Raw genomic sequence first — 142331 nt, 5'->3', positions numbered from 1 at the left:
GTAGAGTTATACAGCCCTGAAACAAGCAGCAGCAGCTGACCATCCCTCCACTGGTTGGTCTGGGCACGGCACAGGACCTGCAGAAATCGACAAGGAGGGCAGTAACCAGAATGAAGAATAGTAAACTGTGTCATCACCTGTTGGTGTCCTCAGTGACTGGAACGCATCAAGTAGAGTTATACAGCCCTGAAACAAGCAGCAGCAGCTGACCATCCCTCCACTGGTTGGTCTGGGCACGGCACAGGACCTGCAGAAATCGACAAGGAGGGCAGTAACCAGAATGAAGAATAGTAAACTGTGTCATCACCTGTTGGTGTCCTCAGTGACTGGAACGCATCAAGTAGAGTTATACAGCCCTTTGAAACAAGCAGCAGCAGCAGCAGCAGCTGACCAATCCTCCACTGGTTGGTCTGGGCACGGCACAGGACCTGCAGAAATGGACAACGAATGCAGTAACCAGAATGAAGAATAGTAAACTGTGTCATCACCTGTTGGTGTCCTCAGTGACTGGAACGCATCGAGTAGAGTTATACAGCCCTTTCAAACAAGCAGCAGCAGCAGCTGACCAACCCTCCACTGGTTGGTCTGGGCACGGCACAGGACCTGCAGAAATGGACAAGGAGGGCAGTAACCAGAACGAAGAATAGTAAACTGTGTCATCACCTGTTGGTGTCCTCAGTGACTGGAACGCATCAAGTAGAGTTATACAGCCCTGAAACAAGCAGCAGCAGCTGACCATCCCTCCACTGGTTGGTCTGGGCGCGGCACAGGACCTGCAGAAATCGACAAGGAGGGCAGTAACCAGAATGAAGAATAGTAAACTGTGTCATCACCTGTTGGTGTCCTCAGTGACTGGAACGCATCAAGTAGAGTTATACAGCCCTGAAACAAGCAGCAGCAGCTGACCATCCCTCCACTGGTTGGTCTGGGCACGGCACAGGACCTGCAGAAATCGACAAGGAGGGCAGTAACCAGAATGAAGAATAGTAAACTGTGTCATCACCTGTTGGTGTCCTCAGTGACTGGAACGCATCAAGTAGAGTTATACAGCCCTGAAACAAGCAGCAGCAGCTGCCCATCCCTCCACTGGTTGGTCTGGGCACGGCACAGGACCTGCAGAAATCGACAAGGAGGGCAGTAACCAGAATGAAGAATAGTAAACTGTGTCATCACCTGTTGGTGTCCTCAGTGACTGGAACGCATCAAGTAGAGTTATACAGCCCTGAAACAAGCAGCAGCAGCTGACCATCCCTCCACTGGTTGGTCTGGGCACGGCACAGGACCTGCAGAAATCGACAAGGAGGGCAGTAACCAGAATGAAGAATAGTAAACTGTGTCATCACCTGTTGGTGTCCTCAGTGACTGGAACGCATCAAGTAGAGTTGTACAGCCCTTTGAAACAAGCAGCAGCAGCAGCAGCTGACCAACCCTCCACTGGTTGGTCGGGGCACCGCAGGTTAACTGTGACGGTACACGACCTGCAGAAATCGGCAAGGAGGGTAGTATACAGAAAGAATTGTTACGGCTTTTTTTTTACCGAGTTTATATTTTTCTTTTTCACTTGAATGACTATGCACCAACCATCTATGTGAACTCTTCTGTGCCACCGTTGCTCACGTGCGCTCGAAATCATTGCAACACTGGGGTAATGCATATGCACTTACCTATTCCCTGATAAAATGGTTTAAGTGAACTGCGAATTAACAGCGAGCGAGCACACATAGAGGCGTCCTTCCTTACTGAAGGCGTCAGAAGAAAGAGCAGAATTAGGCCTACTGCGCAGGCGTTGAAAATGGCCTGGAAAGTTTTCTGTTCGCTCCCAGAGAATAGTGCTGATAACAGAATTTTAGCACACCTTTGATAACGCGGCTTGCGTCGAACCGTATCAACCGAAACCAATGAGTGGATAATTATTCTGAGCCTCACACACGAGTGCAACTGGTTCCGATAGGCACGATAACCTTACCAAGGATTGCTAAAACAACCTAACGTGCTCCATAAAGTGTCATCATGTCATGTTTTGTTCTTATCAAAGTCACAGAGAGGAATACAGGATGGCTACAGCTGATATGATACACGATATGGGAGCTGCCCATCGTACACAAAAGAATGTACAATAGCCACTAGAGTAATGCATCACCTTATTCTTCAACAGCAATGTCTCTATCTGACCTAGAATCGAAAGAAATAAAAAGTTGCTTCAAACGAAAAATTCCCCCTTTTACACAGTGGTTCCCATTTTCACCAAGAACAGCGAAAAATAGAGAAGAATGACAAAATGACTCCTAAATATCTCGGTAATGTTAATGAAGGATCATGCGCTTCTTAACATCTCATTGGCAACATGAACCAGCAAAGACTCGCTAAATTAGCCGGACTGTAGTCGGATAAATGCGAGGCACTGTTACTCGCTATTTGAGTACAACACATGCATGTTGTAATGAACAACATGTGTAGAAGTATCACAATCCCGTTAAGTTACGCCACTGTTTTAGAAATTGCAATTTACGAAAGCTATTTAACGGGACGAACAATCATCTTTTGGTGCAAAAATAAACTGACACTGAAACCATGTAGCCATAGACAATTCACATCTGGTCCGCTCAGACGCTTTCAGACATATGTCGGCACAGTTCCCTTAGAAGTCGGCCCAGGACGCACATTCCCCCAGGGCGTCAGTCGTGACGTTGCCCGCATACGTGGGGCCGACAACGGCAAGCCCTATCGCCATCACCACCACCACCACATCTGGTCCGGCACGTGGGTCAGCGTAGACGGTATCTATACACCAATAACGGAGATGATTCAGCAAACAAAAGAAAATGGGGAAAGGGAAGTTAAAGGGCGAAAAGCTCTTCCCTCGAATTCTCACTTTCGCCTCTGACCGTTGCTTTTTTCCCCAATCCATTTTAATGCACCACCCTCCTGAATTCACCTCCGTTCATTCATCTTGATGATCGTACCACAATTCATCTCCGTCTCCACAATGGCACGAGAACAGACTTCTCCCTGTCTGTAAACAAATGACGTCATAGTGTTCGACAGCGCCACCAATTTGGTAGAGATGAACTAAGCACGAAGCTAGAGCCGAACAAGGTCGCGCACGAAAGCCACGGTTTTGAGGGGATTACGATTGTCCCTGAGAGGGACGCGACCTTCGGTCCTACTTTTCTTTGCATAGGAGGCAGCGGACAAGTTCCCATTCGTGGAACCCAGCCCTCCCCTTCTGATTTGTTTCGGTTTCAGTCTGTCTACCAACGTCATGATGACGTTTCTCGGGTAGAGGTCTATTGGGAGGTGTGCTTCTTTTTTAGCTTCACGTACGAAACAAACGTTTGAAGCAACAATAACAACAAACACAGCGCGCCAAGAGAGCCCTTGACCAAAAATCATCTTTTGCATCTTTCCCCCTCTCTGTACACAAAGAAGGTGTCCAGCGTCGAGTATTACGTGTTGTATGCATGTGGTTTGGGGGGTGGGGGGCGGTTCAACCGGCAACGGGGCCACCAGGGGAAGGAGACCGTCTTCCCCCCCGAACAAAAAGCTGCCGACTTTTCCTGTTGCTCCCACTTTACAACACGACCAGCTGACCACCATGTATCGCGCTCGCTGCTTCCTGTTGCTTCCGCTCTGCCTCGTTACAGTCTCTGCCACGGACTATGTGACGACAACCGTGACTAGCTGGGACTACCAGGAGACTACAGCAACTACGCAAATGGTGGACACGACGACACACCTCGACGTGGAGTCGAAGGTCAAGAAGCTGATGGACAGATTGATTCATGAGTCATTGCCGCTGATGACGGCCCTAGGGACCGGAGGAAATGTGTCGGGAGATTGTTCGGCCAGCATGTTGAAGCTGTTGATTGGAATACGGAAACTGGAACCTTGGGCACTCAGCTGTAAGTAGAAGGCTTTGGGAGTGTTGTTTCGCTTGTGACTATAGGCAATGATCGATTAATGTCTCGATGAAATCAAGCGGTGTCTCGGGTTGCGACCTTCTGACTCAGTTTGCGTCCTGTCCCATGCATGCCGTGTGTAACCTATAGTGTGTATTGTCATCAAGTAACAGAACTCCCTATGGAGGTATGTCCATTTACACACACAGCAACTCTATCGTACATGTCACGGTGCGTATATTGTCATCAAGCAGAGAAACACATTATGGTAGGGTAGGAAACAGTAAGGGCAGACTATACCCTAGACAGCAGATTCGACCATGATGTCGTTCACTCGGTGTCACGTGACACAAATTAAATATATATATGCCTATTAAACAACTCTTAGGTGGGTAATATTGAGTCGCAGACGCGACTGATTCGTCGTGACGTCCATCATGGTCATAGTTTGCTCGCGCGGTAAGACATCCAACATCTTTCATTTGTAGCACCAGGGGTTCGAGTCTGAAGTTTAAAAGTGTCGAACGAACCGCGCTGAAATTCATGCATTGAAGAGAGAAAACATTTTACGAAGTATGTTGTTATCCTACAGACGCTTATCTATTCGAAAAAAAAAAAAAGACTTGACCGTCTCGTTCTTTACTTTCGTTTCCATATTTATGATATTGCTTATGAATTGAAACGACACAAGCGTTTTTCAAATATCTCACTCAGGAACAACAACAAGAACTATGTCACTATGTCACTAGTATATATTTTTGTTTTGTCGTGAGATTTATAGTGACTATCCAGTTGTAATGCCACAACCTTCAACGTACGATTGACGGTGTAGGACATCGCGGTTTTCGCAGCATTTAAGGCATTAAGCGACGAAACACCGTATGGGAGACCATCTGCCCATGGCCGTGATGCCCCATCAAGAAAACATTCGGTCGAAAATGACAAGATTGTGAATCTGAACATTCGCTTTCGTAGTGCAAGTAAACCCGAAGCGCACGGAAAGGGACGTGTGCATGGTTCCTCAGTTCTGTGTGCCCATCCATCGCAGGCACGTGACATGACGTCCTTGGGACGTGTCCCGGTGTCGAAAGGGTCAGCAACAACTGGCCTTCACTTACTGACCCTGAGGTTATAACCCGACAACTCGGGGTCATGGTCCAGCTCTTCGTGGGCTGTCTCAGTGGCACATATGCACGTCCTTATTTTGCGCGCGGAAGGGTTCCGAATTGGCGGTTACGACTTTGTGCTTGTCCATTATTACACCCTTTCCTCTAAGCGTTGGAATGAAATTGGCGGCATCTAAAAACAATCACTCAATTTATTGAGCTCCCAAAAGTCCCAAACGCGCGTGGCTTCACACATAGGGCCATCGTTGACGTGAATTCTTGGCAAAACTCTTTCTGAAATTTATTTACTTATTCAGAACACCCTACAGCTCCACCGAAGTGGCATTACGTAAGGGAGAAGCTGCACACGCAAAACCGCAAACAAAAAAGATTTGAAAGAAAAAAAAAGCGAAAATCACTCGGGAAAAGTACATACAGAACCTGTCGAAAAAGATGCCACTTGAAGGAGAAATGTTATAACTTTCTTAATGAAATTTATTGTTCATTCATTTATTTGCGTCGTTACTGTGACGGTTACGCAACTTTTTTGCGCACTACAAGACACGCCGTCGATCACGTGGTGTTCCTCTAAAGCCACGGACGGACTTACGCGGCAGGTTTGACACTATACGGAGCTATCGCTCTCAAAAAAAAAAAAAAAAACAGAAGTGCTCGCCGAAACACAAAAGATGTTGTATAAACGTTGAGGCAGCACGTATCGGAAGAAGCAGTTACCCAAGAGCGGAAGGAGGAAAAACTTGTAACTCCAGACGGGGAAAGTTTCCGACCGGAATAGCTCACTTTGAAAAGAGTGGCCTCTGCCCTTGTATCAGAATGCCTTTCTCGAGGAAGTCGGATGCCTTATTAGAAATCGCGGCTCGTGTGTTGTTGCTGTTGAGCAAAATGGCGCCCACGCCACGTGACCCTTCAAACACTGAGCGGTTATAAATAGGAGGTCATGAGACGCGGCCACGAAAATTATATGGGAGAGGATTGGAGCAGAGCTGAAACGCGTTCTTGGAATAGAAGAGGTTTACAATGGGAAAAGAAAACGGGCTGCAGAGCTTAACGGTGAATTTGTGTGGCTGCGAGAGGTACGTTATTTTGGGTTGTAGTAATGTACTTATGGGAGCTTTTTTTTTCTTAAAAAAAGAAACTATTATCCTCGTGTGTTGTGAATTTTGCTCACTGCTACAGGGCAGTTGGTCAAATGGACGTGCTACTTTTCTGAAGCGAACGTGCGTATTGCCGTAATGTGTACTTACGGGACTTCCTGAGACAAAGTACGGGATTCCTCGTGTTCCTCATACGCACCGTAATAATAGTGAATTGTAATGCACAGTCCGCTATCGCTTTCGCGTAGGTGAGGGATAGCGTTGGTGGTGCTGTGTACGCGCCAAAGAAACAAAGTGAGCTTCGCGCAGTGAGCAGAACCCCCACGCTATGTATCTAACGTGCCTCGCGGAAGAGCGCGTGTCTAGGCAACTTGTACCCCGTCACCAAACCGCCGGCGTCTTGGCTGGGTTCGAACCCTCAATTTTGGGAGCAGTAGGCGAACACGCTACCACAGAGGTCGGTTTTCTTTTTTGTTTTGTTTTTGTTTTTTTCTTCGAAACTCCGGTGGCGCCGTATGGAGTGCTGAAAAACCGTATCACTTTTGAGCTTTCACTTTTTTTTTCCAGCAAATTATGAAAAACTGCTCTTTCCTACGGATTGTCAATATTCCGTCCCGTACAGTAAATATTTACTACTAAGTGTGAGTGTAAGTAAGTAAATGTTACTACTAGTTGGAAATGTGGAAGAGAGGATGTGCAGGTGTGAGTTTGTAGTTGGTGAGTATGCGTTAAATTATGTGACGGCGACAGTAAAAAAAGAAAGTGAAGAAAAAAGGTGACCCCAGTTATCTCATCTATTGAAGACTGGAAGATGGGGTAACGCGCAACGCGTGAATACATCACTATTCTAAAGTGCCAATGGATTAAAAATAAAATGAGAACTTCTTTCGTTGAAGACCGCAGGATGAGAAAAGGCCACATCGCGTTTCGAGTGTCCTTACGACGATTCAGCGCTTTCTTCTACGCAAGTCCGTGTTTCCTGACATACGTATTCCGTCGCCGGTGCCATGCATTCCTAAACGCCTTTCCAAGTTACGTGCCAAAGAAAAATTGTCGGTGTTCCCGTAAGCGAGCACCCGGGGAACAACACTTCCGGGCGCCATAAACTTCCGGAGAGGCGATAAAGGCGTTTCTTCCGCCGAATGCCATACTTAGACACCCAAAAGAAGAAGAAGAAAAAGGAGACGAAGAAGGAAAGTCAGCGGTGGCGGAAACCGGGCTCCCGCCTAAAGCGAAAGAAAAGAGCTTCTTAAGCGGCCTCCTCGTAAGGTGCGCAGATATTACGATGTCCAGCTCCCACGGTTAGAGACACTTCCTTTAAAAAGTAGGTAAGATGCAGGAAAATATTATTTAATCGTTACGTCACAAGTCCCGGTAAGAAAGAAAGGCGACGGATTCGGCACGTTGCTGTTGAACATTCATGACCTGCGTGCGAGTTGCGGTGAGAGTTGCGTGTGTGAATGAATCTTGTGATGAACGCCAGGCTAATTACGCCGAAAGGGTGAACGCGTTTATTCCTCTTTTCTTTTCGATTAACGAGTCAGTATGCGTAAGGCTAAACTCTACGCAGGAATACAGTGAACCCCCGTTATTATGACCATGGTCGTTCCCGAAAGTTTTGGTCATAATGCGGAATTGTCATATTAACGGGGGGGATTTGCAGAGGTTTCACTGCATTGTTCCCTAGGAGTATGGTCGTAAAGCGCGTATGTCAGGTTATCGGGTGTCATATTAACGAGGGTATAAGAAAGTTAGAAGGTGTCGGGTTCCGTGTCAGAACCCTGCACGACACCTCTATACGGAGGTTCGACTTGCTCAATTTTGTCAACCGAGACAAGAGCATATGTTTCGCTAAAACCGTGACAGCATTGCCCTGTGGCGTTGAGGAAGCTGCATGAACACGGTATAAAAATTGTTGTTTTTATTTCCGATAAGTAACATAGCCTAATCTTCTATTCAGTGGTAGACGCCAACTCCCGACCTCCTGGAGGTCTCATCTCTGGTTCCTTCAATGACCTCGGTACCTACGACCAGTGCTTGTCTACAAAAGCTAAGGATGGCATGGGAGGTGTTGCTTTCACGGGGCAATACTGTACCCTTTACCTCAAGCCACGGAAGTTGCCCTTCTTCGAGAAGATCGTCCAGAAGCTACAGAATGAAATCTACAATGGGGTGAGCGTTCCATTTAAAGAACAGGTCATGTTACAGGCTATAGATTACCACCCTTTGCACGTAAGGGCCTCTGCGCTGTTACCGTGACCATGATGTGTCCATTGGCCAGTGAATGGTTTTCAATTACTTGCCTCCGGGCCTTCCTGGAGTGACATTTGGTTCGCGATCACGATACTTATGGCGTTTCGAATGCCGTCTCATGCAGGAAGAAATTACGCAGTAAAAATGTCCCTTCACTAATTTGGTAGCCACAGTATCATTGACCGATGCACTAAACAATGTCTGTTGGCAAACAAAACATTTGCGTCCATCTGCAGACGACGGCATCTTTCACCAATGGATTAGGTCAACGCGTTCTAAACTATACAAACTGTGATCGCTACAAAACGTGACACAATCCGTCGGAATCGCGCCAATCACAACCCCGCTTTCAGATGACGTAACCATGTAAACGAACCGCAAAGACCGCCACTCGTGTTTTTCTGCGTTTGGAATCGTCTACTGTAAACGGCTGAGGCGGCCGCGTTTTTGTCTACGGAGCGAGGGAGAGAGACAAGACATTGAGCAGGACTTCTTTAGGCGGCGTCGGCGGTCGCCTCATGTTTGAGGCGTTAAATTCACGAGGAGTTCGGAAATCTCGCGGGTCCAGAGCCCCAGTCTTGTAGCGAACGTTATCGTTATTCTTTAAAGGGGTGGTTAGCATCTGGAAACCCACCTATGAAACAGGTACCATCTATGTTCGGTATCGGCCGCTAATTTTTTTCGTCCGAAAAGTCCTTAGATATTAAATTAATGCATTTGAAACATCGGTGCTCCTTCTGCGGCGGCTCCGGCGACAGCGACATCAGCATGACGTCACTCCCTCACAGAAGAAGTGAAAGGGCCTCGCCCAGAGGAAAGAGACGCCGTCCAAACGCCCGCACCGGCACGGCATCCCTTTTCTCAAGGCCATGCTGTGATTGGTTGTGTAGTGAACGAGTTTTGGACATTTTCAAGAGAGGAATTTCCTGCATACTCTCAACATCCGGCGCTGCTCTTGTCGTGCATTTTATGGAATAACAGTCAAACTCCGCCACTCTTTCGCGTGGGATTTTCGATACTGTGGTCAGTGGTCCACGAGGAACAAAATGACACCATGGTTTCGAACTCGACTGGAACGGATCTGACGTCACGAGTCAGGATGAGAAGCGTTTCGGTGGACCAGGATTTCGAACAAACGTCACGACTGGCATTCGCGTGCGAACTTGTGGGAAATCACGGGCAAAGTTGTGCACTTAACGCGCGCGCGTTACGGAATCTAGATCTGTGTCTAGGTTCTTGTCCTGCCGTTGTCAAATATTGGGTTTTCGCAAACTTCGTCAGTCAGACAGTTTTCTCGCGATCCATGAACATGATTGTGTACATTGCAGATGAAAGTCGATTTCTTCAAGTTCATGTACAACGACATGGCTCATGGTCTGAGGCTTGGAGTCTGCTTCCCTTCAACGTGCACGGCTGAAGAGTTCAGTTTCTTGATCGACTCGTGTAAGCTGCTACGTGAGAGTCAGGCTCCTCGAATATCTTTTAAATACGTTTTCTTTTTCTTTTTTTTCCCTGCAGTGGTGAACGATCATGGAATGGACACGGTGGTGAAGGGCTGCGTCACCCCGGAAAAGAAGCCTCTAACCGAGACAGAAAAGGGTTTGCTGTGAGTATAACCTCGTCCGTATTATTATAAACGGGCGCGGCAGCCCCATCTCTTCCTCTTGCCTACCAAAGTGTATTAAAGGAACAAAGTTTAGCGCATGTTCAAGCGTTCTTCCTTCCTCACAAGTTCTTGCGCGGTGCTAAGCCTTAATGTCCACCAGGCGTTTTCCAGAAATACACACAAATATTACGCACGCGTATTTCCGCTATTTCCCCTGTGCTAGCAACTAAGCCAACGAAGCTGTTTATTACTGCACTGGCAACATTGAGAGATATAACGCAGTAATGAGAGCTGGTTGAGGGAGAGTTGGAATGAATGCACCCCTATAATGTCATCGATCAGGGCGAGAGTGCGCTTCAAGTTTTCGTGAAGAGTCCTGAAATCATGTTCGTAGCACTGCTAAATTACTGCTAATGCTGCTAAATATCCTCCGCTATCCCGAATACATTTAGTGATGACTACGATTGCTTAGCCCTTGTTCGTTGTGTTCGTGGCGGTAAAGGAAGAGGTAGGGCAGTGGCTCTGAGCGAGTGTCTATGTCAGCGGATACAACGGTGCATCCGCGTATCCCTCCACCAGGTGCTTCATGGCCGCCTGCATCTCATTCCTCGTCGTAGGCTCCCTCACAGACCTCTATCTCAGAAAATATGCCAAGAAGCTCGGCATTGACAAGAACAACTTGAGTAAGTACACATTCAGCGCCGCCGTGGCTGTTGTCTTCTGTTACTTTGCAACGACTGCAGTGGAAGCCGCTTCGATGCGGTTCGAGCAAAGATATCAAACTGCAACTTCGTTCTGCAGTTAGCTACACGTTCCATATTGTGTAACTTCGTTTCAGGTACTGTCTATCGGATCATACTGTCCTTCTCAGCATTCACAAACACGGCAAAGTTGCTGAACGTCAAGACAGCACCCAATTCCGATTCACGAAGACTGAGCTTCTTGCATGGCATGCGTTTCATCAGCGCCACCTGGGTCATTTTGGGTCACAGTTACCTCACCATTGAGCCGACGGCCGCAGGGGAGCTACTCAGGGTCATGCGGTTCGGCAAGCAGTTCCTCTGGTGCCTCGTTGGAAACGCCTACCCGTCCGTTCAGACGTTCCTCTTCATGAGGTAAAAGTCGTCCTCCCTTTCTCTTGTCCGTCTTATTTTTATCCTAATATTGTTTCTTCAGTGGCTTCCTTCTGAGCTACAACATCATGAAGCATCTTCGAAATAAAAAAGGAAGTCTCGTCGGACCAATCTCTCTACTCTTGGTCAGAAGATACATAAGGTAATCCAAGGGGTTCCCACTGCGTTAATGTGCTTTAAGGTACCCATTTATGATCAGGGCCGCCGAGAGAATTCAGGGGCCCCGGGGATGGGTCATGCCCGGGCCCCCCTCCTCACGTCCCGATAACACAGTAGTTCTTCAGTTCACAAGTATTTCTTCTCTATATGGTTGTGACAGGCCTTGGGTCTTGCTGGCCCCTGAAAGCCGCGATCCCCGGCTGCCCCACCCTCTCGCCGTGCCTTGGTCATGATCAGACCACTTCTTTCGTAACGTCCAAGGTTCCTGTGTGCCGATCTTAGGGTAACTGCGCAGATCATTCCGGCGGTTCCCGTGGTGGCAGGGAGCTGTGGGATTTAAAAACAGAGTGGCGCGATACAAGAAGTAGGAACGTGAAAAATCCTGACCATGGGCACACCAAAAGAATAACTGCTCCCAGTTTACCGTATTCCCATGCTTAGATCTCAATTGTCTGTCTATGCCCTTCGATGACTTTCTTTTCAGTTGTTTGCTCTGGAAGCGGAATCAAGTCATTCCAACTTGCCTCTGCTTGGGCCCCCTGTGATGCAGTCTCGGCTTACGTTCTTAGCGCTGGTTTTACCCTTACCCTTCTCATCCGTTCAGGCTCACAGCGCCCCTGATGTTTGTGATCGGCGCTTGGTTGCTCGTCCCTCTCATCATTGATGGTCCCTTGGCCAAGGAGCATCACCCGTCTATCTTTGCAACGTGCAACCGGAACTGGTGGAGAGTTCTGATCCAGATCAACAACTGGAGTGACCTTCTCGACATGGTATGGCTTGCACATAATATCCCTGTCACACGGGCATTTCGATCCTTCTCGAATCCGATCTGCATCGAACTTCCCGAGCACGCTCGAGTTTTGACGCTGCTACACGGCCACTTTCAATGCGCATTGAATGGTTGACCTGTGCAAATGAATAAACGGAACTCATTAATTTCGCGTTTCCTATATAACAGCGATATTAGTGGTAATTTATCGTATACCGATGTAAGCATCATTTGTAGCTTCGCGCGCATGTCCGTCTTAAGTTATGACAGTTCACCGGGGTTGAGGATGCAAATGGCGGCCGCCGAGCCGTCTTGAAATTCTCAATCCTGTTATGGGAACTGTCTTGAGTCAAGCAGGATCAAAGTTCGATCCTGCTTGGAAGCGGCCGTGTAGCACCATCCGATCTGCATTGGGTTCAAGCAGGTTCGGTCGAGCACGATCGAAAATGCCCGTGTGACAGGGGTATTAGACATCTCGGATCCAGACAGTTTTTTTATTTTTTTTTCTCTCTCTCTCTTTCATTACGATTGCCAAAGAAAAAGTTGTTATGGTCATCATGAGGATTTTTAGGATAAGGTTATTCAAGAGTGATAAAATTGATAATCTATAAGTTTGATATGCCTTTGTATGTAGTGTCTCCAGCACAGCTGGTACGTGAGTGTCGACTGGCAGATCTACATGGTGATATGGATCATACCCGTGCTGATGCTCAAGTAAGTGCCTATAAGACCACATCGATTCTGGTATAAATACGATGAAATCTGTCGATTTCAGGCGACCCAGGCTCGGATTCACTTTAGCCCTTCTCGTCATTCTGAGCACATCAACAGCTGTGAGTGTGCAAGCGTACATTAACTCCTATCAACCAGTGTCCATCTACGGTCAGCCGGAACTCGAGTAAGTGACCCTCAGCTTTATGAGAGACGAGCTATGGGCGGAGTACTTCCTCAATGGCGAATTAAGGAAGTACGGCTAATTAAGGAAGGCTTCTCTATCTCTATCTTGCAAAAAGGCGCGTGCCATATTGACTGTGTATTATTCGAGATTTATGTGCAAACAGAGCTTCATGTTATCAGAGCGGCGCAGCGTCTACCGTGCTACGTACCCTGTACATGATACTCCAAGTCCTGCGTATGATAATAAATGTTTAATGGAGAAATAATCTACTCGCCGAAAAGTTCAACGACAGCTACGTGCATGACGATGGGAAAAGGCGTTTCATTGCAAGAATTGCGATACCCTACCTCAGTGCATGTGGATTAATATATAAGTGGGATGGCGATGAAGAAGATGACACACACACACACATGACAGAACACATAGCAAGTGCGATACTACACGTGCTGAGGCACCGTAACTCTCGGGGTCAGCAGTTTATCCGGTCGACCACACGTGATGTAGTACGATGAAGTCCCATAGATCACATTTACGCACTCATGCAAAAGTCACTGAGGCTAAAGGAGCTCAAGCAGACCGGTGGACGACAAGAACTGGTGAAATGAATGCAGACAGTGACGGTGCTGTGCAAGGTTAAGTACGAAACCGAGACTCCCCTCAAAATAAGTACTGTGTTCATGCAAGTGTTCGATAAGTATGAAGGAATACAGAGCAGCTCACGTTTCTCAACTCAACCGTGTGATCTCGCAGTAAAACGCTAGAGATGATGAAGTACATCTACTACCGCCCCTACGTGCACATGGCATCATACTCCATCGGTATCATCGTTGGATACCTGGTGCTCAACTACAACGCCGCCCAGATCCACCGGTTCATCAGGATGACCCTCTGGGCCGGAGCGACGACACTTGCCCTGCTGGTAGTGTTCGGTGCTTTTAAATGGCTTCGAGGAGACTCCTGGGAAGGTTTGGACGCTGCCATATACGCTGGCTTCAGTAAAGCAGCCTGGGCCGTGGCACTGTCCTGGGTCACCTTCTCTTGTGCTTCGGGAGTAGGAGGTACGTTGCGTATGCTTACGGCATTAACGCCACGTTAGCGACGAGAACGTGCCATAGTTCTCACGCTACACAGGGAAGAAAAGTAGCCGAAGCTCTTTGGCTGCACGTAGAGCATGTGTTTATAAGTCCCAAACGTCGCCACACCGGCACTGGACAGCTGCTTCGGCCTTATTGGGCCTATCGTCAGCACTGCGCAGGTGGGCGACGTTTGAGAGACTGGCGTCGGAAGGTCACGCGGAACGTGCCTGGTGTGGCGACTTTTGGGACTTATAAACTCACGCTACAGATGGCTTTCGTAATGCCCAATGCCCAGAAGAGGGACATCTTTGCGATCGAGCTGCCATGACAATGACGTCATGGGCCATGGTGTTGAATTGTTCTTTTAAATCTTTATAAGATCAGGGTTCAAACCCTGATGCAGTTTCTTTCTTCTTTTTGTTGACACATTTGTCCTGTAGCGGTAAATTCTGTTATCTTACAGGTCACGTGAACAGGCTGTTGTCCTGGAAGCCTCTGGTTCCCTTCAGCCGGCTCTCCTACGGAGCGTACCTCATCCACTCTCCGCTCTATATGGTTCGGACGGGAATCATGAGAGAGAGAATGTCCTTACAACATTTTAATTTGGTAAGCTCCCTTCTTTTACTGACAAGTGTTCGCAGGACTGCATACAGCATTCAACGTTTCCATTAGAGGTTTTAAAATGCCCATTTGATTCCGTGTTATATGTAAACACATGCAATGAAGAATGAAACCTTGTACTATATTCGAAAACGATTTCAGTCAAACTTCAGTGTCGAAACGAGATTGTTATGGCTTCAATGTTCGCCGCTGCCCACGAAAAACGTTGGTAGCAGGTGTTTATAAGCAGCACTGAAAGTTCGCTATACCAGCACTGGACAGCTGATTCGGCCTTATTGGGCCATCGTCAGCAGTGCGCAAGCAGGCAACGTTTGAGTGGGTGACGTCAGAAGGTCACGTAGAACGTGATGTCCTCCCGTCACGGTAAGAGCGTCACCCAGAGAGCCACACTCAGAGAGTGCTGAGGCACGTGATCTTCAGACACCAGCCACTTAAACATCACCTGCCTGCGCACTGCTGGCGATGGCCCAAGAAGGTCGTAACAGCTGTCTAGTGCTGGTACGGCGACGTTTGATTACTTATAAACACACACCACATGCAGCCAAAGAGATAGGATGGCATATACGCAACCTAGCTGGTGGACCAACTACGGACTCATGAGCTACGGACTCACTACGGACTCATGAGCCAGTGTGTGTGGTTGTTTGTCTTGCCGAGACTCAGGCTTCAAGTATGATGGAGGCAGCCAAAGAGCTTCGGCTTCTTTTTCCCCTTCGGTAATTGGTGCTCATTCAGTCACATTTTACGCCTCTGCAGGTAAAAGACTACTTCGGCTGCCTGGCCATCTCGTATCTGCTGGCCTACCTTCTCTATCTTCTCTGCGAAGCTCCAGTTGCTAACCTGGAGAAACTATGCTTTGCACCTTCACCTTCTAAACAAAAGCCTCCCGCGTTGACCAATGGAAGTCATCAGTCCCCCGTTACTGTGGCAGTCACCGTGTCTTCAACTTGTCCAGACGTTGGCAAGTCAAGATACTGAAGCACATCTTCGAGATCCGCTTTGTGCCAAAGACTGTGGTTGTTTTTTTGTTTCCGTTCCTACAATCTGGTCAAACGCATTTCTGGTCGTTATATATTCTTAACTCACGTTTTCTCGACAGTGTGTGAGAGCTGATAGTACAGGGATATAATTGGAGCGCGAAGAGAAGTGACGCGTGGAACGAAATAGGAAAGCACCGTACAGGATTTCGTTATCCTAGCAGGACAATCACGCTGGATGAGTTGCGAATAGAGGTAGTGCATAACAGTGTTGTTTTGCAAATCGAACGAGTGACGCGTGTTTTGTAGCTTATGCAGCTTCCCCAGTCACCCTGTCACTCTGACTGTGTTCAATGACCATTGAAAGCAACAGCCATTGAACATGCGTGGTAGCGCCACCCTACGCGCATATTCAATAGCCGTCGTAGCTTTCAATGGTCTTGGAATACTGCCCGTATGGCGGGGGTACCGTAACGCACGTATTTTCGTTCGAATATGTGCCCGAGTACGTTTTATTATTGTCAGTACTGTGTCTCTTAGACGATGTAAGTATTACTTAATCTAGTTTGTACTTGCATACTGGAACTTCAACCTATCTGAACACCATACTCTACAGCAGTCACAAACACTGATACCTGACCCAACCGCCCCGTATAACACTGGAGTCCCTATGAATGCTAATAATCTCTCATGTTTCTGAGCACTGTCTACCGTCCACTTTTATACGTCCACTTTATCGCAGATTAGATATATTCCTGAGACAAAATCTGATTGTCTCGGCCTTTCGCGCACACATCAGCACACTAAGAGAACCCTTATGGAAACCCCCGAAGGGTCACCAATCAGCACGCCTGAACAATTTCCAATTATCATGCTTCAAAGACCAGCATTGCTCTCAGTATCCAATTCATTGGCGACCCCGTGAGGGCTTACTAAATACACCTCCCGGAGACTCCCCTCGGGTGATCGCGCTAGATGACCCTCTATCCTGTCACCTTTACCCTCCTGTGTGTGTGTCTGTGACTTTTCACTTTTAGTTCTGCGTTCTTCCTTTCCTTTTCTTCTTTATCTTTTCCTCTTCCTTCCTTCTCTTCTTTGTCTTCCCCTTTTCTTTTCTTCTTCTCCTTTTCTTTTCTTTCCCTTTTCTCCTTTTTTCTTCTCCTTTCCTTTTCTTCGTTTTCTCTTCCTTTTCTTTTCTTCCCCCATTTTCCATTTTTTTTAATAGCAAGCCGAGCTCCGTCTGGCTGACCCTTCCTTTCTTTTTCTTAATAAACATGTCCCCCCTTACCCCCTTTACAGCTTACCCTCACCTTTACCCAGTAGCTACCGCCGAACCTTAAGCAAATAGATCCCGTATCGAACTAGGCTCTTTCTGTGCAGAAGCCAAGCGCTTGTTAGTTTATACTTTATTTCGTAATTCTTTTCTTTGTTGCGGAATAGCAAGTCGACATGCCCTTCGGCTGACCTTCCTCCTTTTTTCTTTGCTCTAATAACTATATCCCCCCCCATCCCACCCCCAAGCGCTGAACCAACTGAGCTGCTCACCATGTGGGCAGCGGTGTCATAAATCCCTTATCGTCCAAGCCCTTATATTGATACACAACACAACACTTCGTGCTAGGCATGACACATGTGGCCCTATGCACCAGGTTTTGAAGCCTCGAATATGTGTTTAGCGCCTCTTCAACGCTTAACAGGAGTTCCAAGACTGCAGTGCGGTGTTACTGGCAACGTGCATTACTCGACAGGGACCGCCGTAATTATCTAAGCGAAACCGTGATGGACTGTATATATTGTACATACGAGTGTGTTGTATAGCCACGTTTGTCGGGTACGGAAGATTTGTCGTTTCTTGCTCACATACTAACCAAAGACCGTTGGGAAACCTATTTATGTATGCACCGAGACATCATCGGAAAGCCAATATAGTCAAGTATGGAGTCAATAAATGTACCCTTTTTGTCTCTTGCGTCGTAGCTTACAGTTGCTTCCTTCGCCCGCTAGAGCTGTTTTTAGGAGGAATAACAGGTGATGTCCCTGGAAGCGGTGATATCTTTGTGGGAAACGAAGTATTAAGAGCTGTGACAATGAAACATTTAAATGTTTCACACACAGCACAGAAGAAGGACTAAACAAAACTACAAACTAAAGAAGTGTAAACATAATAAGATAAAGGGGAGGGGGGGGGGCACGACAACTGAAGTTCACGAAGTTCATTTTTAAGAACGCAACTCACGTCAGAGGAGAACGCAGTTTATGTTGTTTACCTTCCAGAATACCGATACGTTCATTATACGATTCCTTCGCAAGTAACAGCGGTGGCCTTCAACTTGTACGGCGTCACCTCATTACAAGGCAGCCGATCAACGTAACAGCGGCTACTCAAAGACTGTTTACATGTATAGGATCCCAGGGAAAGGTAACATACAATAGGGCCATCGAAAAAGTGCACGCGGCGTGTTCTATTGTTCTTATGTTACTATTTTTAGGTAAGTGAGGTATGCGTACGAAACAGAGGCAAGGTCACGTAACGGTTCTGAGTTGAGGGTTCCAGTGACATGCCGGAAACAGGAGAGAATTCAAAAAGAGTAGAAGAAAAAAAAAAAGATTGCTAGAAGACAAGCCTTCAATTGGAGCACCGTTTAGGCACTGTGGCTGCGAGCATTACCAATTGACCTTTAACAACCCTCGATCGTCCTTTATTACGCCAACAAACTTTACGATTCCAAACGGATTGCCCTACGACAGCATCTGACAATCGCTTTTGGAAATGCTCAAGTGCAAGATAAAACATCTAAACGTGTCAAACAGACTCCAGATCCAGATTATAACTACGTTGGAAAGGTTTTGTTAAGATGACAACCTTCATACGGGGGTATCAAACAGAAACGATCTAGATGGCGCAAGGAGCCGGCAAGAAGAAGCGCCTTTAACGCTCTCCTAACACGGACTATACTCCATGAAGCTATTTCAAAAGTCGAAAGATCCTTTATGTTAACTGTCATTAGAATATCATTTGACGGGGGGTATCAGAATCTTATTAATTGATTGGTTGCACTTCGGAAGCCATGTTATCATCAGGGGTCTACTTACACGAGTTCCCTATTTACAGTTGGGGGGGGGGGGCTAAGGGCATTTACAGTAAAAGTAAGACAGCCTGATTGTTTTGCACAGCTGTCTCTTCCCATTCAAGAGCACGGGAACTGCACCGGTACAATCTCTACGCCACAGTTACGCCACTATAGTTACACCACTACGCCGCTCGGTGGTGGTAGCCAACGTCGTGCTGGGAAGACTGGGAGGTGGTCAGTTCGAATCCTACCACCGGCTGTGCTGTCTGAGGTTCTCCCCGGGGTTTCCGAAAGACTGTCCAGACGAATATCGGCGCAGTTCCCCCTGAAGTCGGCCAAGGACGCTAACCCCCTGTACCCCACTCCTTCTGCTGTCCTCTCCCCATCTGTCCACATCACATCACATCACATCACATCAAAAAAAGAAAAAAAACATCAACAGTTCTTCTCGCAAGGCCCAACAACCTTCAGTCACTTACGTAGTCACCCAAGCGGAAGGAGTCTTAAATAAGTGAAAGGCAAAGAGAGAGAGAGAGAAAGAGAGAAAGAAAACAAAAAGAAACGTTTCCTTATCGAACAACGAACTTGGTCTCCTCCAATCACCGTCCAGTCCATTTCCTGCAACGAAACCCCCTCAAATTGACGTCGCGCTACAGTTATTTAAATTCTTATCCGGTCGCCTAACGCGTAGCAAGCGGGTCGCGATTACAATAATTCTGCCGTCGAATGGCATGCTCAGTCGGAGTATGTGGCTTCAGGCTGATTTCGGAACTTCATTTTAGAAGACGTCATAGCTAACCCCCTGAGGCTGACCACGTGAAAAACGCCCGCTTTCTCTCGTTGGCTATCTCTTCCTATGTTGTGCAAGCTGTTACTTTATTTCGAAGCTTCGCTGTGACCTCGCCTTGGGGTGACCTTATAGAGGGCTCCACGTTCCGAATGGGTGATTTACGGCAATGAAGTTAGTTGATAAACGTCCAGTGGAACCGGTGTGAATGATCAGTGCGAGCCAAGAACTGAAGATGGAGATTTGATGGAAGATGATACAATGATGTTACATTCTGCGTTTTTTTTTTGTTTTTTTTTCTAGATTTCAGCAACGATTGAGCGGTCAACGAAGGCTACGCGTTGCCCAGAGTTGGGTCGTGTTAGGGTCGGGTTGGGTCAGAAAGGAAAATAGAGGTGAGGCTATCAAATCAGAGGAACCAGTTGCTCCAAATCGCTTGACTTGATTCTTGACTTGAGTTGATTCTTTTCGTATCCACTGCCTGCACCTCCTGAACTATAGTTCGAGGAGTGCAACCGTCGCATTCTTTTTGTCACAGACCTCGCGTGTACTTAGGAACTGGTGCAGCACTTTTCTTTCGAAAAGAATGGACCTAAGCAACTGTGTGCGAGCCTGTGCATGTCTGTGTTTCTGCAAGCAGAAGGAAGAAAATAGCTATCAACATAGAAATATAAATTAACGTGCCGGTGTAGTTATCACATCTGGCAGTGGTCAGCGGTTCGAGGCCTCCACTCGAGAATCTACGTCGCTTACTGCAAGGATATTGAATACCGAAGTCGAAAGAAGTCACTAAACTACGCAGAGAAACAGCGACTGCGATGTTTACAAACAGTCTGGCCGCTGATAATGGGTGCAGCCGTTTCTATGGTCACGTGTATATTATATACGCTTGGAATGGACGTGTGAGAAGGAACTGTCCAGAATGCGTTGCGTTCCCCTGGCACCCGAACGTCTGTGAACAACTGTGTTATCGAACGTTTGTAATAACGATGGTAAAACGAAAGCGCGTCGGAAAACTATCGCTATCGACCACGAAGCAAGTATCTCTGATCGAGGCACTCGGATTTGGCGACGGGGACGTCACTACGACCAAACAACGATTGGAATTCTGGTGGAACAGAACTGGACGAAGTCACAGTGGTGATTGTTGAATGCGAACTTAACTAAATTGGCGCGGCTATAGGACATGCAGGCATCCAGGTGCCTGGGTGCCTGCGCTGTCCACCCGATACAAAGGGGTAGCCAACAGTATCATCATCATCTCAGTAAGTAAGCTTTTTTCTCTCTCTCTTTTTTCTGACCCTATCGTTCCACCCACCAACGCGTTTTGGAGTAGCCAGTCCTGACTGGGTCGGGACTAACGTCTCCATATTTGTCTTTCATATCCAATCCAATAAAATCCAATCCAAGTATCTCAAAACACATACAGTTCAAGACGCAACAAAGTTACACAGACACTCTGCATGTTCCACAAGACCAAGACATAGTAAAAGCCCTTTCCACAGTACACCATGAACCGACTGGAAGAATGACCTTCGAGTATGTTCATGCAAGAAATATGTCTTCCACCTATTTATCATCGCCGCTGTTCCCAAGGACTTCATTACCATATCCGTTGACCGGGAAGGGACAGTCGCATAAGTTAACTATATTTTCACTTCTATTCGCGGTGTGCTAGCGTGACTGAAGTCTGTCCAAGTACTAGTACGACAATCCTTATCGGATTTGGAAGCCACTCGTGGAAACTCTAGAGTAACCCTCGCACGTGGAGAAAAAAACTGCGCGCTCAAAATGTTTTTCGTCCACTCCACTCTCATTACGAAACGATTACAGACGTACTTGCGATAATAATGGACGAGGGACAAAAATACGACTTCGGAAATCTGTGCACCATTACCAGGAATGTGCGTCATCAATGCGATGTTACACAAGTTGCTCGAGAGTGGCTTGTTGGCAAGGGATCCGGAGTACAGCACAGTGCAGTCGACTGGCAGCTGCAATTGTGATGTAATTTCATTACATTTCAATTGCAGTAATGAGTAACGTAATTAAATTAATTAAATTCTAGCTGGAGTAATGAGTAATGTAATTTAATTACATTTTAGAAGTAATTTACCCAGGTATTGTCAGATACGAACCCATATAATGCACTGAGACGGAGCTCGTCAAGAACGGCGCGTATCGAAACTTTTCTTGGCACACATACAAAGGCGTGTTGTATTTTGCGCTGCACCACTACACATTTTGTCTCGTCCTACGTGCGTACATCTTTAATAGGCGTACGTAATTTTCTGAGAATCAATTCACGAACACGTTCCCTTCGTGCGATATATATGTATAGCGTGAGAACCGCAAATCGTTCTGCAAGAAACTACGAGAGATGATAAGCGCGGAGAATTACTTTTCGACGAATATTGGCAGAGTCAAGGGCACGTCCATTACAGTTTCGCGGATCGTTGACGCACGTGCAGTCGATGGTGGGGCAGAATACGTTCCTCGAATTCGCGGAAAAAACCGACAGCGATGGGACGGATATTTAAATGGGCAATAAGATTTCATTTGACGCGGCTCTCTCATTCGTCAAGGTGGCCATCGGGAGCCACCGTGCAAAATATTTTCGCTCTGCGGCGTATTGTAGCTGCACCATCAAATTTACGAAAAGAGTCCGAGAAAACGCAGCCGCGAACGGAAGACACGATCCTCCCGTGACGTATGGAAATTCTTTTTTCTTTGTTTCTTTCGTTTCTCAGCTCACGCGCCGCCGATACGTGCCTGAGCTGTGCCGCTCTACGTCACGAGTCACGTGTCCGGGGACTACGTTACGTCACGACTTTTTGCCTCGTTCTCCGTTATGCTCTGTTCACGACTCGAGTTCCTTCTTTTCTTTTTCTTTCTTTCTTTCTTTTTTTTTTTCTTTTTTGATGTGAGTACGCGCTCTGTAGGGCACCTGCACTCGCCGTTATTCCGCAGGAGCTCGTTTTATTCTTGCAGGACACACCACAGCGAAAAACAACAACAACAATAAAAATACTGGGAGTCACCTCGGTGCTCATTTAAAGGAAAACATTGCCCTACAAAGGCGAACCCTGAGACGGGTAGCGACACTCTGCCCAATTTCGAATAAATGGGGTAAAACACGGAAAATCATTGGTGGTGGTGGTGATAGGGCTTGTCGTTGTCGGCCTCACGTATGTGGGCAACGTCACGACTCACGCCCTGGTGGAATGTGCGTCCTGGGCCGACTTCTAGGGGAACTGTGCCGACATATGTCTGAAAGCGTCTGAGGAAAACCCAGGAAAAACCCCAGACAGCACAGCCGGCACCGGGATTCGAACCCGGGTACCTCCCAGTCTCGACGTGACATGGCCAGCACGCTAACCACTTTAAATCAATGAAATCTTTGGGAAATCATTGGGCTCTGTCATCACGGCAGGCATCCCCGCCAGTGAGGCAGCCGCGAAGGCCCTGAGGACCGTGTTTCGGTTAACCAATAAGAATCGCCCAGGTACTGGTTCCTATGACGTCAGAGCCCTACGCGGAAGTCTCTTCCGCTTACTGGGTGCCCTACCTTAAAGCTCTATAAAGTTATATGCCTCTGCTCATACGTTGGTCGTCGTAATACGAAACCCGGGTGTGTCTCTGTCAAGATCTGATAGATAGGGCTCGAGGTAACGAATAGAACGCCTATATCGTGAGACCCACTCTGTGACTTTATATGGTACCCTAGAGCAGTTGAGGCGTCATCTCATAAAATGTGTTCCTTCAACAGCGTGTGTGCCATCAGTACCCTAACGTCACAATTTTCGTTCCAATCAGCCTCATAGTTTGAAAGGAAATCACACTTGAAAGTTGCGGGCAACACTGTGTCGAAGTAGACACCAACTTCGCGTTTCCCGTCAAGTACGGCGGCGAAACTACATGGCGTACCCATAACACTACGTCTACTCCGTCTATTGCGCGGCGCTTGGAAACTGAAACCACAACAGCAACAAAAAGAGAAAAAAAGCGGGATATATGAGCGTCAGTGTCGTCCGCGAAAATGAGGGTTGTTCTATACCAGGTGTCGCCTCGACCGATTTTATCGCAATTTTGACATGAAATTGAAACATTTTACAGCGACATATCACGTGTCTGTGCTATATTGCGATCTATTCCTAAGCAACGAGCTTTTAAATGACACTTAACATGTAGGCTGCTTCCTTGTAGTTTTACTGTACCTTTAAAGTGACGCATTTTGCCCTGCAAATATTTTCGGGCCAAAAACAAACATATGCATTTTATAATGTCGTTGATGAATATTTATCATTACTCCGCAGGCTCAAAACGGTAGGTGCTTGCAACGAACGCAAGGTCCTCGCTCTAATCCTTTTCTTTGAGTTTTGAAGACGCTGTTAAATTATCAGATAATGCGAGTAAAATAAGCGCAATAAAAGTGGCAACCAATCAACACTCAACTACCTTCCGCATAATCAGGTAAACCCCCATGAGCTTCAATGATAGACACCTTATCCTTCTGAATAACGCAGACAACGTACTACTTAAACGACTGAAGACCGCGATAATTAATGAAGACCACGTAGATTTGCTCCGAGACATCCGGGGAATCATAACATAGCTGCGGCACTCAAGCTGGAACGTTGCCATGCACCGGCGCTACACCATGTAAGCTTACGCAACATGATTAACTCCACGTGCTACTGTCACGTGCCCCGAAAGCTGATACGCTATATAATCAACTCCAGGATTTTCCTAATGGTTCTACGAATAGGCTTTAAGAGACCATAACCAAAAATGTTCCCATGTCTGATGGAACAGCCGTAAGAGAATAGATGCGAGTTTTATCGTGCGTGTCCAACCTCGGCTATTTGCACGCTGGGCCGAAGCAACCGAGATTCGCTTTGTGGTTACCAAATGCTCCACGTGCCATTATATGCTGTATTCCTCACGACGTGCATTAGATAGTGGTGCTTGCAAAGAAATGCTAACCGATTATCAAAGCCGTCTGGCTTCTTTTCCTTAGCCGTAGATGGTTAATGGCTACTGGAATGACCACTCATTATGGAAGTACCAGAATTCCAGATTGATATTGTTTTGTAATCAAGTTGCGGAACTGCCTATATGAAGGCAAGCATCTTTCCATTGGAAGCTATAGATGGACCTTCTAACAATGTCTGGCACATCAGTTAAAGAAACAGAACTGGCTGTGCGTAATGTATCTCACGTACAAACTTGTCTTCTTGACTCATTAGATGAGTCACGAGAATTCCCAAACCTCCGTGCGCATTGTATAATCTTCCGAGGAACTCCGAATTAAAGCTGAAGAACGTCAGCAAATGATATAGGGTTGTGCCTCAGCTCCTTGTGTCCTTCCAAAACGGACGAGCAAACAACATGGGCACCACTTCGCGGAATATCAGCTGCGGCTACCATCACTCTTAAAAATAAGGTCGGTACGCTTACTAACTAAAAACTAAGCACTTACTTGTCACACCAGCCACTAAGATCTTAGTAACAGTAGTAGTAAAAGTGGCGGTAGTAACATTTACTAACTGAAGAGGCTAGTAAAGAGCACTACCTCCATCAGTCGGTCTTAGCTGATAGCACTGACTGTGGCTAGTAAAAGCGCGACCTTCACCTAGTGAAAATAACAAAGTGTACACTGGTAAAAAAAAAGAAAAGAAAAGAAACAAGCATACACGGCTTGCGCATAATTTCGGAAAAAGGGAATGCTAATTTTTTTTCAGCACCAATATATTTATCAACTTGCATATAGAAGTAGTCACAAACATACGAAGATCTGTCACCTCTACATGTGGGTGTGTGGGTGCGGGGGGAGGGGGGGTACGCGGGGGAGACTGCGCCTACACAAACTCACATTCCCAAAGCATGGGTGTGAACGCAAAAGCACAGCTCATCCTAGCAGACTGCCATTTGTTGGAGAACAGATACTGATATAATGCATCGAAACTTCTCAGATTACGAAGCCGCCACCAGCCGCGAAGCGACTTCTTGGGTGTGGACGCGCGCATACGGTTGTCCCAGGAGTAAATAATACGCTACAGTAGGTCTCTCCCGTATTGAATAAAATGCTACTCTACTAAAACGTGTGTTTTTAAATCAAATTACCGTTTAACTCGGATAATATTGCCTACATCACAAATTAACGGGCACAAAATAACATGTAGGGAACATAAGTATCGATCTAGTAACAGCTACTAAGCAAAACTTTCTGGCTAGTAACGGCAGCATTTACTGCTTCCCACAACTATTAGCTAGTACTCAGCTAGTGACCAACTAGTAACGCACTTCGTGGGTAGTAACTGTAGTCGTTACTACCTGTTTACTAGCCATTTTTCTAAAAGTGTAGTACAAGGAGCTTCCAATGAAGGGCTGTTGACTTCTGTGACGGGTCGTGCCGCTAGAGGGATCACCCACCATTCCACTCCTGTACCACCATCGTCTTTCACTTCTACCCATCCTTTGTACCATTCCTCTGTTTCTACCGAGGAGTCGCTAAACGGCAAGAGGCTCACTGTGCATTCCCTGAAAGGTTCCCCATTCCCGTGAACAGATACCCAGCTGTAGACACCTTTGCATGCTTGACCTTAGGGACATAACGATTTTCGTTGACAGCGCCACCGTCCTTGCTGAATCAAAAGAAAACGTTTACGCTTCAGTGACGTGTACCACCATGTATATGGTCAACTTGCTCAAGTCAATGACAAGTTGCTCACGCGCGTCGTGGTCAATGAAGGACCTCAATACGAGTGCACCGCACATCGCATTGCACATCACAGTCGACGACACTCTTAAAAAAATGGGTGTACTTTAACTCCTTTCCTTGCCACATATATAACACCCTTTTTGGGAGTACAATTGCTCTCAAAAAGGGTGTCTCCTCGCTCCCTCAAGGGAGTAGCATGACACCTTTCTCCCTACTGGAGAGTAATATTACTCCCCGGCAGGGAGAAAGGTGTTATGCTACTCCCTTGAGGGAGTGAGGAGACACCCTTTTTGGGAGCAATTGTACTCTCCAAAAGGGTGTTATATATGTGGCAAGGAAAGGAGTTAAAGTACACCATTTTTTAAGAGTGTAGAATTACACCAAAAATAGACAAATTTTGTTAAAAGCTGTTCAAAACGATGCTAAAATTGTTGAAAATTTGTCCGAATTTCTTTAAAAAATTGTCTGATTGCGATAAAACGAGTTATTATGTTGCATTCTTGCACGAATACTGGCTGGAAGAATCCGAGTTGCATAAAAGGACGTAAGTGGCCGCCAGCATCAGAGACGGACATCCTTTCTACAGGATGTCCTTCGTGGGGACGACAAAAAGGACGAAATTCGTGTACAACTAACCGAACATTCGATTTCGTTCTCCTTTTGCATGGCCAAAATTGCGCAAGCTTTTAACTCTGCTCCAAACGTGCGCAGTGACTTTTTCGAACTTTACCTAAAAAAGAATAAATAAATAAATAAAAGAAGAAGAAGATCAAAACGGAGTCGCGCTGTAACGGCACTGCTTAATTTTTATTTTAAAAATTACCCGTATCTTTACAACACTGTAAAAACAAAGCACCAGATATCGGCAGAGACTGCCAGCAACTGGAACACATTGTTTTAACCGTGTGTGGGAGATATTTCCTGCAATCGTGAAAATAACCGCAGGTGATCCAAATTATCCGCAGTTCCACCCTGCGTACAGCATAACGCCGCACAAACAGAATGTCACGCCTTAGGTATAAATCGACTCCAATTATTACCTTATTACACTCGTTCAAAAGCGCTAAAATCACATAAGAACCAGGCAACAGACGACACAACACAAAGAAGAGCGCCCAGCTACAATTTCCTCTCTCTATCTGTCTTTTTTCTTTCTTTTCTTCGTGTACTTTCAGTTGAACTAATCAACCTAAGTTGTCAGTGTGTATGAAGACTGCGGAATCACTGCCGGAAAGTCAAGGCCGACTTTCGCCGCCACGGAAACGGCAGCTTTCGACGCAAAAATATCCACACGACCGAGAGCGTGCGCTGATTACAAAGGGGACACGCTTCGCCCCAATGTTTTCTACTGTCCATTTGCGGCGTGACGTCAATAGGACTACTATATTGACGTGTTTCCATTCCCAGAACCTTTCGTACCCTCCATAAATCTCGTTGCCGGTGGCACAGAACGAACGACCTTCAAGGTGCTTCCGACGCTTCCTCTTCAGTGATCAGCATGGACACGAAGCACGAAAAGTCCAGAGAAAGAGTAAATGAGAAGTGGTTCTGGGTGACGAAACTTCTTTTTTCGAATCTGATAAGGTGCCAAAGTTTTTTTTTTATTACTTTGTGTTAGCGCCGAGAAGCAACTATGGCTATGAGCAGCGTACAGGGTGTGGACAGGTGCAGAGAGGACAGCAGGAAGAAATGGAGGGCAGGGACGTTATAGTTTGCGTCCTGGGCTGACTTCAGCGGGAACTGTGCCGGCATTCGTCCGGAAAGTCTGCCGGAAAACTCAGGGAAAACGTGATAGGATTCGAACCCATAATGATGATGAACCTGGGCAATGGACAAAGTTACGTACAGGACGAACACACAACAGCTCGAACTCACCAGCACGACCTTGACTACCACCAGAAGAAGACGAGAAAGGAAGAAGTGGATTAAGTACAACGTGGGCATAATAACGCCTGAACACGCCATGCCGCTGGTGTGGTGCCAACGCAGATTGAGACGTTGAGGTGCCAGTAACTGCAAGAACTTTTGCGAAGGACACACTGAAATATCCCACATATATACATATATATATATATATATATATATATATTTGTAAGTCAAACGTCGCCGTGCCAGTACTGGACAGCTGTTTCGGCCTTGTTGGGTCATCATCAGCAGTACGCAGGTGGGCAACTTTTGAGCGGATGGCTTCAGAAGGTTACGTGGCACGTGATGCCTCCCGTCAAGGTGTTCTAAGACACCTCTGAAAGCCCAGTGCAAAGCCAGTCAAGTGTATAAGAGAAAAAAAAATTTGCAAGAGCTCTTTAGCTGCACGCGTAGCATATGTATATATACATATTGCTCTCCGCGGGATTGCACGATCTGCGTGCGTCGGCCCATGAGAGGTAGGGAAGGCTCAAGACCCCCCCCCCCCCCCCCCCTCCATGCAGTACGAGCATCATGGAACAGGAAATGCCCGAGCAACATGACGAGGCACCCAGACAACAATCACTCTCGACCAGGTTTGATCGCACTACCTTTGTGTCAGCGTGTAACGCTATTAAATTTGCGTCTGCGGACTTGCAAATAACGACAAAAATCCGCCCTCAGGCTAAATATTTCGTTTCTTTCACTGCCCTATGCCCAAACCTTCTTCCAAATGGACGGAGTCACGATCGAGCACTTCCGATAGCTTATGTAGAGCCGGTACCGACCAGGTCATTAGCCAGTGACGTATCGCACCAATGACGTCATAATGTAGGAGCAGTCCTGGACGAATGAACAACTAACTATACACGAATGACGACGAGATGAGGTGCTTCACCGCAGCTATTGAACGATTGAGATAAGCCAATCATTTAGCGAAATAAAGTTGGAGATCAATAGAGTGGAGATGCGAGAAGCAACTAATGCACGGCGCGATATTGCGGCCTTTTTTTTCCACATTACCCAACCAACATTATACGATGCCCAAGAGACACATAAAAAAACTGTGACGGAGGAGGTCAATTTTTTGACGGGCTCCGAAAGGCCGGGAATATGCCCTTGAAGATTTGTCTTGTCCATCATAAAGTCAGCAAGGATTTGTAGAGGGCATCGACGGGTGATTACTGTTGACGGCGCGTGAACCGTGAACTCAAGGACGGCTTTAGGACGGTCTGTCCATGCATTCACCCAGCGCCTTTGCAGTCTTGCGCATCGCACGTTCCATGAAGGTGGACGCTTAGCGTGAAAACCCGTTTGCTTTGAGAAACAACAGCAGATGCATGATGATGATGATGAAGATGAAGATGATGATGATGATGACGACGACGATGATGAAGATGATGACATGAAGGTCACGCTAACATGTTCAACATGTGGGCATTTTCTACGAAAAGTGTCTGGCACGGGCGGGCGTTACGGGCTGAATACGCCGGAGAATGTTTCTCTCTCTCCCTCTTTCTTTTTTCTTTTTTCGAAGGACTGGGAGGTGGTGGGTTCGAATCCTACCACCGGCACCTGCTGTCTGAGGTTTTCCCTGGATTTTCCGAAGACTTTCCGTACGAATGTCGGCACGCGGTTCCCCCTGAAGTCGGCCCAGGACGCATACTAACCCCCCTGTTCCCCCACTCCTTCCTGCTGTCCTCTCTCCATCTCTCCACATCTGTACGCCGCTCATATAGCCACAGTTGCTTCGCGGCGCTAACACGGAATCCAATAACAAAAAAAGATTACGTCTTAGCGCAGGCAAGCTACTGCTATACTATAACCAGTGCGCAGGCGCGGACAGGCAAAGTGAGGACAGCTCGGAATAGACCTCTACCCGAGAGACGTCATCATGACGTTGGTAGAGAGACTGAAACCGAAACAAATCGGAAGGGGAGGGCTGGGTTCCACGAATGGGCACTTGTTCGCTGCCTCCTACTGAAAGAAAAGTAGGAGCGAAGGTCGCGTCCCTTTCAGGGACCATCGTAATCCCCTTAAGACCGTGGCTTTCCAGCGCGGCCTTGTTCGCCCTTAGCTTCGAGAGTAGTTCAACTCTACCAAATTGGTGGCGCTGTCGAACCCTATGACGTCATTTGTTTACAAACAGGGAGAGGTCTAGTGCTCGACCAGCTTTGGAACGTTGCCATGCAACCAGCGTGGGAACACTGCATTCGTTCGTCTTGTGTTTTATCACTTATTGTGTCTTATCGCTAATTCTTATCCATATTATGCGCAATAATTATTTAATCAATGTTGTCATTGTCTTCGAGAGTGAGTCCTTGATGTGTATAAGAGTGAGAATTGTGCTCTCCCTATTTGTCGCCATGACACGCACTCTTACCGTATCGGTTCATCAGTTCCTTATCGTTAACACACGAAACACGTCAGCAAATTGATAGAAGGAATGATAGAGAAACATTAATCGCATTGCAGTTGCAAGATGGCTCGAGGAATTAATACGTTTACCTCGCCATCGGCAGAATAGCAACTTGGGGCGATGTTATGAAAACACCTTCTGGACCTGAAACAGATAATCGAATGCACCTCCATGAAGGAAACGAGTCCGACGCAAACTTGAACCTTTAGAACTTGGCGACAGGACTTGCAGTGTCAAAATTCTATGGCCGTGCCTCGCACATGGAAGACAACGGGCGTTCCACGCACGCTTGACAGTAACTTGAGTAAAGTACTTAAATGTTACGTATCATGAGTACTTTTGCGAGTAACTTAGTGCATCGCAAATATACTTTCAAAGGTCAGTAATCTAACTTAAATACATTAGGTCGAGGTCGAGCGAAAGGTTCTCGTGTTGTCTCGGCAATGCGCTTTGTGCTGTACACGTAGGGCGTTTCACGAAAAAGGAGGCAAAGTTTTAAAAACAATGGTTCATCGCGCATCGAAAAGACGGACTGCATAGTGTTACCAGCGGTGTGAGGATACTCAAACAACTTTTGTTTTGTAATTCATTAATGAGTTAATTGAAATTAATTACTCAGTTTTTTAATTGAAGCGTATAGGAAGAGGGGAGTCAGTGCTGTAGATCACAAAAACAAAATACAGAAACCGGCACTGAAGATTTTTGTTTAAGTTTAATTTGTACAAGCTTTGTCTACAAGCTTGTCCACGCGAAAGCTTGTACAAATTAAACTTAAACAAAAATCTTCAGTGTCGGTTTCTGTATTTTGTTTCAGTTTTTAATTGTAAGAATTAGAGCCAAATGTAAAAAAAAAATGTAGAAAAATCCTGAACTCTGGGCCAGGGGGTTTGCAGTTGATACAGTTGAAATATGGCAGTTGTTGAAAAAGCCGGACAGCGGCATTTGCCATATTTCAACTGTTCATGTTCCCAAGCAATACTCAATGGTTTGTGTTGTGTTTGTCCCGTTGTAAGTTCCAGTCTCAGAACAATTATACTTTCGATCATGTTCGCAGTCAACTGTTTTTCACTATGCAGGTTCTGTTGCATAATGTCCGTTTTATCGATATCACGCTACGCTGTTATTATCTATTTATTTTTTTATCATTGCAGCTCGAGAGCTTTCGATAAAAGACATAGGGCGCAGACTAACTGGTGCATGATGATGAAGGAACGAATAACCGAGAGACACGGGACACGAAGACACGCACAAGAGTTCTCAGAGCTTTGCCAGCTACGCCGATCAATTGCAGACCAGACCAGACTAGGTGAACGATTTTTAATTACAAATTCCGGCACGGATTTTTTGCACGGATAGTGATGACCACCGTCGTACATCACCAAACATAAATTACAAGAAACAACAAGAATAAATTACTTTACTACATATTTATTGCATTCCAGGACATGACTTGTTGACAATCGCCAGGTGGCGCCACTTCCTCCATTGTGGCGGGACGACCATTTAATTTATTTGTCCTGACGAAGGCGGAGCGCGCATCGCAACGTTGACATTGTAAATTGCCATTAACGCTTTTTAAGCAATTTCTTTAACCCTTAACAAATACCCATTTAAAAAAAAACTCCTACTTGAGTTGGCCACGCCTCATTTATTCTGTATTTATTGTACTGTATATAATACGCAGATTGTGTAAGACAAAGTACATAACGTATAAATATTAATATATTGGAACAGATCACTTCGAATTCGTCAACGGGACGGGATGTGTTTTGCAAGAATTGTTCAATAGGTCCCCCCCCCCCCCCAGTCGTCGCATTGAAAAAGAAGTGTTTTTCACTTCTCAGCGCGGCATAATTGGCTAGGTCTTCTTCGGTTTTAATAGTTTTGTCAGTCCACCAGTGCTCGAGCTGAGCAGACAGCGATATTATCAGGTAACGTCAGCACTGCTGCTTGAACGGCGTTATCCAGATGTCCTTGTTGCATTCTGATCCGTATCGAGCTCAAAAGCTCCAAGTGCATAATGAAGATATAACATTATGCATAGGAGTCAACTACTAGAAGGCGACAGGAAGTGCCCACGTCGAAATAGCCTCTCAGTACGTAGTTCTCGATATCTTTCTTGCTGATACTGTTGATACTTACGCTGATATAGTGGTGCTTTTCTTACGTGATATTTTGTGTGTTCGATAATACAGTGATGCCTTTTCATAATCAATCAATCACGTCGCTGTACTTTTAACACCTCTGATAAGGTGGAGTAAGTTCAAGCAACACCGATGTCGTTGAAGTTAATGCTCTGATCCAGCTTACAGTAACGATGGACAATAACAACAAAAAGAAAGCTCACGGAACGATACCGATAAAGCACCGATAAAGCTCCATCCTCAAAGAGCTCGTAAACCGTAGACAAGCGTCGTTGACCTTCTTTCCAATTCACTTTCGCGCACGCTTTAACCTTGCCCAGACGAGCATGCATCTCGAATGTACTAAGTATTCAAATCATGATTACTTGAGCAATCGTCTGACGGCGAACATTAGCGCAAAGTAAATGAGCCGCTCAAGTTTCCGGTACATGAATGGAGAGGCCAGCGAAGGATGTCTACGGTGTAAAGGACACGTGACCGATCGGTGCTTTGCAGGAAGGCTACGTGTTTCTACTACTCTTTCCACGCAACAGCTGGCGTGGGCAGGCCGAACGCCACCGACCGAAGCCAACTCGACTGTCGCTGTGCGAAAACCTCTCGGGCAGGTACGAAGGTGTGGTGAAACATATGGGATGCTTTGCACGGCACGACCAGTCGCTCTGTCCGAGGTTTTTTCCTCGGGTCTCCCGGCAGACTTTGCAGGAAAATCCCGGCGCAGTTCCCAAAAGAAGTCGGCCCAAGACGCACGTAGAGTTTGTGACCCCCACTCTGTACTGTCCTCTGTCCATCTGTCCGCATGTGTACGCACATCTGTACGTCACAGTTGCTTCGGGGTGAGGATATAGAATTTAAAATATAACGAAATCTTCCTATAGGCAGTTTTCGATAACGGTCAGAAGCGCGTAAAGTCCCAAATAAGGTATTGTTCCAGCAACCCCCGCAACCCCGTAATGCCCCCTCAAATACTGCAACCCCCGCCAAATGCTGGCCAGCAAGGCCCAAAACTCCACAAAAGCAGCACACCCCCCCCTTCTCGAGGTGAAAATCCTATCCCTGCACCCCCCCCCGCAAAAAAAAAAAAATATATATATATATCAGAAGTCGCCACTGCGTATTGCGCACAACAGAACTGGGTTCATGGGGTTCAGGGCATGTGCGGTGACGTCATTTCCTTTGGGCCCTAAGGGGGTGGCGGTGATGATAGGGCTTGCCGTTGTCGGCCTCACGTATGTGGGCAACGTCACGACTCACGCCCTGGGGGAATGTGCGTCATGGGCCGACTTCTAAGGGAACTGTGCCGACATATGTCTGAAAGCGTCTGAGGAAAACCCAGGAAAAACCACAGACAGCACAGCCGGCACCGGGATTCGAACCCGGGTACCTCCCAGTCTCGACGTGACATGGCCAGCACGCTAACCACTGAGGCACGGGAGCTGGTTGGGCCCTAAGGCCGCTCAGATACCCTATTCAAAGACTCTCTATTGAGTCATTCGCGCAAAACAGGATGGGCACCAGGATCAAAGCCCACAACTGAACTTGATGTCACGTGTCCACGCCGTTCCTTCTGAAGTTGGCCCGCGACGAGCACTATGACGTCACTCATTCGCTACTTCCATCTCGTCATGATTGCAACAGCCTCAGTTGCAGTCGGTGCATCGCGAAATTACGAAACTGGAGGGAAACACCGCCTTCAGGCCGTGGCTATAATCGTCAAACGCCTATGACAGTTGATCCATTCCGCGAAGACAGCATGTTGCACGCGCAGGCTAAATGGAAGTCAAGGGAATCCCAGCTACAAGGTTGCAATGACTATTAACTGGCTTCTATACCACTGCTACCATCCATACTCCTTATGACGTCACACAGATTGCGACAATGAAATCATCGCTAGCCTGCCTGCTGAAAGTATACGTAGAAACGGTGACAGAAAACAAGAAATATGGCATTCCGTTGAAATAGTCAACTACGTAGTTATACTGACTTTAGTAGTCATAGCTTCCAGTTAAACTACCAGTTTTCGTCGTTTTCCTTTATTATTCGTTTTTTTTTTTTTTCACTGTCGCTCGCTTCGAAGAGAGCAATAGTAATGAGTTTTATTCAAATTCATGCCTATATAAACCTGTTTTCCACACACACAAAAAAAGTAATGAACTTAATGGATATCTGAACTTCGATCAGTTGTCGTGCTGGGAATACCCCTGGTGAAGTGTTCATCATCCGTGCGAGTGAGGTAGAGACATAAGTACGCGACGACTTTCGCCACAAGGCTTCTCTTGAAACAAGATGGATGCCGTCATTACGACTTTCTGAATCCCTCCTCTTCGAAAAACAATCAACGACCTGCACAATGAACAAGAAGAGCAATCTCCATTAAGCCTTTCGGAACGGCGATGGCATCTGCTCTCCCCAAGTTCAACGCTTCGTACGTTCGACCCTCGTCCAAGGACGCCTGCCGTCACTCTCCCCCTTCCGCTCCGTGACGTCACAAGCAACAACCGTAATATTGATGGAGAACACTGTTCAAAGTTTCATTCGCTTCTCAACAGTCTCCAGCTACTGGTAGCACAACTGCAATGGCACGATGCTGGATATTCTGCTGTCTTCTGCTAGTGTCAGGCCTCGTTTCGGTTCTAGCAGACGACTACGAAGATGCAGACGACGTCAGTGTGGAAGAAGAATACGCGAGGATCGATGCGAATATGACACAGATTTTGGATACAGTTCGAAAACGAATAAACCAGGAGCTCGCACCCTTCATTGGTGACGTTATTTACGACCCGCGGTTGGAGCCGCAGTGCGCGGGGGCGCTGCTGAAACTTGGATTAGGAATACAGAATTTGGACCATTGGGCTATAGAGAGTAAGTGGATTTTTCATATTTCTAAGCGCTTCGATTGCATGGAAGGTACGGCGTGCTATAAAACATAAATTATTATTCCAGCCACGGCATTACTTTATTTTACCACTATTACTAGCACTGACAGTATTCCTGTATTAACAATTCGATTTTCACGCACACATGTGGATTGCGTGAATTGTCTTCTTCGTCACTCATTCTCCATCCGATCAATATATTGATTTTTAAAAATAATTTTATCATAGTTATCTGCAACGCAATTTACACCAGTACTTAAATTGGTATCTGTGTAAAAGTCGATATGTAACACGAGGTATAGATTTATTTTTAGTTTATCTAGTAGAGATTCTTATCTAATAAGATATACATCATGCGTTAAATTGTCACAAAATTAAAATGGCGGCGTTATATGAAAAAGGACTACATGACGATGTGGGTTCCCTCGAAACATTTCGCTTTCACGTAACAGCGCACGCGCCTTAGCATGAGCGTATTTCCGCGTATGTTTCACCTCCTGAAATGCCCCATTGCGAATTTCCCCATTCATTGTCATTAACTTATTTGTTGTTGTTGTTGAAATGCCCGATCCATCAAGTACTTAATCAACCGATTTCGTCATAATGTTATTAAATGTCACACCTCTAACGAACACTGCAACAAGACACAGTGACAACTGATCTCAGCGACCTTTAATTTAAAGGAAACAACATCGCTCCTAAATTTCAACTGAAGCACATAATTAACACGATGTAACATCCTCTGTTATGTAATCAACACGCAATTCTCCGTTAACTGAATCTTTCCACGGAGAACCTTCTTCCTTCTTACTACGTCTATTTCGAGCTGCAAAGCTCCAGTGACAACAGCCTTCGTCTATCTTTCAAACGTCGAGCTCCGAGGTGGCGTGCAATTTAACAAAAGCAACGCAACACTCGACGAAACATCGGGGATTCTCAAGGCAGCTCTCCCGTGGCGAAAAGTTGGCACCGGCACGTTCCCGAAGGACACCCAAACAATTGAACGCGTACATTATGGCTTGTGTACAAGATACGGGACGTCATCAAAACAAGTGGTCAGCTTACGGATGTCCCATGTTCGTGGAGAGGGTCCTGTCGATGCAGACCACAGTTTTCATACGTGCTAATTTATATGTACACTCTTAAAAAAAGGGTGTACCTTAACTCGTTGTTCTTGCCACATATATTACTCCCTTTTGGAGAGTACAATTACTCTGAACAAAGGTTACTTTACTAGTTTAGGCTGCCAAGGGGGACGTCGGACGAAGTAGGAGACACGACAACAGACAGCTTAACAGCTGTTGTCATGTCTCCTACTTTGTCCGACGTCCCCCTTGGCAGCCTAAACTAGTAATGTCACACCAACTACCCCAACTTAGCACTTTGGCTCTCAACAGAGCAGTCCCCTCACTCTCTCAAGGGAGTAACATTACTCCCTTGCTCACTGCCGGAGAGTAATATTACTCTCCAGTAGGGGGCTAGAGCGTAACCCCACTCCATAAAGGGAGTGAAGAGACTCCTTTTTTGAGAGTAATTGTACTCTCCAAAATGGAGTGATATATGTGGCAAGGAAAGGAGTTAAAGTACACCTTTTTTTTTTAAGAATATAGTCGGTAATATGTGGCTTTCTGCGTTTATTTTTCGATAACTATTTTTGCACTCCGATTCTTACGACGCGAGGTAAGAAAAAGCCTGCGAATTAACGCAAAATGTTTACGCTTAATTTGAACGAGGCTCACAAAGCGCACACTCTTAAAACATAACTTGACCACATTGCACAGAACGATACCGTTATCACTCCTAGTTTGTGGAAAGCGCGGAGTGTACACCATTTTGTAGCAATTAACGTAACTGCATAAGTGTCACAAACAGACGTACGCTTTGCGCTTCTAACCACTCAGGGGGCAGAGCGATGTCACTCGGGATGGTGGTTGGCTAAGAGCGTGCTATGCAGTGTTTTAAGAGTGCAGGCGAGCCCTTTTTTTTGTGATGCTATACAAACAAACATCTCTTTTTTCTTTCATTTAGTGTTGTTGTCAAAAAGACTGACGTCACAACCCCGACACCTGCCTTCGCACCTCACTTTTGCCTTAATAATTCAATTTTATCTTTACTTTTAATTTTTCAACCCTTCGTTCACTATCAACCGCATTAATAGCGGGGAATATGTTCCTAATAAACATAGTGCAACATTGTGTTCCGCATCAGGAGTAAAGCCAGTTTTAACACCATCTTTTCTTCCTCTTTTCCTTCTCTCTCTCTTCTCATCCATTTTAATCGAACACAATCGGCGCAAAACATATTTCAACATCGTTTTGTTGATGCGGCTGATGCTTCGTCGGACATGAGTAAAATACGTCTTTTTATTTTTCCTACGTTTTCAGTGCAGCGCTCATTACATATTATTCGAGATAAGTAGGAAACACAACTGAGTAATGCCATCAATTCTGTGTGTGTGTTAGCGCCACGAAGCAGCTGTGGCTATGAGCGATGTACGGACGTGGACAGCTGGAAGGAGTGGGGGTGGAGTGGTTAGCATGCGTGGGGGGCCGACTTCATGGGGAACTGTGCCGACATTCGTCTGGAACATCTGCCCGAAAACCCAGGGGAAACCTCAGACAGGACTCGAACCCGTGTCATCCCCAGAGTCCCGGCCTGGAAGGCGATCATACTAACCACTACGCTACACGAGCAGCTGTCTTTTTTATTTTTTGAAGCGCGTAATGAACAGTATTAGGGCAAGCAGACATACACTATAGAAGTGTTATGACAGAGTGTGAAAGATAAGTATATAGTAGGAGGCGTTGAGCTGGTCAACTGAAATGCAACCCATTTCTCCAACAAAGCAACTCACATACTCATTAGTCAACACAAAGAATAAAGTTACATTCTATTAAATGAAACTAGGCACCTTTTCAGCAAAAGCGAAACAAACTACCAAACAAAAGAATTAACTAACTTGGAATTTGAATCACAAAAAGATAAAGCATCAAAAACGAATGACGAGCTTACGAACAAGCGAAACAAATGTTATTTTTATTATTATTCAGTACTAGCTGAAGGGTAGGTTGGATAGAAAAGAAAGAACATGTCGCAACGAACAGACCGACCATATGTGCGGAAACAGATACATGAATACGACAAAGAACACCAATATTCTATGTAATCATACTATAATAAAAAAATGAGGGATATGTTTATTATTCTGTGACAGGAAAAGTCAGCCAAACTACGCGATCGCCCTGTAAGACCGTGAAAAGGTGAGCACGTGAAGAAACAACTCGAGCCAACAAACAGCAACTGACTTCGAAGATGGTGACCGATAAAAGAGCAGGTCATGCAGTGCTGATATCTCTATCGTACACAACACATAGAGTAGCGCGAGAAAGTCCTTTATTATTTCATCACCGTGGATGATGGCTGGCCCCGCAACTCGATTGTTCAAGGCTACAATCGAGGTCCATTAGGGAATACCCTTTCAATCATCGATCAAGACTGGTGCATTTCCGGTGTATCCGTAATCGCTAATCCTGCCTTCAACTTGTCGCGGCCCCGGATGCCGAGAAGGTTACTGTCGTCGAACAGCTTCATTCGTGGTTCGATATGTCTTGTCAGAAAAGCACTCGATGTAAATTGCTGCTTCTATCCGAACGAAGTCACCTGTTGCACTACCATTGTTGCCCGTAACTGCGTTTACATGGACGGATATGTCCAATGAAGGCCCCTGTCGATTTACATGACTATCGACCGAGGCGGCACACAGCTTTACGAGGTTCAATTGACTGGTCTTCAACCGAAACACCATCCTCATCTTTGAAGTGTAATCTTGAAATTTTGATATGTTACACACAACTTTGTCGTCGTCTGACGTTTCCTAACCTGCCTGAACTCCCATGACTTCAGAGCTTTTGCCATGAATGCGGAGATGTGTTCTTCACAGCATTTCATCTCCAGTGGCCGACCGGATGAACTACTATCCCCATCAGTTATGCGTGTATGAAATCTCATTGGTGTGTGTCATGTGTGTGTGCCTCATCTTTTTCATCGTCATCCCACTCATATACTAACCCACATGCACTGCGGTATGGTACCGCAATTTTTGCGGTGAATCACCTCATTTTATTGTCATTCATGTACACTCTAAGAAAAAAAGGAGTACTTTTACTCCTTTTGGGGAGTAATTGCATTGCCACAAAAAATAGTCCCTTTCGGGAGTAAATGCACGGGAATAAATGAATGTCACAGAGTGAAGACCGCATTTCACGCGCTGTTGTAAGAGTCCCATATACATAATTGGTGCGCATGCATGAAAATACTTTGAAGCAAACCGTCAACGGTGATATATCGAGTTATATAAAATCTTGCGCCATACTAGGGCACAATTTACGAGGAAAGATGCGCTAACTGTTTCTTACTCTGTGTGGCTGGAAAATTGCTACGTTGTCTGAGTTATACGGCCTTATGTCGTTCAAATTGACCAAGGGCACATATTTACGTAGACTGTTGCATTCAGGAGACCATTCGCGAAGTTTAGTGACAATTTGCAGTCCTGGGGAGTAAATGTCGGGACTAAATGTTGGGTTAGGGGACTAAAATGGGGAGTAATTGCAGACTAGGGGAGTGGAAGCTGCAATTACTCCCCGTTTTACTCCTTTTTTTCTTAGAGTGTAGTTGTTGTTGTTGTTTGTCGTCGCGTGAATCTTTTCCCCTTCTCAAATACTTCTGCAGCCTTTCGGCACGCCATTCTTTTCATAATCAGTTATTATTAATATTTTTACTCCGACTCTGGTCATTATCCACCTATTGTATTCTGAGACAAGGCAGGGCCAGGCGTCCGACAGTGGGAAGCGGCTGAACAAGCGCTGAACTAACGTTGACATTTGTCGTCTGAACTGCCAAAGCCAGGCGACCTATCTTTAGTGTGTTGGCATCTGTTCTAAAAAAGTCGATATAGATCGGTTAGATCGGTTTACATGCAGACGATATATCCACGTGGGTCCGCTTCCTGTAAACGCAGTCTGTGTTAATGTGAAGTTCAGTATTTCTGGACGTGTGCACAGTTTCCACACTTCGCCCTATATAGGCAGACTGAAATGTACATAATGTGAGCCTTTGGTACCATCGCGTCAAACTCTGTTACGTTGTACTATAAAGATTGTAGTGTTGAGGAAAGCACACATCGTGTTGCCGGTTCCACAATATCAGCTCGCTCGTAATATCGCCGAGGTCACGCCGAAGACTGGAAGATGATGGTGCGAGGTTTTCCTTAAGATCTCCGGCAGGTTTTCCAGACGGAAGTCGCCACAGTTGGTCATTGAAGCCGGCCCAAAGCACGTCCCAACCTTCCTGTATCAAACCCCTTGCTCCCGTCCTTGGTTGGTTCGGTAACTGGTTGGTGAAGTTTTATTGCCGAGCGTTCTGCCTGCTGCTATGGCGGCATGTTCCTCGAGGGGGATTCTGCGTCCTGGGTCGACTTCACAGGGAACCGCCGACACTTGCCTTACATTGTTTCGAGGGGAAAACACAGAAAAACCACTCGCACAACACGACCAGAGGCTGGGGATTCGAACCAGGGTCCTGTTGCTGTCTCTCTCTCCATCTCTCCGCCACTTATAACCACAGCGCCTCTCGGTGCTAACTCACATCTGTGTCAGACGGGCTTCATCGCGCTGTTCAATGGCCATTGGTTTAAATTATCATTGAAGACTTTACCCGTGTGACAGGGGTGTTAGAGATTAGCTTGGGTGGAAAGGAAAAATGTGGAGGAATTAGCACGGATGTTGAAACAAATTTGCAATCATTTGCGTTCAATATACATTCGATGCACGTACGATTGATCGTTGATTCGGTGATTGTTCTTGACTACCAGTGGTGGACGCAAGCGGAAAACCTCCGTCGGGTGCATTGCGAGGTCGCCTCGGAGACTACGGTTCGTACGATGAATGTCTCAAGGTTCGTCATCCTCGAGGTTCTTTCCAAGGGCGCTACTGCATGCTCCACGTCAAGATAAAGCCCACACCTTTGATGTTGGAGTTGGCCAAGAAATTCATGGACTACCACGACATCAACGTAAGTAGAGCAGAAAAAAAAATTATGAAGAAGCACATGTAACATACTCGCAACACCACCAAGATCGTTTTTCTTTGCTGCGCAGCGCAGCCAGTGGAGAACAGTTCAATTGTTGTGCTCGTACATAACTTTGACTTCTTGCGTTGCTGTTACCGTGAAGATTTTTCCTTAATATCTCACATATAGTATGAGACATCTTCTGTGTCTCACCTCATAGAGTAAACAATACAAAGATTTTTTCTTAAAATCTCACATCTAATGTTTCGCGTGTAATGGGGTAGTGTGCTGCTTTCCAGCAGAGAATCACCCCATGTCATAGTGTTTATTTATTTGTTGTTGTTGTTATTCTTTGCAGTCAAACCTTAAGTAGCTTATTAATTACCTAACAGGCGTATTGTGCATGATGGCAAACGTGACTTACCGGTGAGACAAGCCATTCCGGAACTATAAAGCTAATGTGAAATCCACCTGGAGATGCCTTACAACAAGAAAACACCAAAAAACTTTCGCAAAATTCGTTTTTTCATAAAACGTCAATACTGCCTCATTTAAAACCAACTGCCAGCTTCCTTTCTCTTTCTTCCTTTCTTTCCTGGGAATAACAAGCCGCCGTAGCGGTGGCTAACCTTTCCCTCCTATTTTTTTAAATATAATAAACATATCACCCCCCACCCCACCCCCCTGTTGAAACGTCCCTTCCCTGCTTCACCTCTTTCGGTGACGTAATTGGCCATTGCCGGCGAGATTCCTAATCGCTCAACTGACGGCGTCACCAGGCTAGTTAGTTGCAATCCGATACCACCGAAAGCATGAACGGAGATGCTTTTCGCGACTGTTCGGCAGCAGATTACGAGTCGGAAGACCGCATTTTGTGACAGACAGCATGCCTTCATAACCGACTCCAGTGATGTCGGTCCGCACACTGTTGCCTAAATTCAGCCAGTGGCGCGCAGCCAGCTGCAAAATCCGATTAAACTCATTTTCTAATGTTTCCGACTGTTTTAAAAACCAAGTATTCCGGTTACATATATTACAAGCATGTACTATTCCGACCACACCTTCAGTTCAACTGCGTGTTTCTTTTTCTTTTTTTTACTACAACTTTAAGTCTAGTGCAATAAATAAAACTACAACTCAGGTGGGCGTCACTCATGATCACCGTTGCCTCGCGACGTACGTAAAGCTCCGAATTATTACTAACTAAAACTCTCTCCCATCTCTTTCTTTTTTCAGTACGTAGGTAACTTCACCCTCATGTCCCGGTCAAGATTGAAAGATCAGTTCCCCGGCTTCAAGCTGGGTGTTTGTATCCCCTCCACCTGTCAACAAGAAGATCTACAGTTTATCATTGATACTAGTAAGGGCTCGCGATATCAGATAAATGTTTGTCTTCTTGTCTCGCATTGCACTTTGAACCGACTTCCGAAAGGACAAGCAATCGCTTTTATGCACTTTTAATTAAAATACATTTGCACTTAAACATGCACCAACCGGTACCGGGAACCGGGGTAATCGGTAACTGTTGGTCATGACGTAATCAGCCTATATACAGGGTGCATCACGCTGTACAATGGTTGGCCTTCAACGTGCTATGCGGTTAAGTTCCGTGTTCAGAGTGTATAACTAAAAAGTAGAGTCGTCTTTGAAACTGCTTCTTCCCTTCTTAAAGTATGTTCTCGTTATTATTTATTTCGAGAGTTATTTCTTACGACGAGCATTTATCTCGTGCAGCGATACGAAAGTACGGCATCATACTGGAAGTGAGCAACTGCATGGTTGAAGAACCTCTCAAAGTGGACCAACGCCAGCGCGTTATTCTGTAAGCCCAACAATTTATCTCCTTTTTTTTACCTCTGAACCGGCAACCCATAAAAGCTGCATGGGAAAAATATGTTTTCCTTTCAATCCCTTATTTAAAAAAAAGGTCGTCTACTGTCTGTACACTTTCTGTGCTGATAAAATGTGTATATAATATATAATAATAATAATATATAATATATGTTGATAAAATGTGGCTATTTTTTCTCAAATTCGAATTCGAAAATTCCATTTTGTGTTCATGCACAGGTGTGTCTTCGGTTCGTGGCTTCTTCTTATCCTGGCCGGAACAGCGTACGATATATTTCTCAGGTGGATCACCCCAGACAAGTTGTCTCTGTCTGAGAAGCCCAAAGAACGAGGTACGAAATGTTTTTCCTTTCAGAGAGAAAAAAAAAAGCCAGGAAAAGTTATTTACTTTTGGCGCACACATTTGTTAGCCCTATTTATAGCTCATTATAAATGTGTTCTTGCATTCCCGTCATGAAGGTATCTGACGCATGCACATCACTTCATAGTGAACGTATTCTGAACAAGAAATAAAGGATACACAGGATAGGTCATGAGAACACTACCCCACTGCTACCCAACTTGAGTCCGAAACCCACGAAACGTTTTTCCCACGATGTCACACCACTCGCTCGCTCGCTCGGCGAGTGTACGCCGGAAATTCTCAACTACAGATACTAGTCTGCGTTTTCCGACGACTGGACGGAGCGGTAGCTGCCGTGCGACAGGCAAAGTTGTGTTTGAGCAACGCGCACAAGTTTTTGGGACAATGTCCACCACACTAAATTTACTTCTACATTTCTACGGCATCTGGTATGAATGAATGTAGAAACTGTAAAAAAAAACAAAAAAACACTGACACATTCCAGCAAACGTTTGCGGTAGACAAACATGGCAACGTTTTTGTGCGTCACTCGCCCTGTACGCGGTCCGCGGGTTTCGAAACGTCGTCTTGCGGGCGTTTCCTAACCGCGCGTGCAAGGCGACCGCGTGCACGCGACGTTTGGACGCTGAGAAAACGTTCCACGCATTTCGGGCTTTATTCTGATGACGTGCACAGCTTACACATGGCGTACATACAGGCAGACACACATACCGAGAGGATGGTCTCACGTTTCTTGTTCGACCTCTTCCTGATATTGAGCTGGGGGCCGCTGTGATGAAGAAAGACGCCAGTGCCATCTACCGTAAACTTTCGTCCCAAGCTGTACCACTACTATACTACTATGTTCGAATATGCCACTCTACCATACTACTATGTACCTATATGACACTGTAGACTGTACTACGCCACCACCATATTATATAAGATATAATACTCGGATATACATTGTCTCCTTGATTTGATTCCAAGTGTTTCTTGTTCACTTCCTTGTTCAACAGTGTTGCTTTGTCACCTGTCATCCTTTGATCCTCGCGTTGATCCCAATGTTGAGGGTTCGAATCATGCCGAGGACGACATTTCCTTTCTTTCTTTCTTTTTCTCTTTCTTTTTTTTTTTGTGGCACAGTGCAAGTTTCTTAGAAAAGTCATCCTTCGAAAGGGACGTCGAAGACGACACGGGGAGGACAAAAATAATCCAGGACTTAGGGACATGTCGCGACGGAGCCGTGAACTATCGTATCGTTTACATTCGTTACATATATTGTTACCATCCTATCATATCATACCACTTCCCCACTACTACTGAAATCGCATCGGGGAACAGTCCTTCGCCAGGAATGATGTCCTAAAGCTTTTGTAAACAATAATTAGAAATACGAAAACAACTCGGACTACATCGGTTCAAGGTTCGAAGTTCCGACAGCAAGCGATTATTGACGATCGGGCAAAAAAGAAGTCTGCGCGAAAAAACGTACTGTCCTTCTATCAAGCCACCAATCTGGTCACAACTGGTTGCGTTTGGGTGACTATATAGCCGTTGATTATACCTGGGTATCCATGAGAAGTAGCGGAAGCAAAAGAAAAATTATGCACGGCCCTCGGAGGCATGTCTCGCGATGGACGAAGGGCAGACTTTTGCGTAAGCATGGCCTTGGAATATGACCAGCGAAATAGACGTATATGTACAAGAGTACAAAAGTAACTGCGCCGTGACCCGTCGATGAGATATGAAGGTAAGAGAGGAATGACGTACTTCTCCCGTTCGTGGCAATTTCGCGAGTTTTTATGTTGCAAGGACTACCTTGCTTCTAACGGGCGCTCCCCCATTCCTCCGTAGGAGAATAGCGAACAAAAAATCGACAAATTTCAAATGCCCAAACGAGTTATAATCTCTTGGCAAGATCGACAGATCCCACTTTGTCTTATCGTATCATCTCTGGATGTTCTCTGTACCTCCTTATTGAGAAACTATTCCGTATACTTATAGACTGTCTTCCAACTAACGAAGGTTTACAAAAAAAGAGCGCTCTTCGCGAATGAAACTACCTGACTGTTAGCAGTCGTGCATCGCAGTCGTCAGTATTTTTTCATTGCGCTTAATTAATTAATTAATTAGGCGAGACTAATTAACTAATTTTTTTATGATACTGGGGGCCGATATGTTAGTCGGAAAGCTGTAACGTGCCTCGAGCATCATCCGACCTAGATGTTACAACGAGATACGCCTGGTGGCTTTATTCTATTTTAATTCATTCAGTGCTTCCACACGTCTCCATTTTTTTCTTTCTATTTCTATTCTATTCTATTTATCTCTTTTCCTGGAAAGAAAGCCCAGTCCTGGGCATAGGCGCGTGGCCTATAAACAATACTTGTATTAACAATATTAGGGATATTTTATAGAGTTCTGTACCGATCTAAATGTGTATCGATACAATATCGATATTTTAAATCGACGCTCGTCCATACTCCGTTTCAGAAACTGGTATTTATCTACGTTCAAAATACCGATATCTTGTGTATATCCAGTCACAACCCCCCTTTCATCAAAATCTTTGCTTACTTTCAGTTACACGATTTGATATATCGGGATCTCATTTCAGGTGTGTTATCCAAAGTAGCCCGATCCTTCTCTCTTGTTCGCAACACACGCAAATTACTGAGCGTCTCCAGCAAGGCAGGAAGCAGCTCGGAACTGGGCGTCATCCACGGCATTCGTGTCCTCTCCGCCCTCTGGGTCGTCTTGGGACACAGCTACATCTTCCTCGACCCACACAACGACGGTATGTTGGACTTCGCGTTCAATTCGATTAGCTAGAAAAAACATTGGGACGCTGTGCTTCGTCTCGTTTGCGTGCCTCTTTCGCAGCAATAAAGTATTTCTCGTTGTCCTATTGAAATCTGGAAGCATTTGACTCCCATCTGTTCTTCATCTTGATGTCCAATCCTTCATCCTTATGTCCTTTCGCGACGGAACTCACAAACAGCCTCATAGTCTTAGAGTGCTGCTCTAAATCAATACACGTAACGCAGAAAGGTATACTATGTTATATTATTGATAGTAGACTTAGACGAGTGTTTTCAATTGGTAATAAATACAGGGTGTTCAAAATTAAGCTTTCACCAGCGCTTTATAAATAGGTGAACAAACGAAAACTGGTGCTACTTTTTCTGTTCCTTGAGTAAGAAACAGGTGCTACATGATTAGCAGCACCTGTTTCTTACACAAGTAGCGTAAAGTTATCATCCGGTTTCCTGTCATCGCTGTGTTTGCGTAGCGCTCGTGAAAGCTTAATTTTGAACACCCTGTATAATGAGCAACACTTGGCAGGATAAAAAAAAAGTACGTCAACACAAGTCTTATCTAGAAGTCCGTCAAAGTCGATGAAACATGTCAGCAGCTGTTCCTCGATGAAAACCGTGCAAAACCGTTGAATCGCAGCCGATTCGTGGCTGAGGTACATTCCTTAGCTGGTATATGCGTAGGAAGCATGCCAAAGTACGCAAGCAGTCATTTTTCGTTCTTACGTTTAAATGCAATAAACTGAAGTAAAGAATGCCTAATAGCTCTACAGTTGAACTCTACCTTCTTCTTTGTTTCAGGCGGACTCATGTACCTCTTAGAGAACATTAACAGCAATTTTCTGTTTTCCGTACAAATGAACTCCTTCCTGGCCGTCGAGAGCTTCTTCACGATGACGTAAGCATATCTCTACGCGACAGCTACCACCTGTCACGTGACACGGACCGTTTGCCTTCTCTTTCGCAGTGGGTTTCTCATGTCGTACCTCGCGGTGAAGAACTATCACCCGGGAGTTCCTGTGCTGCTTGTCGTACCCATGACTCTATTTCGGCGGTACATAAGGTAAGAAGTAACGCAGTTGTAGCCAATGTAACACAGAAGGACGTCTGGTAATATATATCGGTTAAAAAAATGAAAGGGCAGCAGCAGTGGAACTCGAAACCACATCTTCCGCAGTGACAGTACAGAAAACGCCAAGCCTACACTGTAAACTGGAAAACACCCTTATGGGTGTAAATGGCTTGTCCTATAACTGACACCTCTTTTTACACCGTACATGGTCTGGAACACCCTTTTTAGAGGGTGTATTCCGTGTAAATCACCCCTGGAAAGGGCGCTTTTCTTTGAAAATGCCCTCTTTTGCACCCTTTAAACACCCTTTTAAGAGGGTGTAAGATCGTTAAACACCCTCCTAAAAAGGTGTATAAAGGGTGCAAAAGACGGCATTTTCAAGGAAAAGCACCCTTTCAAAGGGCGTTTTACACGGGATACACCCTCTATAAAAGGGTGTTCCAGACCATACGGTGTAAAAAGAGGAGTCAATTATAGGACAAGCGATTTACACCCATAAGGGTGTTTTTCAGTTTACAGTGTACCTCTGCTATGCACCCACTAACACTCTGTTTATCCTATCCTTCTGTTGTCCGTCCGGTGGACGCATGTTGTAGTGCTTGCGACACACTTGTCTGAAATCAACAGCTCACGGTTTGTCTTGTCTGAAATCCCCATGTGTCGCAAGATGGTTTCTTCCGACTAATAGACTCGTACGGCATACCTACCTCAAAGACAATAATGGTACCGCACCTTCAGGGGCGGCCAAGCCAATACGAACTGCTGTCCCTTTGAATGAAGATTTCAGACAAGTTTGTCGTAAACAGTGCATCTTTTACGATCTGGGTATCCCAGTGAGACTTAGTGTGTTCATGAGAAGGTAGCCTAGCATGGTCAAAACGTACCACATCTTGCCAGGAATTTGAGTACTAGTTCGAGTGCCGCCTCGGGTACATTTGCATTGATGACCTTTCTCTAATAGAGATAATGAGCGTTTCACATGAAACCTAGCAAACGTCTATGCATCGCTCACAGCCCACAGTCAACGCGGTGGTTTAAAAAAAATGAAAACACTGTAGGTTATGTTTGCAATACACTTGACCTATCGCTCTTAAGGATTTGTATTCTCCTTGTCGACCTAACTTTGTCCACCCCTTTATTTTTTTATCAGACTCGTCGTACCCATGATGGTGGTCCTGGGCTTTGTCTATCTCATCCCCTTGATGATGTCCGGTCCCCTTCTGGACGACATCTGGTCCGGCTTCGACAAGAGCTGCAACCATGTCTGGTGGTGGGTGGCCACCATGACTCATAACTACCAGCACGTCGTGCCAGAATACGTAAGACGACAAGTGGTCAAGGTGGGCAAGTCTACCCTCCATATGGTGTCGCGAAAGCATGGCACAACACCGCATGATCTGCATGAACAGCATGTGCACGCGCATGCGCAGCTATAGAGGTACATGCTGCGAAGCAGGGATGAGGACACGTGTATATGGCTACCGATATCGAGTGCAGGGTGCCTCACCAACGGAATGAAGCACAAGGGTGGAAAATATGACACGCTGGCTATACTGCATACTGTAATACAAGCTTCAGGCATTATTTCGTCTCATGTATCCTTTTCTACCCATACAAACGGACGAGACTCGTAAAAGGGAATATGTATACAAGTCTACTTTCTAGGAATTCACGAGTTCATAAGAAGGAGTTCATTGACTATGGAGGGCTGTATAGTGGCACCAGGCTAATACTTTTCATAAATTATAGTCACGTATAGTTACATAGTATGTGAACTTCCCTGAGGATCTCCCTCGTGAACGCTACGTCTGGGTATTGCAATTATCCTTCATGGTATAGTTATCGATAACTATCAAACGATTATCTTCTGGGAAGGGATGCGTTTGGACTTAGGAGATTGAAGCTGACTAACGCTAACTCCGAAACAACTAATTGCGGTTGCACAGTATAGTGGCTATAGTGTTAAATGGGGGGGGGGGGGGGAAATAAGGTTTTTGAGGGTTCCACGTCATCTTATCGTGCTTACTATAGCCGTAACTAGTTATATTTAAAAGGAAAGTATTTTCACAAGCTAGCTATGACTGTATACTTATCAAAAATTACTTTACCCGCGACTGGGATCCTCTTCCGAACTTCTTTATTGAAGTCGCCTGTACGTTTCCTGCTTAGTCCTATACTTTCAAGAAGTAGGATAGTATGTCGTATCTGCCGACACCGTTCTCGGTTGAGTGGGGCATCCTATACTTGGCACTCAGATATCGGTATTGCGAATTTGCACGAACCGCGGTGGTGAACTGTTGTCGCGATGCGATTTGTGAGTATATATGACGGGCCTACCCTCTCTTTCCATTAAATGGCTTCGGTTTCGTCGCTAATAATGGAAACATTTCGTCATACAGTGCATGCCTCACTACTGGTACGTGTCCGTAGACTTCCAGCTGATCATCGGTGCCAGCCTCTTGCTCACAGTCCTGCCGAGGTAACTATATGCTTTCGAACGTACCGACATAAGTGTGCATCTGTTTTTCCACTTTTAGAGCTCTTAGTTGTGAGTTATCAGTTTTTGTAAAGAGGTGATCCTCCTCCATGAAGTCGGTTCCGCGATAACTGGGCTCCTGAGCTATTTCATATCTTGATATTTATTCAGTATCTTTCTTTACCCCGTTAATCCTCGACAAAAACAAATTTATTTTAATGAGGGTGATTGGGGAGTATGCAAACGTTTAATGTGTGACTGGACGTAAATGATCAAAATGCAGCGTCAAGGCGTCTCGTTGCATTTTCAGGTGGCCCAAGCAGTCGTTGTGGTTCGCCGGAGCCGTGACAGTCGCCAGCGCCCTCTACACTGTAATCCACACCTACGTCGGGGGATATTACCCAACAGCTCTCGTTATATCCACCGACATACAGTAAGTTTCTCTTTTGATGTCCGATGGATTGATTGATTGACTTGTAAAAGTAAAAAAATTGAGATGTTAGTCTCGAGCCACTCGGGACTGGCTACTCCAGGACGCGTTATTCAGAAAAGAAAGGGAAATAATGTATTCTCGCAATGAATGTACAGATCGTGAATTCGTCGTAAATGAATAGTGTAACGGTGACTTTTCCCACGTGAAGAAATGGTCGTGCTTGGATTTAACGAAGCAAAAACTAAATGATTCATAATGATGGAGATAATGAGAATGCGAAATATTTTGATATAAAATGAAGTGTTGGAGTACAACCATTATATAGCTGAGTTTTGTTTTCGTCAGTGCCTCTCACGTCATCTTCACAGCCGCAATCCAAAACATCCATAAGCCGTGCGGCGGCTCCGTGCGTTTTAAGTATTTTAATCTGTTGCTTATCTGCGCTTCACATCAACAATCATGGAGCAAAGGGAAGGAGAATATGAAGGAGAGAAGAGAGAAAAGCGTGGGACAAGTGAACGTGTTAAGAAGGGGTGATTTTTTAGCTCCTTTGGACTATTGTAAGGGTCAGGATCCCTGAGAAGTCCACCATGAAGTAGGGTGCGATAATACTAGATCAATCACCCAGGTGGAGTTAATACTCAGGCTCTCAAATATGAAGACATTACACACGCCACTTTGGGGACCATTTTGACACGCTACGGAACACGCATCCACGATTTCCGGAGTTATATCCTTCAAGCTATATACTATGCCAATAGCATGTGAGAAACCGAAACTTAAGAGATCGCAGTGACGTCACAAGGATGTTCCTCATTTCTGCTTCACTTTGGAGCGGAGCACCTCCTCCCATTGCTTCCCCCATTACATCTGGTATATATTGTACTGACCGTGTGTGTGTGTGACTTCAGTTTTAGTTTTGTGTTCCTCCTTTCCTTTTCTCCTCTTCTTTCTCTTCCCCTTTTCTTTTCTTCTTTTCCTTTTGTTTGTTTTCTTCTTTGTCTTCCCCTTTCCTTTTCTTCTTCTTCTTTTCCTTATCTTTTCTTCCCATTTTCTCCTTTTTTCTTCTGCGCTTTTCTTCTGTGTCTTTTCCTTTTCCTTTCTTCTTTGTCTTCCCCTTTCCTTTTCTTTTCTTCCCCTTTTTTCTTTTCCTTCGCTTTTCTTCGTCTTTTCCTTTTCTTTTCTTCTTTGTCTTCCCCTTTCCTTTTCTTTCCCTTTTCTCCTTTGTCTTCCCCTTTCCTTTTCTTCTTTTCCTTTTCTTTCCCTTTTATCCTTTTTCTTCTCATTCGCTTTTCTTCTGTGTCTTTTCCTTTTCCTTTCTTCTTTGTCTTCCCCTTTCCTTTTCTTTTCTTCCCCTTTTTTCTTCTCCTTCGCTTTTCTTCTTTGTCTTTTCCTTTTCTTTTCTTCCCCCATTTTCCATTTTTTTGGAATAGCAAGCCGACCTCCGTCAGGCTGACCTTTCCTCTCTTTTTTCCTTAATAAGCATATCCCGCCCTCCCCTTGTACTGAGATTCTTTCTTTTTGCTCTCCCCCTCTAGAAAGCTCTTTGACACGGCCGACAATATCTACATGAAGCCGTACTCTCACGCTGGGCCCGTGGCCGTAGGCATCATCTTCGGTTGGCTCGCAGTCCAGCGCCATAAGCTTTCCCGCCTCGTCCAAGCAGCTTGCTGGGCCGTCGCCACAGCGGTCGGCCTCACTTGCCTGTTCAGCATCTGGAGCTGGAACCACAACTGGAACCCCACAGGATGGGGTCCTATCCTCTACGGTGGCCTCCACAGGACAGCCTGGGCCCTCGTCGTTAATTGGTTACTGTACGTTTGCGTTACCGGCAGGGGCGGCCCCGTCGGAAGGCTGCTCGAGTGGGCCCCGTTTTATCCGCTGGGCCGCCTGTCCTTCGGACTATATCTCGTCCATGTTGTGGTGTTAGGCTGCAACATCATGTCCATGAGGGATCGCAAGTCGGAGCAAGGTTTTCTCCAAGTAAGTACGAGAATACTTCTGGTTGTAGTGAACCGAATGTCGCTTTCGTGAATGGTGCGTGGGTGCCACATTGGAGGAAAAACGCAGAAATGATCAAAGGAACTTTCGCATTCGGAAACATGCATATGAGACTGACACTGTGATATTTTGTACAGCTTCACAGTGTACTTGGCCAAGTTTCTCTTCCGAAAACAGCTTACATATTAAATAAACGAGTTTTAAAGATTCACACTCGCTCCGCACCTAAGGAAGCCGCAGCGATAGTAACATTATGATGACGTAGGCCAGGCACACCAATGGGAGCGCAGCGCTGGTGATTGTCTCCCAGCTCGTTTGCTTCGCGGTCGCATCGCAATATGCTAAGGCAGCGTTCACATCGGGGCAACTTTTTGCAGCAACTATGAGCAACTTTGGAGTTGCTGTCAGCCGGCAACCTCCAGCAACTCGAGTTGCTCAGAGTTGCTGCGAATCGCTCCCCGACCGAAAACTTGAGAAGTTGCTCGTGCATCGGCCAATCAGAGAGGGAAGCATTGCCACGTGACTCCCGATGGCGTTGTGGATTTCATTCGTGGATTCATGGGTTCAAATCCTGCAGGTGCAGTTAAAAAATAACTTTTTCTTTTTTTACGAACTTCACGGAAATATATCACTTGCCACTTCTGGAAGGCAATAATGATCTATTGGGGCAATAAAACTAACTGAAATTTGATAAACAGCAGCTAAAGAAAAGATTCCACCAGTTCGATTCGAACCCACATTGTCCGGTCGCCATAAGGTTGCTTGTGGGTGGAGCTACCGAGTTGCTGCGTGTGAACGCGGACTCGAAATTGCTCAAAAGACGTCGGTTTGAGTTGCTTCGAGTTGCTGGGAAAAGTTGCCCCGTGTGAACGCCGGCTAAGTGAAAAGTCCTCTGTAAATACGCCGATCTTCGCTCGTTACGGTGTCACCTTCCTGGCTGTACGAACGCGTTGTAGTGGATGAGGAGGAACACAGGAGGACACGTACACAGAACGCAAGCCTCAAAACGAGTTGGATGGAATGAGGGCATTTGAAGGAAAGGCACTTGCAGTGGGATTCGAATCCACGACCTCTGATTCGCGGTCAGAGACGCTACCAGTTACACCCTCTCCTCAATGTACCAAGCCACGCTCGGTGCCATCATTCAATTGATTTACGAAAACGTCCTGCGCTAACCCATAAACGACATTCTACAAGCCAATCACAGATCCCCGCGACTTGTAGACCCCCGCCAGTCAGCCCGCCTCGCTGGTCGCCAAAGGACGCTCTCTGATTGGACTTGTCCGTGTGACGTCTTCTCCGATTTCCAGAGAGGGAACTCCGCCATACTCTCAACATCCGGCGTCTCCTCTTGCCGCGCACTGCATTAAATTGCGCATAGTCTACTTCACTAATTCGTGTCGGATTTTCGGCGTTATTCTCGGCGATGAACGAAGAGCAAAACGGCGCTGTAGTTTCAGAATCGACCGGGACGGATGTGACAGTCCCTTTAACGCATACATGGCACGCACTCTTGATGCACCGACGATTTACTGCACTAAATTGTCGCTGTAATTTAGTTATTTCTTTAAAAGTGACATACTTAGGACTGCCCCTACATAGCGGTATTGAGTGATTTCGTTTTCGAAAGGAACCAACAGAAAATACTCCAGTATCTCATTTCTTTACGAAAAATACGGCCACCGTTTATCTTACGGTCTGTCTAACAGGAACTCTCATTTTGCAGATCCAATACTTCATCGGTGCAGCAGCGATGTCGTATATTTTCGCTTATATCTTGTACGTGACCATCGAGGCTCCGATTGCACATTTGGACAACCTTCTCTTCGGCTTCACTAAGCGCTACAAGAAAGAAAACCAGAGCGAGGGCTCCCAACAGGTGCACAGTCAATGCAACGGGAACCATCGCGAAGTCTTCGTGCTGACGGACTCCAAGCCCCAGTGAATTCTGCGGGGACAATATTGTGCGGGACACTGTGGTGAGATGCTGCGTGCAAGAACACTGCCCAGAAGACAGCATCATCGTATGTGGTACATTGTACAGAAAAAAAACGACAGACGATTCCTGTGAACTTTGCGGCTCAGCTTGGAGAATAGGTTATTCGGTGCCGGTGTTTAGCACGTAGGTTCGTGGACATTGTACAGGAACTGTGAACGTTCTACTGTGCCGTGGGCATCGGGACAGTTCGAAAAACTTTTTCCACGCAGATGGTGCTTGGCAGCAGCTGCTAGATGACTTCTTCCTAAGTCGTGTCACAGTTTAGCAACTCTTCAGCAACATACTCTCGTCGTTTTTGCTATAAATTGAGCCCATATGTGTAGCATTGTTCCTCAAAGCCGTCATTGGAGCTGCGCAGGAGGGTTATATCTCCGAATGGCTACTACCGGGTAGGATAGGATTACTGCAGAGACACGTTCCGCGTGACTCGGTTCGGTAAGGTACCATCTCTTGCGCACTAAGGGAATGTTACTCGTCGCCTCAAAGGTCGTGAGCGCATGCGCACAACCTCGAGCTTGAAAGCGAGAAGGAGATTTGGTGAGGTGGTATGCGCTCCATTTAGCCGACGGCACCAAAGCACTTGTCGGCTGCCCACAGGAAGTGGCGCCCATGCAAGCAGCACAATGTACTGAAAGTCGAGTGCAATAGGGGTGGACGATATGTGTCTTATCAATGTTCGCTAGTTTCACGAGTCTGTTCAAGGCCTTCCACCCTACCCGTCAACTCCTATTGCACTCGACCTCAGTACATGGTGCTGTTTGGGTGGATGTTTTACGGCCACTATACGCTGCTCCCGAATTTTCTTTTTTTTTAGCATCCGTAGACCTCTCTGGCGTTTCCGATCACTATCAAATCGGAGAGATTTAGTGGATCATATAGTGGATCACTTTGTGCATAGCGTTGCGCAACAGTAGCATATATGCGACGGCGCCATGTGAGCATTTTTCGAGAACAGCGTGCCTATATACAGTCTTAAAAATGATGATGGTGGTGGCGGATGGTGAAAAGGGCTCACCGTTGTCGCCCTCGCAGAGATGGGCAACGTCATAACTGACGCCCTGGGGGAATGTGCGTCCTTTGCCGACTTCTAAGGGAACTGTGCCGACATATATGTCGAAAAACGTCCGAAGAAAACCCAGGAAAAGAGCCCAGGCAGCACAGCCGGCACCGGGATTCGAACCCGCGTACCTCTTAAAAATGAACTTCACCACATAGCACCCTCCTATAGCCAACAATCATCCCGAATGACGTCGTTCTCTCCCCCTGATTTGTTGAAAACGGGAGGCGTACGCCTTTTTGTGACACTTTTATGCAGAAATGGTAATTGTCACAAAAAGGCACAATGCTAAAAGGCTCCGCGCTTTCCTCAAATCAAGAGTGATAGAGGTATATCCCTCTGTACAGTGGTTGGCCTTCAGCGTGCTATGTGGTGAAGTTTTGTTCTAAGAGTGTACGCTATAACAAGCAATCGCCCGCAACAGAAAGAGAGCTTCGCGCAGTGCGCAGACCCAACAACGCTACCCGTTACGTACGCAAAGGCGGTAACGTATACGATGCACTACAACTCACCAGTGTCTTCCACGATGTCGGCATTTTACGGTACTTCCAGAAATCACTACTCATCGTTATTTCGACTGCGCACATTATGTGAGTTATCCAAACTAACTGTATACAGTGAACCCTCGTTAATATGACCCCCGATAATCTGACATACGCGCTTTACGACCATACTCTTGGGGAACAATTTAGAGAAACCTCTGCAAATGCCCCCGTTAATATGACAATTCCGCATTATGACCAAAATTTTCCACGACCATGATCATAATATCGAGGGTTCACTGTACACACATAATGTGTTCAGTCACTCTATGTATTGCCGAAAACGTCTCACGTAAGAAACACGTGCTTTTGTTTTATTCCCTGCCCTCTTTTTAGCTCCAATTATTCCTCTTTAGCCCTTCCATGTGCCTTCTTTTTAGTTCAGCATATGCAACGTGGCTAACGGTCGGAGACAGTACGGTTAATTTATTTATTATTTCATTCGTTCCTCTAATGAACGTGCACTTGAGGCCGTCATTTCTCGTTGAAGCATCCCTGTGAATCTGGATGTTCAATGCAGTGCAATCCTATAATGCAATGCCTGTGATTCAGACTAAACGTTGATTCATTTGCGTTGTGTCGTTGTGTGTGAATATGAAATGTTTCCATTAAAGATGAGAGTGTTTGTACAGAATTTACCCGAGTCAAGTTTGGACTCGTTTATTTAATCCGGGTTATGGATACGCAGAAGAACGATAAAGATTGCCCCGTATCAGTTGACGAAAGTCATCCCAAGCAGCACAATGTACTGAAAGTCGAGTGCAATAGGGGTGGACGGTATGTGTCTCATCAATGTTCTTTAGTTTGACGAGTCTGTTCAAGGCCTTCCACCTACCCGTCCACCCCTATTGCACTCGACTTTCAGTACATTGTGCTGCCTGGGATACGTCAAAATCTGCGAGAAAGCACCCAAGCAGCACAATGTACTGAAAGTCGAGTGCAATAGGAGTGGACGGTATCTGTCTTATCAATGTTCTTTAGTTTCGGGAGTCTGTTCAAGGTCTTCCACCTACCCCTCCACCCCTATTGCACCCGACTTTCAGTACGTTGTGCTGCTTGGGCATGTTCCCAAGCAGCACAATGTACTGCGACTATAAAGTCCTTGTAACAGGAAAAAACGCACCGCATAAAACACACATCTATCAGAGGCTTATAAACCGTAAAGAAAGAAGCCTCTGGTCGTGGAAGAAGCGCGTGCAATCTCCGAGCACGTGCGGGGTGCGTTTGCTATGCCCTAGTTCGCTCAAGTCGTCTGTGCGTCATAGAACCATGGACGAGTATTCGCCCTTGTGCACGGTTCCCAGGGCCCTGAAGGATGACGTCCAAGAGGCTGACGGGAACGACTACGCTGTCCTGCAACCCATGAGCATAGGTAGGCATCCGAAACCGTCATTGCTGCCTACTGCGCTGTGTTCTCTGAGCGCAACAGTTCGTTGTGCTGTACGTATATTGTAAAACTATGCATGCTATTACGAAAACCTCGTCGCAACGTAGCCAGTTAATGTCACATTGTTAGCTTACAAATCTACAAGAAGGCAAACACATGCAGGTAATGTATGGGGTCCCCGCAAACAGAACAAATAAAAAATAAAATAAAGAAAGAGGCAAAGATGGAACTGTGGCAGGGTACAAATTGCTTAGACACGCCGTCTTCCGCGAGGGACGTTAAATACGGGGTGCCGTGTGATGAGCTTTCATCGCACGTTAAAGAACCCTCAGGTGGGCAAAAGCAATCCACAGACCGACCGCTGTGGCGTCGCTCATGATCTCAGTTGTCTCGCGACGTAAACACCCAATTATTATTATTATTATTATTATTAAAGATGGAACTGTACAGAATCGTCGGGCTCCAAAAATTGCTTTCTGCGTATACACTAGAGGGAAGTACGAGGATGCAGTGGACGTCCAAAGAAGCTGGCGGTGCGGATGAAAAACAAGCTGTGAAGCCTCTATTTCCCGCAAGCTTCCATGTAGGTTTTATGTATACAGGGTGTTCAAAATTAAGCTTTCACGCGCGATACGCAAACATAGCGATAACAGGAAACCGGATGATAACTTTACGCTACTTGTGTAAGAAACAGGTGCTGCTAATTATATAGCAGCCTGTTTCTTACTCAAAGGACAGAAAAAGAGCACCAGTTTTCTTTTTATTCGCCTACTTATAAAGTGCTAGTGAAAGCTTAATTTTGAACACCCTGTAGAGTTATGGAACACCCCACCTTTCGAGCTACGTAACTCCTCGTCTATCTGTTTATTTACACGGAGTCTTCGATTAATTGAATAGTGATTTTTTTTTTCTCTGATGAATAGTCAGATGCTGAGAATTGTAGTCTCTATATTTATAAATTTTGTCTACCGTGTGTATTTTTCTCGATTGTGTGTTTGTTATGTTCGGTGTGTATCTCAAAGAGTGATTAATTTTTCTGGTCAATAGTCGGGTGTTGACAGTGTTTGTTTGCTTACTTGTGTATTTTCTGTTCCTTGTGTGTATTTTGCTCCAGAAACATAGTGTACCTGTATTTGTGTTTGAGCCGCCTCACAAGCTTGCCTCACGGCTCTATTTATATGATGTATTTCTCCGTGTATTTACACAAATTAGGTTGAACTTGAATTTAAGTTGAAGTTGTAGGAGGCTACATTTCTTCAGGTGGGGCTGTCTGCGAATACCTAAGAAATATCAGTAACCGATCTAAGATGTAAAGCGTAATGAAATACGTAAGAAGAACGTTGAAAAATCGATAGGAAAAAAGTTTAGTCCCGTGCTATGTTGAGCATTCACACGGTGCGGTATATCGGGAATGGCGTACTGCGCATTTAGCAGACGACACTGAGCAGACGATACCGCCAGCGTGTTTTCCTGTCGTCTGCTACGGAGTGTCTTGTGGTTGTGTAGCAGGATATTCCCCCACGGTTAGTGTACGTGAAGACGCGACGTTGAGCGCTCGCGTTCACGTGACCCCAGAAAGCTATGACGCTTGTCGCATCCTCCGCTTCTGAGGGTATGTCGCTCGTGTGAATTCACGGATAGAGCAATAAGTAAATAGTGGCAAATAAATCTGCGTAACCGCAACAACTGAGGCCACTCTTGATGCCTTTTCACCAGCTGTCCTGCATTGTGAGAGCTAAATGGGTTCTCACACATTGATGCATGCGGTTCATTGCATCATGCATGCGTTGTATCCTGGAGGGGAATTTCTTCTTTTTTTTTCTACGCGTCGGAGTTGGCAAGGCACAAAGAGGTACAACGGTACAACTTAGCACGTTAGGAAGCCATCACATAACCTCGCAAAACATCTGCCGGAGCCTCCAGACAGCATACTCCAAGTAACGTGTTTTACGATTCAGGTTTCCACGACAACGCTGAGGACATTAACCACTTGAGAGCAACGGTTCTTGCTGAAGACAAGAAGTATTTGAAAGCGGAGGATCTTAAGGAAGCCCAGACCTATTTGCCAGCAGCGATTCGGAAAGCAGACCCTGAAGACATGGTAGGCCTGTACTTTTCACTCCGCCCCTGCGAATGAGTAGTTACATGTTTTGTGTTATAGAAGGCTCTAAACATGGCGCACCCACCGGCGATCAAGGAGCAACCCATGGATCTCGTTCCAAGCATACAAAACTGTCTGAGCATGAACCACGCCTACCAGGAGATGCTGCTGGAGGCGATAGAAGAACTACAAGTGATGCTCCAGAGCAACCGCGACACTCAGGTCAGTCCCAATGAGCATTGTACGGATTCACTTTTTATTTTAATGCCGCGCGACTAATGCGGAAAAGATATATATGAAACTTAAGAAGATTATGAAGATTGTACAACCGCCTCGCCACACTCTAAAAATGATTTCACTTTCCGTTGGTAGAGGGAGATGATAATCCAATTAAAGGCCAAGAAGACAGTACCGAAGCCTGCCACAGCCGGTTCCCGTTGGTACACGCGATCGCTGGTTATCTTTCAACATCCTTACTTCAAGGACGTCAACGGCATGGTTTGTGTTCTTTCCTGCCATTCAGTGAACTTTTTCTCTCTCTTTTTCTTGAGCAGACGACGAGTCAGCGACGGAGGCGTTCATTGGGTTCCTCCTGCTTAGTTTGTCGTCTGCTCTTCTTGTAGCTCTGGAACCGGGTCGCGTACCTGCTCCTCAATCGGACTATTAAATCCTGCGTGTATCACGTTGTATGTATCACACTGTACACGTCACAGACTATAAGGACCGTGCAGACTATATAGGGACCGTGAGGCAGTATAAGCGGACGTGTAACTTCCGCAATCGAATACTCACGAACGTGCGAGAACCCAAGAATCGGCCACACTTCGTTTACTTCCCTTATATGTTTTTCTTCTTCTTTTTTTTCTGGATAGCAGTGAAGTTGGTAGCGATGAAAAGGCGATGCATGGAGCGAACGGAGAGTTAAAATTCTACCACTTTGGCGCTGTCGCCACAGTGTTCGGCGCGCCACCTGGATAAGCGCACGACCCCTATTCTTGTGACACGGAAAATAAAATTTTATGAAATACAACGAGGAGATATGACCAGGACAAGATGGTGATCGCGCCACGAAAGAACCCCTTAACGTGGTTATAAAAAAAATGGCAGGTGTAGGGCTTTCCCGACAATCTCCAACAATAAGATCGGAGAGACAGGTTCTGCGGGAAAACGCGTGCGCCGTTGCTAGGACACGAACCACCACGCGCGGACAGACGCCACGTGCCTCTTGCCGAGACCGAAACTTGCAAAAACCCACCACGCGTCAAACGCGATAAGTAGCCTTCTTATACAGCGATTTTGAAGTGTTCGGTTGTTGCCTTCTTTCGGTTTCGAGTTGTCCTTGTTTGATTTGATTTGATTCGATATATTGGTTCGTCAGCACAAAAACTGTAGACACAATGTTGAAAGTATCGTGGAGGAAACAGCGGGAATGGACGTGTTGGGATGCCACGGTGAATCTCACACGTGAACAGGACATGGACGGGACAAGGCACGCGTCCCTGACATATACCTATAGTCATGTTGCAGGACTATACTAAATTATTATCGCAATTAGAAGAGCATTAACGATTCTCCAATTCTAGAGGGCACCACCGAACATGGACGAGAAAACAAAGAAAGAGATGGGAGAACTGGATCCCTATATCAAGGCTCCAAAACAATGTAAGTTAACGACGTAACTGTTATGTCATAAAATGGATAATTTACTCTTGGTATCGGGCAACCATGTGTATGGGTAATGGGTATCAAGTCACTGAGAGCCACTGGGACCTCTTTAATATGGGACTCCGTAGTGACTCTTGCGGTGTCAGGAACATATACATACGAAATATCACGTTCCCAAAGTTCCCAGATTTTATTAGAACGAATTATTACGAAGTGAGAGCTTCGCCTCTGTGAAGCAAAGGGGGCGCTGAAAGCGACACTGCCGACGTCATCCTGCATGGAAGAATGCAAGCTTCGTAGCAGACGACAATGCCGGGTGACGTCACAGTGTCTTCCTCCTGGCTGTTGGTTTCGGTTTGGTAGTGTCATCATTTACGGAGCGGTCCGTGCGCATAAGGGAGCGGTCCGTGTTCGTACTTTTTTTTTTTTTTTCGAATCCTTCCGAAGTCTCTCTATAATCCGAATTGCTTGCATCGTGTATTGGCTTTGAACCCGAGAATATTCCTGACAGCCTAAGTAAGTAACTATAAAACAACGCAGGGACGAAGAAGGAGCACCAGCGGCTCAAACAGTATGTACGGGCAAACCTCCTGGACATGGCTACAGAAAACAGGTGGGAGAACGTTTCGTGGTAGCGCCATAATATACGTAGGGAGTGACCTTTACGGGTCAAACCCGATTCCGCCCGGTTATGCCCCCCCCCCCCCCCCCGAAACTGACCTCCGACCAATTCGGGTTAAACCCGATTTCTCTCCGAATTCCGGTGACTATGACATGTTCGGGTGACGTTTCCACCGCAGTCGAACAAAGGTCGCCACGTGCAACATATATGTAAGAACACACTTACGCGGTCCCAGAAATACACTCATGTGTGCCAGCCATGAATCAGGGTTGCGGAGTTGCCACTCCGGGGTTGGAATTATTCCGGAATTATTCCAGATTTATGAGAGCCCGGATGGAATGGAATGGCGAAAACTGTCCTAGGAATTGAGTGGGAATGTAATTAGGCATTTTTTTTTCGCCATTTGGCCATAGCTTTTCATTCCGATGAATTGAAAGGAATGGAATTATCACAAATCTCCATTCCTCGGAATGGAATTAAAATAGAATGGATGATCCCATTCCGCAACCCTAGTGTCCGCATTGTCCGTTAGAGCAACCTTCGGGGATTAGCGCGCGCCGATAGGTTGCACACACACACACAAGAAAAGATTAGAAGTGGACTTCATTGACAAGAGGAGAAACAAAACACCCGTTAACACCCGAAGGCACAATTATCGCCCGATTTCTCCCCGAATTACAGATTTAAAAATTCCGATTCCCGCCCACCCCGAATCTGGGAAAAGCATTTAAGCCAGAAAAAGTGACTCCCTAAATATACGCCAGTATAATGGTCCGGACTTTAACTGCAGATTTGAAACCTACTGCTTAGGTAGATTTCTGGAACACTGCTTTTGAAGCATTACTTATCATTACTGCACCATGGTTTGTGAAGTACGTCATCTTGCTTGATGTCTCTTATCTTTGGTTCAGGAGGGACAGCATAGGACGGGTCGCGATCATGGACAAAAGTTCGGCCTCTGAGCTCGCACGAAAACTCGAAGAAGATATTAAGGCGCTCAAGTAAGGTTCACGGCGTGGTTACAGCCTCCATAGAAATCATAATCACGTTCACCGCAAGGATAACATTTCCAACGCGTATTTCGACCTTATACTTCTTCGCCTGTCTTTCTATCGTACATAACTTCGCCTGTCCCTGTAATTTTAGGAATTTACCTACGAAGAAGCTAATGAAGACGGTCAACAGACCTCTAGACTGGCTGAGAATCTCAGCGGTTGATGCAAGTATTTTTATGCATGCCTTCAACCTCCGTTCATTGCAATATTATAATCGCTAACTAATAATCGTTAAGTACACTGTAATGCCAGGAGTATCTACTAGAACGAGTAGATGAAAAAAAAATAGCATAGGCTCTTTGGCTGCACGTTGAACATATGTTTATAAGTCCCAAACGTCGCCCACCTACGCATTGCTGATGAAGGCCCAATAAGGCCGAAACAGCTGTCCAATGCTGGTGTGGCGACGTTTGGGACTTAGGAACACTAGAACGAGTAGGAATTCTGAAGTGACTATCTGAGTTTGGATGTATCTTTGGTGTTTATGAAAAGTGTTCTGGAAGCGGTATTGAGAACATGACGTGCTGCGCCCAAGTGGCATGTCCGAGCTTGCACGATTTTGAAACAGTTTCAGGGTGAGAGAGACCCATTTTCGTGTGAGCTCACGTGGAAGAACTTCGTCTGCAAGGGTTCGGACAAGTGGTCCAAGCAAGAAGACAACGCGCTCAAGGCTCTGGCCAAGAAAAAGGAAGGGAAAGACTGGGATCGCATCGCGCAGAAAATGGGGGTATAAGACTGCTTCTGTTGTAACCGCATAGTGTTGTAGGTCCGGCTTACCGTCTACACAGGGTTCGTGTGCAGAACTATGAGGGAAGCATAAGGCCTACAAAGGAAGTACAGTAGCTGTCGCGTGACCTCGGTCGGGACCTATGACCCAGTATGTAATATGAGCAACTATAACAGAAATAACAAGGATTACGAAGAATGATCTAACAGCTACAGGACAAATCGAATAAAGCGCGTGAGAACCACAACTATGATAATATATAAGGGACGTTGTAGACCTATAATAAGTATAATCAGGCATAAGAACGCCAACAAAACTATAGGACAAGTATAAGTAAACTTCTTATCGAGCTTCCTGGAAGGGTGTGACAAGCACACGTGTTACAGTTCAAGACAGAATGCAGAGTCCTCAATCTCCACAGGCGAAGTGGACGGCCTTCCAGTGCTGCCAGAGATACCATGGAAAACTTACGTCCAGAATCAAGAATGGGTAAGTGTCGATCATGTAGACATAAAGTCTTTCTCCTGTACTGCCCATGTCTTCGTGGGGCGGTAGTTGACCCGCTGAGAAAAGAGACGCCACTGGCGAAATAATCCCTGTCAGGCGTACAACAAACTTATGGGCTCAATATGTCTGAAGTAAGCTTTCCCTCACTGACGACGGCTTCACGCTTGCACTGGGGTTCTCCACTTTATATTGGTCCACAGACGACAGCGTGCCCGATGAACGTAATCCATTATGGGCAGGATGTCCCTGCAAAGGTCTGCACACACGTGACCATAAAATGGCCGCGCAAACGATATCAGCGACCGGGTTGTTTGCAACCAACGCGATTGTTGTTTCTGTACAATTCTGTGACAGCGAAGAGTATGGTACATAGTCTTATCTGTTTATTACTTCACAGTCCTTTTTCACCAGACGAAGACAAGGAGCTCCTGTTGATGATCACCCTGTGCCGGACTGGCGACGACATACCCTGGTCGCAAGGTAACTCTATTCCATAACTGTATAGCAGCAATGACGGACGATACTACAAAACTGGCGCCGGGTCATTACGGTTTCCCGCATTTGCACGATTTCTTTTGGCGTACCCAGAAAAGCGTCAAACATTATTTGAGACAATCAACACACAGAGAATCGGCAGCAATCGATATAATCTGCTCCCGTACTGCGGTATAGCGTGATATAGTTGATTTGTGAGCCTCGGTATCTCCCAGCTGTATTGACCCGAGGATATCTAGCGCTTTCCTAAGCAAGTTGTCTTCGCCTATACCGCAGTGGCGTACCACATGGAAGGCCGTACACGCACACAGCTGTACTACCGGTGGGAACGGGCACTAAACCCTCTGCTGCGTAGGGGAAAGTGGTCCAGGGAGGAGGATGTGGTAAGCGAATTTCTGTAGCCGGGACTGGTGGAACACACGCAACGCGTAGTTGTATATTTCAAATAAGGAACACACTATAGAGCATACACGACAACAAACCCATCGCCTGCAGATGCTGATAGCAGCCGTACAAGCTCACGGCCGCCGCTGGACGAGGGTCAAAGACTTTCTACCGGGCAGAACGGCAAATCAGTGCCGAGAAAGGTAAGACACAGTGTTGGAAATAGAATACCGTACGTGTTTTCAATTCTGCTAAATACCCCAGGTACGTAAACTCGTTCTCGGGAAACTACGTCTTTGGGCACTGGAGCGCGGAAGAGGACGCCAAGCTCATCGACTTGGTCGAAAAATACGGACCAGGTAAAGTTCCGTCCTCTGTGGCAAATACACCCGAGTAATACCCGTAATACCCGAGGCAATACACCCGCAATACCCGAGAAACGTCATCATGACGTTGGTAGAGAGACTGAAACCGAGACAAATCGGAGGGCTGGGTTCCACGAATGGGCACCTGTTTATTGCTGCCTCCTATTGAAAGAAAAGTAGTACCCAAGGTCGCGTCCCTTTCAGGGACCATGGTAATCCCCTCAAGACCATGACTTTCGGGCGCGAACTTGTTCGCCTCTAACTTCGAGCGTAGTCTACCAAATTGGTGGCGCTGTCGAACATTATGACGCCATTTGTTTACAAACGGGGATATGTCTATTGGACTACAGGGATAGGGATAGGTCTATTTCGGCGTGCTGCTCGCGGCACACTCGTCTATAATATCAAATTCCGTGGAGGAGCTATCATCTATTGACGCACGTGTGATCTTACCTCAAACACTCTTCCGCATGGATTAAAATGGTCTCGTCCCAACGTTTACTTTCAACGGATTCTTCGCCACCAGTTTGTATTTGAACCCACGAGAGTCACTGCTGTCACGGCTACCACATTTTGCCACTTGATTAGAGTGGCCGTGATTCGAGGATTCCGTCAGCATGACCCACTAAACACGTCTGGTTGGGCCACTACATCCACCACGGTTCGTTTCCGCTACCATTTGACTTTTTATCGCGTTGCTAGGCAACCGTATAGGCGGCACTTGTAGGCGGCAATATGTCCAGGTGGCAACCTTTGTACTGTGCCCGACTGCGAGGATATTTCGTTAGAAATCCAAACGTTGTCGTTTCATCTCCCTCGCAATATCGATAACGAGAGACAGCACGACCAACAAGATAAAAAGAAACCATGTCATTCGCCCCTTTCCCCAGCGCTTCAAGTTCGGGCTTATCGACAGTCCTGGTCACCAGCCTATTTTTTGCTGCTTCGGTCGCTATGATGCCATGCATTCAAGCTTATGTTAGGTTTCCAGTACAAGCAGTACATGTCTCGCGGGAGATGTGTTACTGCAAAGGTTACGAGCGATAATCATCATTCTATGCACTTAGAGAGCAGTGCACTGTACTGTCGTCTGCTACGGCCGTGTGGCCGATGTCGTCTGCGTGTCTGACAGTGTCGTCTGGCCGATGTATGCGCCCCGTGTAGAGCATACGGACTAAAAGCTAAGTTATACGAAACCTCACAACTTACCAAAAAGCTCTCGTAAGGCAGCGAAGTGGGCCGTATGTACCTACAGTAGACAGAACCGCCATGATGGTCTGACGAGCTACAGACGTCACTGCACGTGCAGTACCCACTTTTCGAAGCTAAAAGGCGCAGACGGCACAAAGCACCTTCATTGCGGCAAAGTGGGTACACCAGGCACACACCATAACACATAAGGCGATCCAGGTTTTTCTTGGCTGAACATTGCTGATCATACCATACCAAACCAACAACACGTGGAGTCGAGCGTAACTCGGCTTGGATTGGATTGGATAACAGGAATGCGAAATGTTGCGGCCACGGTTGCGGCTATCTCATCGGAGTCTGCGGAAACCAAGATCGCAGTAGTGGCGACCGTATCTACCATACACACTCCCGAACTTGCAATTGGAGAGTTTACTTTGTATTCCCGGATTTTCCTCTACCATCATGTTTTCTTTTTCTCCTCGTCACTCTCCTCAAGATAGCGGAACGTGATCGATGAGGGAGAGGAGGATATGCTCAACTAATATGAACGTATGATCAGGGATTATACTTTAGCTTCATTATCTGAGACTTTGACAACTGCGTGAACAAAGGCTTTGCACACGCCACTTTAGGGGCCATTTTGGCGCGGCACGGGCACATATATACATGAATTCCGAAACTATCCTGCTATGCAGACAATTATAAATGTCAAAACATGCAAAATGGCAGTGCAATCATAACACCTCGTGATGTGATGTGCGCAGAATCATGCAACATGACATAATAAGCAAATATTCAAAATTGCGTTATCAGCATGATATGTGCCAAGATATGTGATCGGACGTGTCACGATGCATTCTTGTTGTGATATCTCGGTTATGTTGGCCCTGCAGTTGTCGCATAAAAGATATAAAATTTCCTACATAACATGCAAAAAGATGTGCACTGATGTGGTGTCATGGTACAGTTGCGTGGTACAGTCACAGAAAAGTATACAAACGGACAGAAAGCGTTGAACGCATGTACGCCTGCCACCAACATTTTCCTCATCTTGGCTTTTCAAAGGGAAATGGGCCCTGATATCCAGTGAGATGCCTTGGAGGAATGACAACATGGTCCTCATGAGGTACAAGAGGTTGACCAGGAATCATAACCTCAAACAACTGAAGTCTGCTACGGTAAGCAAAGGCTAAAACACTCGTTGTTATGTGTGACACTACAGAATGAAGTATTTTTCGAACGCCATGATCCAGTTACTGATTGTTCAGTCATTAAAAATTGATTATTTCCGAACTGTTAATGTAGCAAATGCTTTGTGGTACATGCAGTATGTGTAGAATGTAAAATTCTGGCTAATATTTGTATGGATTACAAAACTGCATTCACTCCATTTGGTTTTCCGCTGCCTATTTTGTACTTTTTCAATTCGGCTCAGGTTTCGTGTTGTGCATTTTGCTGCCATGGCAACACAACCTGGTCAAAGCATGCAGAAAAGCGTAATACAAACTGAAGGGTGTGGAACATGCAGATACTGTGACAGTGGATAATAGGTCGAATACGATTGGATATGTAGGTCGTTTATGTTTATTCGCTCGGAGCCGCTCGGAGCTGTGTATTTGCTACGAGGCCGAGCGAATAAACAAATGCTCGTAGATGGCTACGTTGTAGTGGTAGCCAGACCACCTAGTATCTTCCACACAATATATCTCCCATGTGGAACAGCAAGCCATATTCCTGGTCATTCTTAGTGGTCATGCTAGTGGGATTTCGAACAGTCAAAGAAACTAGAAGGCCTGTAAGAGATGGATACTGTAAGGACCTGAAAATTGATCTATTGATCAGATTTAATTTCAACGTCTTAAGGTGGTCCTTTAAACTCTGGCCAAAACCTTATGGATTCTGCAAAAAGATTTCATTTCAATTCAGGCAAGATGGTACCCTTCAGTTCTTAAGATTTTTTTACCACCTCTGTGATAAATAGGCAAGAACTGCCTACAGCGAAATTTTTCTCACTTCCCAGCTTTGTTTTAGAAACGATATATTTCTGATGTTAATGAGCCTTACATTGAACGAAAGCATATTAATGGCCCTTTCAAAATTATACATTTTAGGAGGCCATAGGTAAATCACTAGACAAGATATAACAGCTAAAACCATGCACCACATGAGGAGGTTAGTAAAGTGGTTTGTGAAAAACACATCAGATTTTAACGAGAAAATTTGTATTTGTTCTACTACCTTTCTAATGATAAAAATTTGATGAATGCTAAAAGTACAGAACCCAGATTACAGACGAAAACCAACACTATTTTTACTGTCATCGCCGTCACACGGAGGAATCTGGGAAGCGCTGTGAAGTACATAGTGCAGTGATCGTTGCATTTACTGAACTTTGCAGGAGACAAAATGGCCATGGGCATTTCTTTTCCACCAGGAGCACTAGTTTGGTAGTTTTATGCGGATAAGTGGACTGTCACACAGCGTAATATCACATAGCACTCACTCACTCCTGTTGTGATTTATCGAGAAAATGTCGCCATTCTCCTCACTTCCCAATCAATGTGGAACTGAATGCTAGAGAGCATTAGGTACACAATATATGTAAACATGTACAGAAGCAAAAGAAGGTTGGTGACTGCATTTGCTTTGTTGCACAATTTCTTGTTGAGTGATGTAACAATACGCATGTATGATCCATTGCAGGAGAGTGTGGCACGACCACAAGGATCAGAGGATTTTGCTCAACTTAGACTTACATCGAGTGGAAGGAGAGAGGAGATTGTCAATCAGCTATGGTCAGAGGTCAGCCTGCTATCAAACAAATGCTGTGGACACTAACAAGTCACTAAATAATCTTTGATTCAGAGTAGCGACACTGAGTTCCAAAGGCGAGCGGGAGCCATCTTGTTTCCGCACCACGCGAGCGTTACGGTGCCATCCATCTTGCACGTATGAAATGTTGCTTTCTGTTGAAAAGCAGCTCATCAAGGTTGACATCCCTGACAGCCTTGAATTCTTCAGCTGACATCGTCGGGGCACTCACGTGGACAATATATGGAACATCGCACAACAATGGGAACATTATGTTAGCCATCTTTGACCCCCGACTGATGGCAATGGTATGGTATGAAAACAAGATGGTGCTCCTGCTTGCCCTTGGAGCTGAGTGTCGCTACTCTGAAGCGAGGCTTATTTAGTGACTCTAGTGAAGACTGCTGTCAGTTAATAATGATTAATGTCAAACTAATCAGTATGGTCATGTTGTGAAGACAAGGTGAGGCTCTACACCTCAGACACTGAAGTGTGCATTATCAGGGTGAACTGCTCTGCAGTAACGGCAGCCGCAGTGTTCTGTGGCTGGAGTGCTGAGTCTGAGTTATCAGCCAATACAAGAGAACCTAGTGAAATGAACTTTGCGCAACCGTCGTTTTATCTTCACCCACACAGAATGAAACAGACCACAGCATCTCCAAGCAGAAATGCAGTCTTCTGCACAACTCCTTGGTTCGCCACCAGCACACTGCAAGCATGGCGGAGCCCGATTACCTGCAAGAGGAAGACGAAGATGAAGATGAAGATACAGATCAGATGTCAGAAGAGTACGAATAGTTAACCATGTGGTATTCACTGCTACAGTATTTGTTACCTATGTTATGTTTTGTTTGTTTTTTAATGGGCTCTAATAGAAATTGCTCAGTTGAACTGTTTTCAAGTAAGCAAGAAAATGATATTTAACATTGCACGAAACTTTTAGGCCTGACTTTTTAGGGTTAAACCCGTATCCGCCCGATATTTACCCCCCGAACGAAATCTGTAAAATTCGGGTTTAACCCGAATCTACTCGAAAACATCCAGGTCGCGTGGCGCACTCATAAGCGTGCATTAAAATAAAGTTTGATAACATTGCTAAACATTAGCTCCATGTTAAGACAAATTTTTATTAAACAAATAAAAATCACCCGAATGCACCCGAATTCCTGACGACAGAATATGCCGTAACGGGATTTAACCCGAATACACCCGAATTTTCAAATGAAAAATATCACCCGATTTTTACCCCCCGAATTTGGCCAAAAATAAAACCCGAAAAAGTCAGGCCCTATGCATAATGTGACTAAAGTGTGACCAAAGGCGGTACAGGTTCCGCTTTTACTGTTGCAGTGGGCTGCCTTATGGCACACCTTATTAGCACACCAGACGTCAGCTACAATCACTGTCCTTATTCAAGAGGGCACATTATCTGTTACAACATCTAGCCAAGGATGAGATTACATGATGGGGCGTTGAACGTAACAGTTCAGACACATGTACAACAAAATGGTGCGATTCGCGCAGTTTCGAGTCTCGATTTGTCGCATGCTGCATCCACTGACGCATAGACACTAACATCCCTACAACAACATATCACTCTGGATCGAAATGTTGCTAGAAAAGTACCACCAGAGATACATATTCACCTATGCTCTATTTAATGTAATGAATAAATCTCCTCACACAATAGAGCACAGTAAATGACAATTTTTCCGTTATTTCAGCTACTCTGTGCATTCTGAATGCACACTGTCCGCCATTTTTTTCTGACCTACCGCATCTGCAACATCGGCAGAGGCAGCTTGGTTTTGTCGTGCCGCGACTACCTGTTTCACCAGAATCCGACCCAGGATGCTTTGCGTTGCGACGCAGATTTTGTCGTACATGTGTCCTGCCCTCAACACTAGCTCTCCGCAGGCACTGCTCGTCGTCTGCATTGTTTCTAGGAGAGTGATGCACTGCTTGAACTGGTGAGAGAGTGCTGCTGAATCGCAGACACCTATGATATCTATCTTCACAACCTGGTTGTCAAGTTGAAAACCACTCGTAGATGACTGCACACTGCGAAGATGTTGGGTGCCTGCGGGCAAAACGGAGCATCGCGATGTGGGAACCTACCTCGAGAGACCTGGCACAGAGAGCATCACGGTCTGCACGTTTCGTGGTAGGCATCAAGGTTGCGCACGTCCCTCCACGTAGGTGGCATGTTGTGCTGTAGACGTGTTCCGCACCGTCTGCAAGGCGCTGAGAATAGGTTGAGGTAGCTGTGCAGCCACGTCTGTGGAAAAAATTGGAAAGACACAGTGCTGAAGAGTGGGAATGCTGGTGTGCGGTGTATTTCCAAGTCTTTAAGCTGAGCAGGTTATCGGCGATTGTCAAGTCTCCTGCACCGAAGCCTATATGTGGTGTCCTGTGTGTGGTGTGTGGTCTACAGTATCCCCCTCTCGTGTGGTCGATTTTATATACGCCAGACAGGTCGGTGCGTCAATGTAAGGCTCAGAGAGCATGCTTCATACTTGGGTTGGCACACCCTCAGGTCATCTTGCGCTGGATTGTAGATGATGTGGGTGCAACCCCATTTTTTAGGACACAGTAGTAGTTGCTGTGCCATCTAAGACCTTGACTAGGGAAATAGTAGAGGCCTATGCTATCAGTAAGATGGGCGTTAAGTGCGTGAGTCAGGCGTCTGTAGCATTATCGGAGAGAAAGATTTTCTTCCTTGATGGCAGCGCATGTCCGTGTTTTTGTGCACTTCTAAGTCCTACCTTCACGTTGCAATACTTTTCAATCATGGTCCTTATTCTCCCAGTTGTGTGGTCATATCCTATCCATAATGTGACCAACATGACTCTAATGCATTATACACGTACGCCATTTAGAGGCATGGGGTAGTAAGCAGTGAGGTACAAGGAAAGCTGGATCAGGTTGAAGTAAAGGATTTCCATTCAGGACAGGCTGCAATGCTAAGCCTTCATTGGTAAAGTCAAAGCAAGATGCTTTACTTGACTTCAAAGTGACAGTCCCAACCCATACCAAAGCTAAAACTACGCTCTCATGTGCTTTCTGGCAATGCCAATACTTGCGCAAAATGCAATGCAAAGCGCAAAATATTTCAAATTTGCAGCCACTTGTCAATACTTGAATTTTCGGGCCAGCACTCCTGTCATTGTAACCTCACTGTCAGTAGTTTCTAGGTCTTGCCCTGCACAGCAACCAGGCTACCGATTTCAAACAAAAGTTGCCAATTACGTCTACCCTACCTCTCGGTCTTATCTCTCACCTTATATCTTATAGGCCAACCTTATCTCTGCCACACAGCCTCGTGGTGCTAGCCGAAGGTGTGCCGGTTCATTCCGTAGAACCAAAACTACACGTGATCACAGCGTTAGTTTTTGTGTGCAAACTCGGACTCTGTGCTGGACAAAACTTTTGTAATGCATCCACACAGACCTCCCTGGAATACAGGTCTGATACACAAAATCTGTCAGCTGTCCCTTTAAAGAAGGCATTTTGTGCCTCTATTAGGGTGGCTGGTATATATGTACGTCAAGACGTCCCTTTCTTTGCCTTGGCACCAAAAAGGTCAAACGAGCTTTGAGGGGAGAGTCTTTGCCTTGGTTCCTCTACATTTTATGGTATTAGTATTACAGCCACCTAGCTTTCCGCGAATCCCTGAGTCCTCAAAATTTCACGGAATTGGCAATGTCTCTCTGAACCTGCTGTACCCTCAGAATCGTGTTTTACTATCTTTTTCTAGGAATATTCGACGTATTACAGAATTATGTAAGGACTCCTGTCTACCTGCGACATGTTGATGGGTTAAACCCGATCGGTTGCGACTGCAATGCTAGGTGCAACTGATATTGCCGGCACTTACACGGCTAAATATGCTGTGCCTAAAGAAAAAATAGCCATGCCCGTAGAGAATTGTTGTGTCTAGCATGCCAGACAAGTCACTGTGTGATCATCTGAGAATGCTGCAACATTTGTTTGCTTTGCGCTTGGTGGTGGGCTAGTTGGTATGAGCTGATACTTAGAGGCCTAGGCACTGCATAGACATGCCTAGACGTCTAAGTTTGTTTGCTTTGTTGAACATAAAAGTAGGATGCAAGCGAGCTGGTGATGAGACGCCCTGTCCTGATGCTTCTTGTTTGTCACTGTCTTCCCTCAATCTAAAGGAACGTCATCATCTCCATTTGTTTGCCGTGTTTTCTCTTCCCACAAATTTGTACAGTCAAACTCCTTTAAACGAAACTCAGGGGACAGCAAAAAAAATTTGCAGTAAAGGTATTTTCGTTAAAAAGGATGTCTATTACTGGACCTATAGGGCTCCAGCGGGACCGCAAAAAAATTTGCTATAGTGGTATTTTCGTTAAAAAGGTGTTCGCTATAAAGGAGTTTGACTGTACTAAATCCCAAGTCGCAGAAATGTTAAGTTTCCACAACAGAAAGTTTGGAGCTTTAGGAAGTGTCTATCTCCACTGCGTAAAACATTATTTCAAATCAAAAAGAAAAACTATATGAACCCCACCACGTAACTAGACTTTTCAGACAAAATCTCATAGCTCACCAGGAATGATTTCACTGCCAAGTCCGGCACCAGGGGCGAGAAGAAGTGCAACATGGCAGCATTGGCGTGATCGGTGACCTTGATAGAATGTTGAGGGCGTAAAATATTGCGTATTAATATTAATTTGATTTCTAGGACACGCTTACCTTCTGGAAAACTTGGTATCGCGACTTTGTCCAAATATCAAGCTGAAAAAGGCAGGAAGAAATGTGCTCATTTATCAGGGTAACTACTAACGGGTAACTAACGTTAATTGCAACGACTCAACAAAGTAGCGATATAATAGTATTCAATAACCTCAAGTGTCAAGGAGACCAGCCCTAAAAAAGTAAAAGCGTTCCACTATTTTCCCAAGTTCTCGAGGAATCGCTGTCAACCTGGTGGTGGTTTACCAAGCTGAGGCTCATGCACAAACAGAAACACGAAACCTCCAGTGCCTGTGAACATTGGAGATTAAAATAAGGCAGCTCTAAAAAAAAAGGCAACATCTTGGCAAAGGTTGGCAACCAACACGAATGGCTGTGGCCCTCACTCCACCGACGTCAGAGCTCAACGCTGAAGCTTGTTCAACGGCTTCTATTTGAAACAACTTGTGCAGTGCAATGGATGCTTGTTTTAATAGATTACACACGTGAAATGCCTTTAAAGGAGCACAAAAAGCCATCTAAAGTCTTTTCTGTTTTGGACGCATGGACACAGCGTTATGAAAGGAAGTGACTTGACTTCATTACTAAAAACAAAAAAAATTCTCTGTATGCAATACTTCTCCTAGAAAAAATGCACCCAAACATCAACATTGCGTTCCGGCTCAACTCGTTTTGCAGGGTGACACAAGTGGAGGAATAACATCACCAGTGATATTGTGACATGTGAGAATGAAAATGATGACTGGCGTGTGATATGTGTGCTCATACTGTATCGTAATGACACTTCTCCGAGTTTGTTACACCTTTCAATTGGTGGAGGTGGCGGTGGTATAATGAGCAGATTACACAGTACAAAATGACACCTCATAACAAATCTAAGCACCTGGTCGTCCTCGGTGTAGAAGTCTTCGTTGAAACCTTTCACCAAAACCCACTCAATGATGAGGCCACGGAGAGACACAACGGCTCGCAGCGTTCGGCTCAGCGTTATCTTGAAAAAGAAGATTCCAAACAATTCTGACTAGCACTTCTTTTCCTCAAAATATATGCGTTCAGAATCACATAAATATTACAATCGTGCCCAACAATGGAAATTCAGAGAAAGATATTACAAGCTCATTTTAATTCGAGAGTAAAGGGGGGTGGCGCACTCATCACACACACACGGAACAAAGAAGAAAACACACTGATACCAACACTACATATGGTCAAAATGAAACAAATAAATAAAGCACACTATATCTAGTCGATATCTATCATCGATAGATAATATTTAATCCAACAATCAAGATCTAATTCATCATCATCATCATAATTCATCATAATCAAATCATGATTTGATCTAATAATAATGAATATTCGATATCTTACAGAATTATGTAAGGATTTAAAACAATCTGCAACATTTGCGTGGGTTAAAACCCCATAAGTCACGACTGCAATGCCAGCCACCACTGATAATGCTTGGCACTTACAAGGCTGAATATGTCGCAACGAAAGGAAATTTAACGACAGCAATGCCTGTAGAGAGATTGACAGGACTGAGTCTAGTCTCCTTTTTGCACTGAAAAGTTACGAAAGTCTGGAAAAGTGCACAGGGTGAGTCGGTGTGCAATCTTGGGAGAATGAGACAGCTGTTTCTTTTGTTTGTTTGTCGAAGTGCTTTAATCATGCAGATACAGTAACTGTGCAGTGACATCCACTACTTATCTACAATTTAGAATGAACATTTTGTAGTTCTGTGGCGTACCTTTAGGACAGCAGAGCTCCCACATGGCCTCAGGATATCGATGGCCATGTCCATTGTACTGCCGTTGCATTGTGCCTATGAAGTTATCGACACTCCTTCGAAGAAATAGGTACCGTTAAAAATCAATGACGTATGACGATTGGTGTTAAATGACAGTTGGGCTTACTGCGGAGAGACTTTGTGCCCGTTTGGTTGTGTCCGTCTCACTTTCCTTCCAGAAAAGATGAAATTGTTTGACCTCTTCAAGCCATTTTGGTTCAAGAGTGCAGCAGCATGACTCGTGTGCTCATGGACCTGAAAGAGTCATGTATAACTGCACATGGGACCAACATGTAAATGAAATCGCGTGTGATACTGCTCCATGTTATACACATTAAAAGGCCACGTCCTTGTTATATTGCCTTGTATATTGCCCTCTACTCTACATAAAAGTCACCACTAGAGTATGTCGACTCTGTCACTTGCTTGCTAAGTTTATATAACTATATCGTAGCAGATGTGATTCCATAAAATGAACTAATCATGCTATGTCTAGAAATTACTACAATACACAATTACTACAAACTACTACAAATGTAACAAGCACGACGTGGCGAATACCCATGATAAATTTTAGGAATGGCATCCAGACGTCGAGACAATACCTTCCTTTACACGAACCCCTTCGTTTCCATACCTTATCAAACCAACGGTACGATTTGACCCATTTCAGTATACAAAGGCGTCCTGTCAGTGTAGGGTCTTGACATAGGTGGCCCCGTACTGCCGGAGGTTCCGAGGTGCTACGGGTGTTCCAAGCAGTGTAACAGCGGTTTCCAACTCCCCTAAAACAAGATTTCAATCAGCCTGCGACTACAAAACCTAGCACCGCGCAATCTCAATTTCGCTATCGCCATCGAAATGAATGCGAATTCTGCTTACCTGATTCGCGAAATGACACAACCCAATGTGCCCTGTAATTCGGAAAGGAAATTTCTTTCCTTATTTCATCGCCTTGAGCAGAAGGGATGCCTTCGGCGAGTGTACGAAAACAGTTCTCCGACAGTGCTTCTGAGAGACTTGACCAGTCTCACAGCCAGAGTTCACAGCGTCCTAGTTGATGCCGAGATCAGCCTTGTATGGATCATACTTTAAATAACACCGAGATGGAGTTCAAAGGACCAACGGATTTGGGAACGGTGCTGAAGGAATTAGTTGCGGCGTCACAAATTGTAACACCAGCAACGCCATTTTGAACTTTGAAGGTTAGATTGGATTGGATTGGATTGATCTTTGTGGCTAAGACGCCGGTCTCACCATGGTTGCCTTGACGAACCAGAGGATCGTATGTTGTACTCTCGTGAATGTGCTCCATGAATTCACAAAAGGGTAATTCCATGCCAAACGCCCTGTGCTGAGGCCGACAAGGGCGAGCTTTTTCAGCGGTACCAGCACCACAATGTTAAACGTCCCAGACATGGGCTCGACCATACCACGGGGAGGACACTCCCATAGACTTCCATATAGCCAGTTTTTTGTGCCCCCCAAGCAGCCACCCGCGGAAGTGAGGAATTCTACTTGCGCATGCGCTAGGTTTGGCCCAGCTTGGAACGGGGGTGAGTATATAGCGTGCTCCTAAAGGCGTGTGTTGAATAGGCTAGTTTGCATACTGTTTCTAGTGGTTTTGCGGGCTGTACAGCCGTTCCCTTTGGATTTCGTTTCACTTTTCAGGTGAGTTTTCTATGTTTATCTCATGTATATATACGCAGTAAATAAAGAACGCACAGGCGATGTCACTCACTTTCATCTCTGTTTTAGTTTACAAGATGCAGTGCAATTTGCTGTCTTAGATGGCTCGTATGGCAAATAATATGTGTGAGCTGTTGACAGTTGAAGCAAGCAACAAATGAAGAATACTAGTGCAGCTTATAAGAAACGAATGCGTCTGCGTCGCGAAAGCATAATGAAATAACTGAAGAATGAGTAAAAATACAAGCGGGATGCATTGAATGGAGTGATAACAGAAGCATGGAGCCAAGTACAAAAATGTGTCTTCCCGCACCAAAACCCTTTCTCATGACGAGCATAACACACGGAAAGAACAAAAGGTTTACTTTTTCTAGGGACTTGACATAATCTGCACTAACGAACGGCAAAATGGGGCAACATGAAGAAAGTATCTCACACCAAGAAAAGCGAGGCTAAGGCAACAGACACTTGCGGGGCAGGGCAATTATGAAGTAACCAGCACTTTATATTGGAAGGCTTGAAATATACATATATGCACATACACTGCCTTGGCGGGACATGGTCCTACAAACCCCTGAGGCATGTAAAATAGGTAAACAGCAAAGTAATTTCGGTAATGTCGTAGTGTAACCAATGCAACCAACACCAGAAAGATGGGTGTATTTACTTACACCTGACGTTAGCAACATTTAGGGCCACACACATGTAACAAACTAGAAAGCAATGAGCCACCGTAATATGAAGAACAACGGTCAAATCTAACGCTTAAACAACATTGCATACGGGAATGTTGGCTGATCAAAGAAGTGCATAACAAGTCAAACGTTGCAGAAAATATAGACAGGATATGTAAGACATGGGAAATCATGCACCACATTTAAAAGATTGTAGCCATACCATGCAATCCTCACGAAATGTAGAACGAAAGAGCGCTAACCAAGCGAACATCGAAGGTACAAAGCACAAGGTGATGGTCAATTGTACACACACACACACACAAAAAAAAAGTACATGTATGGAGTTATTAAAGGGTTACAGTCTGTGTGGTGTAGCAGTGGTCCAGTTCGCATGCCTCCCTAGCAACAGCTTTCTGTACAGACCTCTGAGGATTTGCCAGCTTGCGCATTTTTCGTGCTGCTGCAGAGTACTTAGATTTTCTCAACTTTTAGCGATCGGTTAGCAAACCTCAGGTGCCCACTTCATGCGTTTAAAGGCTATGTCCTCATGATCTTTCATGGCATATGGGTGAGCAAAATAAGTTTGTTTCAAAGCAGAGTTCGTGGCAGAGTAGTCGGAGGACCTTTTCACGGTGAGCAAAGGAACCGATGAGATCCAAGAACTTCTCTTCCATCTTGCAGACGTGACTAAAACACTCTTCAGAGGGAACAGTCACGTTGCCAAACAGTTCATTTGGCACATCGTGGGACCTGAGCAGGGACATGAACTGGTGAGTGCCAAGGACACATCGTTAGCGGCTGGCTTTAAGAATCGCTCACATCACACAGTCACTTGTCTTTGTCGTCACAAAGTCTTTGACAGTGCAGCCAGCAAGGTAATATAACACATTCTCGTCCACGATGCTCGCACCTCCACCTGTCACCTGAGCTGCTTCGGTGGTCTGTGCGGCAGTAGTGTCCAGCGGTAGGTCTGCGCAGTCACGTGCATTGTTGTTGGCCAACTCAACAAGTAGATGGGAGTTGTCGTCTTGACAGTTCCCTTGCTTAGAGAGCCTTAGCAGTTTTGAGACACACATGTGCCTCAGGCTTGCTGAGAATTGGAAAACAGTTGGGTTTTCATTACACCCATGTTGTTGCCTTATCATGCCAAAGAAGTTTTCAAGTGGGTCCTGCTGGATCCGTCTCGTCATTAAATTACGAAATTCGAAGTTTTCATGAAGGTCTTTCCAGAGGTCGAGGATGGCTTTAATTGTTATCTGAAGACCTCGCACAGTATGTGGTTGTTTTGGCCCATTAAACTTCCAGCTCGACACCCAGGGCAAGCATTCCTCAAGGAAGGCAAGATGTTCAGAGTTTTCTGTGATGGCGTATCTAAGTTGTTGCCAACTTTTCGAATGAGGAGCTGTTCAGACAGTCAAATAGTTTGTCCATCTTTTCGATAAACTCTGCTGTTGGCTTTGCTGATGGTGGCAACTCGTTGACGGATATCAAGACCAGTAGCGCAAGGGATACTGTGGCACTCATTACTTCTGCTGCTCGGCTTACATTCATGTCTGCAAACGGATATTTGAAAACATGTTTGTCAGTCAGTTTGGGAGCCAGTTTTGGACGTAGGGGATGGGAACTTTCATAGAGGGTCTCAATATATGACCACCGAATTATGCCATTCCCAACAGTCAGGTCATGTGCACGAAGGTTATTCCGGACACCTTTTAGGAGATGTGGTGTGTCGAACGCAAAGTGAATGGTTTGATCATTCACACGAAAGTATGGTGCTTCCGGTGTGACACCAAGTTGAGCTGCGAGTGAGACATTGTTGGTACCTTGATCGCACACAACTACCTTGACAAAAATGTCTATTTTCTGCAGGTCCTCAATGACTGCCTCCAAGAGCCTCTTCATCCTGTGAGCAGGCGTGGCATTTTGGGACACGACATATGCTACGGGTTGAACCCATGCCTTTGATATGCCAGAGAGCAGGTACACCAAGGCTGTGTTTGCCACTCGTGTAGTCCTTTCCACGCCGTAATCTTCAAAGCCCCGGATAACATCATGCTTGACGTCATATTGCAGAAGCTGGCTCAAGGACATCTCGTCAAACATTAGGCAGCATGCCCGATCCCGTCTGCTCCAACTTTCTGTGTAATTTTTTATGGACTGCATCACCCCGGGAATGATACCAGGCTTCATGTTGATATCAGAAATCCATCGCCTGATAGACCTGGGAGCTGGCAATCTCAGGATGCGAGCAAGAAATCTGTATGCCCTGGGGCCATGAAAATAAAGCTGGACAGCAAACTTTTTCATTTCGTCTGGCCACCTTGTACCATTCTTCTTCACGGAGAGCAGATGCACTTGCGAACTTAGGAGGAGGTATACTTCAGGAACGACAAGTTTTTTCAGGGCCTTTAGTATATCCTGTGTAGTCACCTCCTTTTTCTTGTTCTGTGCTTTGAGGGCATTTAGAGCTTTCCGATATTTCTTTACCTTCTTTTGGAGCAATGTAATGCGTCTCTGAACCTTTGGGTCAGTGTCTTGCTTCTGGGATTGTCTCTGTTTGCCAGCATATGCTGTTTCTGGTTCTGTAAACAAAATTATTTTTAATTATAATGCAGTCCTGTTGAAACAGCAGTTTTCTTTACAGTAATTCCACACATCTGTGACTGTTTACATATGGATGCATGAGAGCAAAAATTAATATGCTCTGCTAGTGGCATTCATTACTAAATGATTTCCCTTGCCAATTCTGACAAGGGAAATTATTAAAAATGTGCCTTACCGGATGCCGCCACAGGTGATGCCGCCACAGGTGATGCCGCCACGGGTGATGCCGCCACATGTGACGCTACTACAGGTGATGCTGTACTGGCTGTACAGGGTTCCTGTCTGCATATGTCGGTGGCTGTAATCGGCCAACAATAATCAGCTGACGTGTACATTGATTGAATTTTCATTGATAGGGTGGGTTTAATACCCGTTTCGCATACCATGTAAAATAGGCTGCAATTAGAAGCAGATGCAATAAGGCACTTAGACTTGGTTTACATTTATAATGACACAGTCTTTCATGTGAGCAGCAGGAAATTTGCATGGCCGTAGGCAAGGTTTTTGCACACTTACCAGTCTCTCCTGTGATCGTTTCTGGTGTCATTTGCAGAGAGGCCATATCTTTGGAACAAGGAAGTAGAATTTGCGTGAGTGCCAAGGCGGTAGATACAAACTAAACTTGATAAATGCATCTTACCATTGCTGTAACCAGAGTCTGGTTGAGGAGGTGTTCCCAGATCAGCATCCATAACTACTGAAGCTATAGATTCCATAAAGAAAAGGAACATTTTCAATTTATGGCTGTCTTTCTTATTTCTTTTTTTCACAAAGCTTACCATCGCCTATGGAGGTCTGCACAGCAGGTAGTGGTGGATCATCCCACTCCATCCCTGTGAGAGAGGAACATTGCTAGCCATGCATTCCTTTACCACAGCATAAAGCTGAGAAAAGTGGTGGAGAATGGAAAAACTATGTGCTTATCGACTGCACACTTGCATGCTTAGTGTAGTCTGTAGTGTCCAATGTGTAGTGTGCAAGGGGAATTTCAGTAACATTTTGAAAAGCACCTGAGAATGTTAGATGGCAGTGTGGCTTGTTTTATTACTCTTAATTTTTGTGCATCATAAGGTACAAGAGGCGTCTCACCAAAGTTGTACTGATAGTCGTGATCACATGGGTGTACTGGCTCCACATCTGAAACTGCAGGAGCTAGAAGGTAGCAGGAAAAGGCAAGATTTGGCTTCATGATTGCCACTTCCTTTCTTTTCTTTTTCCACCGGACTTACCATCATTCTCGGACGCCTGTAGAACAGGTGATGAGCGATCACAAGGGGCGGCCCCCGCTGCATCTGCGGAAGCAGAACATTATTAGTAAATGCATACAGGTTTTCTGTTCTCGCGTCACGGCACGCTCCGACGCATTGCGTGAAGCCCACTTTAAGGCATTCTCGCGGCAGCAGTGCAGGTTTTACCTGCGCAAGGCAGGCGTTCCACTCCAGGAGTTTCTGCATAGTCGTGGTCTGAACATGGTATCGTAGACTGTACTACTGTGAATAGAAAATTAGGATTATTATGCGATTATTACGAACCAAGCTAAGCAATTACAGCTAAAGCTAAGCAACTAAATCGGAAAGGTACGTAATTTAAAAATCTGGTAGTAATTAACAATTAACGGCAAAACGAACTGAAAACAAAAAACGGAAACATTATCCACGCCATTTGACACACTTTCGAGCACTGACAGTGCTCGACAGGGCAACAGAACACAAGCAGCAGACTTACACTGTTCAGGAAATTGAGTTGACGTCCAAGGAAGTAAAAACTATACTCGCGTCACTACAGTCCAGAGACGTTCCTTGTTTCTGCCACTTTTCCGCTGTCTTTCACTCTAGCTCGTTTTCTTTTTTGCTCTGGTTATTTTTATTCATCATTTTTTTCCTTTTTGTGGAGCTACGTGAAGTGGTGAAGTTCGATACGTACCACTGGGGAAAAGAAAGCACAGCCGTCCGTTGTGTGGACGAACAGACGGTATAGCACATTTTTTCAGCCGCGTACGAGTCGGATCCATGTAATCCGATGGCTTGAAATGTTCCGAGCACAGCCTGTAGTTCGCATTCACCTGTCTTCTCGGCTTTTCCAACAGATCTGGTCTATTCGCAAATCCCAACCACTTCCTGAACCTACACGGACGTATACATGGTTTACTTTTTGTGGAAACCTCCGCTTCGAAAAATAACAAAGAATGCAGACACGACTCCCTTAGTGGACCTTGTGGCAGAGTAAGATTCATATGAGTCTGCAATGCGGGTCCATTCCGCCTCATAATTTCGGGAGTGAAACTACCACCCGTGAAAGCGATCCGAACGGGAATAATGAACAATCAGTGTACGCTACATTTAGACATGCCTATCTAGAAGTGAATGACAGTGCAGAATTACGGTGCATTGCAAAAATCAAAAGTTGCGCTCATACCTTTCGTCCGTTGGAATGCGCGAAAAACTGACTCCAGGGCGTCTTCTGGAGTTATTGCACCACTTCGCACAGCAATATACATGTCTATCTGGCCCGGGAGGCATCTTCTCCAACTTGTCAGGGACAATATGAACTAGAGAAGGATGCTTCTCAACGAGAACTGCTTGAATAACTGTCCACTGCTATGGTTTCGTTTCTTCACGAGCCGATAGCGGTTGAAACGGTTTAAACTCGGCGCGTTTCGCGACTTCGCGCATGCGTGGAGTAACCGGCCCATAGGACCCACGTGACAAAAAAATGCTTAAAAAAAAGGACACATTCTCTCAAGCCGTAAACATTTTTATTATTCTTACCTTTTCGTTATAAAAAGATCACAATGGCTCATAAGGTGTTTACGTAAAATATATGAGGTTCCACACGCTAGTATGGCGCTGTCGTCAATTCTACTTTGGCGGCGCCTAGTGAGTCGTCCCTGAAACGCGATGAGTGTCCTCCCCGTGACCATACCCGATTTCTTTCATACGGTGGTGGTGGTGGTGGTGATAGGGCTTGCCGTTCTTTCATACGAATTGTGGTTGACTTTCCTTAGCAGCCAATGCTCTCCTGGTTCATTTTTGATGAATTTTATTTATTTTTTTCGTTCTGTGGCCGCCTCTTGAAGATTGCGATTGGACATGTGACGTAACTGGTGAAAAAAGAAATTATAACAAAATAGTGTTTTCGCAAATTGCAACCAAATCTCTTCTGTGCGATTGCAAAGCATAGCACTTTCGTGCCAAGACCAGTTTGATCGACTCTTGCTATCGGGGTGCATGCCCGAAGAAAACTGTGAAAATTCGAGCTCTTTTGGAATTTTTTACGGAACCCCGCAATTCTGTCAGAGCCACTCAAGTTTTTTTTTTTTTTTTTTTTGTCTAGGAGGCAGAGATTGTATTAAAAATGTTTTCATGGGCACAGAATTGGAAGCGTACGCGGAAAAAAAAAATCGAAAGTTCGGAAATATTGCGTTCTATGACATATTCAGCTGTCAATTGCACGCTGAAGTGTTCCTGATAAAAATATTAGACAAATATTTGATAGTATGACCTTTGAACATTTCTTTTACAAAATGCTGGACCAGCTGCGTTCCCCGCAAGGCTGCTTCGCCGCACGACACACCGCTACCGTTGCCTAACGTGCTCGGATTTCCACAGTTTTCTCTGGGCATACATATACCTTCGATAAATACAGTGGGTCTCTCAATGGGTCTTTGCAATCATCGTTTGAAAGAAATCGGGGACGCTCGAACCCAACGTCTGAGACGCTTGAGCATGCGCTCTTAAAAATGAGCTTCACCGCATAGCACGCTCTTAGCCAACCATCGTCTCGAATGATATTGTTATCTGCCCTGATTTGTTGAAAACGGGAGGCGTACGCTATTTTGTGACACTTAAGCTGTTCATAATTGTCACACAAAAAAAGGCGTGCGCCACCCGTTTTCAACAAATCACAGGGCAGATAACGATATCATTCGAGACGATGGTTGGCTAAGAGCGTGCTATGCGGTGAAGCTCGTTTCTAAGAGTGTGGAATGACCTGTAGCGAAAACGAACGTGAGGGATTTCTGTAAGGTACAGCGTTGTCCTTTTTTATTTCTGCAGTGGAATTTATCACCCATACATTATGCATTTTAAGGCTAACGTTCCCATAAAAAAACTCGGTACTTGAGTCGTTGCGATGCATGATTTCAAACCCGCAAATCCTACACTCTTAACCAAAAGGGTGTACTTTAACTCCCTTTTTTTGCCACATATATAACACCCTTTTGGAGAGTACAACTACGCTCAAAAGGATGTCTCCTCACTCCCGAAAGGGAGTAGCATAACACCTTTCTCCCTACTGGGGAGTAATATTACTCTCCAGTAGGAAGTTAAAGCGTATCCCCACTCCCTTGAGGGAGTGAGGAGACACCCTTTTCAGCGTAATTGTACTCTCCAAAAGGGTGTTATATATGTGGCAAAAAAAGGAGTTAAAGTACACCCTTTTTTTTGAAGAGTGTGCGTTGTCTCCACTTTACGGAATTCATTCCATAGAAAAATTACGTCGACGTCACGAGGAAACTATTATGGTTACATTACACGGAAAAGGTTCTAGGGGGTACTCAAAACGTACAAGCGAATGAAACAACTTACTTGATTGTATTTCTTAGTTATACGCAGTGGCGTATCTAGGGTGTGGCAGGTGTGGACAGGTGCCATGGGCGCCATCATGTGGTCGGGTGTGAATGTGCCAGGTCGTGCACTCAACCTGGCACATTCATAAATGATCTAAAGCAACCGCCATTAGAGAGGTTGTAGTGTGAAACCTAGTGCGGACCACACGAAAGCGCATCCCCAAGGACAACATGTTAACCATGTTGCCATGGGCGCAGGTAGCTCTAGATCCGCCACTGGTTATACGCGTTGGTGAACAGCTCCAACCAGAGCGGTTCTGGGTATAGCGGGGAGGGGAAACCTAATGTTTAACCTAACGATTTGGAAAGGGGGGGGGGCGATCGCCCAGTCGTCCCCCCCCGATCCGTGGCCGGCTCCAACAAATCGTTGGCGTGGATATACCTCTCATTCTTTGTACCCCATGTGGTGAGTAAAAAAGAAAAAGAACGAAGAAAACGACGTCAAATCTCCATATTTATTACACAAAAGACACTCGTGTCTTTTTCACACGAACGAACGAAATGCGCATCCTTTCACAATTTTCATTCGTAGAAACTAATAAATAAATTCGCACTCCTATGTCAAATACTGAATATTCCAAAGGAAGATATCCTCTTCACGTCGGGGACGACAAGAAACACATTGCAGAAAGTGTCCCCTGCCAGACTCCTTAAATAAGTACGTAATAAGTAATCCATAAATATAACTGTAAAAGTAACACTATATATCACAAAATAAATAAATAAATAAATAAACTAGTCTTCAGGCTTCAACTCCACCCAACGAATCCAGACGAAGACCACAACACTGTGCACATTCCCGCGTCGTCTGCTAAAAAAACGGTACAGTGTCCTCCAGTCTAGGAACTTGCAGACCCAGTCCTTTGCCATCTCAAGTGCTCGAGAACCCTCGCGGAACTTTTTAATAACTCCTCGTCACACACACGCACACACACGGAAACACGCACTCGTGCCGCCATGTTGAAACTTCCACATCACGTGGTGAACGACGTCACAAGTCCTACGATGTGCGTTTCTCTTCACAATGCCGCAGTTTATTCACATATGTACAGATTCGTCGTTCCTTACCTTACTTGACAGCGTGGCCACTAAACAGGAGCGACCGCCACTGAGGTACACCGGAAAGCATCACACGCCATTTTGTTTCCGCAGATGCGTATACCTCAGTGACGGTACTATGCTTATACGGTGGCTCAACCCTTCATTCATAGTGGTACTCTTTTTAGTCGTTTATAAGAAATGCAATGCAATAGACTTGTCCCTGATTTGTTGGCTCTTTGTTGCTTTTTCTGTTAGTTGAGGAGAATCTCTTTAGCTCACAATAACAAAGAGACTGCCGAATGTCACAGAGCATGTCACGGCCTTCTTCACAGATTGGTCCGCCCTATACGAGAACCTGCCTCCCATTTGCCTCCCTGAATCTCTCCTTATGGGCCGTGACGTCATAGTTACTTCTGTTTCTTCGGAAATGATACCGCAAATATGTACGTCGGACCGCACAAATGTGAACGCGTGACTTCCTTGAAGATTTCGAGAGTACTCCGGTGAAATTGGGTACTATCGTGCCGTCACCATGAATTGATTTGGCTATGCTTTGCGCGATTATTTTATGAATTTATCACTCCGTGAACAAGAAACATGCGACCGTCGAGAGCAGTGGCGAACGGTGCAAATGTTAGCACAAAGCATTCCACAGTGCGGGTGCTGAGGAACGGGCCGTACCTTAGCATTTAATAAGCCTTAACTACCAAGTGCCTCGTAGACATTAACATCATTGTCTTTTTGAAAGAAAAAAACAAAGAATTTTCGCAAACGTTCGAATGACTAGATTTCACGTGGTCAGCACCTAACACTTGCCAGTTCCAGTGGATATTACCTCCCCTTACAGCTAAGGAACCTTTCGAACACGCGGTGGCCAGCACCGAAAAAAAAGAAAAGACACATTTCAGAGGCTCAGAAGTTTGTGGCCGACGAGGGCGTGCTGTTGTCCATGTCCTCCAGCCAAGAGGCTGGGCTGGGTGGGAACTCGGCGTACCCGGCGTCGTCGCCCCGGTTGCCGGTGAACTGATCGGACCCCGGCGCCGGAAGGCCGCCGAAGTGTCCCCCGAACTGGGGACTCGCCGGGTAGTACGGGACACCACCCGGCCCCAGGCTGCTCGCGGATTGGTGACCCGGCGAATGGGAGTTTTCCGGGTCGCTCCCCGTCGTCAGACCGAACGGCTCCGAGTCCTCTGGAAAAGAGGCGTGGTCTCGTCATGGTATCTTCGCGTGGTGATCATGCGATAAACCAGTTTTTGGGTCACTTATCGTACGTATCGTCACGACCTGCAATAGATAGAGACCTCGCGAGGCTCGACCTAGAGAGTGCGCAAAGATCCCAACACCACCTGCACCAAGGTAGATGGGCGACTGCTGCTTCGTGTAGCATACTACTTCGCGTGTCTGCGTCATCATGTGATTTGCTAACCGCAACACTAACTCCCAGAACCATGCACCGGAAAAACTGTGGCAGAAAAAATGCAGCTACGATGGTGACATTGTACACGTTATTTCCTCTTCCCAATGATGTACAGTGGCGCTTCTGACGGCCATTATGAAAACTACACTAAAAAAAACAGAACTTCACCGCATAGCACGCTGTGCGCCAACCATTGCCAAGAATGATAGGGTTATCACTTCTGATTCGAAGAGAGACGGGGGCGTACCCCTCTTTGTTGCAATTTTCTTATATCCAAATTGCCACAAGAAGGCGTACGCCCACCTCTCTCTTCGAATCAGAAGCGATAACCCTGTCATTCGTGGCAATGGTCGGCACACCGCGTGCTATACGGTGAAGTTCTGTTTTTAGAGCGTGCTATGCGGTGAAGCTCTGTTTTTAGAGTGTACACTCTTCAAAATAAACTTCAACGCATAGCACGCTCCTAGCCAACCATCCTCTCAAATGATATCGTTATCTGCCCTGATTTGTTGAAAACGGGAGGCGTACGCCTTTTTTGTGACAATTATGAACAGCATAAGTGTCACAAAAAAGGCGTACTACTCCCGTTTTCAACAAATCAGGGCAGATAACGATATCATTCGAGAGGATGCACTCTTAAAAATGAACTTCACCGCATAGCACGCTCCTAGCCAACCATTATCTCGAATGATATCGTTATCTGCCCTGATTTGTTGAAAACGGGGGGCGTACGCCATTTCTGTGACACTTATGCTGTTCATAATTGTCACATAAAAGGCGTACGCCCCCTGTTTTCAACAAATCAGGGCAGGTAACGATATCATTCGAGATAATGGTTGGCTAGGAGCGTGCTATGCGGTGAAGTTCATTTTTAAGAGTGTGGTTGGCTAGGAGTGTGCTATGCGGTGAAGTTCATTTTTAAGAATGTACTTTCTAACATAGCTCTCCCGCGGACGGTTCCCGCGTATATCTCCAGATCTCCATCTGCAGTAGGTCGTGACACAACCTGCTTTATTATCAAACCGAGCAAGATGACTACTTACCAGGATGATCTTTAACGTCCCTCTTGATAGCGCCGGATCGGAAGTAGTCCCCCCAGCGACTCTTGCCCGCATCCTTCTTGAGCCTTTTCTCCTTGGCCCGCCTGTTCTGGAACCAGACCTGGACGACCCGCATGTCCAGCCCTGTGTCCTGGGACAGCTGCTCGCGTACGTGTCTCGCGGGCTTGGGGCTGTTGTTGTAGGCGCTCTTTAAGGTCTCCAACTGCTTGGCCGTGATGGTGGTACGCGGACGCTTGCTCGAACCTTCGCGTGCTTTAGCGGCTTCGTAGTCAGCTTTGCAGACAAGCTTGTTGTCTTCCATCAGGTAGAACTCGTCCCCGGTGTTGAGCTGCCGCTTGCAGAGAATGCAGGCGAAGCAGTGCAGGTGGTAGACGTTGTCCTGGGCTCGGCGGACCACCTGCGTCGGAGGGATGCCCAGTTCGCAGCCGGCACATTTTGTGCCGAAACGTCTGCAGAAAGGAGCAGTTGCAGCTCGTTACAGCGTTGTACGTTATATAAAATTTCGTTATGGAAAATGAATGAAACCAAAACCGCGCGCCTCACACTCTAAGAAAAAAAAAAGGAGTACTTTTACTCCTTTTGGGGACTAAATGCATTGCCACAAAAAATAGTCCCTTTCGGGAGTAAATGAATGTCACAGAGTGGAGACTGCATTTCGCGCTCTGTTGCAAGAGTCCCAAGTACATAATTCGTGTGCTTGCATGAAAATACTTTGAAGCAAACCGTCAACCGTGATATGTCGAGTGACATAATATCTTGCGCCATACAATAGGGCTTTTTTTTTCTTCAAGCTTTAAGAGGTTTTGATCGATTTGTTACATTACGTACTCCTGCCTTCGAAGGCCCCCCATTTGTGTTTTTTCTGCCTACTGTATGTTCGCCACAACCGTTAATAAGTAAAATGTTAAGAAATCAAATAAAAACGTAGGTGGCAATAAAAATGACCACCGGCCTCGACGGCTCAGTCGGTATAGAGTGTTCTCCTTCTGATCGCGGGTTCGAACCCGGCCGAGGACGCCTGTAACTTGGTGGCTGGGTACAAGTTGCTTAGACACGCCGTCTTCCGCGAGGGACGTTAAATACGGGGTGCCGCGTGATGAGCTTTCATCGCACGTTAAAGAACCCTCAGGTGGGCAAAAGCAATCCACAGACCGACCGCTGTGGCGTCGCTCATGATCTCAGTTGTCTCGCGACGTAAACCCCCAGTTATCAATATTATTAATAAAAATGAAGCAATTCCTCCTCGCACCACATTCCATTTAACCACCACCACGATCACCACACAGCTAGGAGGACAGATGGCGCCCTGAGCGCACGCTCCACTGGTCGCGTGCCGCAGACGGTTTTCGCGCGGGCGCTCCAGTTACCCGTGCGTGCATTTGGGGGATCCACCCTGCAACCTGGCTTTTATGGTGCGGATCCGTTCCACAGATTAGCGCCAGATCATCGCCCCAACCCCGTGCGGATAATCCGCGAGAAAATGTGTCGGATTAGGACAGCCCGTGTGGGTGGTGGAAGTGTTATAAAGTTGAGTGCTTCCAGAATTCATTCGGGAAATAGCGTTTTAACGTTCGTAGGATTTGGGGCGCTTTGGACGAAAGGGCCGCTCAGTGCTCGCTGAAAGTGTTGAAAGTTACGAGGGGGACGGAGTCCTATTGTAATAATAATAATAATAACAAAGTACGGAACGCCTGGAAAATAAACCGAGAGAATAAACTTTCGGTAATGTTCCTTATTTGTGTGTGCATGTATATATGTGTGTGTGTGTGTCATGAGGAACTTGTTGCAGTGCTACCCTAGTACTGTGCAGTAGTTTTGAACTCTCAGGATGTTGTCCATTAGCCATATCCGCAACACGCGCTGCTTCTTTCAAACATAGGAAGACTATATATAGTGTCACCGACTATGTGCACACATGCACTATTTCTGATTAATCGTAATGGGTTTCCGAAATTCCTTTGACGCCCCAGCGTGAGCGTGTCTATCTGTACAAGCGCACAGATACTTACTTCTACGACACACATGCACTATAAATGTGTATAAATGTGTGTGCATGTTTGGTCATGTTGTGCACATTAGGTAAACGAGTGAAATAAATATTCTACTCAGCATAACGCACACAGACACATAAAGCAAACCCTGGCACGGCCTATCCTATTCCGACCCTACAATGGCACATGCTCTAGTGGATGACGTCACACACTCTTAAAAATGAACTTCACCGCATAGCACGCTCCTAGCCAACCATTATCTCGAATGATATCGTTATCTGCCCTGATTTGTTGAAAACAGGGGGCGTACGCCTTTTCTGTGACAATTATGAACAGCATAAGTGTCACAGAAATGGCGTACGCCCCCCGTTTTCAACAAATCAGGGCAGATAACGATATCATTCGAGATAATGGTTGGCTAGGAGCGTGCTATGCGGTGAAGTTCATTTTTAAGAGTGCAGAACCTGGGGACCAACATAAAAGATAAATACTTCTCTCTACTTTTATCTGAGACAACGAGGGAGTTTCTTTTCTAATGCTTCGCAGTATGAACAAACCTAATACCCTACACTCTTAAAAATGAACTTTACCGCATAGCACGCTCCTAGCCGACCATCATCTCGAATGATATCGTTATCTGCCCTGATTTGATGGAAACGGGAGGCGTACGCCTTTTTTGTGACACTTATGCTGTTCATAATTGTCACAAAAAAGGCGTACGCCTCCCGTTTTCAACAAATCAGGGCAGATGGCGATATCATTCGAGATGATGGTTCGCTAGGAGCGTGCTATGCGGTGAAGTTTATTTTTAAGATCGCGTATATGACACATCATTCTCTCCCGTGATTTGTTGAAAACAAGAGGCGTACGCCCTTTTGTGACACTTACGCAGTTACGATAAGTGCCACAAAAAGCGTACGCCCCGTACTTTCTACAAATCGATAACGGTATCATTCTCAGTGTGCAATGGTTGGCCTCCGCTGTGCTATGTGGTCAAGTTCTCTTTTAAGTGTACACTCTTAAAAATGAACTTCACCGCATAGCATGCTCCTAGCCAATCATCATCTCGAATGATATCGTTGTCTTCCCTGATTTGATGAAAACGGGAGGCGTACGCCTTTTTTGTGACACTTATGCGGTTCATAATTGTCACAAATAAGGCGTACGCCTACCGTTTTCAACAAATCAGGGAAGATAACGATACCATTCGAGATTATGGTTGGCTAGGAGCGTGCTATGCGGTGAAGTTCATTTCTAAGAGTGTACGTACTTGCGCTCCAGGAAAAAGAAAGAGAAATACAGAGAGAGAGAGAAAAAAAAAACTCAAGACTCCCACCTTGAAAAACATTTGACTTTTTTTACATACATTTTACGTTTAATTACAATCATTATTATTATTATGTTGCGACACCATTCTCTACAATATCGCCACATTTCAATCAACTCCCTGACAGGTATTTCGCACGTGTACAAGGTAAAAGTAACAAATCGGAGGTGTGTGTGTGTGTTTAGCTAGCAAATATCACCGCGGCGTACCTCTCTCGGCGAGAAACTCCAACCGCCATAAACGCCGCCAATCGATGGATGCCCCCAAAATGGCACCGTAATCATTTTAATGCAACGTTTCGTCCGGCTCTCCCACCACGCACTTTATACGTATTGGGGAGTGTGTCCGCCACGTTGGGAAAGGAGGGCGGTGTCTTATCACTTCGCGTGACTGCTTTTCCAAGCCACTAGGGTGCAGGCGAGATTCGAGTGGCGATCACGTGACCCAAGTGCGTGCACGCCAGAAGTGAGAACATATACGAATGTGATGAGCTAAAAGCTGAGCTGTTTGCGCAAGGGGGATTCAAGCAGGGAATATATGCAACGATGATACGTCGATGGATGAGTCAAGTCTCATGAGGTTGCTGAGGATACATGAAGCGCGGAGTAATTTGCGTGACTTATAATTGAATTTCAATGAAATAGATCGGTTTGTGCGAACACACCTCGGTGCGAGCTTCCTACACTCTTAAAAATGAACTTCACCACATAGCACGCTCCTAGCCAACCATCACCCCAAATGACAACGTTCTCGCCCTAGATTTGTTCAAAACGGGAGGAGGAGCCTATTTTGTGCCGTGCATATAATGGGCACAAAATAGGCTCCTCCTCCCATTTTCAACAAATCAGGGGCGAGAACGTTGTCATTCGGGATGGTGGTTGGCTAGGAGCGTGCTATGTGGTGAAGTTCATTTTGAAGAGTGTAATTGCGAAGTGCGCTCTTAAAAATGAACTTCACCGCATAGCACGCTATTAGCCAACCATCATCTCGAATGATATCGTTATCTGCCCTGATTTGTAGAAAACGGGAGGCGCACGCCTTTTTTGTGACACTTATGATGTTCAGAATTGTCACAAAAAAGGCGTACGCCTCTCGTTTTCTACAAATCTGGGCAGATAACGATATCATTCGAGACGATGGTTGGCTATAGTAGCGTGCTATGCGGTGAAGTTCATTTCTATGAGTGTGCACTCTATAGAAACAGAATTTCTGCGCGTAGCATGCTGTGCGCCAACCATTGCCACGAATGACAGAGTTGACGCTTCTGATTGGAACAGAGGGGGGGGGGGGGGGTCACGGTTTTCCGACCCCCCTAGAAGGGGTCAACGAATGTCATGTCACCGATCGCAGAGTGAGTCTTATACACCCTAAATGCGCACCAATAATATGAGGACCTTAAAAAAAGTATGTACTTGAAGTAAGTAAGTATTATCTGAAAAAGTATGTACTTGAAAAAGTCCTCCTTGCAGTAGACGAGTCCATTTCTTGCGAAGCACTTGTTGGCCAGCTGAGCATGGCAATCGGCACACTTGAGGCATCGCGCGTGCCACGAACGTTCCAGCACTTTCAGGATGAACCGGTCCAAGATGGGTTGCTCACAACCAGCGCACTTTGGTATGCTAGCTGCAAACAACAACATTCACTAGTTTACTCACATCAGTATATAGCCATGCATAACTGAGCCAATAAAAGCATCATCGACAACAACACTGTGCTCGCGTTTCAAAACTGGCATATATAGGCAGGAAAATAACAGTGTCCGTGTCGCGACGAACCTTGAAGTCGAGCGAATGGATGCAGACCACCTCGGACGCGAACGACAAGCTAAACAGGCGAACCTCTGCGCCGTGCTCACAAGTTAGGCCTTAGCTCCAAACAACGCGCATTGTGCAGATGGCGACTTGACGTTGTTGTTGTTGTTGCTCCTCAAGCGGGATGGCTCTTATCCGACGTATGAGCACAATGTGTGACCTTTTCTTTTTATGGATACAGATTCCTCCTGACGCCATGACACTATACATTGCAGTGTTGCCGTGGTCGGAGCCTCCTTATGCAAGTCCCACATTATATTCCAACGCGGCTATAAACTGTTGCATCATAGCACTGACATCACACGATTTAACGGTACCCTACACCACAATGCTGACGTAACGGTACATCGCAAAATAGCGAGTTTATAGTGTGTCGTACGCTATCTCGCTTTTGCGTACGTAAAGTATAGCGTTAGTGTATGGTTCTTTGCACTGCGCGAAGCCCTGCTTGTGTTTTGCGCGTGCGCGGAACCACCAACGCTACCCCTTACGTACGCAAAACCGATAGCGTACAATGAACCGAAACTCACTAATTTAACGGGATCCTATTACAGACGCCAGCCACGCCTTGACGATACACGACAACCCTGACATCATCTTACATCATACAATTTGACAGAGCGCTACACCTATACACCAGTTGCGTGCAATGCCATGACGCTACACTATAACCCTAACATGACACTATTGTACATGTTTCCACATGCATTCATGCGGTTTCCAGGGGAAGAGGTGAACGCACTGAGTAGTTGCGTGCATTGCATTGGTAAGGGCAATTGGGCCTCATCTAATGAAATAAGCTTCTACGGGGCGCCTATTTATAAGACGGGCCACTTTGCAAGACGAGGGAGCCTCACTTATTCAAGACCTCGTGAATGGCAAATGAGAACGGGGCATCACCAAGCGGGCGATTGCAGCGTATAGACAAAACATAGCGCCCCCTAAACGCATTCCCAGGAACGGGATGTGGCCACACTGCCTGGATTACGACACCGGTTAGAGAAGATTATGCGAGATTAGACCCCCTCACGTCTTATTCGTTACCGACCACACTGAGTGATGTGTTGTCATCACGTAGGAAAACTGCCTATTGAGGTAGTCCCCTTTACGCTTTACACCGACGAAAACTCCACACAGTGACAATCGCGTATTGTCATCACGTAGGAGAACTATACCTATGGAAGTAGTCCCCTTTACGCTTTACACCGACGAAAACTCCACACAGTGACAATCGCGTATTGTCATCACGTAGGAGAACTATACCTATGGAAGTAGTCCCCTTTACGCTTTACACCGACGAAAACTCCACACAGTGACAATCGCGTATTGTCATCACGTAGGAGAACTATACCTATGGAAGTAGTCCCCTTTACGCTTTACACCGACGAAAACTCCACACAGTGACAATCGCGTATTGTCATCACGTAGGAGAACTATACCTATGGAAGTAGTCCCCTTTACGCTTTACACCGACGAAAACTCCACACAGTGACAAGTGTGTATTGTCATCACGCAGGAGAACTACCTATGGAGGTAGTCCCCTGCGTACACCTATGGAAACTCCATCTTACACACAAACGTATTATTGCAGTACACACGTAGTATTCACGATTTCGTCAACTATTGCACTTGATTACACTATTCTAAATAAGCAGTCCAGCAGTCAAATAAGCTCCCGTAATACAAATACCCCGAGGATGGATTAGATTAGATAGAAAAAGCATAGCACGAAGATGAACTTCAAGTACCTATATACGTGTTTACTTTTCTCGTTGCTCCGCTGCCTCGCTCAATCGAAAAGTAAAAATAATAATAAAAACACGCACACACACAAAGTAAAGGGAAAGTAAAGTAAACTGGACTCCTTAAAGAACCCAACGTCACCTAACCCACGCTCGCTGTCCGAATAGTACACATCAGACCATAGTTACACAAACGTCCGCTAGGAGGACAGAGAAGCCGTTAATGAACAAAGACGAGAAGGCAAATTCAATTATTCTGTCCTCAACGTCCATCTTCGATCAGAGAACAAGATACCGCGGATAAATAGATAGACGGGAACAAAAAAGCACCGGGCAAACAGCGTGTCCCGTCCTTGAGAGGCACAATGGAATTAGAGGGGGCACACTGGGCAAAGGGGAGGTGTCACCGGTGACTGTGTAATTGGAAAAGTCAATATGCTCTGCTCTTCTGGAGGGACAGATCGGCACGATGAGGTCATGTGGGATCGTGGGGATTATACGTTAAAAAAAAAAAAAGAGCAGTCCTTCATGGACATACATCAGGCACCATGTTGAATAACTATGCTACACTCTTAAAAATGCACTTCACCGCATAGCACGCTCCTAGCCAACCATCATTGCGAATGATGTCGTTATCTGCCCTGATTTGTTGAAAACGGGGGGCGTACGCCTTTTTTGTGACAATTATGAACAGCATAAGTGTCACAAAAAGGCGTACGCCCCCCGTTTTCAACAAATCAGGGCAGATAACGATATCATTCGAGATAATGGTTGGCTAGGAGCGTGCTATGTGGTGAAGTTCATTTTTAAGAGTGTACATTCGACTATTGTGTTTGTTTGTTCTTTTTATACCTTCGTGTTAGTGATTTCCCTTCTAAAAAAAAACGTCATCAGCCTTCTCACCACGAGGCGACTGTTGCCATACACCCTGAAAACAGAAGTTCACCGCATAGCACGCTGTGCGCCAACCACTGCCACGAATGATACACTCTTACAATAAAGCTTCACCACATAGCACGCTGAAGGCCAACCATTGTACAGAGTGATATCACTATTGATTTGTGGAAAGCGCGAGGCGTAAGTGTCACAAAGAGGCGTACGCCTCCCGTTTTCAAGAAATCAGGGAAGAGAACGAGGTCATTCGGGATGATGGTTGACTAGGAGGGTGCTTGCTGAAGTTCACTTTTAAGAGTGTAGGGTCATCGGTTCGAAGAGAAAGTGGTGTGTACACTCTTAAAAATGAACTTCACCGCATAGCACGCTCCTAACCAACCATCATCTCGAATGATATCGTTATCTGCATTGATTTGTTAAAAACGGGAGGCGTACGCCTTTTTTGTGACACTTATGCTGTTCATAATTGTCACAGAAAAGGCGTACGAAGAAAATTGTACAGAAAAGGCAGAAGCGGCAACCCTATAGGGTTGCCGCTTCTGATTCGCGGAGAGAGGGGGGCGTACGCCATTTTGTGGCAATTTGGATATATGATAATTGCCAAAAAAAGGCGTACGCCTCCCTCTCTCCTCAAATTAAAAGCGCTAACCCTATCATTCGCGACAATGGTTGGCGCGCAGCGTGCTAAGCGGTGAAGTTCTGTTTTTAGAGTACGGTGAGCCCTTTCATCACCACCACCACCACCATCATCTGTTTTTCGAGTGTAGGAGCATGCTAGTGGTGAAGTTTTGTTCTGGGAGGTACCCGGGCTCGAATCCCGGTGTTGGCTGTGCTGTCTGGGGTTTTTCCTGGGTTTTCCTGAGACGCTGTCAGACATATGTTGGCGCGGGTCCCTTAGAAGTCGATACAGGGCGTACAGTCCTCCAGAGCGTTAGTCGTAACGTTGACCATCTCTCTTTTAAGAGCGTGCACTCTTAAAAAAACCTAACTTCACCGCATAACACGTTGTGCGCCAACCATTGCTACGAATGATAGGGTTACCGCTCCTGATTCGAAGAGAGAGGGGCGGTCGCCTTTTTGTGTGAATTTGGATAGATGAAAATTGCCACGAAAAGGCGTACGCCACCTCTGTATTCCAATCACAAGCGATAACCCTACACTCTCAAAACAAAGTTACACCACATATAGCACGCTGAAGGCCAACCATTGTACAGGGTGATACCTCTATCACTCTTGATTTGTGGAAAGAGCGGGGCGTACGCCTTTTTGTGACAATTAACATTTCCACATAAGTGTCACAAAAAGGCGTACACCTCCTATTTTCAACAAATCAGGGGAGAGGACGATGTCATTCGGGATTATGGTTGACTAGGAGAGTGCTATGTGCTGAAGTTCATTTTTAAGAGTGCATCATTCTTGGCAATGGTTGGCTCACAGCGTGCTATGCGGTGAAGTTATGTTTTTAGAGTACGGGTCAATATGCGTACTGGGGTCTAAAAAAATGATACATTTGAAAATTTGAAGCAAAACAAAAAACAAGAAATTGGATAGGATCCTAACATACGGAAAATCCTTAGCCAGAGTGAGAGCTTTGACAGTGTACAGTACACACATGATGGAAAATGATGAAGCTTAGGACATGCAGCACATGCTTAAAGGTCCCCCCAGGCTAAATCCAGCGTGAACTGTTGTGACATCTGTTTGGAAAGTCTGCCGGAAAGCCTAACAACCGCCTAAAGCCTAACCTATAAGCCTATAATAATATATAATATATTATAAGGATAAGCCTAAGCCTAAACCTCTCGTAGCAACATCTGATGGTGGTATTCGAACTCACCACTATCCAGTCTTCAGCATAAACTTGAAGCTACCCCAAGCGAGCTGATGCTGTATCCACTTATAGCCATGCATGCGGTACACTCCCAAAACAACTTAGCGTGCACACTTACATGTCAGCAACGGATCACTGATGGACTGAAACATCCTCGGTATTGCAAAGTCCACCGTCATTTTCGACACTTTCTGCACTGTCACCACTTTGAGTAACCGCGAAGCCCCCAGCGGGGCAGGATGTCAGCATGTACGCATTTTGTAACCTTTTTTCCCCCACAGTTCGTAGGCCGTTCTTCATTGAGCACGCACTTTGCGCAACTCCCTGCACGAGCGCTTCCCGAAAGGATGAGAGAGAGAAGGAGATATCGAAGAGGGAAAGAGAGAAAATGGTAGGCCGTCCCACCATTGGAGAGACGACCAATCAAAGTGAGGAAATGGCGACGAGGAGGAGGTATGAAAGGGAAAGGAGTATTAGGGAAGACGCGATGATAATAATGGTCTTATTCCGGTGGCTCAAAGGCTCTGGGATTATCTCTCCCGGAGCTACATGGAGATGAGAAGAAACCTTAGCTGCGGGATTAAGGGAGTCTGTGTCACGTGGCTGAGGAAAGGGGGACGGAAAGTCGCCGACGGAGTGAGGAATTCCGAATGCAGAAGTCCTGGGGGACAAAGCGTGGTTATCGTCATTCCGGTTAATGTGCGAAACAACAATGTTACGGGTTTACAGAAGTGGGACTCGCTCGCATTAGAGACTTGGTGAAACGTATGGCAACCTGCCCGCTCTTACTGACATCGAGGTTTCGAGTTCGAACCCGGCTGAGGAAGCTTGGAACGTGGTGTCCCTCAGTCGGGCAAAATACATGCATGGACCGAACACTGCTGCGTCGTTCATGGTCACAGGTATCTCGCGACACCCCAAATCGTTTTAACTATACTTATAGTTAACTATAACATTATAACTATAGTTACAATTTTCTTTCCTGTTCTAATGAGGAGAACTGGAGTGAAGTAGTCAGCCCTCATGAGTGACTGACTTTCTTTCAGCCTTCATCATGAGCGCCACACTCTCCCCACTGGGATTTTTTCTTCCACCAAACCAATCCAACCACTTCCGGCGACAGTATGCAACGCTTCCACAGACGTTGTACATACAAAATAACAAAAACAAAAAAAAGAACTATACAAAGCAATAGATAACTCCAGAGCACGGCCGTTGATGGTTTAGCTGTTTACCCGAAAACTAATAAAATAGAAAAATATTTAAATATACATTTAGTATCGACGTCGATCGATGAGTCACAGAGACAATATAGCAGCTATATATATATATATATAAAAAAGAAGCGATGGCTATATATATACTGTCGCAAGCGCTAGCACAGTCGCCTGTACGCGTACGCGGGGGCAACCTTCAGGTGACCTGATGCGTGACCCCGCCAAAGGTGTGGGAACAAAACAGCAATAGGGACTCCGGCCGTTATTGCTTCATCCAGGTGCTGGACGCTCATTTTGTATCTATGTACATTTCAGACAGAGAGAGAGTGAGAGAGGTGTCAGTTGAGTCATCGATGCCTTTTCGGAAACACTGTGGAGTAGGGTTGTGTGCCAGATATCGTCACGGATGAGTAAAATATTCGAGACCTGACTTTGTCAGGTCGAGCGGGTGAAAAGTACTCAGTAGCCTTCCCCTATGTGATTATCACATATAAAGCGAGCATACGTTTAGACTTGGAACGTTTTTAGTCTCCGGCGGCCAATGCGTACGTTTTTTTTTTATTCGCAGATATTTTCCTTACTTAGAAAAAGGTTACCTGCACCCAATAACAATTAATGATTCCAACGAATGCAGATTTTGTACAAACCTGCCTTATAAGAGAGAATACCGGACACATAGCGGACACACTGTCCACTGTCTATGAATCAAACGGCTGTTTGTGGGCACCTTAAATAAAATCAATCAATCAATCAAAGGAGGGGACGAAGCCCCCACAGCTTGAGCTCAAGGGGGCCGGTCGCCCTCCTTGCCCCCCCCCCTTCCGACATCCTTGAGATTATTGCGCATTGTTTTTTAAGTTACGTGGCTTGGCGCGAACTCATTGGTTAGTTTCTGTGAATAATAATTGATCACTCGCGGCTCCCGATACAGCCACGATTGTGAGTGAGCGAGTGGCCCGTCTTTGGATTAGATTACAATATACAAATGCAAATGCATGCAAATAAACACATTAGATGAAAAAAAAAGTAGATTAATTTTTCCCCCGACTCGAGGGCTCTTTAATGTGTGCTCGCCACCGTCTAATCCCTCTACTCTCGTCCCCCCGAAATAATGTTTTTCTTCTATACTCTCGGTAACTCCGGTAGAAACTTCCCCGATTAAAAATCGGAATCTATCCGGGAAGCAAATGCCGAGTTCTCAAGCCGGTTTTACCCGAAGAAAAGTCACAGCCACGTGACACAGAATGCGACAGTCACAAATTATATCGTAACCAAAACTCAGCATCGACCTATCTGAAACGCAGCATCGACAAGTTCCTCCTTTCCATCTCTTTACCCTCCACGAAAGACAAAACAACGGGTTCGACCCAGATCCTGTCGAGAGATTCCAGAGTTCAATCAGGAACACAAGTCCGGAACCCACCAATATACGTCGCAGCCGTTGTTTGCGACAGAGCAGTCGATTGTCCCCGCCCAAGTCGTCTGCATAAAGATTCGTTTCCTAAACAACCCGCTCTAATCGGAGGTCGTCGGTTGGTATCAGTGATCTTCGCCAGTAAACGGTATAAAATAATTCCTATCTCGAACTGGCCGAAACGGAATTGGTTTCAACGGCACTCGTATATATCGAACTCTTTCGAGAGAGAAAAGAACCCGATGAAGCGATCGCTGGTAATATTGAGAATTCCCTTTTGTGGCTCCAAGTAACGGATATTGTATTCGCTCGAAGCAAAGATAAGATACGCGAAATTGAAACTCGTATTTGTTTCAGGCGATCTTGTCGCATGGAGTAGCCATCGCAAGGGCTATCACGTGGTTTAATCTGGCACAGGTAGTAGGAAAGCACGAATTATAATGGCAGCGCAGTCTGAAAAGGAACGCTTATTAAAGGGATTATATCTTTCTATACAAACATAATTTAGAAAGATCGAAAAAGAACGAGCTATAACAAGTCCGGGGCTAAGGGGAAAAAATTCGGTAAAAGCAAAGTTCTTCCGACAAAGAACATTTTTTTTAGAACAATTTAGCTGACAAGCCATTTTAAGCAGAGTAATTTTAAAGCAATCTCTCTTGAAGGCGTATATTGCAAGTATCAGGTGCACCGCCGAGCGCGGTTAAAGAAAGCGGTTGAAGAAAGAAGGAAAAAATCAAGTGTGCACCAGCAAACATGAATGACAAACGCACTATATCGAGAAAGAACATCCAACAAAAAGAAGAAGAAGAAGACGAGGTCACGTGATGGCAGAGACAGGACGGAGTCATCCTCACGTACTCCATTTTGCGAATGCGCCTTTTAAATCCGTGCATCTCGGTAACCCCCACCGGACTGCGACCGTTCGCCTCATTTATGTAATGCAAGTTGCCCCCTTTCCATCGATTGCTTGGAGCCACTGTATGCGTATCGACCAGAGGACGTGCCTCAGCGCAACAGAAGCCACGTCCTCCCAGCTCCAGAGAATGGTGCGTCTCCGGGCAGTCAGGCAAAGCTTCCATGGAGAGTCGCCTGGCTCGGTGCTTCGGGAACCGCGTTTGTCGGGGTTTTTCTTTTTTTTTTCTTCTTCTTCTTTTTTCTGAATGAGGAAACGGTTTTGAGGCATATAGTGGCGAATATCGGGTAACCGTCAGTACAAGATCTTGTCAACGCTGTACGTGTCGCTATATAAATTTTTGGCCGCGAAGGATTGCGTCTCCAATTCGATTTTTTCGTGTATATAGCCCAAATTTAATTTTGGTTCAAACGACGATAAACGACATTTTTTCGTCTTGTACGTTGCGTCCAACTTCTTCGTCAACTTCAACTTCGTCTTCTCTTCGTCTCTATTCGAATCAGAAGTGATAACCCTACACTGTTAAAACAGAACTTCACCACTAACCACGCTCATAGCCAACCATCATTCCGAATGATATCATTCTGTGCATTGATTTGTTGAAAATGGGAGGAGGCGCCTATCTGGGACAGATTATCTTGTCCCAGATAAGCGCCTCCCCCTGTTTTGAACAAATCATGACACAGAATGATATCATTCGGAATGATGGTTGGCTAGGAGCGTGCTTTGTGGTGAAGCTCTGTTTTAACAGTGTACATTCTTAAAAATGAACTTGACCGCATAGCTCCTAGTCAACCATCGTCTCGAATGATATCGTTATCTGCACCGATTTGTTGAACACGGGAGGCGTATGCCTTTTTTTTTCTTTTTTTTTTTGACACTAATGCTGTTCATAATTGCCACGAAAAAGGCGTACGCCTCCCGTTTTCAACAAATCAGTGCAGATAACGATATCATTCTAGATGACGGTTGGCTAGGAGCGTGCTATGCAGTCAAGTTCAGTTCTTAGAATGTGAGCGAGGTCGCACGTTACTTGTTGCATAATCCGTTGCAACTGAAAGAAAAAATCTGTGGAGAGTTCTTTCGCTGCTCCTCTAAATATAAATTGTACTGAAATGATTTACGCTCCCTAATCGTCATCATGAATATAAAGTTGTTAATATAAACTTGCAGTTGCCGCTTTCCTCTTCCAAATTTCTCGTTGCAACACGGCAAAGAGTATACAGCTTGCAATGAAAACCGCCCTTGCGCCCTCTATCAACAGGGAAGCAACGAACTGCGCGGGGAGCAGCTGGGATGCGGCGAGCGATGTCTATAGCTCTGATGTATGGTGTCAGGATGACGTCATGGCCAGGTAACCAACGCCCCGTTTCGAACCTTCACCTGCTACCACCCCCGTGGGATGCCTCGTGCGTCAACGCCCGTGATATAGGGACGGCTTTTGATGGCTCCTGGGGCTGCGCCGTCAACGTATTCCGCCACACCTGGGTATACGCGACAATGACTCTATTAGTTCCGGGGATCTTTCTGCACGTCGGCTTCTTCTTCTTCACCGTTGTCATGTCCTCACGTCACAACCTCGACTATAGACAGAGCTGTGCAATGTAAAGCAGGAGTAGACTACTGCTGAGCGTTTGTGCAATATAATTAGGGCCTGACTTTTTCGGGTTTTATTTTTGGCCAAATTCGGGGGGTAAATATCAGGTGATATTTTTCATTTGAAAATTCGGGTGTATTCGGGTTAAATCCCATTACAGCATATTCTGTCGTCAGGAATTCGGGTGTATTCGGGTCATTTTTTTTTTGTTTAATAAAAATTTGTCTTAACATGGAACTAATGTTTAGCAATGTTATCAAACTTTATTGTAATGCACGCTTATGAGTGTGCCACGCGACCCGGATGTTTTCGGGTAGATTCGGGTTAAACACGAATTTTACAGATTTTTTTCGGGGGGTAAATATCGGGCAGATACGGGTTTAACCCTAAAAAGTCAGGCCCTAAATATAATGTTCCTCAACATTACATGCAGGTTGTCCGCGCTAGCTGTAGACTTTTTTTTTTTTTTTTTAGATAAGGGAATTGCTTTTTGCAGTTAAAAGCGGAGACCACTGCCGCTCTCGTAGAATGCGAGTCCAAACAGCTCGCTGCGCACTCACCTATACTCACATACAGTGAACCCTCGTTATTATGACCATGGTCGTTCCCGAAAACTTTGGTCATAATGCGGAATTGTCATATTAACGAGGAGGATTTGCAGAGCTAGGTTTCACTGCGGAATCATGACTGAACACCCGCTCTTTCCGATTACACTCTTAGAAATGAACTTCACCACATAGCACGCTCGTAGCCAACCATCATCCCGAATGACAACGTTCTCGCCCCTGATTTGCTGAAAACAGGAGGAGGAGCCTATTTTGTGTTCATTATGCACGGCACAAAATAGGCTCCTCCTCCCGTTTTCAACAAATCCAAGGCGAGAACGTTGTCATTCGGGGTGATGGTTGGCTAGGAGCGTGCTATGTGGTGAAGTTCATTTTTAAGAGTGTAGGTGTGGGAGGGCAAACCTCCGCCCAAAGAAAGACAGCCAAATGTACATCAGGTTCAGATTCGACTAGTTCCAACTTCTCACGAGGTGGCAGACTGAACCACAGAACCAGAGAGCCAATCCAATCCAATCCAATCGTTGACGACAGTTCCATCGTCCCTCGCGCACTGACTTGCATGTTCTATCGCTTCCTTGTGCCTCTCCCTCAAGTCGTAAGTTCATCATGGCTATGATGCCGATAAAGCCGCGCAAGAAACGACCAGCTTCCCTCTTTCGCTACAGCTCAGATGCTCAATCTACGGTGAGTCGCCACTCTTTGTAAAGCGCAAGGTCATCACTATATTCTTTAGTCAGGTGGGAGGGCCCTGCACGTACCCCGTGTCCTTGTTGGCGAGTACCCCGTCATTCATCAGTTCATTAGAGATGTACAAAGCCCCTTAGAGGTCGTGAGCTGGAATCCCTGCACCGGCTCTGCCGTGACAGGCTTTCCACACGGAAGCCCTATACCCCTGACGCCGGTCCTGGACGTGTACAAGCCCTATGTCCTTTCGCGATCTGCTCTCGTCAAACATGCACTGTAAACTGAAAAACACCCTTATGGGTGTAAATCGCTTGTCCTATAATTGACTCCTCTTTTACACCGTATGGTCTGGAACACCCTTTTTTAGAGGGTGTATCCCGTGTAAAACGCCCTTTGAAAGGGTGCTTTTCCTTGAAAATGCCGTCTTTTGCACCCTTTGTACACCTTTTTAGGAGGGTGTTTAACGATCTTACACCCTCTTAAAGGGATGTTTAAAGGGTGCAAAACAGGGCATTTCAAAGAAAAGCGCCCTTTCCAGGGGTGATTTACACGGAATACACCCTCTAAAAAGGGTGTTCCAGACCATGTACGGCGTAAAAAGAGGAGTCAGTTATAGGACAAGCTATTTACACCCATAAGGGTGTTTTCCAGTTTACAGTGTGGTCTGTCTCTGTTCTACGTACAGACGGCGCCGGTGAACATAAAGCCAGGGATGGCGACGCTGCCGTCTGATCCATCCGAGGAAGAAGATCGTCTGGAACGGAAGCGGTACATCTGGGTGGCAGTCGTGGTTGGAGTGCTGGTCGTTCTACTCACTGCAATTGCGCTGGTGCTCCACAAAGCACCCGTGGAGGCGAGCATCTGCAGCGACGCAGTGTGCAGCGAGATATCCCGGCAGATCGTCCAGGCTATCGATCTTTCTGTGGATCCCTGCATCAACTTCCACAAGGCAAGGCGAGCCCTGGAGCTCCACTAAAAGCGTACACGAGCATGACCATGTCGAACGCGCTTCACACTTAACACTTGCCGCTACGTACTCTACGCAAATCATGCCCTTGATATCTAAGTGTCCGCGCTGTGTTCTCGAAGAATATCGTTTTTTTTATACATATCTTGAAGGTCTGGATTCGTCGTGGGAGCACTGTCGCCCTGCGAACGACCGATGTTCTGTAACGGTGTGCTTTTCTCGTCTCATGTCTGGGCAGGTGGAAAATTTAGTCAGTTTTGCGTGCTTCACTTGGTTGTACCTTGGGGATCCGAAATGGTCCTTATATTTATGAGGGCAGAGGCACAGCCCCTCGATCTCTCCTCTCTGATCGGAGAGTGCGATCGAGGGGCCATGGCAAAGGTTTGGTCCCATAGCTTGTCTAGTAGAACCTACTCCTTCAATAAACAGCGAAAGTGGGTTTATGACCTAATTCCAAGTACGACAGCACCGCTACAGGTAGTTCCGGGGAGTCTGCCGCACGTGGGATGCGGCACAGCAGAAGGGACCAGTGTGACCTTCTCCCAGAACTTCAAGATGGCTGTTCCATTATTGTCACTCCGCATAACAAATCTGCGTAACGCATTTATTCTCCGATTGGCTTATCACCGTATCAGATAGCGTTCCGCACCCTGGTTGACCCCTATTTATTCGCGCCCCCGACGCCGGAAGCAGAACCAGTATGACGACGACGGCGACCACACTGTAATCGGCATACAGCTCTGCTCGAAGGCGGCGTTTGGTCCTTAAACTAAAACTACACGGAAACTGTACTAGAACTGTTGGTAATCCATCAACACAAAGCCAGGGATGCGTTCAGGGATGACTTCTGCGCCGTTGCTAGCAGACCAACTTTCACCGCACGTCACGTGATCCATATTCCCTTTGCGAAACTGAAACTTGTGAAGGTTTCTCGGTTCCGTCAGGACTTCGTGGAAATGGATAACGTTCACTTGTGTTCAAATTTCGCGTGAGGTTATGAGAAATGAAGAAGAACCCGAAGCCCATGGCAACCTTTTAACAGAAAACTGATGTTATCTAGTACGGGCGTAAAGGTGGTAATTCCCGATTGACGCCGATGGCACTGAGAAAGGTAGAAAAAAGGTAGAATTTCCTACCCAAGCTGCTATGCCCACAGTACTTCTCGGCGGAGGCGGCGTCTATTTCCCTTGCTCGTCTCTCTCACGTTTGCTTTGTGAAAAAAAAAAGATAGAATTTCCTACCCAAGCTAGTAGAACGACAGTTTCTACTCTGTAGTTTGTTTCTACTCTGCAGTTATACCCAAAAGATAAAATTGGCTTGAGTAGAAATGTGGTTGCAACAGAGCTCTACCGAGATGGGTCGAAATTGCTACCTTTTTTTCCTTAGAGTGTGCACTCTTAAAAATGAACTTCACCGCATAGCACGCTCCTAGCCAACCATCATCTCAAATGATATCGTTATCTGCCCTGATTTGTTGAAAACGGGAGGCGTACGCCCCTTTTGTGACACTTATGCTGTTCATAATTGTCACAAAAATGGCGTACGCCCCCCGTTTTGAACAAATCAGGGCAGATAACGATATCATTAAGAGATGATGGTTGGCTAGGAGTGTGCTATGCGGTGAAGTTCATTTTTAAGAGTGTGACAGTGAAATCATAGGCGACAAAATACGAATTAATCTGTCGAGACCACTTCGATTACATTCTATTACCCTATATTATTAACGATTATTGACGTCTAACGGATGTTTGCGAATGCTTACACACTGTTCGTTTTCACAGTACGTCTGCGGTCGCTGGCGCAACGAGTACGACATCAGCGTCGCTCAACGAGCCGTCGATGTCTTCGAAAATGCTGTCCGCCATGCCCTAACTAACGAACGCGTTCCCCACAAGGAACAGAAGCCTGCCGAGAAGGCTGCCGCTTACTACCAGAGCTGCATGCGCCTCTTCAGCGGTGGCGGCGATGTCCAGTCTGTTCGCGACGTCTTAAGAAGCGTAGGCCTAATGTGGCCTCATGCGGCCCTCGTTACCGACGTCCTCGTGGCACCGCTACAACTGAACCACCATTACGCTGTCAGCCCTGGAATATCTTGCTTAATTGAGAAGAAACACCACGTCAAGTTCCAGTTCTCCCAACGCTACAAGACCTTCTTAGATCACCGTTGGCGCATGATCCAACACAACACATACAGGAAGCACTTCGATCTCCTCTCGATGACATTCGCTGAACCTGGCAAGCAGACTGTGGGGTTCGAAGATCTACTCATGATCGAACAGAAGATACTTCCCCCTATGGAAGAGGCAATGGCGGGTTGTATGGAGAAGAAAAACTCTGAGAGATGTCAAATAGTGGTGGTTGAGACACATAATGAGGAAGACATCCGCATAGTAACTCCGAATATGACGGGCAAGCGGTGGAGGGACGCACTGGAAGCGTCCGTCGGCATTCCGAGCCAAACCAGGGCGGAGCTCATTATCAGAGACAAGATATTTTTCAGAGATTATTTCGGGAAGCTTCCCGAGGAACAGATGCACATGTACCAGGGATGGATTGCTATTCAGGACATGGTGCATTTCACAAACAGCGACATCCTGAAAAGCTTCTACGGCTCTGAGAACAACGCCTCGGTCGAACACGGCAAGTTTTGCTTCTCCGACGTCAAGGCCTACTTCGGTTACGCCGCTTACTCTTCGACTGTAACCGAAAGCATCGACAAGCTTATCGAAAACGACGTTAGCGCAGTCTTCGATGGAATTATAAATCAGTTTACAGCCATCGTCAGCAAACCTGGGCAACAACTCATGGCGAACAGAAATTCGGTAGACATTTTTGATTACATCAAGAAGTGCGCACCCGAACAAATAACTCGCGCATACCGTAACTACGCCGACATGGGTAACAGTACGATCGCCAACCGAAAGACTGCGCGGACTGGTTACCTGTCGTCCGTTGTCTACGATATCCGGCCACCGAAATTCGTCACCAATTCTACCGTACACTTCTATCGGCAGCACGGTGACTCCTGGAACGCTTTCATGCCCTATTCCCTGTACGTCCCGATGTATGACATCGCTGCGCCGGCCGCCCTCAAGTACGGCGCGCTGGGATCAAAGATTGCCGTCAAGATCTCCGCCCTTATGCTGAACAACACCAGCAACTTCATCGGACGGACCTGGGTTGCCATGGAAGATGGAGCGGCGTGTGTCTTCGGGAGGGACACCCGACTGGAGAATGCGACAGCGGTGCAGAAGAAGACGCTGGAGCGTCTGGTGTCCCTTCGGCCGCTGTACAAGGCGTTCCGGGCGGCCAACGTACCGGGGCAGAAACCGCTGCCAGGGATGACGAACTTGTCGGATGATATGTTGTTCTTCGTGTTCTGGTGCTACGTGCAGTGTGAAGGTCGTAGTGCTCCATTTGAGCAGGTCTGTAACGAGGTTCTGAAGCACTCGTCAGAGTTTGCGACAGCGTATAACTGCGCCAAGGATACAGCGATGAAGGGATGTCCCTTTCTCGCCGATGAGTAAAGAAACCCCTCGGACGACATCGCACAATACAGAGTAATGGAGCGCAGTAAAAATGTGCACTTTCTTTTCCTTAATGGCTCCTGTCTTGTCTGTTTATGTAGCACAGGTAGGTGAACCTTATGAACGGAGTTTAGCGGGCCGCGAGGCAACCGTGGCTATGCACGTTGGGAGGTAGGAAAGGAGTGGAAGGGGGGTTTGCTGTCACTTTCCGATACTGATTTACCAGCTTTAGTGGATTGCAGCAGGTGCTCACTGTAAACCGAAAAGCACCCTTAGGTGTAAATGGTTTGTCCTATAACTCACACCACTTTTGACACCGTATGGTCTGGAACACCCTTTTTTGAGAGGGCGTATTCTTTGTGAAACACCCTTTGGAAGGGTGCTTTTCCTTCAAAACGCCGTCTTTTGCACCCTTTGTACACTCTTTTAGGTGTTTAAGGGTGCTTAAATGGTGCAAAAGAAGGCATTTTCAAGGAAAAGCACCCTTTCAAAGGGTGTGTCACACAGAATACACCCTCTAAAAAGGGTGTTCCAGACCATACGGTGTCAAAAGTGGTGTGAGTTATAGGACAAGCCATTTACACCCATAAGGGTGCTTTTCAGTTTACAGTGCTGCGCAGACAACTATCTGGAGACAACCGGAAGATACAGAGGAACCCCCAACACAACGGGTGGTGGCCCCACAGTCCTTGGCATGACTCAACCAGGACCGCTATAGCAACAGGTGGATGCTATGTCAACTCTACCACATCCCGGCGTGCAAATATGTGAACGAAGGCAGCGACGAAGCTCTCATCATAAAGTATATCTGAGCGCGAATAACTTAGTACTCTCTCGTGTAGTTCTCGCGTGTAGCTGGAGGAAGTTTTCAGATTTTCAGACAGGTATATACAACGCTCAAGTTTTTATGTATTCAATTTCGTGTTAGCGCCGCGAAGCAACTGTGGCTATGAGCGGTGTACAGACGCGGACAGATGGAGAGAGGACAGCAGGAAGGAGTGGGAGACAAGGGGTTAGTAAGCGTCCCGGGTCGACTTCAAGGGGAACTATGCCGACATTCGTCTGGAAAGTCTTCGGAAAACCCAGGGAAAACCTACACTGTAAACTGAAAAACACCCTTATGGGTGTAAATCGCTTGTCCTATAATTGACTCCTCTTTTTACACCGTATGGTCTGGAACACCCTTTTTAGAGGGTGTATCCCGTGTAAAACGCCCTTTGAAAGGGTGCTTTTCCTTGAAAGTGCCGTCTTTTGCACCCTTTATACACCTTTTTAGGAAGGTGTTTAACGATCTTACACCCTCCTAAAAGGGTGTTTAAAGGGTGCAAAAGAGGGCATTTTCAAAGAAAAGCGCCCTTTCCAGGGGTGATTTACACGGAATACACCCTCTAAAAAGGGTGTTCCAGACCATGTACGGTGTAAAAAGAGGTGTCAGTTATAGGACAAGCCATTTACACCCATGAGGGTGTTTTCCAGTTTACAGTGTAGCTCGGATAGCACAGCCGGCGCAAGGGTTCGAACCCGTGTCACCTCCCAGTCTCGGCGTGGAAAGCGACCGTCCGAACCACACGGGAGCTGGTCAACGCTCAAGTGCGTTCTCAGACTCAGCAACGGCTGCCGAGCTAAAACGCCTGTTACACGGGCATTCTCACGTACCGGTGAAGTGAACGGTAAATTTTAGAATATGGGGGACAATTTGCGTACCCATTAAAACGAACGGGCCCAAACGGAGGTAACACGAGAGAGCTTTATGAAAGGGTTTCCTCACCACAACCCGGAACCTTCACCTCACCTTGCGCTTGGAGCACCATCAAGCGGTAGACGCAGTAAATTTGAAAAATACAAGTTTTGGTCTCTAATGTCGCAGAATTTTTTAGCCTAAACGGTGCGTGTTCCTTATGCATCTCTTCCGTGGCTCTCTCGAAACGTCTCGCGGCGACAGAGGCACACGCAAGTCGACTTTAGGGCTAGTTTCGGTACCAACGCAATTTTCAGAAAATAGCGCAACCCCAAAGACGAATTGCGTTCTAGGTGTGCGCAGTGACCTATAGTTCCCAATGTCATTCGAACCACAAGGCGCTTGTACCGTATTCTACCCTTCAACTGAACGGCACTTCGCTGTGGTTACAAGTTTTTTCCGTGCGTCGTTGGGTTCAACTTTTCTATCACGTGATCCTACCACATCTACTATCTAGTACCTTCGATGTTTTTTACACATATTGGCTCTGCTGGTGAACAGGCTGTATTTTAGGCCGAGTGCATAGACTGGGAACGCGGGCTGCCTGCTCGACTGCTTATGGTTCAAGAGTATCCGGACACAAGAAGAGAAACGTCTTTATTCAGCGGCTGCCGGTAAACCTCGGTAGCATGTTGGCTCGCTGAGCTCAAGATCGCGGGTTCGATCCCAGCCGAGGACGTTAGCAATGTGGGAGAGGTAAACATTGCTTCCATCACCGTGTGTCGGAGACTTCCGGCGCACGTCAAAAGAACTCCAGGTGGTGGAAATTATCCGCAGCCCTATACCCTGCAGCACGTGTAACACCTTACGTGTTACATCACGGCACCATTATTATTATTAAACCGACAGAACTAACCGAGAGAAGGCGGGTATACGCTTCGAAACTAAAGCTCGTGAAGCGCGCCGCGAAGAACATTCCTGACAGTACAGCCAGCTGCTGGAAGGGACAGAAGAGGAGGAAGAAGAAGAATCAGTGTGCCTTGAGCACGTTCAGGCTTCTTTTCATACACCTTGACTTTGACCGTCACACTTCACCATTCTGATACTGCTTCACCAGCTTTGGTCTCACTATAGCCATGTCCAGTAGAAGTAGCCATCACAGTGTACCATTTTCGAAGAGCCCATCGAGAACCACGCCTAGATCCGTAAGTTGAATCCTTATTTCACCCATTCTTTTGTGCGATTTCTTCTTTCTGTAGGTTCATTTATAGAAATTTCGTAAACAACAACACGGTTGTCAATTGTGAATGATTTTTCGAAAGAAAGCTCGTACACATCGCTATACAGTCAAACTCCTTTACAACGAAGCTCAGGGGACAGCAAAAAAAATTCGCAGTAAAGCTATTTTCGTGAAAAAGGATGTCCATTATTGGACCTATAGGCTCCAGCGGGACCGCAAAAAAAAATTTGCTGTAGTGGTATTTTCGTTAAAAAGGTGTTCGCTATAAAGGAGTTTGACTGTATATCGAATTGTATCGATTAATGACAACGTACTTATGGAATGGCGATACTTTCTTTTTTTTTTTTGTAAGGGATCGGCTTTTAGGTAACAAGGGTAGAATTTATGAGAATTAATCGTGTCCCATAGGGGGCGACTGCTGAGCGTTCCACGGTGCACTCATTCGATCTAGTTAACATTCGCTTCCGGAGAGAGTTTGCTGTACCGTCGCAAAAATTGTTTTCTTCGCTTCGCTTTCCTCGCGCGCTTTAAAGACGTAATGTAATCGGCGCGAGCGTGCAGAACATGCTAGCAAAGGACGAAGCCATTATTTTCATTCGCACGGATCTCGAAAACTGCAGCAGGCTCGTCGAATTTCTTGATTGCGCTCAACTCCTGGACTGTTACCGTAGGGAATGAAATCATTTTGGCCCATATATCGCGGGCGGGCGTGCCGAGAGAAGCGCTTTTGTTGCATCTCCCATAGAACCCCATGCGTTGAAAATTTGACACTTTAATTCACGAAAAATCAGTGGATCGTGTAAAGCCTTCAAAAATATGTCATTCCCTAGGCAAAGTCGAGGAGAACACGCCTGTACCTGTTCCGTGTAGAAATTTAGCGAGGTTTACGAGAACCCTGCGAACAAAACTCCCTCATAGACTTTCTTAAGAAGTGAGTCCGCTTGAAACGAAACTTGCCGTATGCAATATATCTCAGCGATCTGCAGTGTCAGTATACATTCCTGATGTCCGCGGTTCGCTTTAGGAATCCTGAGGTGAGAAAGCGGAGACCCCATTTCACCGCAAGATTTTTTTTTCCCTCATCATGGCATTGGCGCAACAGGCTTTGAAAGCCCGAATGTTGTTGCCAGCCAATGCCTGAAGCTTTCTTGTGAAATGGATAAAAATGCTACATATATTGACGACTACTATAGCATTACTAGAGATCGCGACGTGGGCCGGGATTGCCCCGACGGCCCACTGCCCGGGCTAACCAGACCTTTCGACCCAGGGTCACGGGCCGGGCATGGGCTCTATTTCACCGGGCTTTAGCGCAAAAGCAGAACAGAAAACAAAAGAACATGAATGAATGCAGACATTTCTGTGGCTTGGCCGGGCCGGGCTTGGGTTGGGTTAGGTTAGGTTAGGTCCTTATCCGCGGATAAGGACTAATCACTGCGGAACACTCGCTGGAGACGACGTACTTAGAGCACATTTGCGCGATTTCGGAAAGCTATATCAGATATTTTCTGTTTCTGACGTATTATGAAAGGATGGGACTACGGTGGCTGTGACCTCACTTCACACAAACACACTCTGTATACAATATTTTGCTTAGAAAAAGAAGATAAAAGAAAATGCGCCCGAACATTGACGCGCGCGGTCCCACTCAATTCGCTCTGCAGGGCGAAACGAGGAAGAGGAGGAACCGAAACGTCACCGGTGACGTCATTACGGTGACAACAGTGACCGCGCTCCAATCGGGGGCCGGCGCTTTCCTCTTTGCTTGTTTGTTTATGTGTGATGTTACGCTTCTCTCCCAGTACTCCCTTGAGTATCATACGCCATTTCCCTAAACCAACCGGTGGGCTGTACCGTAATGACGTCAAAGCGGCTGGGACGGCTAGTTGCGGGCAATGCCACCGTTTTTTTTTTTTCTGGGAAACAAATTGCACATATCAGAACCTTTCGCGATATTCGGTAAAATGACACACACACTTTCATCAGACGTCTTAATTCGAATTTATTTATTTATTTATTTTTTTGCATGGCCCTCTGTACTCCTTTAATATGACGCGTGGTTGGAGCATGTCCGTTTAAGTGCGTACTTGATTTCCAAAATTTCTCCTAGAGCAAGAAAGACCTGGATAACATGAAGATGATGCTTCAGAGTGTCACCACACCAAGCCAGACGCCAACGCCCGACCCATCAAGCCGGAGCAACCGACGAACCATTATCTTAGGACGGGTGGGGGTTGTTCTGCTCGTGCTCAGCAGCTGCTATCTCCTTTCCTATTTCGTTCGAAAGTATATCTCGTCCAAGGATAGTAATTGTAAGAATGAGGCATGCACAATCTACACGGATCTCATCGCAAACACCATCAATAGAGACCTCGAGCCGTGTCAAGATTTCTACCAGTACGTCTGCGATGGTTGGCTCAAGCGAAGGCAAAACAGCGAGGTAAGCAACTCGTGCCCTGAGCGTGCGTGAGTCACGCGGCATTCACGAGTGCCGACCTCCGATTTTCGCTAAAAAGGCCCAAGCAGCACAACGTACCGAAAGTCGAGTGCAATAGGGGTGGACGGGTAGGTGGAAGACCTTGAACAGACTCGTTAAACTAGAAAACATTGATAAAATACATACCGTCCACCCCTATTGCACTCGACTTTCAGTGCATTGTGTTGCTTGGGGGTGCTCGAAGGTGCAGGATTCAGAACGAGCAACATCAAATGACGACGCAATGCTGCTAGCAACAACGACATTGTTTTGATGGTAATGATAATGATGATAATGTTTGAGGCGCAGTAGGCGATGTTTTTCGGGCATGGCTCTGGTGAGGTACATTTAACCCGTGGACCAAGCAATCTTGTCATGATACTAAAAGGGCGAGAGTGTATAGCTGATTTAAAGTACATATATTCCTGAAAAGTTGGTACTACATGCAAGGGGGAAAAAATGTGTTTACTTTGACGGCAGCTTCGAGAGGCCACGTGGTAGCGATAACTCAACTGAGCAGTAATAAAGCACCGTTGAGTAATATCCGTAGCATCCCGACCAGAGATATTTCGTGGGATCCGGAAAGCGAGCTTTGGAGTCACTTTTCCAATAATGTAGATGGAAGGAACGCAGCTTGTCCACTTGCGGGAGGACACGTGTTCCGTTAAGCGTTCAAAAGTGGACTTAGCAGTGCGATAGCAACCGTAACTCACAAAACACTATAGCTTCGTGCTCAGACGTTATCTCATGTTTGTTGCGACAGCACCGGACCTACCCCGTTCTGCGAGATATCTTGGCTACATTCCAGGATGCTGTTGCCGGTAAAGCCTTGTTTAGGGGTACCTTCGACAGCAAGGACCAGACCCCTTATCAGAAGGCTGCCCTCTTCTATCAGTCCTGCACCAGCAATGTCTTCTGGAACTCGGAGCTCCAAGAGATGAAACGTCTTCTTCGAGCGGCTGGCATTTCGTGGCCGCATGCTGTCAGCGACGTGGACGTCCTCAAGCCCATCCTCATGCTTACGGTCATCGCAAATGCGAACGCGGTTTTCATGGTCAGTATGATGGGGCAACTTCTTCAACAAGATAACACACAGGCTGAACCGTATTGGAGTGGGGGGGAGGGGGGGGGGAGAGGGTAAAAACTAGACGAATTCTGCTGGAACCGAAGCCGGGACCGAACTTTTTGCCGTGCACCGCCGTATGCTACCGGACTGTAAGCTGAAGTTCGGTCGAAGACTTTGGGTCATTTCGCCTTTCAGCCATCCAGATCAATGAGACAATCCTTGTGTTCCTGAATTCCCCGAATCGCATGACATGTCTACACATTCGTTCACTCGAGGCACACAGAGGAAATAATCCATGTACGGCAACTCGATTGAATCTTGTAATTCACTGACGTTACCTTGGACAAAAAAATATAATTTAAATATACTCATTAATTAATTGGCATATGTGGAAGGTTAGCCTGCCTACTGATTCTAAGCTTGCTGGTTCGAACCCGGCCTAGAACCCAGCAGCAAATTTGTGACTGGGTATAAGTTGCGCGGACATGTAGTTCCCCGCGGGGCCTTCAAATATGCTGCGCAGTGCGCTGCGATTGTAGCGCACTGGTGGGCCAATCAGTTAATCCACAGGCCGACAGGCGTCGCTCATCACGTCAGAGCCTCGTGCTTTAAAGGGACCATGAAAGAATATTTGACAAGCCTCTTTCAATTTCTTCCTCTGTATACTGAAGTGTTCACTCCGAGATATGAGATTGAAGATTGTTCAAATAGTAGCGAAAATATTCTATATTAACCACGGCCGTGAACGTCGGCTGCTACGACCCGCCTGCGAGGCTAACTGGCAGTGACTCTAGCCTTGATCACGTATCTTGTAACAGTACATTATCCGACACGTAATCGCAGCCACCATGTGACAAGAAAATGGTGTTCCCGTTTCAGTTGAACGTTGGGAAGCTGCACGGACGACCCGCCGTGATGTTCGCACCCGATCCGTGCTTCGAAGCACTGGCAAGAAGGTCCACCCACCCTCAGTACGCCAAATTCTTCGACACCGTCGTGCACACCTTCAAGGACTCGAACGCGACGGTCTCCGCCTCGTTCAAAGAAACGCGGAACATTCAACAGACCGTCGACCCCGAGATGGTCAAGGCCTTCAGGAATCCCGACACCACGAGCGAAGTCAGCACCGACGACCTGCACGAATACACTCCCATCATCAACCAAACGCGCTGGAGCACATCACTGCCCAGCTACCTCAATTTACCTCAACAAGGGATTACCCTCGTCAAAATCCGAAACGTCCGCTTCTTCCGCGCCTTCTTCAACATCACAGCTGACATCGGCGAAGATAAGATGATGACCTACGTGAGCACTTACGTCGCAGAAAGGTTTTATCTTTTCCTGGATCGGGAACCTTGTCAGCAGGATTTTGCGAACAAAGGAGATAATACGGACGGTATCGGCAGCCGCAGGTTCTGCATCATCGTTACCGACCTATGCATGGGATACGCGCTTTATCAACGTTACGTCGATGATTCTGCGACGCCAGACGTGGTCAGGGACGTTACGTCGATGATCGGCAACATCCACCGTTCCTTGAACACGTCCCTGATGAAATCCAAGTTCCGCAACTACACTTTACCCGCTGAAGTATCAGAATCGGCCTTCGAGTTCGTGGAAAGGACCAGGACAGACTATTTGGAGCAGACTTATCGTAATTATTCGTCCATGACCACGAACATGATGGTGAATTGGAACGTGGCCTTCGCAGGACTCCGAGCTTCCAGTCAGGAGGACGTCGTGCCGCCGCCGTTCATTGTGGACCACGTGCCTGTCCTGTACACTGTTCGAGCGCATCAGGACGATTTTGTGCTCTCGCCGTACTCGTTCGACATCCCGGTGTACGACATCAACGCTCCACTGGCCGTCCGCTACGGGGCGCTGGGTTCCGGGATCGGAACGGCGCTGGGAGAGTTGTTGGTCCGGAGATACGCAACGTGGGAGAACGATACGTTAATCGAGCTAGACGCCAAGGTGAAATGTCTGTTCGGGGGGAACAGTACGATAGGTACGCTATCTCGTGCCGATTTGAAACGGCTGTACCGCGTCTTCATTCTGGATCCCTTGTGGAATGCGTACGAAAGCGCCCAACTGCGTTCGAGTGCCTCCATGGCGCACCTGGCGGACTTCACGCGTCAGATGTTGTTCTTTGTAATGTGGTGCTATTTGCACTGCGGATCGGAGCACGGAAGGGATGATTGTAATTTGCCCCTGAAACATTCCTCAAATTTTGCCGATACTTTCCGCTGTAAGACGGATAGCCCGATGGCTGTCCGTAATAAATGTGAAATGTTTACGTAAGACAGACTCGTTGTAAAGCGTAATTTACGGAACGGGATGTCTACAGTGAACCCTCGTTAATGTGACCCCGGATAATCTGACATGCACGATTTACGACCATACTCTTTTGGGAACAATGCTGTGAAACCTCTGCAAATCCTCCGTTAATATGACAATTCCGCATTATGACCAAAATTTTCGGGGACGACCCTGGTCATAATAACGAGGGTTCACTGTATCTTGTTAATATATGACCCCCGATAATCTGACATACACGATTTACGACCCTACTCTTGCGGAACAATGCCTGTGAAACCTCTGCAAATCCCCCTCCGTTAGTATGACAATTCCGCATTATGACCAAAATTTTCGGGAATGACCACGGTCATAATAATAACGACGGTTCACTGTACACTGCATGGCGAGCGCCTTTTCCTTCTAGCTGGAATCTCTTTGGCATAGACAGTAATTTGTCTACTCGCGCCCAGTCGCTATAAGAACTCTGTGGGTGTATGGTCAAATTTATAGAAGCGAGTTGAATTCGAGCGATTTAGCTCCACGTCGGAGTTGAATAAGGTCACTGTCAACGTCCCCGAAAAAAAAAAAAAGGGTCCAATAAATAATTCATGGACCCTCACACTGATGCGGAAATTGCCCCTATAGTCATGGATGTTAGGAGCCATGTCACTGCTGGTGCAGTATGTGTGGGCAACGTGTTGGAGTCAAGGCGATTAGGCTTAACAAACTTCCCCCACTTCTACCGCATCCCCCTTTTATGCAGTGCAGGGGAGAGCAATCGTTTATTGAGATTTATTCGGAGAGTGGATGGCCATCTGCCCCCGGGGGTGGAGGTTCTGTCAGTGAGACCGTGATTCAGCCGATCTCACCCGATGACTCGCGTAATATCAATAACAGCCACGAATGGGTTTATGACTTTGAAACGAATTTTATATTCATACTGCCGCTTGTAACTTCCGAAGAAAATCAATCCGGCACCTTGATTAGGGTTGGCCGAAATTATTAGTGGGGGGTTTGGGCTTGGAGACTTTCACCGCTTTCGCTATATTTAGGCTTAACTTAGCCGAAGATCATTGTTTTCGAAAAAAAAGAGAGAGAGAAAAAGAAAGAACCTGGTGTTTACGATATCTTAAAACCAGGCGAATAACACAGGAGTATTTTCCAGCACGCGATCGTGGTAATTTAAAAACAGGACAGTCGACGACAAATCCAAACGGTGTGCAGCAGGAAACGAACCCAGACCCGACAAGTGCGTAATAATATTTATTTATTTATTTAATATAGTAGCTGCAAATGGAGCATATTTTTAAAATAACCTTACTGCGAAGTATACGGCTTCCGAGGACGACCAACTCTGTATCATCTAACTTGCTTGCACGATTGCATCTGCATCGTGTATTGCCCCAGTGAGCAATGAGCATGTCCCCTTTAATTTATCGTGCATAAGTACCGTTTGATAAACACGCCAAGTTCAGTGTACATTTTTATCGCGTAATTTCTTCTCTCTCCGCGAACGAAGCATACCCTCGAACCTCAAGGCGTTAAACCAGCAGTTGACGCAAAAAACAAATACCCTCATTTTATCTTATCTTGCCAATAGTTTTATTTAATTAATATTAAATAAAACTATACTCGGTAGCGGACGAAAGATTGAGAAAGAAAGATGAGAAAGAAAGAAAGAGATTGAGAACCACAAGCCTCAGCACTTCCTACTCTTAACTGGAAAAGTTTCCACCCAAAATTGATTTCACCCACAACTTGAAGATAGACCCGCTCCTGCAAAATTCAACCTCTCTCTCTCTCACTCTCTTTCTCTCTCTCCCCGGGAAATGATTTCCCGCCAGATGGCCATCATCAAAGTCGCATCCATAAAAGCCGCGTTTAGGCTTCGCAATAGAATGAGACATTAGCCACGGCTCTGATGACAGGTGTAACCTCCCCCAACTGTACAAGGGGGGGAACTTTAAAAAGAAGGGGATGTTCCCCCCGCATTGTGGCTCATTGTTGACTTCGTGGTCGACACAAAAGAGCTCCCTCAGCGCCCCCGCAGAGCTTCGTGGCCAATGCCGGTACTAAAATGTGGCCAGATGAAACCGAATCGAGTGAAACTTGTTCGCGAGCGCCCTTCAATCCTATTCAACGTGTCCAGCTATACACTCTGGCTGAGGGAGATAGGTTTGTGAACCATTCAGCCGAATTTGTAAGAATAGAATTGTGGTATTGAAAATTGATGTGACAGTTTGCGATATGTTGGCGTTATAGGCCGCTTCGCTCACCGCATTGAAACTGGCTCCCAAATCTGTCGTGCACTACATGTGGTTGTTCAAAGTGGCGCAGATGACGTTCTGAAGCCGGTCGCAGAATAAAATTGTGGGTGGTTTAAATTTAAACATACGTACAGCCTTCGAAGTGTTCGCCATTAATAAATGCTCGCGAATTTTATGAAGGCAGTAGTATAGGTTGTAGGCTGCAAAAAGCATAGATCGAGAAGTTACCCGTCAAAAGAACTCGTTACGAGTTAAGTTGCCGTGTGAAAAATGTAACTATGTTAATAACGAAGTTCTTCAGCTTGAAATGTAACTAGCAGTTACGGAGTTAATTTAAAAAAAAGAGAGAGAACGAGCTACTTCCAAGTTACTTCGGACACAAAATAGCACTACACAGGTGCAGCAGTGGAGTTAGACCTTCAATTGCCCGCGGAGGAGTGACAGACGCATAGATCGTTGTCATTTATGTCCAGCATTTCGAACGCTTTGCTTCTTAATCCATGTGGGCGCACAATGGGTCAGCTTCATTTCAATGGCAGCGGTTCTTACTTCCTGAATATAATACTGTCATTGATTGAATATCACGTTTTATCGCATAAAATGCCACGAAAGAACCGGAGAGAAAGCAAGAAAATATGTGGACGTGAGTGAAAAGCGAATTAAAAGTAACTTGGAACTTAGCTTAAGTTACTTTGGCAAAGTTACCTGAAAAAGAAACGAGTTCCTCTGAAAGTTACCACGGCGCAAAAGTACCGAGTTAAGTTACAAGTTACAGTAACGAGTTACCTCGAACTATGGCAAAAAGAGACCAAGCTGTACTTTTGTTTTTGGGGCATTTACCTGTCCGATTTGAATCCGTGTATGTTTAGGTATCTCTCTACCTTTGTTTTATACAGCGTTAGCGCCGCGAAGCGACAGTTGCTATACGTGCGGAGCTGTCTGACAGTCAGCCGGCGACAAAGACTGCAAGTGTCGAATCTTACAGGAGCACTGAGGTGACATAAAAGACTAGTTTTGTTTTCGCTGCGGCGTGTTCTGCAAGGAATAAAAATGAGCTCCTGCGAAAGAACGACGACTGGCGACAGGTGACTTACACAGCGCGCGCGCGAGGCCCCCTCTGTTTCGTGCACCTTTAGAAAAGTCCTCCACTCGTGAAAAGAGCGTATCGAAGAACGAGGAATCGTCGTGACGTAACGTGGTCCCCGGGCACGTGACTCTTGACGTAGAGCTGCACAGCTCAAGCAGATTTAAGTGGCGCGTGGGCTGTGAAGAAAGAAACAAAGAAAAGAGGGCACGGGGACTTCCCTACGTCACGGGAGGATCGTGTCGGCCGTCCGCGGCTGCTTTCTCTGATTGTTTTTTGTAAATTTGATTGCGCAATTAGACACCGCGAAGCGAAAATATTTTGCATGGTGGCTCCCGATGGACAGCCTGACGAATGAAACAGGAGCCTCGTATAATGTCGCCTCACTGCTCCTTTAATTCCGATACAGCGAAAGTCGTGATGTTCATGGTGCTCACGTTGTCCTGGAAAAGCTTCAGACTTCCATCAGGGAGCTGAATGCGACTTCGCAATTGAAACGGAACCTATTCTAGTTATTACTAGTTTAGGCTGCCAAGGGGGACGTCGGACAAAGTAGGAGACACGACAACAGAAACAGCTTACTCTCAACTGACGAATTTAATGCAAGGAACAAAAAACACCAGAACTACAAGATATGATGACGTCAACAGCAATGAAGCCTAAACTAGTAATGTCACACCGACTACCCCACTTTTGTATGCTATTCTAGTTACTAATTTCCCTACAATGTGCCCTAGACTAATCATTTAAAGGAAAGTCACTTTTCAGAGTTTCATTAAACGAGGAAGTCATCGGAATTGTGGTCATCCTCACGAGCACAGAGAACTTTTTCTTTGGTTTTTTTCCCTTTTTATTTCTGAGGACTACCTGACTTTCTTTTTCACAGCACTTCTGACTACAGCAGCGAACACTCCGCTGGTATTGACTGTCCCACGCACCAACGCTGACGCCTTAGCAATTCTAGCAACGCTGTTATCGCGACAGAAAAATATCTTCAACCCCGCACGACAAAGAATACCTCCCTCCACATATCAACTCAGCGTACGAACAACAAACATGTTTGAAACAAATTGAATTTCGCACTGGCACGTCCATTCTAAACAAGTCTAACACTTCTCTCGTATCCTCACTGCGCCGCCTCGAACGCAAACAAGGAAGACAGACAACGTCGATTCTAATTTAATCGCAGCTTCCACCCACTTTGTGTAAACTTAAAATCGATACAAGCAACACATCATTCTGCTACCACTCCATACACCGGAAAAAAAAAAAAAGACCCGCCCGTGTTAACACCCCCGCTGTATTGTTGCAACGCAAGACCGATGAAACAACAATTTAGATGTCAACAACTTCTCCCATTTCCAAATCATCTCTAGCACTCTCAATACAATACGAGCAACATATTTGATTACATCTTCACCTCTCTATCTCTCTGTTTCTTGTTGAGTATTTATTATTGTTATTGGGCACTTCCTCATGATCGCTGTTAGAGTATTCATGGTAGTCTTAAACATCCGCTGCATTCTAAATGTTGTATAGCCATGTCTATTGCTATGATGGGGAAAATCACTTTTTTCTTTGTGATGACCAGAGAGCGCTTTTCTGGTGATATGAGAGCCAACGGTGTAGAGAGGAAGGTAATACGTACGAAATCAGAAATCATAGCAGCAAGCACAAGGGCAGTTAGAAGCCCACTTGAGTGTTAAACTGCTTCTTAAATGAGCAATGAAATGACACTGAAGGTGTCTATCACGAGCCATGCACCACGCAAAATATTTTCGCTGCACGGTGTCTCGTCGCTGCAGAATTTAATTTACAAAAATATCCTCAGGAGCCAACCCTAACTGGTGCGGGGTGACCTTGGAGGCCCGATCTCCTGGCGTGACGTAATCAGGTCTGTGTGACGTCACTGACGTGCGCAGCAAGCAGCGGCGTACATACGTCACAGAGTGACGTCAGCAACGCTCATTCACTTCTGGGCTCTCGGAACGAGTTGAGGGGTTTCTAGAGGGTGCGCGCGGATGTTATTTGCTGCTTCAATCCGCCGCAGCAGTCAAAAGCGAAGAATTTATGAAAAGCGCTTTCGCTGAGAGAGCAGAAATGTTTGTTTTCGCCGGGAACTATTCGTGTTCAAGCAGTATTATCATTATTTTTATTATTATTTTTTTGTACTAGAAAGGCCTGTCCAGATTGCATTTAGCACGCTATTATCTAAAAATCGATATATTGTGGTGTCCCTCTTACATGAGACGTGTCGGTTATGCAAGTGAGGAGTCATGACGCAAACGAGTATACTCTTCGTATGTCACCTATAGTTCCCCTGTACTTCTTAGAAATAATAATAATATTGTACGTGATAACGCTGTACGCTAGAACCATACGAATGAAAACGTAATCACTTTCTCTTCTGTTTGCTCAAACAAAAAATCTGAGAGCGTCATTTTCTTTCGTACAATAGATGGCGACCGTGGAATCAATACACACTGAGCACGGGCGAATCGTTAAAGCAGTGGAACAAAACCCGCCCTCGTTGCGTCAACAGACCCAGGAAGTTGACAGTGGGAGGCGGGAGCGGCGGTCAATTGAAGCGGTACAACGTCTTAAACAAACTCGGGCACCTGCTGCTTTCGGGCGTATAGCTTTCGGGTCAGAGACTTGATTAAAACGCGACCCCATAGTAGCTTTTTATGCGGCCGACTACAGCGCCTCTACCCGCTTTCCGCGCAGTGTAAACTGGGAGTTATTTCTGTGTGCTGTGCCTCACTTTTTCCTTTCTTTTTACTTCGAGCCGGGCCTGTGCTCGTGTATATTGTACCAATGTTGCGTCACATCTACGGAATGCATCTTTCGTGTGGGTTGTAACTCACGCGATAGAATTAACTGTGCTTGCACATGGATGTGTAATCCGTTTATGCTTGAGGTGCCACAGGTAACCAAACTAAAATATCGGATCAGTCATAAATATTGTTCTTCCCATTTTTTTTTTCCTTCGTGTGATTACTGCAAAACCCTCGAACCCACCTCCCAACCCTCATCAAACCTACCCCTGCAAACCCACTCGAGTTTTTCGTGAATTAATCAGGCACAGGGGACATATTCGCGGCTACTAAATTTCGCGAAATCCAGATGCTAAAGTTCGTGGCTTGGTTCCCTTACTTTGTGATACGCCTTAAATTGTCCTTCTACATTTAATTAAGGCGGTGTTGCGCACGCTTGCGCTGTAAAGCCGTTCAAATGCACCATATAGTGTGAAAATAAATTTTCCGATTGTATCCCTGTTTTGGAAGTGTCAACTTCTGCTCGAAATTCTCGCATGCCCTTAAATCCGCCAAGTTGCAATTCGCGAAAATTAGAGGCGCGCGAACAACAAGGGTTTTACAATATTTGTTGAGATGTTCTAATATAACCATGTTATTAGTAGCAAGATATTGGAATGCTGTTCCTCGCTGTTTCTCGAAACCCGCGAAGTAAATTTAACTCAAAAGTCCCACGCTCAAACTGATCCTCCATGTGATGATACTCATACAAGCCTTTTCAAAGCCGGCTCACACGAAGGAAAAAAAAAAAAAAAGACGACAATAATGTCGATGGCCACTTAAACTCGGCTCAGAAGCAGAGCCTAACAACCTGGTAATGAACACCGAGCGCCAGAGACAGCCTCTTTTTTCCCCAGCAGAAGGCAACACTGGCTCTGGCAGTGTTGCCACACGCGGCTCGGGATCCACCACTGTCGGCGGCAAAACACCTTTGAAATCGGAGAGACAGCGAGTTAATCCGTACGTAATTGGTGGCAGCCTCACCGGAGTCGGCGTTACTTTCATCTAGAGGATTATGGAGGGCGGTGCGTCTGCAGCCAATAGGAGGTCTCCTTAATCCTTGTTGCGCAACGGGCCCCGACAGTTCTTTCTCACGGCGGACACAGAGGCAGAGGAAGCGCTTCAAAGATGCAGTAAAGTGAAATGCACGTAGTCCGTATAACACCCCTTTTACTGAAACGTATAGTCATCACCAGCCGGTAACGAAGTTAATAAGAGTGACAGTTGACCCGGGTTTCGAATCTCGGGACCGGGCGTGCTGTCTGGGTGCATTTCCGGTGTTTTCGTCGAAGGCTGCAAGGCAGAGCTCCTTACGAAGTCGGCCCAGGACGCGCCATTCTACTCGACAAGAAAACGCCACCTACCAACCAACTAGAAAAGAAGCTCAAGGCTAACTAATGAACACGATGTAACCATTATTACGGTACCTTTCGTTCGACGAGACAGTGGGGTGCACGCCTTTTTGTGACCATTAACATAAATGCAGAATGTCACAAAAAAGGCTCCCATTTCAACAAATCAGGAGAGAGAGAGAGAGAGACCGGTACCATTCAGAATGATAAGTTTAATTGCTAGCAGCGCCTTATGCGGTGAGGTTATGCGTTTATATTACGGACAGGCTCATCGCATGGGAGTATACGCTATCTAATCTAACATAACGTAACCATAAAACTCTTACGTCGAAGCCCTCTTTGCAAACCTGCGGTTCGCAGCGGGTGACCTTCCACTGAAATCCATGATATTCACGAAATGCATGAATGCTCCAGCACGTATTCTATACTGTGGCCACATCCTACGTCGCAACATGATGTTTACGCTCGTGACCTACACTCTTAAAAATGAACTTCACCGCATAGCACGCTCCTAGCCAACCATTATCTCGAATGATATCGTTATCTGCCCTGATTTGTTGAAAACCGGGGGCGTACGCCTTTTCTGTGACAATTATGAACAGCATAAGTGTCACAGAAATGGCGTACGCCCCCCGTTTTCAACAAATCAGGGCAGATAACGATATCATTCGAGATGATGGTTGGCTAGGAGCGTGCTATGCGGTGAAGTTCATTTTTAAGAGTGTATCATGAAAAAAAGCATTCCCGTCACGTCCTTATACAAATATCGTGGACAATGAATGCAGTAGACCACCGACCTCGGTGGTTACCCCTCCTCCTCCCGATCTACTTGGGTTTCTCCCTTTTTTCCCCAACAAACTGTGGCTAAGTGGCCCGGGGTAGCTAGTCTGACTTCGTCGTGACCGACGTGCCCATTTTTTTTTTCTTCCTCCATCCCATCCCATCACATCATTCGGTGGATCAGTTTGTAACCCGTCCGCTTACTCCTTTCCATGTTGATGGTTCGATCCAACACTCTTAAAAATGAACTTCACCGCATAGCACGCTCCTTGCCAACCATCATCTCGAATGATATCGTTCTCGCCTCTGATTTGTTGAAAACGGGGGCGTACGCCTTTTCTGTGACAATTATGAACAGCATAAGTGTCACAAAAAAGGCGTACGCCTCCCGTTTTCAACAAATCAGGGCAGATAACGATATCATTCGAGATTATGGTTGGCTAGGAGCGTGCTATGCGGTGAAGTTCATTTTTAAGAGTGAAGTCCAAGACGCTAGCGGCGTGGTTATCTCATAGCTATCTCGTGACGCATACGGGTCTGTAGACCGTGCACGTTTATCAGAGGCATCAAAATGAAGAGATTAGCTGAAACGTACACGCTTAAAAATGAACTTCACCGCATAGCACGCTCTTAGTCAACCAACATCGCGGATGATATCGTTATCTGCCCTGATTTGTGGAAAACGGTGGGCGTACGCCTTTTTTGTGACAATTATGAACAGCATAAGTGTCCCAAAAAGGGCGTACGCCCCCCGTTTTCAACAAATCAGGGCAGATAACGATATCATCCGCGACGTTGGTTGGCTATGAGCGTGCTATGCGGTGAAGTTCATTTTTAAGAGTGTATAACATGCGGTAAAGACACGAGGCACGGAAACGGAGCAATATCTGTAAACACCTCGTCTTAACACATCCCGTTAGCGTTCCCGCCGTAAACGCGACGTTTATGCTCGTTTAGAAGGTATACGCTTAGGGCCTAACAGACGCCATTTCGTCTCATTAGCTAAGCCAGCGTTAATGGCTCAGAGGGCAGACATTAAGTATTTAGCCCCCGACTTCCTGCGGGTCAGACCAGGATCGCGACGCTAACTCTGTTAGCCTCCGCACCGCAAGAAAAATGGCCGGTATTTAAGCGTTCTCAAGCGGCAGACCGCCAGTGTTTGCTTAGAAAGAGAGCGAAGTTGGCAACATTACGCGAAGCGGTTACCATGGAAAGCAGTGACGTTGTCTTCCTGGAGGCTTCCAGACGCTACATACGAGGGCATATCTATCGAAAAACACATTATCAATGTGTATAGGGAGCAGAAGCTTTGTTAGCGATGCGATCAACTGTTTCGGTGAATGGGCCTGCGAAAATTAAACCACGTTTTCGCGGAGCATTTTCACGTATTGTCACGTTTTCGCACGCATAATTCATTTCATTAAAGTACACTATACACTCTAAATCTTTTCACACCTTTAAAGGTGTAATAGAGTGCATGGCGCACGCCTTTTTAGGTGTAATTTCGGTAACATCATAATGGAGCACGGTTTCGCACAAATTTTCTTTACTCGAGTGTTGTCTGTCCTCCAAAAATTCAGTCTTGCAACATTTCAACATTGTTCAACAGTATTGTAGACACTTGCGCGTGCTCGATTATCGATAGCGATGCATATATGCATTAGCTCGTACCTACTATATCCAAGACATAATGAAAGCGAGATTTGCACTGACACTTGATCTTTAGTAATGCTTTCCGAATTTTGTAAAATATCATCCTGGAGATGCAATGTTACACTACCAGATTGAATGTGCATAGCGCACACCTTTAAAGGTGTGAAAAAGTTTACAGTGTATGGTCCAGAATCCGTAAACAGCCTTATAGGCTACAGCATGAACTTCACTTTTTTTTTTCTTTTTTTCTTAAGTGCTAACGTTGAACTGTATGAACATTGCACTGTACGGGACATTTCTATGTGTTGTGGGTGTTTTATTTTATTTTATTTTATATGCCATTTGGGCAACCTTCCGCCCTTTCCGGCATGCAGAACGCCTTTTCCGTAAACGCCACGACACGCCGGGTGCTAACGTCGCCGAGCAACTGCGTCTGAAAAGACGTGTGTGCAGTCTTCTCGGGAGCACGTTGTCGGCTGCAATCGGAGTCGGACTGCAGTGGACAACCGGTCTTATACTGTCTAAAACTTCTAGGTCTGTGGTATACCCACATGGCGGGCAAGGGTCGTTCCGTTCTTCACTCAAATATTTCCGGGGCGCTTAGCCGGACAGCAAGTTCTGAAGCGGCATCAGTGAAAGCACGTCATGTATAGAACATACCCGGCTCTTTATAGTTTTGCGCACACGTGCGACGGTGATTTCACTATTGCTTCAACTATTCCTTTATCCCTGCTTCTTTTACTCATTCCAATTTTCCCCCTTCAATCACAAGCAATCGTTAAGTGAGTACTCAGCCTTAAGTGTTACGGAGTATAGACACATTTTGCGGAGCTGCCATCTACATATCTTTGGATTGGAAAAAGAAAGAGAAATATGGAGAGGTTAGTCCCGACCCAGTCAGAACTGGCTACTCCAAAACGCGTTTGTGGGTGAAAAAAAAAAGAAAAAGAAAAAGGTAGGCTACGAAAAATAGAAGAACATATCTTTCTTTAAATATCCATCCATCCATTCGTGGATATAGATGGAGGGAGGGCAGCAGGAAGGCGAAGGAGTGATGCTCGCATCCTGGGTCAACTTCAGCAGGAATGTGACGACGTCTGTCTCGCGGAAAATCGAGAAGATATAGACTCGATAGACGACGGGGCATCATTCATCCATCAGTTATTAGCTACTGCGTTACGCATATGTAAGTCAACGCTGACGTCACTCTTTCGCAGTGATGGCCACTAACTACTTTTACAGTAGTTTAACTATAACTACTAACTACTTTGTGATTGAGTAGTTTAACTAGTAGTTCAACTACTTTTGAGGGGAGTAGTTAAAACTACTTTTTTTAACTACTGCAATGTAGTTTAACTACATCTATAACTACTTAACGTTGTCCACCGACACCAATCCCTTGTAGTGTTCTTGGACACCTAAATATGAATCGCGAGCAATAATAAACTTTGGCTCAAGCCATTGCTACGATCGTCAAATACAAACCTTGCGGCGGGATTCTTTCTGTGCCTACGCGATAAACTAAGTTGCAGAATTATTTCGCAGCAAATGAGGCTTCACTAGACAAGCATTAAAAGTGAAGATTTAGTACACATGCACGACACAATTGCTCTGCACCTCCGTTCTCATCAAACAAGTAGCTCGATGTAAAAGTCGGAAGCACAATCGTGCCGTAAAGCTTGCGGCAAAATCGGAAGTAGTTGGCGCCTCAGGTAACCTAACTACTGTAGTTAACTACTTAAAATAGTAGTTTAACTAGTAGTTGCCACTACATTTCTGCAAGTAGTTGATAACTACTTTTTAACTACAATCAGGTAGTTTAACTAGTAGTTTAACTACATGTAGTTAACTACTGGCCATCACTGCTCTTTCGCATATGTTGCTACGCTCGTCCTAAACAAGAATTGGGTATACGAGTGACAACCTCTCACTCATCCACAGCAACGGCTGTACAAGTCCCCAGCTCGCTAATCAAATTACATCTTCCACTAGAGAGCTGTACGGTTATCTAGACCCGTCAGTTCGCGCTTTCATATCGCACGGTTCGTCGAGCTTCTCACGTAGCGTTAGCTTGTACGATAACAGTCGCTCCGGGTTGTCCGGCTCAATTTGCGTCTCCGCGGACACCAGCGGCGACGCGCCACTGTCACTTTTAGTTTTCCCCCGATCGTTTTTGCGATTCATGCCCAGAGAATAAAGAAAGGATGTTCAACATCCACGAGAGCGGAGGATGCAACTTTGGTGTATATACGCGGGGGATGATTATGGGATGCCTGCGATAATGTTTTTTTTTTTTTTCGTTCTCTCCGTGTCATAACTAAGAACCAAGTGTTATAGTTCTGAGCGGTTTACTAACGAGAATCCGCTCTGATGGGAGAAAACAGGGTAAGCAGGCTAGACGCATAGCCAGAAATATTAGGGAGTGAATGAACGGAAGCGTATGCGAAGATTAGCGACCATTTTGCAATCATGGGGAGTTAATTGCGGGGGACAAGCAACTAAAATTGAAAGTAATTGTAGGGCTAGCTGTAATTGCTCCCCAACTCAGAGTGCAGATGAAGAGGGGGCGGCAGGAAGGAATGAGAGAGAGCTGAATGACCAAGTTGTCCATCCGCCATTTAATCCTAACACACACACACACTCTCTCTCGAATGAGAGAGTAAGTTAGGAGTTAGGAGTCCATAGGAAGTAAGTTTCAGGGTCCTGGCGTTAAAATGGGGAGTAATTACAATGTACACTCTTTAGAAGTGAACTTCATTCACTCTTCATTCACACTTAGAAGTGCTATGCGGTGAAGTTCATTTTTAAGAGCGTAGCACGGCAGAATGTTTCCTAGACTTCGCATAAACCTGCGTGCGTTCAGTCCAGAGAGTGGCTAATGGTTGTATGGCAACGCACCTATGCTCAAAGAACTTTTTACTTGAAGTGTAGCACTAACGCTGTATACACTCTTAAAAATGAACTTCACCGCATAGCACGCTCCTAGCCAACCATAATCTCGAATGATATCGTTATCTGCCCTGATTTGTTGAAAACGGGAGGCGTACGCCTTTTTTGTGACACTTATGCTGTTCATAATTGTCACAAAAAAGGCGTACGCCTACCGTTTTCAACAAATCAGGGCAGATAACGATATCATTCGAGATTATGGTTGGCTAGGAGCGTGCTATGCGGTGAAGTTCATTTTTAAGAGTGTATGCTCAAAGAACTTTTTACTTGAAGTGTAGCACTAACGCTGTATACGCCCTGGTGCAGTGGGCCCACTGCGAAAAATAATTTCCCATCTCCACAACACAATCCACACAAGCGTAGCCTACAAACCCTCATGCGGCGTTTTTCCTTTTCCATTCAGTCTAAAGCGAAGCAGAACCACCTTCCAGAGCGGTCTGTTCTTCATCAAAAGCTCCGTGCGAAACCTCGATGCGCGCACACGCCTGTAAAAAGGCTAGTTCCTCCTCCCGTGTGAGCGTATTAGGAAGGGGGAAGTTCTCCCACTGCCCCCCTTTAAGGCCCCTCGAGGCATCTCACCCCTGAAGAGACAACTCTCCCGGGACGAGCGACACGTAACCAGATTATGTACACATGGTTAACATTGCCAGGGTTGATGGAAGATAAAAACGCCGTGTAATTCGGTTAGAAAGTTAGTCGGGTTGTGTGCTGTAATGGGTGGGGCTTCAATTGGGACTACAAGGAGCATAAAAGCAATTTGGTTCTGGTGGTTTTCCCCGTCCTTTTGCTTCACGGCAATGCTCGTTTTTAGGGAACTGGAACGCGGTGGCCCGCGGTTTGTTGATGTGTTCACCCGTATGCTTCAACTATTGAACCTAAGGTTGTGGGTGCAAACCTGGCAGATGAGGTTGCCAAGTTTCAAAGCGTGGAACAAGGTGCATAGCGTTGTATAGTGGATGAGGCAATTAGACATAGTGGGACAAACACAACACAAGCTTCACACACCCATTTGCACGCTGCAATTGAATTATGGGAGTCGAAGATAAGACACCAGCAGTGGGATTCGAACCCCACACCTTTTGATTGCCGGCAGTCGGAGGGTGTGGGTTCGAGTCTCACTGCTGGTGTCTTTTCTTCATCTGCCATCATTCAATTGCAGTTGCTTAAATATGTCCTCCTCTGCAAGAAGCGGCAGATGCTGTGCGCTGAGACATTTCGGCGCACGTTAAAAAAGGGGTTAAAATCAATTTATTCTTAATTTAATTATTACTTATCAAATTAATCAACATTAAAGTGGTCGACGGAACCACCCCACGTGTATGTCTGGATTTACTATTATTGTTATTCTAACAAGTTGAAATTCCGGATGCATATGTGCTCTCTATAGTTTCAAACTGGGTTCTTCTAGTTGCTTGGAATAAGGGGTTAGTATGCATTTTGGGTAGATTTTACGGGGAAATCCGCGAAGTACTGGAAAACCTAGGGAAAACCCAGGCACATCCCAGTTTTTAGCGCGGCTTTGAAGCTAACCGATGCTGTATCTACTCAGCCACGCTGCCAGTTTGTGTATTGTGATAGCAACAGCAGTCCCACGCTAGATACCACTCGTATCGTTAACACCGCAATTTAGACGCTGGCAATTCTCAAAGCTCCGGTGTATAAGCTCTAAAATTCATTCTCTCTTTTTTTTTTTTACCCCAAAAACCGCAATGAAAATAGAAGGTATTGGAGAAACCGCAGAAGCAGGGTGGGGGAGGCTTGAGGCTTGCTTTCAATAGGTGACGGGGAAGCAGACACAGAAAAGAGACGTCTAAGGACACGAGGAAGCTGCGAGGGGAACCGTTACAAGGATTCCGGAAGTGAGCAGCCACTGCAGGGTTTGAGAGCGGAAATTCAGGTGGGACGAGCAGAGGGGGAAAACAAGGATCGATATCATATATACACACTGTCACCGGAAGTAGTCGGGAGTGACTGCGGAAGCTCGCTGGCACGAGCCGTGGGTCGCTTGTGGGGCATCCGACAATAAATAAATAAATAAATGAATAAAACGAAGCAGTACCGAGAACGTGCATGCCAGTACGTGCATGTCAGACGAAGGCTGATGGAATGTGCGAGTGTTGCACTTGGCGAGGAGAAATATCGATGACGAAGGAATACGCAGTAATATTTACAGCAGTACACTAGAAGGGAGGGTTGAAGGGAGGATACACTAATATTAGAGACAGGTGGTTAATATGCGTCCTTGGCCGACTTCAGGAGAAATGGTGCCGTCATTTGTAACATTAAATGTGCTCCGCATAGTTTATTGCGACATTAACTAAAGTCAGACTCTATACTTATATTTTACACTCCTAAAAAACTCCTTTTTGGGGAGTACAACTTGCCACATATGTATATCACTCCCTTTGTAGTGTACAATTACTCCATTCATATAGCTATTAAGGCAGTGAGGAGACTCCTTAACGAGTGGAGAGTAGTTGTGCACTCCGGAGGGAGTGATACATGTGGCAAAGGTGTAGTACTCCCCAACACTTTAAAAGAGTCACCTTTAACTCCTTTCTCTTGCCACATATATCACTCCCTTTTGGAGAGTACAATTACTCTCAAAAAGGAGTCTCCTCACTCCCTCCACGGGGTAACGTTACTCCCTTACTCCTTACCGCAGAGTAGTATTACTCTCCAGTAGGGAGTTAAAGACTGCTTATATTATAGTATATATATACTGCTTATATATAGCTTATATTACTTAATTATAGACTGCTTTTTGAGAGTAATTGTACACTCCAAAAGGGAGTGATCATCTTGCAATTACTCTCAAAAAGGAGTCTCATTACATTACATTACAACATTACTCCCCAGTAGGGAGTTAAAGCGTAACCCCACTCCCTGAAGGGAGTGAGGAAACTCCTTTTTGAGAGTAATTGTACTCTCCAAAAGGGAGCGATATATGTGGCAAGAAAAAAGAGTGAAAGTACACCATTTCTTTAAGAGTGAAGAAGGAGCTACAACACACTCTTTCTTTTCCTCTTCTTGTCTTTTTTTTTAAGGAGTGTGTTACAGTGCACAAAGTGTTCCGTAATATCGAAAGTAAAGCAAACTGCAACGACAGCAGAAGTTCCACATCTGGCCGCGAGCTTCCTCCGCAATCATGCAGGATACGGTCCAGCTACTCCGGGATTACGCGCTGCTCATCATCTTTCGTCCACCGCAACACAATGGAGACCAATCCTACATGGCAACCAGGTTCGAGATTTGTGCTCGCTATCTGTCTCCCTATAGGGCAACATGCCCGGATAATGCGCTAGATTTAAGCGGATTGAGGTGGATTATACGGGGATGACGAGGACGACATCTTTGAATTACAATGACGGTCATTCAACAAAGGGCGCCAGGTTGCGTCGACAAGTATAGAGGTCGCTCGGGGGAAGAGATATTAATACGGATTGTCCCCGTCTTTGTCATCGTGGCTCTACTGGAAGAGATTTCTTCCATGGAACAACGGGTTCCAATAGCGTGGAATTTAAAAAAATATATAATTAGAACCAATATGACCGTGCCGATTTCCTTCTTTTATAAACTTACGTATTATTGCGTATCAACATTATTGCCTATTGGCGTATACAGTGAACCCTCGTTATTATGACCATGGTCGTTCCGGAAGGTTATAATGCGGAATTGTCATATTAACGGGATGGATTTGCAGAGGTTTCACAGCATTGTTCCCCAAGAGTATGGTCGTAAAGCGCGTATGTCAGATTATCGGGGGTCATATTAACGAGGGTTCACTGTATTTTATACAAAATAAAACGAGAGGCAACGAGCTCCCCTTATGATAGAATTGCTCCAAGCTCTGCTTCATTCATCAAGCACTCCCAATCGGAAGCCACCATGAATTTTTTAAATTTATTTTTTATTTTTTTGTTTAACGGCACCTGGTCACTGCACGATTTAATTTAGAAAAACGCCCTCAAAACCAGCCATGAGGGGTGTGGCGCGACATTAAAGACCCGATCCATGACGTATCTGTCATGATGCGTGACGTAATCAGTTCAGTGTGACGTAGCATCAGCGTAACGGGCAGCAGGGAGCTCCTATTTCCCACTGAAAATCCGTCCGCTACGGGCACAGCTCGGGTCTGCTTCTGACGTACTCTATACGTCACCGAGTGACGTCGACGTCACTCATTCTCTCACGGGTACCCTGAAGGAGTTGAGGGGTTTCTAGAAGCTGCGCATATCAAAGACCTGTTCCATGGACCATGTTCGTGCTAGGGGTCAGCTCAGGTCACGTTGAATGATGGCAGTTGAAGAAATATAGAACTATATAGTAATTACATATATGAAAATTTACTTATCAAAATTACTCTATCGAAAATGCTCGGTCTCTGGCCAAATCCACCACACCAACGCTCCATCCTCAAAGCTCTTTTGACCTTTTTGGGATCCTTATTGTGAAGGGGCTCATTTTTTTCACATGAAACTACGATGATGATGATGATTGAGGTTTTATCAAAACAATCACAAGCAACTAAAGCTATAGTGCGCCAAAACTGTGGTGAAAATTATGAGTAGTCAAAATAAAAAAGCATTATGCTAAAACAACATACTTGGCAAAATGTGACGCAAAACATGATCTGATGTAGGTAAAAACGTGCATAAGACTATATAGCCGATAGGCAGCCAATATCTCTACAAAAGTTGCGAATCTTTAAAAAATAGCAACGAGGGCAAAGTATGCAACTGGGCTTTGTGATGATTCTGTCGTGTTTGTCCTTCCACGTTTAATTGCCTCATCCACTACAATGGTCAGATCACGCTATTTGCCGCAGAATCCGGTGCAGCTAAAAAAACGAAAAAGTTACGAATGGGCCTTTCGCTCTTTCTTTAAAGACTTCGGCGAACAAACAAACACACACACGAAAAAAGGAGGGACAGAAGAAAATAAAGCTTGTCTTTCGCTCGCAAGCTCCATGGAGAAAAAGAAAGTCCTTTCTCTTCAATAATTCAGCAACGAGGGACCGTACACTTTGTGCGATGCTCAAAGAAATGACCGGCCATTCCTTTAAGCTCCATCCTGCGCAGTTATCGAAGCTGCAACAATCACTTCTTCCGCGTCTGTCTTCCGCAATGGAGCGACAGAGAAGTTAACTTACTTATATACATTGGAAGGGGCTTCGCGTATTACTCGGACATCAACCGGTGCAGATGAGAGGGGCAATCGTTGCCCCCGTCCATATTAGGAAAATGATTCCGTGTCGTATGTTTGTGTTTGTACTTTTCGCGAGCAGTATTACATCGATTTTCTTTATTATTATTATTATTTTTTTTTTTTTGCATATATCGAGTTACACTTCGCCTGTTAGGAAGGGAGTTGCCTCAGGACAAAAGCCGCCGATATTTCGAACAGAGACTGTTCTTCTTCTGGGCACTGTCCTCATCATTGGCAAGGTATTTAAAGGGTTAGGTGTGACGTGTTTAAAGGTACCGAACCTGAACCTTTAAACACGTCACACCTAACCCTTTAAATACCATGCCAATGATGAGGACGGTGCCCAGAAGAAGAACAGTCTCTGTTCGAAATATCGGCGGCTTCTGTCCTGAGGCAACTCCCTTCCTACATTCTACCGGTTTGCTGGATTTCTACCCATCTACTTCGCCTGTTAGTTCTCCTGTTACTCTAGCTGTTTACGGTTACCGATTGCGGATTGTTATGGGAAATTGGAAACAGAGTGAAATTAATCCCTTACATCTTAATAGACTCATCAAAAAAAAAAAAAAATTCAGATGAAGACGTCTGATGAAAGTGTGTGTGTGTGTCATTTTACCGAATAGCGCGAAAGGTTTTGATGTGTGCAATTTGCTTCCCAGAAGAACAAAAAAACTCACATAGACATGACTCCGCGCGTTCACCCTTAAATCGTCACTCCAGGTATAATGAGAAGGCGAAGTATGATGCCACGTCACCGATGACGTTACAGGGCAACTCGTTCTGGTTCGCTGGTCAGTGGGCGTCAGCGCCCAGCCCCTTTGCCGCCGCAACCAGTTTGCTAGTTCCCTCGCAGAATTGGGTATAGAAGGAACGGCCGAATCCTGACCGAGCCAGGATCAATGCTTTTTTTCAGAACCCCGAACAGCCGAGTAGCAGACGACATTTCCCTGGACCAATCAGCGAGTGTGGCCCATATGTAGCGCCAGCGCGAAGTCTACCTCGCCTCGAACGCGCTTATTTTCGGCGAAAAGCAAGCTCTAATCTCCAACGTACACTCTTAAAAATGAACTTCACCACATAGCACGCCCCAAGCCAACCATCATCCCGAGTGACATCGTTCTCTTACATGATTTGTGGAAAACGGGAGGCGTACGCCTTTTTGTGACAATTAACATTTCTGCATAAGTGTCACAAAAAGGCGTACGCCTCCCGTTTTCAACAAACCAAGGAAGGGAACGATATCACCCGTGGTTGGCTAGGAGCGTGCTATGTGGTGAAGTTCATTTTTAAGAGTGTACATAGTGAAGAACTCTTTAGGGAAGAAAAGTAGCCGGAGCTCTATGGTTGCACGTAGAACACGTGTTCATAAGTCCAAAACGTCGCCGCACCAGCACTGGGCAGTTTGGTTCAAAGTGAGCACGGAACGGCTCCTGTAAAGGGTACTCTCCCACATCAACACGCTTGCTGAGGCCAAGCCCACTTTAAACTCATGGCGATTTCCACGGGTCGCTGTGGTGCAGAAAATATTACACTTGAGGCTTTCGCGTGCATGTTATACTGGTTGCTTTAGTACAACGTGCATCGCGTTTCATTCTTCGTTCGTCTCTTCGGAACATCACCAACACACTATGCACTATGCTGCGCAGGAACGACTAGCGGAGTTCACCGTCACACTGCTGATTTTACCGCACAACGAGTTCTTATCATGGTCATATTGATGTCGTCGATATGGCTATCCAATCCAATCGTATCTATAGGTGACAGATTTGCGACGTGTATCGGCAACCCTGCCATCAAGACACTGAAGTCCTCAACAATGTTCGAAGCCGAAAGTCTAGTACCAGCAAAACGGCCAGACTTGGCCGTCGAAATGAAAAAAAAAGACGTTGCATGAAAGAAACTGCAGAGTTTATCTCTGGCCACACTGTATCAAAAAAGAAAGCTGAACGTTAGCAGAAGAGGGAGTGCATTAAAAAAAAAAAGGAGACGATCTCACCAGTGGCGCCCTCTGAGACAAGAACGCTCTGCATGCGAGAAGTAGAAACTTTTCACGTATCCCTATTGTAAGGTGAACCTCATCCATAATTCAACATCTCGTCGCTGCTTTATTCCCACGTGGAATGAAAGAGAGAGAGAGAGAGAGAAGAACCACTCTTCCACGTGCTCAACATTTTCTTCTCAACTTACCAAGGAGGAACGGGAAAAAGAAAAGGAAAGCAAATAGGGATAAAAGGGAGCCAGACCTTTGCACCTCGAATATTTGGGAGAATATTCCAGTCTCAGACGAGCGGAAAAAAAAAGGGAACGTTGGCAACTCTGGGGTCGGCCGAGAGAGAAGCGACGAGAAGCAATAAAACCTCATAGGGTCTCAACGCAGTAGTGCAGATGTATATGTATTGATCTCGTAGCAAAGAACGAGATGGGGAAGTCGGGAGTGATAGAAGAAAAAAAAAAAAGATCAAATATGGAAAGAGAGGAGGTTGAAGTCAGAAAGATTATATTGCAGAAAGAACAGGCGAGGCTTATCTATAGTTATCATTCGCTTGTCAGCCGTTTTCAGCACCAGCAGTACCGGTAATAACTCGGTAAACAGATGTATAGTACGCCACGATGCAGTGACGAGGCTCCCAATTTCGTTGTTCAGGCATTACTGGAAAATTATTCGTCTCAAAAAAATGAAGTCGGCTACGAGTTGGGGCTAATTCGATAAGTGTAGCTTTCTTTTTTTTTTCTTCTTTTACTTTAGCAATAAACTACAGGAAACGAGGAATGTATGCTTTCTCCGAAGCAGCCACCTAGCTGTCAGTAACCGTTTATTTATTCATTTGTTTATATTAAGAAAATCCTACTGTTCCACAGAAGTGGCAGTGTGAAGGTCTAAACCGTTGTAGGATGTGCGAGATTTCTCGGTTATGTAAATCCCTCCGAGTCCCCATTTGGTTCGCGTCTCCACCCAGCCACGTCACGCAGACCAAGAGTCTAGCTTGCTGCGACAATTCAAGCGACACTGACAGAAATGCAGATTTGAAGTTTAGAAATACGCTATATAGAAAGATGCTGATTAATGGCCGTACACACATTCACCAGTTCTCTTCAATAACAACTGGCATATTGCTTGGTGATTGTACACATATGGACGCGCGAAAGCATAATTCAGCTTGCGTCATCAACTCCGAGAAACGCTAGAGATCACTGATGATGATGAACGCAAAAACACTCGGTAGGTAAAGACTCATACTCACACGTGATAAGCTCCTATCGGTACAGATATCTCACCAAAGAATAGAGGATTTAATTTATAAAACTTGAGCTCCTCGCCTTAATCACCCTGTTCCAATATAAGCGTAACACTTTCGAGGAGGAAGAATCATATGAATCAAGTTTGTTTTTTTTACTTTGTACCGGATTGTCGATGTGAGTTATCGGAGAAATACTATCCACATTCGATGCTGGTGTCAGGTATACAAGACGAATCTGCATGAAACCGGAACAGGTCGGATCGGATTCTATGCAAGCAAGTTTGCTGTCACCAAAGGATATCGTGAACCTCTGTGATGGTGAACGTCCCAGTGTACTTAGAAGCCTACTGGGGGAGGACGTAAGAGCTGTACTCATCGGCTCTTTCGTATATTCGCAACGTCCATTAAAAAAAAAACGCAAGAATAAAGTGCTCCATTATGGCTGAAAACGAGTCACTCACGCACTTTACGTCCATGAACGTTTGCAGTGATATCCACAAGGCACAAGAATCCAAGCGTGACGACTCGAAGACGTAACTGAATGGCAACTCGCATAGAGGCGTTCGACCACCCAGGCCTCCCCCCCATCTTCAAACAGCAGCCGCAAACAGCGGCGATGATACTGCACTTTCATTCCGCAAGCAGATAGAAGCACGTTATAACCGGATTTCCCTCAAAATCACCATCCAAGGAGGGAAACGACCCCCCGGCAAGGGTTATTCCACACACGCGGACATACGGGGAGAGAAGTCAAGTTAGACCAGCGCTAATTCAATTGCGAAAACCCTCCTTGCCAAGCCTCCGTGGCGCTGTGCGCAATTTAGCTAAGTGCGGGCGCACGGATTATGATCGCTTCTCAACACCGATACAGATATGATGGGGGTATATAGAAAGAGAGAATGGCTAACCTTCGAGATGCTTGTTCCTGGAGAGCAGGGCTAGCAAGACGTCTCTGTTATGGTCAGCCAGCATTGTCGTGGTGCTCATGACACAGATCTTCCGTACGAGGCTACCCGTACCGCCGCCGACGTTCGTCGATGCTCCCTATTTTTTATTCGCTTTTTAATCCCGCTAAGTGCTCCCTATAAAACGCGCTGGGCGCACGGGGAAATAATCGCACAGTCTGACGGACAGACGAGAGCCTTCGTCGGCAGCGCGCGCTCTTCCCTCACCCTTTTCCCCCTTTCTTTAAAGGGAGAGACGGAGGGAAGTCACATTCCCGACATTCCCTCGTCGCCTTCCTTTCCACTCCTTTCCTTTGACTCCCCCGAGCACGTGCAAAAAGAGGAAGGGGGAGAGATCGAACGTGGGCGGGCTCGCAGCTCGTGCGCGCGTGGAGGTGTCTCGGCCAATGGGGGCGAAGCGCGTGCGACGAGGGAGGGGGAGAGGAATGCCGGTAGAGACGCATTTCAGTGCCGTATCGTTGGGTTGTGTTTAGCTGAAGACGTGGACGGATCAAAGGGGGAGAGGAGGGTTGAGTGTCGATGACGATGGGAGGTTTTCGGCAGGTTGTCGCGTGTTGCTGCAATGTGTCGGTACTATTGAATACTGAACTTTCGGCATCGAGCTTTCGGCAACAATAATGTTGGTTCCATTCAGCTCGAGAAAAAGACCAGCCATGTCACAGAAACAACTGGAAATGTTTATAAAAAAGAATATTAATTACGTTATATAAGTTCCTGTTTTCTATACGAGTTCATATTCGTTGCTACCAGCAGGTTCCTTCGCGTATTTCAAGAGAGGCAAAGTAAGTAAAGACAGGGAATTCATGCCTCCATGGCACATGAGGACAACGAGATCAGGAAATTGTCCAAAAGCCAGTCAGCGGCGAAGCACCAATCCATACCTTACCAGCGGTATGACCGGAATCCTACCACCGTCTGAGTCTGAGGTCTGAAGTCTAAGGTTTTCCCTGGGTTTTCCGGCCGTCTTTTCAGACAAATGTCGGCAGTTTCCCCTGAAGTCGCCCCAAGACACATACTAACCCCCCTGTCCTCTCTCCATCTGTCCCCATCTGTACACCGCCCATAGCAACAGTCGCTTCGCGGCGCTAACGGAGCATTTTCAAAAAATCCACACTTATCATCCTTTTCGACGACGCGTTATTTCGCTGCATTGGACCCCCAAACTCTTTGGTTGTAGTATCGATTTGGTCGTAGTATTGGTGAGAAAACGTGCAAGCTAAGTTATCTTGCGAACTCACCGAGCTTTTATTTGAAGGTTTGACTGCAGAGTTGATCCTCAAGCAGAGTTGTCGTCTCAGTTTGTTAGCACAGGCGTCAAGTGTTGAGTACCTGCGTGCTGAAACGATGAATCTGCAAAGATAGAGCGCACGAAAAGATAAGCATTAAGCGCTAAAATATCGTAATGAGCCATCCATGTTGATACCTAAGGAAATTTCTGAGTCTTCTGCAAAGATGGGTAGAACAATACAGCGCAAGGAAATGTCCTTTAGGTAGCAGAATACTTTATTTCCAAATGGGGATTCGATAGTCAGAGTTAAAGGCTTGTCGATGTCAATGGGTTTTAAAGGGACAGTCCACAGTCCAGTCCCAAACAAGAGCTTCAACAATGCTGTCACTGTGCTCTCTTATGATGATTAGATTCACCATGCAAACT

The 142331-nt window shown here is 45.9% G+C and overlaps 8 protein-coding genes and 1 long non-coding RNA gene across 14 annotated transcripts; 7 read left to right on the top strand and 2 right to left on the bottom strand.

The window, feature by feature from the left end:
• Positions 1–3595: 3595 nt before the first annotated feature.
• LOC135369501 (nose resistant to fluoxetine protein 6-like) lies at positions 3596–15643 on the top strand. The gene is made up of 13 exons (XM_064603083.1): positions 3596–3902; positions 8081–8292; positions 9702–9816; positions 9892–9979; positions 10559–10662; positions 10818–11094; positions 11156–11254; positions 11876–12041; positions 12675–12754; positions 12816–12938; positions 13689–13996; positions 14478–14620; positions 15392–15643. Exons 1-13 carry the CDS (start codon positions 3596–3598, stop codon positions 15611–15613), a joined length of 2244 nt encoding a protein of 747 aa, XP_064459153.1. The 3' UTR covers positions 15614–15643.
• Positions 15644–35214: 19571 nt separating this feature from the next.
• LOC135369500 (nose resistant to fluoxetine protein 6-like) lies at positions 35215–48371 on the top strand. Its single transcript, XM_064603082.1, has 9 exons — positions 35215–35521; positions 41405–41604; positions 42838–42961; positions 43336–43423; positions 43672–43784; positions 46416–46595; positions 47416–47512; positions 47582–47677; positions 48314–48371. The coding sequence occupies exons 1-9, from the start codon at positions 35236–35238 to the stop codon at positions 48369–48371; spliced, it is 1242 nt and encodes a 413-aa protein (XP_064459152.1). The 5' UTR covers positions 35215–35235.
• Positions 48372–48837: 466 nt separating this feature from the next.
• On the top strand, positions 48838–54640 carry LOC135368006 (nose resistant to fluoxetine protein 6-like). Of its 2 annotated transcripts, none has more exons than XM_064601091.1 (5): positions 48838–49005; positions 50086–50165; positions 50473–50595; positions 52134–52578; positions 54323–54640. In XM_064601091.1, exons 1-5 carry the CDS (start codon positions 48850–48852, stop codon positions 54539–54541), a joined length of 1023 nt encoding a protein of 340 aa, XP_064457161.1. In that variant the 5' UTR covers positions 48838–48849; the 3' UTR covers positions 54542–54640. The 2 variants fall into 2 exon arrangements, with proteins under 2 accessions (XP_064457161.1, XP_064457160.1); XM_064601090.1 differs by having other exon boundaries at positions 48838–49026.
• A 5107-nt stretch (positions 54641–59747) lies between these two features.
• On the top strand, positions 59748–70400 carry LOC135369008 (snRNA-activating protein complex subunit 4-like). 2 transcript variants are annotated; one of them, XM_064602599.1, is made up of 15 exons: positions 59748–59904; positions 60055–60180; positions 61266–61344; positions 61888–61960; positions 62881–62970; positions 63116–63188; positions 63593–63751; positions 64173–64240; positions 64656–64738; positions 65030–65136; positions 65249–65340; positions 65402–65496; positions 67759–67871; positions 69397–69495; positions 70141–70400. In XM_064602599.1, exons 1-15 carry the CDS (start codon positions 59755–59757, stop codon positions 70300–70302), a joined length of 1569 nt encoding a protein of 522 aa, XP_064458669.1. In that variant the 5' UTR covers positions 59748–59754; the 3' UTR covers positions 70303–70400. The 2 variants fall into 2 exon arrangements, with proteins under 2 accessions (XP_064458669.1, XP_064458670.1); XM_064602600.1 differs by lacking the exon at positions 63593–63751.
• On the bottom strand, positions 70096–77200 carry LOC135369499 (mediator of RNA polymerase II transcription subunit 27-like). Its single transcript, XM_064603081.1, is given in 10 exon segments — positions 70096–70239; positions 71623–71782; positions 74075–74152; positions 74221–74262; positions 75104–75211; positions 75971–76024; positions 76026–76065; positions 76137–76264; positions 76647–76794; positions 77136–77200. Coding segments are annotated over 9 exon segments (798 nt in total). The 3' UTR covers positions 70096–70239; positions 71623–71647.
• A 390-nt stretch (positions 77201–77590) lies between these two features.
• On the top strand, positions 77591–80684 carry LOC135368005 (uncharacterized). 3 transcript variants are annotated; one of them, XR_010414613.1, is made up of 4 exons: positions 77591–77680; positions 79057–79145; positions 80245–80355; positions 80449–80684. It is a non-coding gene; the product is annotated as an uncharacterized LOC135368005 (long non-coding RNA). The 3 variants fall into 3 exon arrangements; XR_010414614.1 differs by having other exon boundaries at positions 78973–79145; XR_010414615.1 differs by having other exon boundaries at positions 77605–77680; positions 78970–79145.
• A 5363-nt stretch (positions 80685–86047) lies between these two features.
• Positions 86048–140813, bottom strand: LOC135368004 (LIM/homeobox protein Lhx3-like). 2 transcript variants are annotated; one of them, XM_064601087.1, is made up of 4 exons: positions 140621–140813; positions 93892–94066; positions 89108–89574; positions 86048–87837 (listed from the first exon to the last, which is right to left on the bottom strand). In XM_064601087.1, the coding sequence occupies exons 1-4, from the start codon at positions 140697–140699 to the stop codon at positions 87560–87562; spliced, it is 999 nt and encodes a 332-aa protein (XP_064457157.1). In that variant the 5' UTR covers positions 140700–140813; the 3' UTR covers positions 86048–87559. The 2 variants fall into 2 exon arrangements, with proteins under 2 accessions (XP_064457157.1, XP_064457158.1); XM_064601088.1 differs by lacking the exon at positions 140621–140813 and adding an exon at positions 98840–99003.
• On the top strand, positions 104955–109675 carry LOC135368003 (neprilysin-like). The gene is made up of 3 exons (XM_064601086.1): positions 104955–105112; positions 105798–106061; positions 107861–109675. Exons 1-3 carry the CDS (start codon positions 105035–105037, stop codon positions 109604–109606), a joined length of 2088 nt encoding a protein of 695 aa, XP_064457156.1. The 5' UTR covers positions 104955–105034; the 3' UTR covers positions 109607–109675.
• Positions 112324–118367, top strand: LOC135368001 (neprilysin-1-like). Its single transcript, XM_064601085.1, has 4 exons — positions 112324–112489; positions 114635–114964; positions 115764–116054; positions 116946–118367. The coding sequence occupies exons 1-4, from the start codon at positions 112421–112423 to the stop codon at positions 118365–118367; spliced, it is 2112 nt and encodes a 703-aa protein (XP_064457155.1). The 5' UTR covers positions 112324–112420.
• Positions 140814–142331: the final 1518 nt, after the last annotated feature.

This window comes from Ornithodoros turicata, chromosome 9 (genome assembly GCF_037126465.1).
Source record: "Ornithodoros turicata isolate Travis chromosome 9, ASM3712646v1, whole genome shotgun sequence".
NCBI classification, from domain to species: Eukaryota; Metazoa; Arthropoda; class Arachnida; order Ixodida; family Argasidae; genus Ornithodoros; species Ornithodoros turicata.
The sequence above is the reverse complement of the archived record's forward strand: the minus strand, read 5'-3'. Positions and strand labels throughout refer to the sequence as shown.

What these genes read in the sequence shown, in the direction of transcription:
- LOC135368001 (XM_064601085.1), top strand. Translation starts at nt 112,421, where the DNA reads ATGTCCAGTAGAAGTAGCCATCACAGTGTACCATTTTCGAAGAGCCCA. An exon ending in CGAGAACCACGCCTAGATCC is followed by an intron (nt 112,490 to 114,634) that starts GTAAGTTGAATC and finishes AATTTCTCCTAG; the next exon opens with AGCAAGAAAGACCTGGATAA. An exon ending in AGCGAAGGCAAAACAGCGAG is followed by an intron (nt 114,965 to 115,763) that starts GTAAGCAACTCG and finishes TTGTTGCGACAG; the next exon opens with CACCGGACCTACCCCGTTCT.
- LOC135368006 (XM_064601090.1), top strand. Translation starts at nt 48,850, where the DNA reads ATGATGGTGGTCCTGGGCTTTGTCTATCTCATCCCCTTGATGATGTCC. An exon ending in TAAGACGACAAGTGGTCAAG is followed by an intron (nt 49,027 to 50,085) that starts GTGGGCAAGTCT and finishes TTCGTCATACAG; the next exon opens with TGCATGCCTCACTACTGGTA. An exon ending in CGGAGCAAGGTTTTCTCCAA is followed by an intron (nt 52,579 to 54,322) that starts GTAAGTACGAGA and finishes CTCATTTTGCAG; the next exon opens with ATCCAATACTTCATCGGTGC.
- LOC135368003 (XM_064601086.1), top strand. Translation starts at nt 105,035, where the DNA reads ATGGCTATGATGCCGATAAAGCCGCGCAAGAAACGACCAGCTTCCCTC. An exon ending in GCTCAGATGCTCAATCTACG is followed by an intron (nt 105,113 to 105,797) that starts GTGAGTCGCCAC and finishes TTCTACGTACAG; the next exon opens with ACGGCGCCGGTGAACATAAA. An exon ending in CCTGCATCAACTTCCACAAG is followed by an intron (nt 106,062 to 107,860) that starts GCAAGGCGAGCC and finishes TCGTTTTCACAG; the next exon opens with TACGTCTGCGGTCGCTGGCG.
- LOC135369501 (XM_064603083.1), top strand. Translation starts at nt 3,596, where the DNA reads ATGTATCGCGCTCGCTGCTTCCTGTTGCTTCCGCTCTGCCTCGTTACA. An exon ending in GAGACAGAAAAGGGTTTGCT is followed by an intron (nt 9,980 to 10,558) that starts GTGAGTATAACC and finishes TCCCTCCACCAG; the next exon opens with GTGCTTCATGGCCGCCTGCA. An exon ending in CAGACGTTCCTCTTCATGAG is followed by an intron (nt 11,095 to 11,155) that starts GTAAAAGTCGTC and finishes TTGTTTCTTCAG; the next exon opens with TGGCTTCCTTCTGAGCTACA.
- LOC135368004 (XM_064601087.1), bottom strand. Translation starts at nt 140,699, where the DNA reads ATGAGCACCACGACAATGCTGGCTGACCATAACAGAGACGTCTTGCTA. An exon ending in TGCAAGGAGGACTTTTTCAA is followed by an intron (nt 89,575 to 93,891) that starts GTACATACTTTT and finishes TCCTTTCTGCAG; the next exon opens with ACGTTTCGGCACAAAATGTG. An exon ending in GGACGTTAAAGATCATCCTG is followed by an intron (nt 87,838 to 89,107) that starts GTAAGTAGTCAT and finishes CCTCTTTTCCAG; the next exon opens with AGGACTCGGAGCCGTTCGGT.
- LOC135369500 (XM_064603082.1), top strand. Translation starts at nt 35,236, where the DNA reads ATGGCACGATGCTGGATATTCTGCTGTCTTCTGCTAGTGTCAGGCCTC. An exon ending in GGACCATTGGGCTATAGAGA is followed by an intron (nt 35,522 to 41,404) that starts GTAAGTGGATTT and finishes CTTGACTACCAG; the next exon opens with TGGTGGACGCAAGCGGAAAA. An exon ending in TGGACTACCACGACATCAAC is followed by an intron (nt 41,605 to 42,837) that starts GTAAGTAGAGCA and finishes TTCTTTTTTCAG; the next exon opens with TACGTAGGTAACTTCACCCT.
- LOC135369008 (XM_064602599.1), top strand. Translation starts at nt 59,755, where the DNA reads ATGGCGCACCCACCGGCGATCAAGGAGCAACCCATGGATCTCGTTCCA. An exon ending in TGAGAATCTCAGCGGTTGAT is followed by an intron (nt 63,189 to 63,592) that starts GCAAGTATTTTT and finishes ATTTTGAAACAG; the next exon opens with TTTCAGGGTGAGAGAGACCC. An exon ending in GGTCGAAAAATACGGACCAG is followed by an intron (nt 65,497 to 67,758) that starts GTAAAGTTCCGT and finishes GGCTTTTCAAAG; the next exon opens with GGAAATGGGCCCTGATATCC.